Raw genomic sequence first — 144,179 nt, 5'->3', positions numbered from 1 at the left:
GTATCTCTTGGGATTTATTAAACACTGTACTGAAAATAAAAAGTAGAGTGCTTGTACTGTTACAAAATGGTTGTATATGTATCAGTTGTTCACCCTTGTGATCACGTGGCTGACTGGGAGCTGCAGCTCATTGCCACTGCCCAGCGTCACGAGAGAGGACTGTACTGCAGAAGATCAAAATTCAAAGTAGAGTTTCTACTGAATAGGTGTTGCTCTGACACTCTAGAAGTCAAAAAAATCTTAAGTTGAATCGTCCAAGTTAGGGACCATCTGTAAATTATGAAGGGCAAATCCAAGGCAGGATAGGAGTTGTGGGGAAAGGAAGAACAAAGCAGGTGGAGCAATAACTTCAACCACTTGAACAGAAAAATAAACCAAAGTGGGATTTGCCAACCACAAAGATTTACAAAGAACTGGAACTGTAGATGTAACAAAAACAGAGGACGAATCCTCTGAGAAGAGGCTCATTTTAGCACCCAAAGGACATGCTGGCAAAAACCAGCTCTGGTTGCTTATTCTCCAAGGTAACATTCTTAAAGAACACTGGAGGACTTTAGAAGTTCTAAGCCTAGGCCTTGACTGGGCTCAACTGTGGTGGATAGAAGGTGAGTAACCACCTTTATTTGGCAAGAAAAGTCAGCTCACAGTTAGGAAATGAAGAGCAGAAATAAATCATCCAACTCCTTAAAAAGTCCAAACTGAAATACAAGTTTAAAATGTGTTACTGAGGGGGGAAGATATAACTCAGCGGTAGAATACATGCTTAGCATGCACGAGGTCCTGGGTTCAATCCCCAGTACCTCCATTAAAAAAAATAATAATAAAATAAGTAGACCTAATGACCTCCCTCTCAAAAAAAAAAAAAAAAAAGAACAGAGAATATATTACTGTATAAAATTAAATGGCTTATTCTACCCATGACTCTGCTGATCCTTTGTCATATATTCCTTTAAATATATATTGGACTTATGCCCAATTCCATAAACATGAATAAACAACAAACAGCACATTATTTTCTGTAAATCATAATGACGTGCGTCTGCACCACCAGGAAAAATCAATCCTTATTATTGACCACCCTGTACGCAATAGCTTTGATTATGTATTTAAGTTACACTCATGCTTAATATTATGTATAGATTTGCCTATATACCATATGAACTTGAATATAAATGATATTTTCTCCAAAAATTATTCCACAGCAATAAAAGAAACTGCCTTATATTTGAGTCTTTACAAAGTCTCTCCTGTTATGGGAAACCTATTCAATTATCCTGATTAAGTCTCAATGGTGGAAGTTTAAAACATTTATTGAAGTTAGCTGCTGGAGTTGGTAACAAAAAAGGAGGCAAAAATATTTTACATAGATCTGAAATTATTCCTTGAGGTAGGAATTCTAAATTAGAATAGTTGGATGACATTGTAAATAATCATTTCAAAGATCAACTTTACAAGTAGTAAGGTCAGTGATTAGATTGTAAAAAGAATAAATATAAAACCGTGGTCTGAACTGAATGTTTGTTCCCCAAAATTCCTGTGTTGAAATCCTAACCCTAAGGTGATTGACAGTATGGGGGGAAGGCGGCTTTGAGAAGTGATTAAGTCATAAGGATGGAGCTTTTATGAATGGGATTAGTGTCCTCACCAAGCACCAAATTTTTCAGCACCTTGACCTTGGACTTCGCAGCGTCCAAAACTATTAGAAATAAATGTTGGTTGTTTAAGCCACTCAGTCTGTGGTATTTTTGTTATAGTAGCCCGAACAGACTAAGACAACCCATATATGAAATAAGCCAACTGTGGAGTGAAGATGACTGACTGAACATGATTTTTATACTTTTATGAAACCCCATTAAAACGTGGTAAAGAATTTTCTGTCAAGACATCAGATTGTAGGACAAAAAAATGGAGAAAAACATGACAGCATTAAAATTTGAAAATTGGGAAGATTAATGAAAGGTAACTAATGTACCAGATCCAAAAGTACTGGGCCCCAAGATGATGAGATAAAAGCCAAGAAGCATTGATTATACACAAGTCTTGGGAATTTGTGGTACTGGGCAGCTCTGGAAGTAGGACTCAAGATAGAACAAAAAAATCGAAAGCATTTAGAGCCTTAAATCCCCTATTTTCCCCCAACAAAAGCTTAGAAGTTTATTTTTTGGAAAAGCTAAAGCAGAGGGCTCTGGGAGAGTTGGGGGACTGCAATACTAAACAGAATTAAAACTATGTGGATGTTGGCATTTTGGAAAGAACTCACTCCTGCCCCTACTCCTTTTTCTTTATCTGGGTCTCAGAATGCAAACCATCAGGGGTAAGCCTTCCAGAAAGGAGTTCAAAATTCTTTCTCTAATGAATCCAACCCAACCCACTAAAGAAAAAATTCAAGCCAAGACCTGTGTTGTCCAACATAGTAGCCACTAGCCACTTGTAGTGATTTAAATTAAAACTTAGGTAACTTAAACTAAGTAAAATTAAAGCAGCATTTCCTCAGTTGCACAAGCCACATTTTCAAGTGATCAACAGACATGTGTGACTATGGTTGTGTTATGGTACAGTGTAGACATACAACACGTCCATCATCGCACAGAGTTCTATGTGATAGCACGGGTCCAGACAGACCTTCCTACAGCAAAGTCAACAGCCTCCACTCTCACAGTCTGTATGTCACACTCTCAAATATGTGCAAACATGAAGGATCACCAGATGTCTAAGACATCTTTTAACACACACACACACAGAAACAGAGACCTGAGTTACAATGTAAGCAAACAGGAAGAACCAGAGAAAATACACAGAGAAAAAAATATATATATATTACCGTTGATATTTTCATGGAGGTAAGAGAAAACAGTTTCTCTGAAACAAGTATAGCCTGTTGTAAAAAAAAAATCAATACATAAAAATACAAGATATTAGACATTTTAAGGAGATCATCATTCTAAGTAAGCCAGAAAGAGAAAGAAAAATACCATATACTATCACTTGTATGTAGAATCTTAAAAAAGAACACAAGTGAGCTTACTTACAAAACAGAACAGACTCACAGACATAGAAAACAAACTTATGGTTACCAGAGTGGGAAGGGAATGGGAAGGGATAAATTGAGAGTTTAAGATTTGGAGACACTAATTACTATATATAAAATAAATAACAAGTTTATACTGTATAGCACAGGGAACTATATTCAATATCTTGTAGTAACCTATAATAAAAAAGAATATGAAAACAAATATACGTATGTATATGTATGACTAAAACATGATGCTGCATGGCAGATATTGACACAATATTGTAAACTGACTATACTTCAATAAAAAAAGAACAAAAAAAAATTTTAAAAATACAATGACACAAATGAAAATCTCAATAGAAGCATTAGAAGATAAAATTAGAGAAAATTCTCAGAAAGCAAAATGAAAAAGAGAGAAAATAATCAGAAAACTACAGAACAAGTTCGTAAGTTCTAAATTCAGATAAAAGGAGTTCTCAAGAAGCAGAACAGAGAAAATGAGGGGAGAAAATTATTTAACACTTCAAGTGTATTTCCCAGAATGGAATGCCATAAGTTTCCGGAATGAAAGGGGATTCAGAGTACCTCAGCAATGGCTGAAAATAAACCACACCAGAGTCACCTCATCATGAAATCTTAAAACACAGCGACAGAGGCAAGCTTGGGGTGGAGACGGGGGATGGCCACCTAAAAATACTGAGAATCTGAATCGCTTTGTGTTTTTCAACAGTACACTGGAAGTAGAATATTGATGCCTTAAAAAATTCTGAAGGAAAATATTTCTCACAATGGTTGTCTATAGCCAGCCAAACTATTAATTAAGTATGAGGGAAGAATAAGGACATTTTCAGACATGCAGGGTATCAAAAATTTTACATCACCTGCATCCTCTCTCAGATAGCTGCTTAGAAGCTGTGCTTCATGAAAGTAAGTGGATAAGCCAAAAACAAACAAACAAACAAAAAAACAAAAAAGAAGCCATAAGACCCTGGAGACAAGAACCCTATTGGGGAGAAAGGTGGAGGGAATTTCAGAACCCTGGTCACAAGCAATTCCATGATCACAGCTGTGTGAAGGCTCTAAGAACAGCTTTTCCAGATTAGGGCAGGTTAGCGTGCTTCAGGAAGGAGTGCTTCAGGAATATGCAACATCAGAACACCCTATGTGTCCAAACACAACAAGAGATATTAGCAACTGGCAGAAAGTTTCAATTAAGAATACACAGAAAACTATTTTTTTAATTAAAGGATAATTTTTTTAATCCAGAGAAAACATTTAAGTCATTGTATTCTGTTAGGCATAGCTGTGAATTTATATCATGATAGTAATGTAATAATTTTGCTCTGATCCAAATTATGAAATAACTATACTAAAGAGATGAGAGCAAAAAAGAATGCATGTAGTGGGGTGGATTGAAGGCATTCAGACTAAAGAAAAATCATCATCTTCCAAAATGTGGGTTAATAGATAATGACCAAAACAAAAAATCAAAAATGGAAATATTAGCATATAATTTAGAAAACAGAAGATCATATACCAAGAGAAAAAAACAAAACAAATTAAAGAACTGAAAGTGGTTGCTTCTGCGTATTGGGGCTCAAGGAAGGCTGCTCAAAACTTGCAAAAGTGGCACATTATTTTGAATTAAAGTTACTGAAGAAACAGCTGGTGAAAAAAAAGTGACATAAAAAACACTCAGACTCCCCTCTTTCCCACAGAAAGTGAGAAACAAATTTTCCATATGAAGGTGTCCTCCCTATACTAGGAGGACAGAATGCATCCTTATCACTACAGTTAGGGAATTCAAGGCTAAGAAAGCTGCCTGAACAAACTTTGTTACTTTTCATTAGTTTGCTATCCCAAGTACAAGCCCTTTTTTTGTTAGATCTTCACAAATACTTGTTTCTTTGTCTAAAAATGATATATTAATGATGATATAAAATGATGTGACAGCCTGCTTTGGTCGCTTCAGGGGTCCTACTTCTATGAGACCTCTGTACAAATTTTTTTTCTCCTGTTAACCTATCTTGTGTCAATTTAATTATTAGACAAGCCAAAAGAACTCAAGAAGTCTGGAGGAAAATTTTCCCCCTCCCCAGCAGTTGGCCAAGATACTGGCTGAACCCTACTGCCTGCCACCTTTGAGGCTACTCCAGCTGAGAAACCCCTGAATCTCTGGCAAAGGCTGGCAGGAGGTAAGATTTCTTACCACATCAGCCTCCCAGATCTCTGCCTCCTGGACTAACAGGAGAAAATATTTACGGAACTGGTTTCTTGGACAAAGAAAATCTGGTAATGAGTATTGATCCTTATCTTCCCAAAGGCAGTTGCTGTTTTTCTTTGTGTCTGTCTTGCACGTCATTTGTCATAAAGTGAAAAACCCATAGCTCAGAATGTAGGAATAAGCCCTAGACTATAAGCCTGCTGTTTGAGCCAGCCTCACAGATCCAAGGTCATGGTTCTCACCAGACTGGCAACTGTTTAGCCAAACTTTCCTGTGGCTCCCCTATGTAAAAACCAGGTGATGTTTTCCCTTCCATCTTGTTCTACGCCCTGAGAGCTTGGCTTTATCACCAGTGAGGATGTTCTCTCTGGTGTCTGCCATCAAGAGGGTGCACTCACTGAGGTGCACTTTGGTGACTAGTTGCACAGACTAGGGTTCTGAGACACAGAATCACAGCAGCACTCTCTTTGTCCAGCCATGCAAGTTCTCTGGGAAATTTGTCTTAAGGGGTCCCAGTCCATAAGGGGCCTTTGATATCTCAACCTTCGTTACTTAGTTAGTGCTGGAAAAATCCCATTCCAGGAGTGCTTGCCAGTGTCACATATTAGCAAGTTTGTGACTGGAGTTGTTTCATATCCTCATGAGAAACCGAGACACAATATTCATCACACCATTCTTACCACATGTAGCAGTGAAGGGCTTTTACTTAGATTAACTCTGGGAGTAAACTTTCTGGATCTTGTGAGGGTTGCACAGTCTTTTGTGAGAGGCCTCTTGCATCTTTGGTTAAGTCAAAAAAGTCTTTGTATTGTACCTAATTCATGGCTCAAATTTTAAAATGAAAGCTAAGAGATCTCCATGTTTGTTTGTTTATCTATGTATGTACCTGACAGATATGGTATTTTTCTAGCTCTATATTGCCAAAATTAACTCATAAATGAGCTCTATTTACTTGACTTAAAGCAAACAACTACTTGTATGAATTAAATTATAATGGAAACTAACCCAAATGTTTCTCAAGTTTGCATGATCTAAGGTTAATCTTTAGCAAATTAAAGCTAGTTTAAGGATGTTGGTTTAATTAAAACAGGCATATTTTTAGAGCTATTAGCATTGAATGTAATGCGAACATACAACTTTTATGTTATCTGGGTTTATTAATCAAGTAAGCTCATGTTATAAAATTTATTAGCAAGAAAATTAACTTGGTATTATAACATTTTTACAATTTCAACTAATTGTTGAAAAAAATTCAATTGATTTAAGTGAGATAAATTTTAGGTGAATTTTTCAACAATGATTTTTAAATGGTATATCTAGTTAAAAATAGTTACTCAAATCTCTTCGGTGACTCCCACTGTTAAGAGTTTTTCTATGTTAAACCCCGAAAAACCAAAAAAAAACAAGGATTCTCTATATTATGCTTGATAATTTCCTGTGTTTGCTATCTTTATTAGGTCCCATTACTTAAGTAAACTGAGTCTTTTCAGTATCAAAAGAGCTAAAGCTTTTTACAAATATTTAACTTTCTGTATTAGCTTTCAAAGTCTTTGTCATTTTGGTTAAATGGGTAACTAAGTATTGTTTCACGGTGACCTATGATTCTATTTGACCAAGTGGTTTTAAACCTATTGATATTTTTGACAAACTTCCCCAAATCAAATTCTAAATAAAGTCTTAATTTCCTGGAAATAACGGGCTTTCTATAGGGCCCCAGGAACATGTGAAAAGAATTGTTTTCTTTCCTTATAAAAGAGATATTAAACTAATTAGGCTTATTTGGAATGTTAAATTACATGGGAAGCATTGTCAAATAAGTGATGATAAACCTTCTTAGGCTACAATGTATAATATACATAGTATGGGCTTACAATATATAATACAATATTTTATTGTATGGGTAAATGTTACTAGAGATTGTATGAAATTTCTAAAATTTGGATATGTCCTGATACAATGTTATCAGCCATAGTCTAGTTATTATCTTGAATGTTGTATGCCTCAGAAATAACCAAATTTCCTTGTTAATTCCATTGTAATGGATTCTCATCAAGATCTTTAGGCATGGAAATTTTTAACTCTTTTATCATTTAAACAGTTGTCATTTTACTCAGATACTTTTAGAAAAGCTTCCTGCAAGTGTGTTTTGTCTTCAGAGGAATTCATGGAAAGGAATCCAACAAGTATTCTAAAGTACAATTTCTGAGAGCTATCAAATCATACCACTGAACTGGGTAAAAATTTACAGAATTTTTATGAAAAAATCAAATGTCTTGACAAAACTTCAAACAAAATATCAAGATAAACAAGAGTTAATTACATGGGACTGAATGAACTGAGGAAGGTGACTATAATTTTTTGTGATTTTTTTTTTTTACTTGAAACATTACTGATTTTTTTTTAATGTTTTGTTTCTCCAGATTAAAAAAAAAAACTGTTTACCTCTTTTTTCTTAAGCCACCAATGACTTAGAGCAATCTGGTAAATTATAACCTTTGTAAGCAGAATTGCAACGTTTATCTTTTTCTCTCTCATTCCTCCAGAATTCAGACTCATATAAGTATTCCTATTTTCATGGCAATATAATTATTTAAATAATTTCTATAAGAATCTGTTCTCCTGATAACAGAATACAATTGGAAACACTGATTGTATTGCCAAGGCTTTACCTGGAATGTGATATCAGAGAACATGCGTAGACTCAGATATGACCACATAACTTTAAGGAACTAAGACTGACTTTATGGAGCCAATAAAGCCCATTGGGTAGTCGACTTGACACCTTACTTACAGGGTTCCCAGCAACCTTCCCAGGTGTGTAAGGAAGGTCACTTCTTGCAGGCCCAGGAAACTCAGGATGTTTTGGGAACCTCAGGAAGAGAGGAATTCATTCAAATCTATAGGTATTGCAGATGAAGTCTGAGGACAAATATTTGGCTTGGCTTTTTCGCCTTGAGAGACTATTAAAATTCAGTCTAAAGATTCCTTATGAAAAGTTTCAGTGAAGCAGATTTTTTAAAAGCCTACACAATCAATCACTATTTTTGCTGAACTTATATAATTAGGCCAAATTTATTTAATCTAGACTTATTTTGCAAACAAAGTGGTCTTAATTTGGCTACCTTTGGTAAAAATGGAAGTAATTTTAGAAAGAAAAAATACGTTTCAGTAGAAACTATAAAACACACTTGTGGATATCAGATTCTAGTTCTATTATCTTTGAGATTTTGTTTTCTATCTGTAAACTGGACTGAATTCTCAATTATTTTAGTATCCTGTAATATTTAGCTACAACTCTTGAAACTAAGTTTTCCAATTTTCTCCCATCCTTTTGACTTGGAGTCATTCAGAATTAAGACTACTCTTTTTCCTGAAGCCCTGAAAACTGAAGCTAGATGACTTCACATAAACTTTAGAGAAATAACCACAATAGCTCATCTTAAAGCAATCTTCATGCCTGTTGCTGTAAAGGCCACTCAAAGTTGGCCTGAACACCCGATAACATCATCAGAGACATGACAAACTGCAAGAGTTGTTTCAACCCTGACATGTAGAAATCTTGACTAGCTGCCCCTGGGCTCAGAAATTGCTTTACAGTTGACTCCAACCATTAACCTTTGTTTTTTTTTTTTGTTTCCATAGACACAACTCTTATTAAATACCTGATGGCTTGTGCAGTGTATTCCTGACTTTGGAAGCCCACCTGCATCACCACCTCCTGAAATGATTCTAACTGAACTGACTTATTCTCAGGACTAAGAAACTGACTCAATAAAATAATAGGGCAAAATCCATCAGCTCAGCTTTTAATATGTAAACCTTCCAAGGACATTTCAGAGGAGAGAACTGTTGGGGTTCAGGGCAAGCCACCTCCAAATATGCCAAAGTGACATATTAATTATTTTGTTTTGGCATTTTTTTTGGAGGGGAGGAGGTAGTTAGATTATTTTTTTTTTTAAATGGAGGTACTGGGGATTGAACCCAGGACCTCATCCATGCTAAGCATGTGCTCCATCACTTGAACTATACCCTCTCCTCTTAATTATTTTGAATTAAAGTTACTTGAGAAACAGTGGGAAAAAAAGAAGATATTAAAAAACACTCTGACCTCCCCTTTCCCCCTGAAAGTGGGAAATAAATCTCCCATGTAAAGATATTCTCCCTAAACCAGGAGAACAGAAAGTATCCTTGTCATCAAAATTAGGAAATTCAAGGCTAAGAAAGCTGTATAGACAAACTTTGTTACTTCCTCATTAGTTTGCTACCTCAAGTACAAGCCCCTTTGTATTATTAATTGTTTCCTCTGTGTAAAAATGATATATAAAAAGCCTGCTTTGGTCACTTTGGGGCTCCTACTTCTATGAGATTTCCATATGTATGAATTAATTTTTTCTCCAGTTAATCTGTCTCTTATCAATTTAATTATTAGACCATTCAAAAGAACTCAAGAAAGTTAGAAGGGAAACTTTCCCCCTCCTTGACATGAGTAATGAGGAAGACTAAGATTTTTTTGCACCTTCCTGTTATTTTTTTTCTTTAAATTTTGTGCAACTATAACTTTGTTTTTTTTTAAATGGAGGGAAAAAAGGTATAGGGAACAAAGTACAAACCTGCAGTCCAAGTGTATGAATGACTACTTGTGTCTCAGAGAAATTTTCAAACGATAGCATCATACACACATTTCTTTCACCCCTCCCCACCAGTGTTGCTATCTCTTCTAAGATTCCCATAGGTTTTCTGTTTTACGTAATGATTCCTGTCTCCAAATTCTTCTATTCAATTTCTCTTTGTTCCCCTCCCATGTTTCACCTGCCTGTATTTCTTCCTTAGAAACATGAACCTAGTGCTTCTAGATAGTTCTTTATACTTAATCTGCATCTCTAATTATAACAAAGTTTTTGAGAACTAGAAGTATGTCTTGTGATTCTTTGAAAACCTAGCACCTGATTCTATTCTTGCAATGGGATGAATATATATAAATATTGCCTAGTGAATACTTACTGAACATACACTATGCAATATAGTCACTTTATACATGTCCCCTAACTTAGTGCTAAAACAACTCTGCAAATGGAGTTTAATAATTGTCATTTTACAGATGAAATGGGGAAAAGAGAAAAGGCAGGAAAAATTTCATCATAACGCTGAGTATAAGAAATATCACATTTCTTTATTTTGTTTGAATGAAATTGAGCCTCAAAGCAGCAATCAACTGACAGGAAATTCCATTTCAGTCCTTTCTGGACGACCCTCCTCCACTCCCATTTCCAAGTGATACAGAGGTCGAGGGTGGGTCTGTCAAAGGAAGGCTTGTGGTCCCCACTGGTCCCCAGTGATAGGCTCATTGTCCAGACCACATGGATAAGCTTGAACAAGAGTTTCTACCATCTCCATTCCTGAGACCACGGCTCTCAGAGGCCTTCCTCCCTAACATCCTGTAGCACCCACCCACTGGGAGTTAACAAGCGGGACCTGGGTGGGCTACCTTCTTTAGAAACCACCCAAAACCCTTTCCTCCTGCTTGTCTCAAGGAAGTGCTGCCAGTAGCTCATTATATCTCCACCCCCAGCACCCAACAAAGCCGTTCTTTCTTCCACTCTGGGTGATAGGGTATAATCCCCTCAATGAGTCTAATCTTCCAAAACAACCCCCCACCACCAAAAAAAAAGAGAATGAAGCTAGCCTCTGGCAACATCTGCTTTCAGCAACCCAAGTTCCCTAGGGCAAAGAAACACAGTGGTTCGGCTACTTTCTTGGTCTGGGAAGGGGAGAAAAAAAGCCTCTAGCATGAAAACAAAAGTGCAATTTTTTTTTTAATTATACAGGAAAAAAGTATCCTGACTCCAATATAAATACATATATACATATATAATAGAAACATAGAGAAGTAAGCCTTTATATAATTATATTTATAACATACACAGTTGAATGAATGCCTGTGTGAAAAGATTTTCTCTGTAAAAGCAGTAACATTTATTACAGTGACCTGTCTCATCCTCAAGCCCTCTACTATTGCCTTTGAACCACATTCCAAACCCAGGGAAAAAACATGTTTATAAAACTGCAAAGGTCAAGACCAGTAATGGAAATTGATTTTACATGCTCAGTGGAGTGTTTTTAAAACCACGGAACAGTCTAAGGGAAAAGAAATCTATTTAATTACTCGACAGTCTTTTGTAGTCCATTAAAAAGGCTCCACAATTGTCTATCTCTCCTGAACCAACTTAACATAAATCCCGCCCATTGAAAAAGCACTTCTTAGAAACTGCACAGAATGTGCCCTTCTGAAGAGGTGAAAACTCCAGAGGATGAACTCAAACTGAGAATAATGATTCCTACATGAAGACAAGCTGCTTCCTTTAAATGTTTTTAATGAGGCAGAAATTTTACCTCGAAGCTCCTGCCCAATACCTGAGTAGCGGGTCTCTCTGAACTTGAAGTTTTCTCCCTTCACTTTTTGATGAGAGGATCGGGAAGAAATCAATAGCCTCTGCTTCAGAAGCAATTATGGTGTGATTTTTTGCCTTTATTCTTTTTGAATTTCAGTCTATCATGGTCCACACTAAAAATCTTTTTGCCATTTTTCAAAGCAAATTCATGATAATTTGAAGTATGATTTTACTGTTATTACAACTGACTGCTTTTTAAATTCTTACCATTTCAGGTAGGAAATAAAGAAGAATAAAATGCTATATAGATTAGATTTAAGAGGCTGTATATCTGAATAACTACTTGGTTATACAAGCAGGTGTGATTTTCTTGATAGGTCAGTGCTCAAATGAGTCTCCAGGCACAACCGTTTTCCAGCTGGGGAGGTCAGACTGCAAGTCCTTCTAAAGATCATTATGTTCATTAGATCATCAATTTAATTAATTCCATTTAATTGAAGTTCTTGTATAAGTGTATAGTCAAGCACTGTTGTCTGGAATTTTGGTAGTCTTTCTATAAAGCCATAATTAATTAATTATGCATTAACTATATATAGAATCTATTCAAGGACAGAAACTTAGAGATAATGATTAATGGCTTGTACTACTACTACAGGTTTGAAACAAATTATATTTCAGATTGATTTATAGCGCCCTCTTTCCATACTAACAAGTCTTCAGTATATCATAACTGTTATATGTCAAGGTAGATGCTCGTCTAAGGCTACTCGCACATTCTTGTCTTTCACCTGATTCCTTCCCTTGCAGCCAGGTTCAGTCACAGCTGCTTCCCTCAACTAGTCCTAAACATGCAAGAAATTTGCATTTTTTTTTCTTTGAGACTGTGGTTTCCAGCTTAAAAAAAAAAGACTTCAATAATGTCTATTGTTCTTTTGAAATTCGTGTTGTTTTTTGATATGAGACCCATCGCAGCCAATTGTCTATGACCTTCTGTAAGATTCTGAATTACTAGGTAAGTTCTCTTCTCCATCTGTGACAGACTAATACATGGAAACACAAAATATATCCATGCCCTAATCCCTGGAACCTGTAAATGCTACCTTATCTAGAAAAGAAGTTGATCTCATTAAATTAAGGAATTTGAGATAAGGAGATTGTCTTAAATCACCTATGTGAGTCCTAAGTGCTGTCACAGGTGTCCTTACAAGAGGGAGGCAGAGGGAGATTTGACACACACACAAAGGAGAAAATGATGTGAAGATAGAGAGATTTGAAGATGCTGGCTTTGAAAGATTGGGGTGCTACAGCCACAAGCCAAGGAATGCCAGTAGCACCAGAAGATGGAAGAGGAAAGGAATCGATTCTTCCTTAGAACCTCTGGAGTGAGTATAGCTCTGCTTACACCCTGATTTCAGCCTAGTAGTACTGGCCTCCAGAACTGACAGAGAATAAATTTCTGTTCTTTTAAGCCACCAAATGTGTGGCATAACAGAGCCACAGGAAACTAATACACTATCCAATTCTTGACTTTCATTCTCTAAGACTTGGTCATCTATATAATGCCAAGAAGTCACATAGAAAGCCAGTAGAGAAGGACTCATAAAAGCCCATGAATAGTCTCAAGAACAAGAGAGTAATCAGATATCTCTAAATATCACTAAAAAGGTTGAGATAGAGATTTTAAAGTGCCTATTGGACTAGACAAGTTACAAAGTCCTTAGTAACCACAATAGTTTCAATATGATGGTAGGGGTCCATATCCAGTAGATTGACCAGTGAATGGGAAGTCAGAAAGATGAAATCAGTCAGGATAGAAACAATTTTCAAAAATCATGTTTGTACACAACTGGTGCTTTAGATATACAGCCTAGGGCCCACAAAAATATTTTACTTTCTTTTGGAATCAGATGAAAAAATCAGCTTTTAGGCCAAAGAAAATGTTTTTGTATGTATTAACATATTTATCTTTATGTAAGTACAATTGTAAAATATAAATATAAAATCTTTTTTTTTTATGGAGGAGGGGGGCCCATGAAGGCAAAAATGCATTGGGCTTATGAAAGTAAGTCAGTATGTAGTCCTGCCTAGGAAGGGGCAGATAATATTACAAAAAAGAGAGATGTTAAAGGTGGCAACTAAAGAATGTCACTCGCTGTCTGGTTCTACAAGAATTAAGTCATTAGCCAGTGAAGTTGCTGACCTTCAACATACTCTGAAAGGAATTCAGGACAGAGATCAGGAATGAGGCACTCTGTGCTCTGGGAATATTGAGAGAACAGAACTTCATAGTTAGATATTTTCAGGAGAAAATTTTATGAACCCCAATTCTTGCATTTTCCCAGACTTTAGTGCTTTAAGCACTAAAGTCATTAACAGAGATAATCTGTTCCTTGTGAGTAACAGTAGCCTTCTACCAAGATGTGTATTTGATTGCATGTACCCCTTTTCCAAAATCACATATACACTGGCCTCCCCTCTTAACTGGAGAAGTTCCTTAGAGTTACCTGAGAGGTGATCTTCCAGGGTATAGTCTCAGTTAGTCCCCAAATAAAACTGAAACTCACAGCTCTCACATTGTGCATTTTTATTTCAGTCAACGAAGGTCAGAGTCTTGATGAAACTATTTTGAATTTATAGTCAAATTAAGACAGCAAAAGACTTAGAAGGATAAGAGATTGTGATGAAGGCATGTGATTTGAGAGTTTTAAGTTTTCAGAAATGGAGAAGGGTCTCACAGGTGATGAGAAGCCCTGGGATGTGGTGATGGAAGGTGGAAGGGAGGTGACTGTTTTAGCAAAGGAGATCAAGGACCATGGCAGGTAGGAAGCAGAGAAGATCATTAATGCTGAAGTGATCCATGATGGTACCAGAAGTTAGAAAGACTAGGATTTTAGATGGGCCAAAGATTTATGTATAAAAATAAACACATAAAAATTGAAGTACTATAGGAAACAAAGGAAAGTTTTTTTCTTAGTTGACATTTATTGACAAAATTCACAGTAAGTGGAATTTTAAGAAGCTCCTTAATAAAGTTTTATAATAATGAAATATATTTAAAGTATTTCTTCTGTGAGTTTATATCTATTTGTATTTAATTGATGTAACTGACATATAACATTATATATCATCTATAAAACATTACATTAGTTTCAAGTGTACATCATAATGATTCAGTGTTTATATATACTGCAAAATGGTCACCACAAGTCTAGTTAATGTCTGTCACTATATATAGTTATAAATGTTTTTTCTTCTTGTGATGAGGACTTTCAAGATCTACTTTCTTAACAACTTTCAAATATTCAATACAGTATTAACTATAAATCATCATGCTATACAGAAAGTTTTTCATAATCTCAAAATAGGAAATATATAGGTATGATATAAAATATGCAAATTAGAGATTAGTAAACTAAACATATGCAAATACAGTTATTTTGCATGACAAACACCAAAACAAAAAATGAATTTAATAAACTGGGAAGAAATATATTGCAACTTGTATTTCAGTAGAGGTCTATTTTCCTTATTATATAAAGACCTGCAACAAAACAAAAGGAAAATAGGCAGACGTTTGTACCCAATTTCACTGTGGTGGGGGATCCCCATACTACCAAGCAAATCTCTGACACCAAATGTGTGTTCTTTTATAACTGCAACTCAATTCTGACACTATCTACCTGGAGGTAGCATCAGATTCCACAGATTAAAGTTTCAGTCCCACAAGAATGCCCTCCACTTCAGATGCCAATCACAAGTTCAAGTTGTTGCCTGTGCTTCTGAGCTACTGACTATAAATCAGAGATTCCTACAACTCCATCCTTAAGTTTGATTAACTTGTTAGAGCAGCTCACAGAACTCAGAAGCCCCATTTACTCACTTGAATACCAGTTTATTACAAAGGATATTAAAGGATACAATCAACAGCCAGGTGAAGAGATACATAGGGCGAGGTCCTGAACAAAGGAACCCTGTCTTTATGGAGTTTAAGGCCCAGCATGGTAGCACATGGAAGAGTTCTGTTTAACCAACCTTGAAGTTCTAGAAACCCTCTCCTTTTGGATTTTGATGGACACTGCATTACATATGCATGATTAAATAATTGGTCATTGATGATTAATTCAACCTCTACATGGCTCTTCTCCCCTCCCTGGAGGTCAGGGAAAAGGATTGAAAGTACTAACCCTCTAATAACATAATTGATTCTCCTGGCAACCAACTCCCATTCTTAGGTGTGGACTAAAAGTCATCTCATTAATATAACAAAATATACTTTTTATCATTCTCATCACTTACGAAGTTCCAAGAGTTTTAGCAACATGCCAAAAAATAGGACCAATACTGAAATATATATTTCTTATTATAAATCACAATATCACAATGGACAAAAGAGATGGCCAACAATTCACAGAAAAGGAAATACAATGTTAAACATTTGAAAAAAATGCTCATTCTCACTCAAAGAAGGAGAAGCACAAATTAAAATTCCAATGAAATATTTTCAATTATCAAATTGGCAAAGGTGAAAAATGGATAAATTATGGTATTGGTAAGGATAATGGGAAACTGACTCTTTCCAACATCACTGATGGGTGTGTAAATCCGCACACAGCCTATGGAGAGCAATTTTGTCAATATCTACCACAACTTTTATAAAGCAGATAATTTTGACCCAGCAATCTCATTTCCAGGAACCAATGTCACAGATAACTTGCAAATATAAAAGGTGACACAGGTAAAGTGTTATTTATAACAGCTTCATTTGCAATAGTAGATTTTTTTAAAGGAAAATTTGTATGTGCTGATGATAAAAATTACTTAAAATACTTTATTAGTACTTATCAATAATTACTTTAAATGTCAATGGAATAAATACTCCAATCAAAAGACACAGGATGGCTAATTGGATTAAAAATCAGACCTACCTATATGATGCTTACAAGAGACTCACATCAGACCTAAAGACACACACTGACTGAAAGTGAGGGGATAGAAAAAGATATCTCATGCAAATGGAAACAGTAAAAAATCAGGGTTAACAATACTCATATCAGACAAAATACACTTTAAAACAAAAGTCTAGGGAGGGAGGTATAGCTCAAGTGGTAGACCTAGGTTCAATCCCCAGGGCCTCCCCTAAAAATAAAGAAACCTAATTACCCACCCTCCCAAAAAAAGTCTGTAACAAAAGACAAAGAAGGGCATTATACAATGACAAAGGGATCAATATGAGAAGAGGATACCACACTGGTTAACATATACACACCCAACACAGAAGCATCTTAGCATATAAAGCAAATGTTAACAGACATAAAGGGAGAAACTGACAAGAATACAATAATACTAGAGGATTTTAACACCCCACTTACATCAATGGACAGACCACCCAGACAGAAAATCAATGAGGCAAGAGTGGTCTTAAATGATGCAATATGCCAGTTAAAATTAATAGATATTTATAGGACCTTCCATTTCAAAGCAGTATAATAGGCATTCTTTTCAAGTGTACATGCAACATTCTCCAGGATAGATCACATGCTAGGCAACAAAACAAGTGTCAATAAATTTAAGAGGCTAGAAATTATATCAAGCATTTTTTCTGATCATAAGAGTATGAAACTAGAAATCAATTATAGCAAGAAAAATGGGAAAAGCATAAACAGTGGAGACTAAGCAATATGCTACTAAAAAATCAATGGATCAATGAAGAACTCAAATAGGAAATCAGAAAATATCTCAAGACAAATGAAAATGGAAACACAACTTTCCAAAATGTATGGGATACAGCAAAAATAATTCTAAGAGAAGAATTTACAGTGATACAGGCCTTTCTCAAGAAACATGAAAAATTTCAAATAAACCACCTAAACTTCCATCTAAAGGAATTAGAAAAAGAAGAACAAACAACCCAAAGTCAGCAGAAGGAAATGAATAATAAACATCAAAGAGGAAATAAATAAAATAGAGACCAAAAAAATAATAGAAAAGATCAAGAAAACCAAGAGCTGGTTCTTTGAAAAGATAAACAAAATTGATAAACAGTTAGCCAGGTTCATTAAGAAAAGAGAGAGAGATAAACAACAAGGTTCTACTGTATAGCACAAAGAATTATGTTCAATAGCTTGTAATAAGCTATAATTTACTATTATATATATATATATATATATATATATATATATATATATATAACTGAATCACTATGCTATACACCAGAAACTAACACAACACTGTAAATCAACTATACCTCAATTTAAAAAAAAGAAAAAAGAAAAGAGAGGACCAAAATAAACAAAATAAGAAATGAAAGAGAAGTAACAACTGATATCATGAACATACAAAAAAATCATAAGAGAATACTATGAATAGTTGCATGCCAAGAAATTGAACCACTTAGAAGAAATGGAGAAATTTCCAGAAATATACAACTTTCCAAGACTGAATTAGCATGAAATAGATAATCTAAGCAGATAATCAATAGTAGTAAAATTGAATTTGTAATTAAAAACCTCGCAGGAAACGCAAGTCCAGGACGGGGTGTCTTCACAGAGAAATTCTACCAAACATATTAAGAAGAGCTAATAGTATCCTTCTCAAACTATTTCAGAAAACTGAAGAGGCGGGAACACTCCCAAATTCATTGTACGAGACCATCATTACTATGATACCAAAACCAGACAAAACACTACTGAAAGAGTGTTTCAGGCCAATATCTCTCATGAATATAGATGCAAAAATTCTTAACAAAATATAAGCAAATTGAATTCAAGAATCTATTAAAAGGATCATACACCATGATCAAATGGGATTTATTCCAGGTATGCAAGGATGTCTCAAGATCTACAAATCAATCAATGTGATAAACCACATTAACAAAGGAAGAATAAAAATTACATGATCTAATTCTCATCAAAGCTAGTTTAGAGGGAATATGTCCCAACATAAGTAATGAGTACTATATATAAAATAAATAAGCAACAAGGATAATTGTAAAGTACAGGGAAGTGTAGCCATCATTTGTAATAACTTTAAATGGAGTATAATCTATAAAAATATTGAATCACTATGTTGTAAACCCGAAACTAACATAATATTGTAAATCAACTGTAGTTTAATTAAAAATAATAAAAATGAAATAAAATATTTTAAGCAAAAAAGGGAAAGATTTCAGAACAGTGCATGTAATATCCTACCATTGTTTATTTCTAAAAAGCCAATAATTTAAATACAATATGCATGTATTTGTGTATATGGATAAATATGCATATATTCGTGTCTGCATATGATTACATTTGCATAAAATATCTCTGGAAGGATGCACAAAAATTGGTGATAAACATTGCTTTCAGAGATGGGTTCTGGGGGACTGAAAGACAGAAGGAGAAGATAATTTTCATTTCACTTTTTTTTTCATGAGGAACCACTTTTCAGAGTCCTCAGTAATCATGGAAGTGACCTGATTAGTTAAGGCAGTGCAGCGGATGTTAGAATTGTGCAACACACAACTCAAAGAAAGAAGACTTTTTGGATATGATTGGAGAGTCAAGGTTTGGAAGTTACAGTGAAGGTCTAAGTGAATATCACCTTCTGGTCCAGAGATACAAAGAAAGAAAGAACGGCTAGCATCTTTAAAGAAAGCTGCCTGAACAGTGATGATGTCACGGAAAAGCCAAGTTTACATTAGGGCAAGAACACAGTGAGTTCCGAGAAGAGATTGAGGGTGTTGTGGAGAATAGAAAAAGATTTCCAGAGAGCAAGAGAGGGTTGTGAGAGAGGTCAGCAGTGGGAAGTCATGAGAAGATGATTCAGAGAAAAAAAAAGCACAGAGCATGAAGGAGAAGAAAATAAGAAAGAAATGCCTGAGGAGACTGCATTCTAGACCTCAGGGTAACTGGCATGAGAGGCATGAAAGGAATGTACAGCTAACAAGGTTCTATGGTTTCATCAGTGTCAGTCTGGGCTCAGGGCCTGAGTGAACCAGTGGTGTTAGCTGGTGGCCCAGTCTGTAAGTGCTGAGATTGGCACTGGCTAGAACCCATGTGTTCTCAACTATTTGGCTGTGGCACTTATTCAACAGACTCACAGTGTCCCTAATAGAAATTCAGTAAATTCAGTAAAAAATTCAGTAAAAAAAAATTCTGTGCAGCCACGAAATTCAACTCTAAGTAGTATTAGCCACCCCCAACAGACGACCTTTCCTCCCAACCTCGTCATCAACCTGAAATTTCACTTTCTGACCTATTTTTTCCAATATTCCCAATCACTCACTATAACTGAGTTTGCCTTTGCCTTTACTGAGACCTAGACTTTTACCATTACCTCTCTTTGAGGATCTTAAGCGAGTAGAACAGAAATTAGAGATCATCTATCCTAGTGGTGCTCAACTTTGGTTGCTCAGTAGAAATCATCAAGTTGTGCAACAGCATAGATGGAGACTGAGCGAACTATACTAAGTGAAATAAGCCAGAGAGAGACAGATACTTACACATGGAATGTGAAAACAAAACAAAACTCTTAGAAACAGAATAGACTGGTGGTTGCCAGGGGTGGGAGTTTGTGGGTAGCTGGGTAAAGCTGGTCAGAAGATGCAAACTTCCAGTTATAAGATGAATAAGTTCTGGGAATCTAATGTACAGCATGGTGACTATAGGTAACAATACTGTACTGTATACAAGAAAGTTATTAAGAGAACTTAAAAGTTCTCACCACATTAAAAAAAAAGTAGCTATATGAGATGACAGATGTATTAAGTAACCTTATTAATAAATGTGGTAATCATTTCACTATATATATATATCAAATCATGGCTTTGTATGAACACCTTAAACTTACAGAATGTTACATGTCCCTTCTATCTCAATAAAGCTGGAAAAAAATCACCTAACATGCTTTAAAACAACAACAGCCAGGTATCTAAATCACACCTCCCAATCTGATTTAATTGTTCTAAGATAGGAACCAAGAATAATATTTTTTTTAAACTTCCCCAGGCACGTTTATATATAGCCAAGGTCGAGAGCTGATTTACTTCAACACTTTTGTTATAAAGATGAAGGAGCTAAGGGAAACGGTCTAAGGTCTACCACCTTAGAAACTGAAGGTAGGGTAGGAACCCAAGCCTCCAGATCTAGTTCTCATTACCCTGCATCATGTTGCTTTGACCCACGATTCTGTCCTGTCCCTCAGCCTCAGTTGGATCTTTACCCAACTTTAAGGCACCAATTAAAAATACCAAAATGTGACCAGCATGACTCCACATATATCCAGCTCCCAACTCCTACGGAGGCCCAAAGCTCTACTTCTGTTCCACTGTGCACTGTTGCTCTGCATTGCTTGAGGAAGTTGCTGACTGGTGCCAGTTGGCTCCTTAACATATTCATGCTATCTAACCTCAGCATGTCCTCATCCTGCTTGGCCATCCTTATTTCACTTTTTTTGTTCCTTGTCATGTCACCCAGAGAGGCTGTGCCAATTCATTCCTGTGCTCCTTGAATCACTTGCCTTAGCTCACCTCAGCAGATTAAACCATCTGAAATCAATGTTTCTTCCCTAGCCTCCCCTCTGCCTGAAATCACCTCTGTATTTTCATTCATTCTTTTTACAAATCTAACCTTTGCCTGTGATTAGATTAAGCCACCCCCTCCCGAACTTTTTTTCTGTAGTACAGGTTCTGTTTCCTCTTTCTCCAGTCAAGCATGTCTTCTCTACTGTCTCTTCCCTCTCAGAGACGGAACTTACGAGTTTTTCCCAATCCTTCCCTTACAATTACAGCCCTATTAAGCTACTAATTACCACCCATTTTTCTTTCTCCGCTTAATTTTTCTAATGGATGGTTTACAATCACTCCCTCAGTGTTTCTACCTCTTGTCAGTAATGTGACTTCCATCATCCACCTGCTGAAACCATTCTCTTATTTATACAGCTGGATTACTTGCCAAAATTAAGCCTTATTCATTGTTCTTGCATTGAGGAGCACTCTCTTTTTTTGAAACTTTCTTCCCCTTTTTTTCATTATATTGGATCACTGCATTCTCAATTTTGTTTCCTCTCTCTCTCACTCTCTCTTCCTCTCTGTCTCTTTCTCTTTCTGCCTCTGTCTCTTCTGGCTCTGAATTTTCTGACCATACCTCAGTATGTCAAGCTGTGGCCGTGGACTAGCAATACTGCTGTGACCCAGGAGCTTGTCAGACATACAGCATCTCAGGCCCCACCTCAGACTTACTGAGTCAGACTCCATAGTTCAGTAACATGTCCAGGTGATTCATATACATGGTAAAGCACCAGAAGCATTGCTTTAAGGCTCTGCCCTTGGCCGTTTTCTCTAACCTTTGCTCACTCTATTCTTGATCTGATCCTAAACTCCAAGTAGCCATTCTAAACAAAAATCCCACATCTATTCCTCTGACCATGAGTTCCTTCCATCCTTTTCACCATGCCTGCATTTTCAACAAGCTTTTGAACATCTGCTATGGGTATTTAATGGACAGAATTTCATGTTCAAAGGAAGCCTTAACAACTTCTCTCAAAATTATTCTTTCTTCCCTATATGAATAGATGAACTCGCCCAGGCACCTGGGGTTATCATTTTCTTTTGTTAACTTTGATTCCTTTTCTCTGTGACTGACCTTCAGACTATAAAGCATATAATCTTAATTGGTTCCATTCCTTAAGTGTCTTTTGCATTCCTATTACTTAACAAAACATAGGAGGATAGGCAATGATAGGTAGATAGATACATAGATAGACAATTGCTTATTATGAGTTATGAGCCAAGTATTCTTCTAAGAGCTTTGCAAATATAAACTCATTTAAACCTGCCTTTGTTGGACAATAGTATCTAATTGTCTTGCCCTCTTTTAAACTCTGCTCATTTTTTAGCTAGATCTCTGCTGTTGCCCAGTTGCTCTGGTCACCTGCTTACTTCTACACTCTCCTCAATCAGGGACCATATGATGAAAATTCTAATTAACCTGTGTGTAGTGCTTTATAGTTCACAAAGGAATTTCAAAAGGATCATCTTATTTAACTCACACAAGAAAAAAAACTAGGAGCATGGTGTTATATCTCCATTTTATAAATAAGTAAAATAAGATTCTAAGTATTTATATGATTTGTTCAAAACCAACTACTTACACTTGAAATAGGCTGAGGTAAGAAGTCGACTTCTTACACTTATTTGGTGCAGCTGTCTCTTCCTAAAGTACAGAGAGCGCCTCCTCTTAACAAAACAAAGTGAAACAATGTTGATGTCTTCTGATCACCTACAGAATGATGCAAACCACCTTTCCCCTTTAACTCCCCTACACCCTGTTCTACAATTACTCACTGTTCCCAAAATGTTCCAGTGCTTTCCAGATTCAGCTTCTGTTCACACTGTTCCCACCACCTGCAGTGCCCTTCCCATCACCATCCAACAAAGCTGACCCCAGCACTCAAGGCCCCGCTCAAATGGCCTCACCTTCATGAAACCCCTTCCCTATGACCTATGACAGGCTGAATTAATGTATGCTTTCTCTCTTTTACCGAATCATTTAGAGCATGTGAATCAGAGCATTGCTTCTGGAGTCCAAGAGCCTGGGTTCTAGGCCTGACTATGCCATTTACTTGGGCTTCTGTTCCTCCTGAAGTGAGAATGACAGTAGTATTCAGCTCATCCGCTTTGATGAAATACTGGGCACAGTACTGGACACAGATATACAGCAGTGACCAAACCGATGAGGTTTCTGCAGCTGTGAAGCTTCATTTAGCGGAGGAAATAAATAACAAATGAGTAAAAATAAATGTTTTACATAATTGTCACCAGCAATGGCCATTAACAATTCCCAGGAACTAAAATTAGAATCTGGGTAATAAAAAAGTCTAACCTTTTTTTTCTTTTCTTTACCCTTGTGCCTAGTCTAGTTTCACTTGCTCATAGGGGGCTGTGTGCAGAGGCCTCACACCCAGCTCTTCAGACCAGAGTCCCTAGTGCAGGACGGCAGCCAGAGACCTTTGAGGACGGCGTGCAGAAGCCGCCGTGAACGACGTCACAGCGCAAAATGGCGGCGGCGGGGCAGAAACACGGCGCCGCACTGCAGTCTGGAGCATGCGCAGTGCAGCTGCGCCCGCCCCGCGAGAACTCCACTCCCCCCTCCCTGCTGAGGAGGCCCCAGTGAAGCAGCCCCGCCCACCGTCCCTCAGGAGAGTTCCCACCCCTCCATTCTCTGATCAGAGAATAATGTTTTCCTTTGCTTCTGACCCCAACTCGATATTGTTCTATTGGCTTCAACAACACTGGGCAGAAGGACCGTTGCTAGGAATCCACTCAGAAGGGTCAGTAACATAGTGTCTTAGCTGATCACCTATTTAAAGGCCCTGTAAGAGGATGGGGAAATGAGCAGGGCTGATCCATTCAAAGTGCTGGAGGAAGTGTCCCAGGTGTAGCAAATAGCAAGTGCAAAGGACTAGAAGAATAAAGGAAACTGAAATGTTTGCAGAACTGACAGGTCCTGTAGCAGAAGCGCAGTGAGTGAAGGAAAGAGGAAAATGAGATAAAACTGGAGAGAGAAACCAGGTGCATAAGCTATGGCAAAAAATTTTATTGCATTTTAGTTACAATGGGAAGAATTGAGACACTTTAAGTGGACAGAAAAATTTTTTGTCTAGTTTTTGTTTTTAAAAGAATGGGGGGGTATAGCTCAGTGGCAGGGAGCATGCTTATCATGCACGAGGTCCTTGGTTCAATCCCCAGTACCTCCATTAAAAAAAAAAGAAAAAAAAAGGAATGCTCTGGGAAAGGAAGAAAAGAAGGGTGGAAGGGAGGGAGCTGGGGAGAGAGAGAGAAAGGGAAAGAAAAGAAGGAAGGAAGGAAGGAAGGAAGGAAGGAAGGAAGGAAGGAAGGAAGGAAGGAAAAGAAAGAAAGAGAGAGAGAAAGATGGATGCTTCAGCTGATGTTTGTAGAAATAAAACAACCATGTTTATATATTAGCACAAGGGCAGGTAAGCACTTACTGGTGAATTGTATCTTCCCAAAGTGCCAGCATCAATATATCCCATCCCACACGCTCCTCTTACAATATGGTGTTGTCATTCTGATGTCAAGAGGTGAGGTCTAGGTTCCCTTCCCCTGAATCCAGGTGGGCCTATGACTAGAGTGATAATGATACCATGTGACTGCCCAGGTTAAGTCGTAAAAGGCAACAGAGCTTTGACATTGAAACCCATCCACCATGCTGTGAGGAGGCCAAACAGCTACAGGGAAAAGCCACATGAAGGGGTTCCAGCCACTGCCCAGTAGGGATGCTGGGTAACAGCCAGAACCAACTTCTAGACACCTGAGTGCGCCTTCAGATGATTCTAGCCTTCAACTTTGAGCCACTCCAAGTGATGCAGAGAGACCCTGTCCCTGCCAAACCTTGCCATAATGCAGACTTGGGAACAGCTTAAATGTTTTAAATCACTAGATTTTGGGGTGGTTGGTTGCATAGCATTAGAAAGATGAAACAGTGTTAGTATTAATATCATATCTGTTAATTGCCTATCCAATAGCATCTCTTCCCTTCCTTTTTAGAAGCAGAACCCCAATTTTCTCTGGAAGAGCAAAATAGCCCATTAACAAAAACTCATTCCCCAAAATACCTCACAGCTAAGGGTTGACATATGATTCAATTCTAGTTAATGAAACGTAAGTGGGCATTTACTGGTTAGGGCTTCCAGGAAAGCTATTGTATTCTCAACAAAAAGGGACAGACTCAGTTAATAGGTATCTTTTGCCTCCACATTTCCCACCTTTTTTGCCCAGAACTTGGATACAAAACGTGGAACAAACTTGCAACAATAAAGATAAAGGTCCAGCTTTATGGATGTGCAACCCCATAAAGTTGCACAGGATCCTGAGTTGTAGTTTAATGTTCTGCTGTGGTCAACTTGAACTGCTTAATATTTGAACAAGATTCCACCTCCCCCCACCCCAACACACACACACACTTTTCATTTTGCACAAATTACATAGCCAGTCCTGGTCTGTCACTAAGAAGAGCTGGAAGTTAAAAGGAGTCTTGCTAGAAGAGGAGGCCAGAATTTGCCCTTGGTGCTTCTTGCTAACATGAAGAAAATAACTCAGTTTCTTGCTTAAGTCACTGTAGCAGAACTCAAGGTTAATGATACCCTCTTTAGCACTCTCCCCTGCTTTCTTAGATTAGATACAATAGCTATCCATGTTTCCCTTGTTAGACTGCTGTAATCTACACAAGAGACAAGGCATTTCTCACTGACCTGTGTGTCCTCTCTGAATCTTTTCTTTTCTTTTTTTTCTGGTGAGTGGGGGTAATTAGATTTATTTAATTTTAAATGGAGGTATTGGGGATTGAACCCAGGACCTCCTGCATGCTCAGCATGCACTCTGCCACTGAGCTCTACCCTCCCTACCCTCAAACTTTAGAACAGAGCTTTCATTCATGGGCGTCTCCTAAGACTAAGCGCTATGTTAAAGACAAGACTCTCCCTCAGACACATAAAGAGGTTGTTCCATATAAGGCATTAATTAGAATGATAGCACTGACACAGCCTTAAGGGAGAGTAGGCGAAGGAAGTCAGTCAACAAATGTCTGATAAATGTAACTGTGAACGATTACTGTCTCCTCAGGTTTGCCATCAGTCCAAGAATGGCAACTTGGTATGTGGTTGTGTTATACCTCTCTACAGCTTGTTTAGGAAGCCAAACCTATACATGCTTATCTTTTTTCCAGGTTTGGGGATGGTACAACTAGCCCCCCATAGCTGCAGGTTCCACATCCACAGTTTCAATGAACTATGGATCAAAAATATTCAAAATAAATTCCAGAAAGTTCCAAAAGGCAAAATTTGAATTTGCTGTGAGACAGTAACTATTTACATAGCATTTGCATTGTATTATGTATTATAAGTAATCTAGAGATGATTTCAAGTATAGGGATAAAAAAAGTACTATATACAAATATTACACCATATTCTATAAGGGACTTGAGGATTTGCTGATTTTGGTATTGGTGTGTGGAAACTCTGTACCTTCCACTCAATTTTGCTGCAAACTTAAAACTGCTCTAAAAAAACTGTTTTTAAAAATTAAAAAAAATTAAAGTTTATTAAGAAAAAAACTATTTAAAGATATTTTCTATAGTCATAATGTATCACCTTTAAGTATATTTTACAAAAATACTTCTTTCCTTTAGGGGATTATCTTGCTAGATTTGACTTGTGTTCTTTTATTTCTTAACCATGGAAGATTACATATTATCTTGGCAGTGAATCAACTGAGAGGCAGTCAGGAAAGGGTTTAACTGCTTGGCCTCTGAAGTCAGACAATTCGGCCATATGAGTTTGGGTTTGAACCTCAGTTTCCTCACTTGGAAAAGTGGAATAATAATAGTCACTGTGTTATAGGGTTGTTTTGAGGAGGAATCAGTGAGGAGATTTAAGGTACCCTGTACATATTGTGTGCTGAATAAATATTGGTGCAGTGGACTGTTATTGATTCTGGCAATTCATAATCCATTCCTTCTACGTGTGGTAACCACATCCCTATTTCCCTTCAGAGCAGTACCTCTGCCAATCTCAGATCACGTTGTTTGTTTGCTCTGTACCCCACTGAACTCCAAGTGGTACACTGGACACACACCAGAGCCAATCAACTCATCACATTTCCCAGGCCAGGCCAATTTGTTTAGGAATGGGCAAGCAACCCAACTCAGGCCAAGGATACAGGAAGACTTTTGCTGAAACTTCAGGACAGAGCAGCCACTCTTTTCTGGTGGCCTTAAGGCTGAGAAAATGTAAGATCTGGGGCTGCTGTAGCCCTTTTTAACATCACAAGAAGAGAGGATGTCTGGGAATGGTGCCAGAGAGAAGAGCAGAGAGCCTGGGAGAGAGAAAGTGGGCCCCAAAGGCATCACAAGTCCTTGCACCTTTCAGTTACATGATCATACAACCTCCCTTTTTACTTCAGCCAATGTCGGTTGAATTTTCTGTCCAAGGCAAGAAAAGAGTTCTGACTCAGCTATTATCACTGCGATGTCATGCGAGCTATGATGAAATTGTTATTGAAAAGATGATGTACATCAAGGTTGAAGAGCATAACTGAGATATAGTATTTTAATTACTCAAAATTATGCCAACTTGATAATTACTTTTGCAAGATGCAGATTACTTCAGAAAAATAGAAGGGAATTTCCTCAACCTGATAAGAGGTAATATGACAATCCTATAGCTAGTGTCATATAAATGGAGAAAGACTGAACACATCCCTCCTAAGATGGGGACCAGGGCAAAGATGTCCACTCCCATCATTTCTATTCAACATTGTACTGGAGGTTCTAACACTATAATAAGATAAGAGAAAGACATAAAAATAAGCAGATTGGAAAGAAAGACACAAATCCCTATTTATTCACAAATGACATGATCATCTATGTAAAAAATCCTAAGGAACCTACAAATAAGCTACTAGAACTAAAACTGAGTTTAGTAAGATGGCAAGATTTAAAGTCAATATAAAAAAAAAGTTGTATTTCTGTATATTAGCAATGCAAAATCAGACACTGAAGTTAAAATTTACCATTTACAATGGCATCAAAAATATGGAATACTTAAGGATAAAGTTGAAAAAAATGTTTATGACTCATACAGTAAAAATTACAAACATTGCTGAGAAAAATTAAAGAACAATTAAGTGAATGGAGAGATAAACCATATTCATAGATTAGAAGACAATATTGTTAAGATGTCAGTTCTCTCCAAAATGATCTATAGATTCAAGGCATCCTAGTCAAAATCCCAGTGGGCTACTTTGTAGAAGCTGATTTTAAAATTTATATAAAACTTCCCAAGATTCAGAGGAGCCAAAACAACTTGGGGAAAAAAGAACAAAGTTAGAGGATATTTGGAGTTTATTAAAAGTATTTTTCTAGGAAGTCATGTCTAGGAGTATAATTATTAGATAAAAGGCTAGAAACATCTTTAAGAAAAACCAATCTTATTAAAGTAAATTTTGCAGCTCAAAACCCTTTTACACTGGCAATATTTTAAAAGTAAATTAATAGTTGTCAAAATTTGAGAAATGCTATGAGTCCATCATTCATACCAGGTGAGAATGAAATGGGACAGGGTGAGGGTGTGGCAAGTGAAGTATATGGTGGACAGGAAGAAAAAATCTAATTTACCAAGTAAATTAATATAGTGGTAAATTTACTAATACATGAAAAGAAAAACATCCCATTATACAGAAGATATTTTATAATTATAACTCAAATATAAATATTTGATGCTTATTAATTATGCTTTCATATAGCAATGAGTAATAATATCAGCTTTTAGAAGCTCCAGAAAATGCACTGAACTGGGAATCTGCTGACCCGAAACTTTAGCACTGGGTCTATCATTTATCAGCCCTTGGGCGGGTCACTTAGCTTAGATATTTTCAAAAGGAGGTTGTTGAAGGAAGTAAGTTCTAAGGGCCCCTTCCAGATTTATGCTAAAAATTCTATTCAGGCCTTTCTGTGGTTTTTTTCTTTCAGTGTTATTTTGAGATAACTTCTATTTATTTCTTCTCTGTAGATGCCAACTCCTCATAATTTGCATATTTTTATTAAAGAACATTACTATAGAATTGTTGTGGCTGTGTTCAAGGAATGAGAGGCTTCAAGAAATGGTTTTCCCTTCCACCATCCAGGACCAGTAAAGAAGGTATTTAGTGTGTCTCCATCTTTGATTATGGGTACTTCTATTTTTGATTCTTTCTGCCATCCTCCAATATGTGGTCTCTGACACATTACATGCCGGAAATACCCCTACAGATTTCTAGAGAAAGCTAGAGTATTGGAGGATATATAAGTAAACTAAAATAGGTGCAAGATTCTAAATAAAAATAACTAGTCCAACTGACCTTTCGCTAGCTACATCTGAAACGCTCCCTAGATATTTTTGTAAGTCTGACTTACTGGAAGAGATATTGTGCTTATAAGACTCTTAGTCCAAAAAGAGCCTCATTTAGGCCATCTCCTTTTAGTGTATAATGCCAGAATTCAAAAAGATTTGGAACATGAATGAAATTTTACAAAGTCTTAAAAAGTGCTTTGTCTTTTAGCTGTGATAGAATGAGGTTCTCCTACCTTATTCTGCCCCAGGCAGGTCCCAGACAGCAGATCCTCCCTTAAAGGACTCCACTATCATGTAGAGTTTAAGAGAAGGGAAGTCTCTCCTCTGACGTTCATAATCCTGGGTTCATGACCTTTTGAAATTTTCCTTCGTATTCTGTTCACTTTAGTCCAGAACATACATACCATCAGACCAAGAGACCTGCTAATCTTTACTAGTGTGTGTGAGGTCACTCTGAGATACAACCTTCATATAGTTAAAGAAAGTTCCAGGTATGGTCTCATGGTCTACAATTACCTTAGCACAGGTTTAAAGAATTTGATCTAAACCTCAGGACCATCTTAACCATTATTAGCCAGAATTTAAGCTCCCTCCTTCAACACCTTCATACCTACAGACACAGGTTTTGACCCAAGTGCATTCCTCTTTATTTATTATTTTTTTATTTTTGGTGGGAGGAGGTAATTAGGTTTATTTACTTATTTATTTTTTGATGAAGGTACTGGGGATTGAACCTAGGACCTCGTTCATGCTAGACATGTGCTCTACCACTGAGCTATACCTGCCTCCTTCTTTTAGTTTTAAGTAGAAGTTATATCACTAATGGCCAACTGAATTGCCAGCTTGGCTTGGGTCTCTTAAGTATCACTCTTTAGAAACCTTGACCAGTTTGTCCTAATCTCCTTTTAGCTGAGCCTCTGTATCAATATGCAACTCTGTTATCCTGCTTGCTTTCCTTATCTGTTTTTTTTTTATATAATTCTTTCCATCCTCGATGTTTCCCAAGGCTGTTAACTCACATTGTATTCTCTTAGGGTTCCCTCTGAACCCTTAAACTTTGTATTTCACAGACTTTTAAACTCAGGCCCCAATTTTAACCTACAGACTGTAAAACTCTTCACTCTTGAAGAGATGTGTGGATTTTTTCAGTTTCAAATGGTCCATTCTGAATCTTTTTACTATGTGGTATTGAAACTGTAAATAAATAAGTTATTTATACTGAGATTCTCAAACATAGTTGCTGCTTCCTGTTGAAATTTTCCAAATTCAGACATTTTTGAAATCCTGTGAAATAAATCTCATCTTCCCTTTATTGTCACCTTAATCAAGTGCTGACTAGTCTATCACACTTGGAAGTGGTTAAGCAGCACAAACAAATGTCTTTAGCTTCACTCTGTCTTAGATGGCAGCAATGTAGAGAAATGTACAAAATGAAAACAATATCGAGTCAATTTTTTAAAAAACTAGAATTATTAATACTGTCATGTTGCTCTCACCAGGTCTCTATGAGAATGGATATTTAATATATTTGAGGTGTTGCTGGAGTCTGCATTGATTATGGTACATTAAACTTCCAAAGTAATTCTGGCAGTGTTCTAGTGTATTTGGAATTCATAAACATTATTTCATTAAAAAAGAATACAAGTTGACATCTGTGAGTGCTATGTCACACTTGAGTAAAAATAAAGTCAGCTGCTGCCTGGCTGCAGCAGAACTTTTATTTGACACTTTCAAATACTTGGCTTAAAATGAAGTAGTGTGCTGGCCAACAAAAAGCAAAAGAGTGTGGAAAGCAGTGGGGTGATGAAATTGGTTAGAGCAAGACATTTTCAGTCCAACTGTTTTACTTTATAGTCTAAGACTATAAAAGCAACAAACTGTAAAACTATAATAAACCATTTACCATTGAATTCTACACGATTCTACAATGTGTCATGATCTATCCTTTCCTCAAGAAAAAATTTTCGGTTCCATATTTCAGCCAAAGAACCACAATGCCAATGTAACAATCATCTATTTAGTGGACTTAATACATTCTACTATTCAGATTTCCATCATCTTCTTAGTATAACACCGATCTTTCTACAATTATCGTAACATCTACACTTGATACACTTTATGTCTCCATTTTTCTCAAATGGTGTATGGGAGCTGGGGCAAGGTCTTATGTTTCTCTGCATCATCTCTCTCTCTCTTTCTCTTTTCATTTCTGCTTCCTTTGTCTTCCTGATCTATGCCATTCATGTCACTTTCTGCACATGCATTCCCTTTTCCATATCCTTGACAGATCAAGTTCTCAAACTTTAAAGAGTATAAACTGAGAAGCTTTTTCAAAATGCTGATTCCCAAGCCTCCCAACCACCTCTTTCCAATTCTGATTCAGTAACTGGTCATCTACACTGTCATGAGCACCTCCCTCCCTGTCCCGTGATTCTGACACAGGTGGTCCAGGGAGCACACATTGAGAAAATACTGCTCCGTTATATATAGTACATGTCTTCTTGCTTGCCCCTGGGCTCAAAATATTTTTCGAAAATCTGTTTTAATTCAGAAGGATAAGTATCCTTGCATTGACACAGATCTAAACTAGAAAATGGCTCTGAAGGAATGGGAAACTCTAAAATATTCTGCCCATGCCATCAAAAATAGGGGAAAATGGGGGGAGGGGGAAATGCACAGGAAATCAAAGAGCCTGCACTAGGTGCTGCCTGATGGATCAGCTGCAAATAAAAAAGACATTGGCTGAAACCCTTAACAATGGTGAAGGAAGTCTAACTGTCAGGATAAGCTGATAGTTCTCAAGCAGCTGTTTACCTAAGTTCAGAGAAAGTGTTCAGATCCCTGCTCAGCACAGCTGGAGACAGACAGCAAAACCTTCAAAGTTTCATTTCGTACATTCTTTGCTCCAAGGAAAGCAACCTTAAACAAGAAAGAGCAAAGCAACACCATGGAGGGGGTGGGTGGCAGGGGTTAAAGAAAAAGAAAGAATGGTAACTTTGAGGGGATTCGTATCTCTGATAGGAGAGTCATTTATAGATTGAGAGTACACCATCGATCATCTGTGAGGAAATATTTAAAATAAGAGAAGTACCAAGAATTTGCAAATGAAATATATATCCTGATTTTGAAAGAAGGAAAAAAGTGGATTCTGAAGACTACAGACCTGAGCTCTTTCAAGATTTTAGAACAGAGTTTTTAACAGCTCATCAGCTCTAAGAGATGGAAAAGATGAAAACTTTGAGCTAGGTTAGGTACACCAAGGACATGAATGCTAAGCTCCTTGTTTTCTTTTATGATAGATGGGAAGACACTATAGAAGTTGCAACTAATGATTTCAGCAAGGTGACAAACTAAAGATATTCTTATGAATAACATTTTTTTAAAGTTGTTCTATTAGGTAATTCAGAGTTAGTTGACTAATTTCTCTTACGCATGATTAACGGAGTGAGGTCTCCTGGGTTTTTCGGTGATTTTCATTAATTCAACAAATATTTATTGAACATTTTACCGTGTGCCAGGAACTGCTGTAGGTAGTGGGAAGCCAGTGGTGAATAAATCAAAGTCCCTGATCTCAAGAGACTTGGTAAAAGGAGACAGATAGTAGACAAGTAAACACATATATTCTATATCAGGTAGTGGTGAGAGGAAGAAAAAGAAAAAGCAGGTTAAAAGGGGGAAAAAGTAGGGAGGGATTTCTTTTAAAGGCTGGTCAGAGAGGCTAGTAGGATCTAGTGATAACAAATTTTTAGAGACCTGAAGGAAGGGATGAAATGAGCTGTATAAACATCCAGGGGAAGAAAATTCCAGGTAGCAGGACAGCAAGCATATGAGCCCTGAGATGGAAGCATGCTTGGCCAAGAGGCCCCATGATAGGCAGAATATCAGTCCCCCAGAGATGTCCATGTCTTAACTCCCAGAACCTGTGAATTTGCTATATTATATTCCATGGCAAAGGAACTTTGCAGATGGAATTAAAGTTCCAGAACTTAAAACAGATTATCCTGGATTATCCAGGTAGGTCCCACCTAATAACATGAGCCATTAAAGGCAGAGAACTTTCTCAGGCTGCAGCAAGAGAGATTTGGCCGAGAAAGAAATTAGAGAGATTCCAAATGTGAGAATAATACCACACATTGTTGCTGGCTCTAAGATGTAGGGTCCCCTCAACAAGGACCAGGGAGAGGCCTTAGGGAGCTAAAAGCAGCCCTAGCAGACAGCCAGCAAGGAAACAGGGACCTCAACCCTATAAACATAAAGCATGAGATTCTGCCAACAACCAGAAAAACCAGCTGAACCAACCCAACTTCTGACCTACAGAACTATGAAATACTGAATTTGTATTGCTTTCAGCTGCTAAATTTATGGGAATTTGTGGTCTTTTGTTATGGCAGCAATAGAAAACTAACAGACCATGACAATGGATTGAAATGAGAGGAAAGTGTAATAAGAGATGAAACAACAGAGGTAGGAAGGGTGGATGAGAAGAAGGTAAATGAGGGGGCAGCTCGTGTGGGACCTTGTAGAACAGTGTAAGGTGTTTATCTTTCACTATGGATGAAATGGGAAGTCAGTGAGGATTTGAGGCAGGCATAACATAATCAAACTTATGTTATAAAAGGATCACTTTGAGTGACCCTGTATAAGAATCCAGTTAGATGGATGTTGCAATAGGTCACACAACAGTAAAAATTTAGGAAAACTGTAAGAGAGAGAAGATGATCAGATTCTGGGTCCATTAGGCTGGACTATAAAAAAAATTGCCATTTGAGTGGGTCAAAAAAGTAGAAAATCAAAGGATAAGTCAAGAGGATTTACTCATAAATGGTATGCTTGGGAGAGGGGAGTCTTTGTTGATTCCAAAACTGTTGACCTGAGCCAAGGGTAGAAGAGTGATACTGAGATAACAAACAATGGAGCAACTCTAGAGGGTGGTTTGAGAACAGGGGCAGAGAAGGGTTCAGCTTGGGACATACTATGTATTAAATGCCTATCAGACTCCAAGTGGAGATGTTTATTAAGCTGTTAGCTACACAAGTCTAGAGTTCAGAGGCTTGTCTGAAGCTGGAACTATTAGTTAGGGAGCCCTCTCACAGCAACGGTGTTCAAAGCCATGAGATGATGAGTTCAAACACCACAGAAAAGAGTGTAAAGAGAGAAGAATGGTGCCTCTTGGCTTAGCTCTTTTTGAAAATCTCTCTTAGATTATATTTTTTTAACCTGATTTGTAAATACAAATATATGAGTAATCCTACAAACCAACATTTTAAAAAATATTTAGTTATGTATTTAATCAATTATCTGTCATAAAAATAATGAAATTGAATAAAATCTGTATCATCACAGAAAATCCAAAATAGTCATCACTTAATTTGCACTCAGTTTTCCAAATTAAACACAGATCACAGAGCTGAAAAAGCCCAATGAAATCAGCATAAGCTACACACCCATATCAAAAGACTAGTAAATAATATAACCCTAAGACATTTTAACATCCTACAATTATGTACATTTTTCCATAACATTTATGCTAAACATCTGGTGAGGAGTATTATTTTTCAATTCATTTTTGTACCTCAACACCATGAGAACTTAGTATTTACATGTCTGCAGTTGAAAACAAAAGCAACACCTGCACCCCAATGTCCACAGCAGCACTATTTACAATAGCCAAGACATGGAAGCAACCTAAATGTCCACCAACAGATGACTGGATAAAGAAGTTGTGGTATATTTATACAATGGAATACTACTCAGCCACAAAAAAGTAATAAAATAATACCATTTGCAGCAACATGGATGGCCCTGGAGAATGTCATTCTAGATGAAGCAAGCCAGAAAGAGAAAGAAAAATACCATATGATATCATTTGTATGTAGAATCTTGAAAAAAAAAAGACAAATGAGCATATTTATAAAACAGACTCACAGACATAGAAAACAAACTTACAGTTACCAGTTGAGGAGAAGGTGGGAAGGGATAAATTGGGAGTTCGAGATTTGCAAATACTGTATAGCACAGGGAACTATATTTGATATCTTGTAGTAGTTTACAGTGAAAAAGAACATAAAAATGAATATACGTATATTCATATACGACTGAAGCACTGTGCTGTACACCAGAAATTGATACAACATTGTAAAATGACTATACTTCACTTAAAGGTAAAAAATAAAAATATAATAAAATAACAGAAGCAAAACAAAACAAAAAATTACCAACCCAGCAACTTTATTCTACTCTCAGTTTCCTTCCATACATACTGCCTCCATCGCGTGTCAGTTTGTTGCTCATGATATAGGTCATTGCTAGCTTATTACTCTCACTAACTTTCCTTCTGAAAAAAAATGTATTGTGAGTACTTTAAGCTAGTATGAAAACACTAAAAAAAAAAAGAGCTTTCTCTGTCATAAATCTTTCTCTCTGTATCATGACTATCTCATTCTTTGTCTTATTCCCTCTCTGAGAGATAAAGCTCATATTTATACACCTATATGCTATATAAATATCTATATGTATTACAAACATACATCTATATATATACTTCATATATATAAAACTTTCTGTATCAAGAAGAGTTGTTGAAACCTTCCTATAAGATTAGAAAAAAAACCTGACCTGGGCAATTACCTAAAGCGCTAAAGCACGAAAGCACCTAAAGCACTCCTGTAAGCACAATTACAAAATATTTTTGCCAATCACATCACAAACAATTATTAATGTACTAACTTTAGTTCCATGTTTTGAGCTTCTCCTAGGCTGGGTGTGGGATGAGAACATGCTCTGTATGGTAACATCTCATTGGATCATCTGCTGACAAAGCAGATTTTTAAAGCTTACCCATAATCACCCTAATTAAGCCATCAAGTGTCAGGACTTGCTGTGTGAATTTGATTAGTTCTAGCCATCTCTGTGGTGCAACTGATGTTGCTGCATCAAAGGAGTGACTCTGCCTTGGAAGCAATTGCTTTATGCTTATGGCCTCTCCCCCTCCACCTGCCTGGACTGAAAAAGTAGTAAAGAAGGTTTTGGATGCTGCCCTCAAAGTCCACGAAACTCCCTTTCAGCTGGGAGCCCAATCACATCCAAACCCTTTTACATACCTACATCACATGCTATTGCCTTTACACCTTTTTGTGGCACTTCATTTATAATACGACTTGTAATACGTAAGGTAGATTGCTCACGTTTCTATCTTCCACTAGATAGTGAGCAACTTATTTGTTCATCTTTTGATCCTCCTCTCTAATGGATACACTGTCCCAGATACTCGAGAACAAATATTTGACGTGGTTAAGCAGAAGAGGGCAACTGAAAACCAACATCCAATCTTCCCTTCCCCATCCCCACCCATTCCTACCAGCACACAACTGACTGAAAAGAGCAAAGAAAAACAAAAACAAGAGTATTTGTTTTCTTATCAAAAGCATGTTTTATGATGTTCACTAAGGGATTTAAATTTTTAAACCTATGTATCATAATGCATTAGAGGAAATACTACTGAATGAAGGTCATTGGGATGGTTAATCTTATATGTCAACTTGGCTAGACGATGGTGCCCAATTGTTTGGTCAAACACTAGTCTAGATGTTGCTGTGATTGGTATTTTGTAGATGTGATTAACATTAACAATCACCGGAGTTTAAAGGAAATTACCCTCAATAATGTGGGTGGGCCTCAATCAGTTGAAGGTCTTAAGAGTAAAAAATGGTATTTCCCAGAGTAAAAGGAATGCTACTCCTCAAGATCGTAACATAAAAATCCTCCCTCTGGATTTTGGACTCAAGACTGCAACTTCAACTCTTGCGCAAGTTTCCAGCTTGCCGGACTGCCCTACAGATTTCAGACTTGCCAGCTCCCACAATCGTATGAGCCAATTCCTTAATATAAATCTCTTTCTCCATATATATATATATCCTCTTGGTTCTGTTTCTCTAGAGAACCCTGACTAACACAGTAGTGTTTCTAAGCAGTCATTTCTTTTACAATATTTCTGAATGTTTAGGTAAATGAATATATCTATATTCTTACTTCTGTTAACACTGAATAAGGGTAGGAGTTAATATAATACTTACTAATAGACATCTGTTTCCCTGCTGGTATGAAGAACAAGAGAGTATTGTCAAAGGAACCCGACAACAATGGCACCTCTCCTGGCAAGCAGAGGAATCATATACCAGAGGATTACAGTATGAAGCTCTATTTGAGTCCAGAGAGTACAGCCTAAGTAATATAGTGCATACATTTTCCTAAGCTAGTTCATACAAATTAACAAATCCTAACCAATTGCCAACAAAGAATCTGAGAAGTCTGATCAAACATTTTCTTCCAAAAAAGATTGGACATAGCTGGGGCAGGGAGGAGGATTTAAGAGTTAATGCAACTCAAAATAAGAGGTTGGTGTGCCTATTTTCCATTGCCTCATTCATCAAGAGAGTTTGTGTTGTGACTCCTGGAAGTCAGTTTAATTTCATGATGTAATGGAGAAAATAACGAAGATTACAAATTTTCTTTATGCTTATTTTTCTTAAACCATTGCCAGTTTATGGATATTTAAGAAACTGAAGCAAAGAAAGTAAATTTAGTTTCTTTTAATTTAGCCAAATAGTCAGGTCCTGGAAATTTCTGAAGAAATATACTGAAGTGTTTTTAGATTTTAAAAGTCTTAAATCTCACTTGGTAGACCTCCAATAGCCCCCAAAGGCTGCATTCTTTCAACTGATATTACATAACAGAACACTCTATCCTCTACAAAAGTGATGGTTTTGTATTCAGATTCAAACTTGACATGTGGATTGAGAAGATGGAACCTGTGACTTCTGTTTTCAATGCTGAACTTCTCTAAGCTCAAAGGAATAACAGATTTGAAAGAGTTACACAGTTATATAGTGGAAAATAAGTCCTAATTTTGGAACCCATTGACAGATTTTGGTGACTGTGGAGTTGAAGTCTCTGTGACTTTTGGATACAACCATATGATGTGTGTATAAACCCCTGCCCTATTCAGGTGGCTCATTTTCAAAACAGCTTGTGTTAAAAGCAAACTATACCTATTAATACAACCTTAGTGAACATTTAGTGAACTTAACTGTGAAAAGAAATCAACTGTGAAAAGAAAAACACGTATTAATGCACAACTGTTTGTATCAGCTCTACGTCCCTCTTCCTCCTCTTCTAAAGAGGAGGGTCCTGCATTGCTAGACCAATTCTTTTGAACTTTTGTGATTTTGAATCAGGAGGAAAGAGAGCTGATGGGAAAAATCTAAAAGCACAAAGCCAGGACTGGAGAAGAGTAAGGAGTTTTGAAAGACAGAGGTACACAAGCAGCTTCCTTGTGTGAGAACACTAGACGAGAGAGAAAAGTGTTTAAGATATGTTGTTACTTATTGTAAGATAATGCTGTTTGTTATTTATCAGCTTCACAGTGTTCAGGCTATGAGAATTTTTTTAAAAGCTATTTTGAAATTAGGTTTCAGCTACTTGCTTGTGCGTTTTGAATATGGTACTGCTCTTAAGACTGGACCATGTGGGTCACAGATTCATAAACATCACATAAAATACTTATGTTGAGCTATAGACATCTTTGGACAAATTTTGAGTAATGTTTGTCACTACCTAGTTATTTATGAAATCAGAGAGAGAAAAGCCTTCATCAGTAAAATAACGTCAGATTATGAGATTAGAATGAAAACAATTTCAATTATCTCTTAGAACAGACTAAGGTGTAAATATCAGTAGCCTCTTTAAATTGACCAGTAAGTAGCTCCCGGTAAACAGTATACTTTTTTATTTACTTATTTTCTAACAAAGTTTATCGCACTGGTTTAGGAACTGTTTTCTACTGCTAAAAATATTAGTGTTTTAAACTGCGAACATGATATACTCACCATCCGTAATATAAATTTAGAATATTCATACAACCAGGCTGAAAACATGCTCCCAGGCCTAGTGGGCAGTGAAATTTCTGGTCAATGTATAACTTGAATAATCAGTTCTTGAGTAATTTCCAATGTCTTAGTTGGAACCAGTGAAAACCAGCTCTCTTTTAAAAAATAAAAAAAAAAAAGTAGAAATATCTTGTATTTTTCTGGCCTGTCTGATGTGTTAAAGTGCTTTCAGAAAACTAACATCATGATGCCAATTCAATATAAAAGGTTGGAAAGATGTTCCTCCTTTTCTTCAGAAAGTTAGTGTACCTTTTCCATATTTGCATTTGCTCAAAGATTAAGCTTTGAATCTGGAAGTGCTTGAGTAGAAGTGTCTGGGAAATAGAAAGCTTGGCCTCGCGAGGAGTCATTCAGTCGGCATCCCTGGAGCCCCTCCTTTGTGCAAGACACTGTACTCAGTGCCAGGCTGGGACACAGCAGTCACCAGGAGGGAATCCTTGCTCTGAGGGGAGCCACTGGCCAGGCCAGGAAGGGCCCAACTAGGATTTTTGAACAAACTGAAGTACCACAGGGTGGCTGCACAGTAAACGTGCCCCTACTTCTTACAGCAAGAAGATCAGTCCACAAAAGCCAAGTGTCCCTTCCGTCTTACCCGTGTAGCCCCTCACACCCCCGCCCCCGAATCCCCGGGTCTAGACAAGCTGAAGCTGGAGCTGGAGCTGGAGAACTCGCCCTCCCTGCCGGCCGCAGGTAGGCAAGGAGGCAGGAGAGGGGGAAGCAGAGGCCCAGGCAGCAGAGGGGAAGTGTTCCACACGACCCCCAAGGCGCTGCAGCAGGTAGGGCGGGCCGGCGAGGGTTCGCTCGGCCCTCAGTGCCAACATCTCGAGAGGAGGGAAGCCCGCGCCCTGTGGGCCTCGCCGTCTGAGTGGAGAGTCTGCGCGGCGCATGGCAGGGCTGAGGGTGCGTCGCGGCCCGTGCGGCGAGGCCAGCGCCTCGGGGGCGGGCCCTCGGCGAAGCCCCGCCCCCGGCTCCTCCCACCAGGAGAGCGAGCCGGTCCCGCGCGGCGCCAACCCTTTCCCAGGTCATAGTCCCTCCCCTCTTCCGGGCCGCGAGCCCCCCGCGCTCAGCTCCTGGGCCGCGCTCGCTCGCTCGCGCGCGTCCGCTTGCCCGCCCGCCCTCAGCGCGCGCTCGGTCGCCCGACGACGCGGGAGCAGCACGCGCCGGAGGAGGCTTGGAGCTCTTTGCTACCGAGCGTGACCCACTGAGGCGGCACCCTCGGTTCCCGGCCCGGAGACGGTCGGGGCCGCCGATTTTGTGGCCTCAGAGCGGCGGCGGCGCCGGCGGTGAGAAGACTGGGCCGGGAGGAGGAGGCTATGGCGGGGCTGAGGGCATCGGGAGGAGGGTGGTCCGAGCGCCCTGGCGGCCACGTCGAAGACTCGCGGGCGGGTGGCGAGCGGGGGAAGAGGGAGGAGTGCGGGATCCAACCGGCTGGCATCGGCTCCGGCTGGGCGTGAGGGAAGGGCCGGGGACTGAGGGGGGCGGCCCCGAGGCTTTCCGCGGGACCCTCAGCGGCATCGTGACTGAGGAGACGCCGCCTCGAGGCTCCTGCCACGTTTCCACCGCGAGTTACCTTCCGCTGGTGGTGGGCGACGGCTCTGCGCCTCCCCACCCCCCTTCCGCGCCCGGAGGGTTTCAGGAGCCGGGGATCCGGCCGGGTGTCTCGGGGGCTCGCGCCTGAGGGGAGCCCAGTCCTCGAGCCCAGGACTACCCGGAGGCCGGAACCTGCCCGGGGGCGGCGGACCGGGGGGCGGACCCTGCGAGGCTGAGGGGAGGAAGGGGATGGGGTTGCTGGGCCCGGCCCCCTTAACTCGGGAAAAAACCGCGATTTCAGAAGTTGGACGCGCATGCAGGCGGTTCTTCCAAGAGTGGGTGGAGATGTTTGATGCCTATTCACCTAGCACTTCAACCCAAGCGCGGGCTGTGAGCCGCGGGCTTGGATTGTTTTAAAAAACGTTCCCATTCCCGGCCCTGTGGGAATCCTATCTCTCGGGGTCCTGAGCCCGCCTGGCATCGCCGCCGAGGCTGGTCAAGGGCTCGTCACCCCTTCCGTCCCCCGCCCGCTGTCGGAATCCCCTCTTCCTCAACCTTAGGAAGGTCTGTCAGGAGAACTACTTGTTTCTAGAAACGGTCGCGATTAGCTTTTCGTTACAAGGAAGGGAAAAGTACAAAGTTACGAACTTCTGGAAAGCAGGGCTTGGTTCCCCTTGGCGTCTGTGCACGCCGCCCTGAGCGGCGGAGCCAGTGAAACAAAGTAGAACTTGAGCAGCCGCCGCGGTGACTACGTCCCAGGATGACGTCACCGTGCGATATTTAAAATGGGAGCTTTTCGCTCGGAGTGTGGGTGGAGGAATTGTGGCGACTTACTCAAGACGCCTAAGGTCTACTTCGCCCTGCCTGCTTCTGGTTTCTTCCTAACTTTGTAACTCCCCCCTCCAGGGGTACTCTTTTGGTACTCCTAGAATACTGACTGGTGGGGGTGGGTTAAATTGTCAGCTGTTCCAGGCATCATTTCTTCAAACTGGAAAAAAAAAAACTAATTCCATATGACTCATCTTGTGTTACAACCAAAAGCAACCACTAAGTGGTTCTTTCCTTCCTTTCTTCCTATTGTTTTTTGATATGAAACAGAAGGGAAGAAAAAGGAAGAAGGAAAACAAAACCCCAAACTTAGGTATAAAAACATAGTTGGCGAGTTTAATGAATGAAGAGAATGAGCTAGTTAAGTATTGAGTACATTTCTTTAGTGTGGTTCCTTGTTTTCTTTGGTTGGGTGGAGGCTAATGTAGTTCCATCAGCAACTTTCATCCCAAACCATATATTAAGCTGCAGTGGGGTTTTTTTCCCCCCGTCATAACGTGGTGGAGTATAAATATAGCTTTTATAAGTGAAAATGGCTGACAGTTTTTCAGGTGAAGGCTGCACAGCAGTTGTGGATGGCTGGGGTTGTATGCAGCTCGGTACCTGCTGCCGGGTAGCTGGCCGTAGAAGGTGGATTTGGCATTCTAGGGTTCCAGGAGGAAGGCTTGGGTGTCTTCCCATCTAGGATCAGAGTGACTAGGGCTGCTAGCACACCTCTCAAATAACTGTATAGAATTTATTTCACACTGAGATTCCTTGTTTGAATTTGCACAAGGAGTAAAGGAATCATTATGAAGACAGACTTTTTTTTAACATTTTTTATTGATTTATAATCATTTTACAATGTTGTGGAAGATAGACTTTTAAGAGCAGGTTTGAGAAACGAAAAAGGAAGCTAACAGAATCAGCTTTATTATTATTTTTTTTAATGTGGAAGAACACAAACTATAGGCTAAATTAGGCAATTTTTACACTAAACATGGCAGGGGCTGTATGCCTTTAATAATTGGGTCTAAAAAAGGTGATGTTGCTTAGTAAATGCAGCATCTGAATAACTCCAAGTTACTTACAGCAGCCAAATGAATGAGCTCATTGTGTAAAAACAGAATATACATCGAAACAATCCCAGTACAAGGTTTTTGCTTTTATGGATTAATCAGTGATAAATCAGATCTGACATTTAAAAAGAGTCCTTGAGGCAATTCCAAAATGCAGCTGAATCTCTGCTTATTTCTTTTAGTTTGGTTTTCTGTGGATGACCCTCAATTTCCACTCTCTTAAATATGTTTTGATAGAGCTTTTTTTTTTTTGGTCCTTTTTTTTTTTTAAGGTAAATATATCTCTGTTCCTGAAAGGCGGATTGCAGAAAGTCAATACTGGATTTTTTTTTCTTTGTGTATAACAGCTTTATTGAAATATAATTCACATACTGTATAATTCGCACATTTAAAATGCACAGTTCATAGGTTTTAGTATAGTTACAGAGTTGTACAACCATCACCACAATTTTAGGATATTTTCATCACCTCAAAAGAAAATCTTATACTCACTAACATCACTCCTCCTTCGCCTCCATCCTCCTACCCCCTAAGCCACTAATCTGCTTTCTGTATACATAGATATGCATATTCGGAACATTTCATATAATTGGAATCATAGAATATTTGGTCTTTTGGCTTCTTTCCCTTAGCATAACGTATTGAAGTTTCATCTATGTTGTAGCACCTGTCAGATCATTTCTTCTTGTTGCTGAATAATGTATCACACTTTATTTGTCCATACATAAGCTGGTCAACTTTTAGTTTGTTTCTCCTTTTTGGTTATTATAAATAATGCTGCTATGGATATTTGTGTACAAGTTTTTGTGTGAACTTACAGGTTCATTTCTCTTGGGTATAGTGCTAGGAATAGAATTGCTGGGTCATATGGTGGCTTTTTAAGAACTGCCAAACTATTTTCTATAATGGCTCTACAATACTGGATTTTAAAGTGGACTTTTTTATGTTTTAAAGTACAATTTATTTTCATAGAATTTTAAACTTGAATTATTGTAGCTAAATATTGACACACTTAATAAAAACTAGATAGTGGTGTCATTGTTGTGCTTCTCTTTGAATGATATGTCTGATTTTATTTTAGCTAACAGGAGCAATTTGGTGTGCTCTCTTTATTGAACTTCTTTACAAAATTAAGTGATAAGATTCTTAAACAGTATTTTATAATAAGGTCTTTATGGCATAAATTAGTGACTGTTCCCTACTCCAGATATGAGCCAATGAAACACAAGATAAAATTGGAAGGAGGGAGGGAGGCTATAAAGGAGAGATATTTGGGAGAGCTTTATCTTCCAGTTTTGATATTTTGGTTTTTTGAGAAAAACTATTCTTTCTTTGCAGGGAAAGATGAAGAACGAAATTGCTGCCGTAGTCTTCTTTTTCACAAGGCTAGTTCGAAAACATGATAAGTTGAAAAAAGAAGCAGTCGAGAGGTTTGCTGAGAAATTGACTCTAATACTTCAAGAAAAATATAAAAATCACTGGTATCCAGAAAAACCATCAAAAGGACAAGCCTACAGGTAAAGGATTAGCTTGGACAGTTGTATTGGACTAAGTGAAGAGGTTAATCGGCTTCTGAAATGAGTGCCAGACCAGAGGACTAAGGGTATTCAGTCCATGCCTTTCAGTTTAACTGCAAAATACCGATCTCTAGGGTGTCTCTATTTTTTCCCCTATTCACTTTATAATACAAATATTTGTTGTTGGAGTCCCACTGCCTGGACTTGGGAGGCCAGTAATGTAGGCTTATGGGAATTAGTCTTGTGGTCATAGTGTGGCTTCTAAGTATGTTTCTTTATGTATCACGGGTATGTATTCACAATTCTAGAGGACTAATTACATGTTACATGTTTTTGGAAAAAGAAGTTTTTTGGTAAATTAGAACTAAGATTATTAGACACCTAATATATTCTTGACACAGGAATAACTTGATTTGTACTATACATACTATTTTATAGGTGAAGGTAACCTACCTATGTTTCACAATTGATAAATATTAGCTTTGAGATTTGAACTCAGGTCTAACTGACCCTAAATTCTCACAAGCTTTCTGTATTCCACAGTCCAAACACTGCCTTGTCTATGAGAATGAAAGCAGTTCTCACTCTCAGCTATCTTTTGTACTCTGGTTTATAAGTTACATTTACAGCTTTAAGAAGAGCGGGCTCCTGCAAAACATGTCCTGGCATGCTCACTGCTTAGTATTTATGTGACAACTTGGGAACCCGAGTTGAGGATGTTCTGTTAAACTCAGATGTCAAACCATGCCCCATTTGTGGATGTGACCAAAAAAATAAGTAGAACAGTTATCATTATTATGAATACAGAAATTCTTGTATTTACGCATATTGTTGCCTCCAGAGATTCCACAAATTAGCACTTCACAGTAAAAAGAACTTCCTTTCAGTCACTGAGCTCTTGCAAGTGTGAGACTATTCAAGAAGTGTATAAGGGAGGTAAAATATGACTTGTTTAGTTCTCATTTGCTAAAAGCCAGGTGAGCATATGATCTGTTGAAAAGAAAAGAATCAAAGTAATTGATGTATTTTCCTCTTCATTTTTACCCAAAGCAGCTTCCTAGTATATATATATTGGAAAATGTGATGAGCGAAAGTACAATGTGGATGTTTTATATAAAACAGACTCGAGTTAATTACTTTTTATCCTCTTAGTTTATTCTCTTAATTTTTATCTGCTCATCTTCATTTCTGATAGAGTGAACGGCTTTTGTGAATTAGAGCTGTTGAGGCTTTGTACACTGATGTAATTGACATTGGACAAAGGCTTTTGGAAGTGCCAAGCCACTGTACTATTACTGAAAAAGGAGACACTGTCAAGTAAACGCTTAAAGGTCAGACAGTGTACAGTTTCATTTCCATTAATTGTAAAAACTTGAGGAAAAAAAGTTACCCAAACAGGATTAAATCGGCATGTGATCAGAAGTATCATCAGAGTCATTTTGAAGCCATCTTTGAAGTAGAAAACTATTAGAGGTAGGGTGGGTTGTTTCTTTTATAATAATGAATGAACTGTAGGATCAACCAGAGTTAGGAGACTCTTCAATCCATAGAGAGTAGGTTGAAAGTTTTCTTTTTCTTCTAAGTGTTTGTAAATTTGTATGTTTCTCTGCAATATATACAAATAAGGGGAATTTGGCATTATTATCAAGATCTGTAAAAATATTCATAGTCTTCGAAAAGTAAGTCTCCTAAAATCTATTCTAGAAGCATAATCAAAAAAATGCAGATAAGTATGTATGAATATGGATGTGTCTTAACACTTTATAATTGCAAAAAATTGGAAAGAACTACACTGTCAACATTAAGTAAATGACAGACTATTTTTATGCAACTTTCAAAATCTTTTTTTGAAGAGTGGTTAATGGGTAAGTAGTCACAGTATCTAGAGTGAAAAAACAGCATAAAAATATGTAAGGTATGTAAATTTTGTTGAAGTAGAGTTTCTATTTAAGCATCTGTATTTACATATATTTTTTTAAGCTTAGAGCCTACATCTCCTTCATTGTAGATAACAAAAACACATATATCTAGGATCTATCTCCTTACTTTCAACTGCTTTTGATCCTGGGACACATAAGACTTTTGAATCAACCTATACAGCATTAGAATGTATTAACATAGGACCATCTTACAGAGAGGAACAAAGAGTATCTTACATGATTTTAAATAATTTTTTTACTCTGAATTTGCTAAATTGTTAATGGTGACACTAAGATAAACAGGTATAAAAGGATGTTGTTTAATAAGATGAGCTTTGGAGTCTGGTGGTCTGGTTCTGAAACCTGGATTCATTACTTTCAAGCTGTGTAATGTTGGGCAAGTTACTCAGACTCTCCCTGCCTCCTTTTTTTCTTACAATAGGGAAAACAGTACCTAACACAGATGATTGTGAAAATTTAAAAAGTTAAAAAGCTCATCGCAGACAGTGCATTTTTTACAATTGAAAGTTTGTACAACCAATATTTCAAACTTTTTCATCATTACATTTGTTACAGGGATCTGTGATCAGTGATCTTTGATGTTATTATCACAAAGACTCACTGAAGGCTCAGATGAAGGTTAGCGTTTTGTAGCAATAAAGTATTTTTTATGGGGGGAAGGTATAGCTCTAGTGGTAGAGTGCATGCTTAGCGTGCATGAGGTCCTGGTTCGATCCCCAGTGTATCCTCTAAGAATAAATAAATAAGTAAACCTAATTACTTCCCCCAACTAAAAAAGTAAATAAAAAATAAAGTAGTTTTAATTAAGGTGTGTACTTTGGGTTTTAGACATAATGCTATTGCACACTTAATAGACTACAGTGTAGTGTAAACATAATGTTTATATACACTGAGAAACCAAAAAATTTGTGACTAGCTTTATTGTGATACTTGCTTTATTGCTATAGTTTGGAACCAAACCTGCAATATCTGGTATGCCTGTACATGCAGACCATGTAGGAAACTCTCCATTGCATACTAACCTCAAAAAGAGTTGTTGTTGTTGTTGTTATTATTATTTAGAAATATGTATTAGCTGTTACCTAAGGAGACCTTTTTCACTATTTTAAATGAAAATTGAAACCAACCAGTAAAATAATTAAACTTGAAAAATTTAAATAATAACATTGATCTGTTGATGTTATTATATTTAGTAGTATAATTGATATTTAGTAATTAACTTACATTTTCCTTATTTTAGAGCTTTGAGTCTAAAGAAGTAAAATGACTTAATCTAAATGCACCTAATAGTACTAGTACTCAGGACTAGTACTAAAACCTGGCTTCTCTTGATTAATTTCTTAGGTGTAAAGCAGTAAGTACATTCATTGTAGCTAACATTTCTCTATGTAAGCAGAATGCTTATTTTAACAGGTATTTTTGCATTCATATGGAGAGCCATCTCTGAGTATTCCATTAGGTAACCTGTTTCTTAGATTAAAAAAATGGAGCAGTCTATTGGTTTAGAAATTTTTTTCAAATATTTTGACAACTTAAATAAAAAAGGAAAACTCTTGTGTAGCAAGTTAAATGAAATAAGCCAGTAAGACTTTTGGATTATATTTTAATCTTAAGTATGTGGTAAGAATGGCTTTGTGTCCTTGACTAATTCTATACTTAGAGAACAATCATAGTTAAGGCAAAGGATACACTTAATGCTTATTTTATTATTTTGGATATGTAAGCAAGGTAATGACAGGTCAAAACTTGTCACAAGAATTTCCAAATATAATTTGAAATATTGGTTGAAGTCTTTGGTTAGTTGGAGATTTTGTTATATAGTAATTTAGCCTATTAAAACTTTTACCTTTAAAGCTCTAAGTAATTTCCTGCAACTTTCATACTCCTTGCTCATTTAATATACATGTGAAGTTGAGTAGTTTTTATGTGAAATGAGGTAGAGCCAGTTCTAGTGATTTCCCTGTGCTCACACAGATGCCCTCTTCCCACCAGGTTAGGTAGTCTTGATGTTGCTGCTCCCTCTTTGCCTTTAGTTCACATTTATTGATACTCCTGGGTTCTTTGCCAGGGTTTATTTCATTTTATTTTTTAATTAATGCTGGCAGATGCTAATAAATACAACATATTTTCTGATTAAAATTTATTTAAAGCTGTTAACATTACTCCACTTTGTTGCAGATGCATTCGTGTCAATAAGTTTCAGAGAGTTGATCCCGATGTCCTGAAAGCCTGTGAGAACAGCTGCATCTTGTACAGCGATCTGGGCTTGCCAAAGGAACTCACTCTGTGGGTGGACCCATGTGAGGTGTGCTGTCGGTGAGTTCTTGGCATTTGGCAGCTGAACAGATAACCTTATTGGAACTGATCTTATAAAATTCTCTCAGGTGCTACCTGTATGTGTATCTTTATGGCCAGGAGCTTGTTGTTTGGCTTTCTCAGATGTGAATTTCGTAAAGTATTCTGATAGTGAATAACTGGTTGCATTCCTGTTTTACAGCTACAGAAGCTCAAAAACTGATAGAGCAGGGTTTTTTAAGAGCTTTACCAAGAAGTTTATTGTAGGATTTAGACACCTGTAGTCCCTGTAGGTCAATTGTCTTCTTTCATTGGTGGTGCCTTTCTCTTTGCCCTCTTCAAATTAGGAAAGAAGCTAATCCCAAGTAATACTGGATAACTTTTGGATGATCTCTGTTTCTGTTTGCTTCTCTTGCTTCCTTCTCCCTTTTTGGTTTTTAAGTGACTGAGTGATATTTTCATGGTGTTATTTTCATAATGGAAGTTACTTCTCATGAGCAGAATTGTAAAAGTGAGTGTTAGGAATGAAATCTGACTGAACTTTGTTCATTCTAAAAACACTTATTGTGGACCAGGCTTTCTTAGTTGTGGGGTTTTTTAAAAATGAAAATGACACTTCTACTTTCAGGTAGCTCGAAGTGTAATAAGGGAGAAGAAAAAATAAGCAGATTACAACAGAGTGTGATTTGTGCTATAATAGAAATATGTACAAAATGCAGTTGTTGGTGGTGGAAAAGAGAGTTACTCCCTCTACTGGAAGTCAGAAAAGACTACAGTCAGCCCTTGGTATCAGTGACTGACTGGTTCCAGGACAACCCTCTGCCCCCGCGCCACCGCGCCCCCACATACCCAGAACCAAAATCCTTCGATGCTCAAGTCCCTTACAAAATGGTGTAGTACTTGCATATAACCTACGCATGTACTCTCATGTACTTTAAACCATCTTTAGACTACTTATAGTACCTAATGTAATGTAATGATATGTAAATAGTTGTAAAACCAGTGTAAATGCTACATAAATAGTTGCCTTGAATTGAGAAAATTCAAATTTTGCCTTTAGGAACTTTCTGGATTTTTTCCCCAAATATTTTTGATCTGTGGTTAGTTGACTGCACAGATGTAGAACCCATATATGGAAGGCTGACTGAATTGAGTAGGTGGTAACTTGAACTGATAGGGAAAGGGTGAATTGTAGTAGACTAGATGATAAGTTAGGAAGGACATTTCCAGTCAGGAGGAACAGCATGAGGAGATACATGAAACTCCTCTGTGAGTGATTTTTATAGCTGTTCCTTTAGGATCTTTCTCTTTGGTTAGAGGCACAATTTACCCATTAACTGTAGGAACCCTAATATGTTCCAAAGGTTATCATAGCCTTTGACCTAATCTCACACAATGAAATTGGAGGCGAAGACATGTTGCAAAAATACATGGTTATGCTGCAGCAATTTTCTGGACCACCCTGGAGCTGCTTGATATAAGCTGGTGGCTTATATAAGCTTATTGCTTTGGGAAAATGGTTATAGGTAGTAGATTCTCCAGCATTTCTTTCTCAGGAAAAGGAAGAGTGAGTTATTTCAAGTTTGGTCTAAGGAGGGCAAACATTTTTAGATCCTGGAACTAATTAAAGATTTACCTTACGCCAGGGTCAGATTTTGTAGACTTCGTCCACTGAACCCCAGCAGAAGACCGCAGTATACAAGAAGTAGCTGTAACAAAATTACTGTATTGAATTGCTTACTTTTTTATGAGGCTTACGCTATGATCCTGATTGAGTCTTTTTTTTAACTTTTTTTTATTGACGTATAGTCAGTTTACAATGTTGTGTCAATTTCTGGTATACAGCACAATGCTTCAGTCATACATGAATATACGTATATTTGTTTTCATATTCTTTTTCACCTAAGCTACTATAAGATATCGAATATATTTCCCTGTGCTATACAGGATAAACTTGTTTATCTATTTTATATATACCAGTTAGTATCTGCTAAACTTGAACTCCCAATTTATCCCTTCCCTTCCTCTTCCCCCCTGATAACCATAAGTTTGGGTTCTGTGTCTGTTGAGTCTGTTTCCGTTTTATAAGTAAGTTCATTTGTCTTCTGACTGAGTCTTATTTAACTCACAGTTCTTTAAGTTAGTTGTGTAGTATTTCAGGCCAGAAAAATTAAGCAATGTCTGAAAGGGGATAGTACAGTTGGCCTTCCATATCCAAGGGTTCAACATCCACGCATTCAGCCAACTTTAGTTCAGAAGTACTTGGGGGAAAATTCAAGAAAATTCCAAAAAGCAAAACTTAAGTTTGCCTTGTTTTGCAACTGTTTACATGTAATTTACATTATATTTACAAGAATTTACATAAGTACTTACATTGTATTAGATGTTATAAGTAATCTAGGGGTGATTTAAAATGTATGGTGCTTAGGGTGTATGCAAATACCATGCCATTTTATTTAAGGTACTTAAACATGCACAGATTTTGGTATGGGGATGCTGGTCCTGGAACCAGTTCCCCCAGGTTACTGTAGTGATAAAGCTACAAAAAAAAAAATGACATAGTCCGACATTGAGGCAGGAACAAAGAAGCTAGAGTTGACTGGTGTGTATTATCACACCATCAAATAATGAATATTTAATACAACGATCTTAAATCATTAGGGAAAAGTTTCTGTATCCAAGGATGTTTAAGAAGTCAGGTAATTATATAAACATTTGGACATATTTATTTGAAATGGTTAAACTAAGTCTTGGTACCTGAAGATAAGAACTTTAGTTAGGTGGACATTTTACTGAAGTGAATACTTTATTACTTGATGATGCCAAGTAATGAAAAACTACTGTTTCATCTTGTTAATGTAAGAAAATGTTTGCACTAAGAACTTTAGTTAGGTGGACATTTTACTGAAGTGAATACTTTATTACTTGATGATGCCAAGTAATGAAAAACTACTGTTTCATCTTGTTAATGTAAGAAAATGTTTGCACTCAATAGCCTTCTAGTAATTTTATATATGATCCAAATTTTGTCAAAAATTGGCTATGGTGTGATTTTTTTCCACAGCTAGTAGAAATTACCTTCAGAATATGGGTGCTCATCCAATGATGATAGAAACCCGAAAAGAAAGATGTGTTAGTGACTGGGTAGAGATCTAAGTCATTAAAAATAATAACCTTGCTTTAATAAACATTTTTTAAGTACAAAAAAAAATAATAACCTCATTGGTATACTAGAGACTAACTGAAGTTATGAAAAAAACTTGAAATGCCCTCAGAACATTGTTCATAGTCACAGTCAGGATAAAATATTGATTGGAAGGGTGCAAAGAGTTTTATATAATTGGAGAGATTATCACTTAGTGAAATATTTGAGAAGGTACTGAATAGGTAACAGATCTTTCCTGTAAGGAAAAGGCCTTTGAATAGCTGGCAACTTTATTGTCTACTCACTATTTTACACTCTTTTTGTTTGTTTGTTTTTTGTAATTTCTATAATCTTTTCTTTTCCTGACAAAGAACATTAGATACTATTGATTTGCTTCAAATTAACTCAGTTGGCCATAATGTTTTAGTAGTGTGTCACTGAAAAGTGGGAAGTTTAAAAATTGTCCATTACTAATTCTGAGGAATTAACTACAATTCTGATGTTATGGTTATATAGTAAGAAGCTTCACTTACCCTGAAGAGAAACCTTATACCAAAATACACCAAAATATTACCAGAGAAAAATGCAGAACTTAACTGAACTTGCATGTCGAAGAAATCTGAGTTAATAAAACTGATGCTTTGATCATTGGATGTCTGCCCTTGGTTAGGTTTCTGTTGCTAAAGAGGCAGGGATTTTTCTCAAATTTCCTGCCTTTCTGTTTTTCTTAAATTTTGACTCCATTAATGGGCAAGGCCTAAAAGGTCTTGAAGGTAGGCCTAAAATATTGCTGGCATTAACATGTGAATTAACTTTTGATTGTATCAAAGTTTGTTGAGTCTTTAAACCTGGAGAGGACTGAGAGGTAAATTTCCATTGCCTAAAGCTCAATGCTAAGTAATCTTGAAATTATAGTACATGAATTCTGTGTTGTGAAGAACTCTCCCACTTGTTCAGGCATCTTCTAAGAAGAATCACCAGCTCAAGACCAGCCACTATCCAGCTAGGAAACTAAGGCCTGGCGACATTAAATAACTTGCATCTGGTAACAGAGCTAGTTAATGGGGGAACCAGAACCAGAAACATGTCCAGTGCTCTTTCTACCATCCTGTAACAATTCCTTTTGTGAGATAAACTGAAAGAGAATACAAAAGGGAATTATGCACCATATTTAGATTAGATTGCATTTATGGCTCCGTCCAACCCATGAGAATGGAAGACAGCACAGCTATATAAAGAAATAGAACTCACCTGTGAGACTACTTGATTTCCATTTAAACTTCCAAAGGCTTTTACTTTATTGTAGATATTCTGATTCAGAAATAATTTGAGACAAGAGTTATCTTGAAATGAAATTGACAGCATAGTCCAATTAACCCTGTTTTTCTACTGAAGTTGTTTCCGTGTTTTTTTAAACTTAGAATCACTTTGTTAACTTTACATGTTGTGTAAGCACTGCTTAACAATTCATTTCCTTTGTCCTAACAGTTACTAGAAATTGTTTCATAGTGTTTGTTGTGCAATCTATTTGAGTGGGTTTGTATGTTTCTCCTTTGTTCTGTCAGTGAAAACGCCTAGTTTATTTTTCTCTCATTACAGAATTTGTTTTCCTTTTTTTTTTTTAGTAACCAACAGCCAAAGTTACATATTCTACTAATTATTTTTCTTAGATCAAGGCTTTAAAAATGTATTGGAAGGGTAAAAAGACTCACTTATTTTTACTTTTTAAAAATTAAGATGAGAGGGGAGCATTATCACCAGAAGCTCTATGAAATGAGTAGTATAATTCAAGCAAAATCTCTGTTTTCCTCAACAGTAATTTTGTTTTGTTTTGTTTGGTTTGGTTTTTTCCCTTTCTTTACCCTTAGCAGTTGCCTCAGTTCTCATTTTTGTCAATGTGGATGCAGGAAACATAGGCCCCTTTTTTATTTAATTGTGGTAAAAATAAATCCCATAGGAAATGTCTAGTTATATTTGTAACTTGAATTACTAGCATCTACATTACAAGGGTCAGTTAAAAATATATTAGAAATTTTTACTGTACAGCCAGTTTCAATGCTACATACAAAATGTAATCAAAACAATCCATTTTTCTTTCGTATCTTAAACTATTATTGTTAGAAGGAATAGAAGAGAAAATTGAAGAAGAGGATGAGGCCACTTTAATAGACCAGTAGAAAATTGTGGCCTGGCTGTTCATGGAGCTGGGTTAGGATAGTCTATATGTAGAATCAAGTTCTGGGAGGGTTCCTTCTTTGCCTAGGACTGATGACATGTCCAGACCTGTTTAATTGTTTTTATGGACATTTCTTGCTTTGTTGATGTGACTTCAAGGTTTGTCAGTTTTGTTTTTGTTTTTTATTCTTAGATATGGAGAGAAAAACAATGCATTCATTGTTGCCAGCTTTGAAAATGAGGATGAGAACAAGGATGAGATCTCCAAGAAAGTTACCAGGGCCCTTGATAAGGTTACCTCTGATTACCATTCAGGATCCTCTTCTTCAGATGAAGAAACAAGTAAGGAAGCAGAAGTGAAACCCAGTTCGGTGACTGCGACCCCCAGCCCCGTGTACCAGGTAACCATGAAGTGGCTCCATAGTGAAGGTTGTGAGCAGGGCTTACCAGGTCTTTCCAGGTAGTCCTGCTCATGTTGCCCAGGTTTCTGATAGGAGATTCTAGATTACAGTTCTAGCCTTTCTGCCCCAAAGGGAAGTTCCTCTAAGATGGAAATAGGCATCCTGAGTCATTTTATCAAAGATCTGCTTTACTACTCAATAAACAGGATAAATATATTTCAAAAAGAATAGAAAAAGGTCATGACGATAAAACATTCTTGATGTTTTAAAAATCCTTATCGCATTCAACAATAGCCATTCATTTTATTTGTAGTCTTTAACACTTCCAGTTTGTACGTTTGAACTTTGTTCTTTTCTCCCTTTCTATGATTAAAGAGAAACCTCACTAAATTATACTCCAGTTAACTTTTCACTCAAACCAAAATATCTCTCTTTGCTTTAACATTTGAAGTGATATAGTTACCATGCATGCACTTAAAGATTCATTCAGTTATTTGTTATTTATACCCCACATACCAAAGAACATTTTAATATACTTTAAAAAATTCTTAACACAAGAGTACTCTTCAACAGGAAATACATTTTAAAGTCAAAAAATGAAATCTTTTGAGTTGAGCATTATTCTGTACGTGTACTTTTTTTTTGATTTTGAGTCTTTGTAAATATACCTATTTGTATTGGTTTGGCTTTAATTAGACATAATGAAACATAGCAGATTTATGGTAGGGTTTGATTTGGGCTAAAATGAGAATTTAGACCTTAATGAGTAGGAAATTGGGATCAAGAGTGAGGAACCAAAACTTTGAATTCAGCAAACATTTATAAAATGAACATCCTTTCAGTATAACTTAATTTTTGAGTTCTTAAAATGTTTTTCAGTTATGAATTATCCTTCCTAGGCTTACAAGGAAGATTAGTTCTGAAGATAACTATATTCTTAGGAATATATATATGTGTATTATAAGATAGCATATGTACCTACTTACAAAAAACAACTTGGAACAGTATAAAAGAGTATAATAGTGGCAAGTCCCCTTCTTCTCCCAACCACAGTCCTGTGCCCTTGCTTGGAGGTTTTCATTACCAGTTATTTTTGTGTTTCCTATATATATAAGTAAACATAATATTCGTATTCAGGGATCATTTATAAGACCATTCCTATAAATATTTTGGGCATTTTTTTCCTCTGTGTGATATGTTGTATATTGCAAATTACCATTGTTATATTGCCTGGAATTCATTCAGATGTGGCAGTTTTATCTCAGAATTTTATTTGTTACTTAGCAAAGCAAGAATGTAAATCCCAATTGAGCTGATTACTGCTAATTTTTTACAAGTAAATTGACCTCTAAATTTTAGATTTTCTTTTAAAATTAAATTGTATTTGTTTCCACCATATTGAAAGACTGTTAGGATGAAATTATAATAGAAGAACATGAAAACTGAAGTGTCTTTTATGTACTTTTAAAATAAAACATTTCTCCTTGACATATTTACTAACAAATATTTCATGACAGAGAAGCATAGCTCTTACAGTCATTGTGTAAAAGCTGATGCAAATGGTCCACTTTAGTCTTTTTTTTTACATATTCATTTTTTTCTTCTTGAACCTGGCATTACCAAGAGCTTTTAAAATGAGGTTATCAAAGTAAGGACAAAAAAATTCCTAGCTTCTTGGGGTCTTTGTTCTCTGAGGAGTCTTTGTGTTTTCTGAAAGGAACCCCTAGAGATAGTTCTCCACTAATTAATAAGTAAAGTTTATGTCATTTCTCCCCAAATTAATCTATAGATTCAACTCAGTATCAATCAAAATCCCCAAAGGCTTTTTTCTAGAAGGTGACAAATTGATTCTGAATTTTAAAGAGAGGAGAATCACATTGGAGGCCTCACACTAATATCAAGTCATTATGTTTATCGAGTACTGTGGTAATGGTTTAAAGATAAACAAATAGTGGAACAGAATAGAGTCCAGAAATAGACCCAAGTGTGTACAATTTTTTTTTCAATAAAAGTGCCAAAGTAATTCAGTAGGGGAAGTCTTTAAGAACTGGTGCTGAAACAATTGGATAATCTATGTAGAAGAAAAAAAAGTGAGCCTGGGTACTACCTGACACGTGCACAGAAAAATTAATCTCAAATGGATCATAGACCTAAACATAAAAGCTAAATCTCTGACACTTAGAAGAAAACATTGGGAGATCCCTTCATTATTTAGGATAGGCAAAGGCTTCTTCCAAGGGATACAAGAGGGTGGAGTTGATTGTATCAAAGTTAAAAATCTTTGCTCATCAAAAGAAACCATTAAGAAAATGAATGAGCAAAAGCATAGGCTGGGACAGAATATTCTCAATACATATATCTGTCAAAGGACTTGTTTCCAGAATATACTTTAAACATCACTACTATAAATCAGTAATAAAAGACAAATGATTCAGTTTTAAATAGTGGGCAGAAGATGTGAATAAACACTGTACAGAAAAAAAGTCATGTAAATGGCCAGTAAGCAAATGTAAAAGATGTTCAACCTCATTTGTCATCAGGGAAATGCAAATTTAAACTACAGTGAACACTACTTCTTCCGGAATAGCTAAAATTAAAATGTTTGACAACACCAAATGTTGACAAGGAGGTAAACAGCGGGGTTCATAAACTTGGTAGGAATGTAAAATGGCACAGTCACTTTGGAGAACTGTTTGGCACTTAGAAAGTTAAATATGGACCTGCCCTATAACCGAGCACCTCCACTCCCAAGTATTTAACAAGAGAAATGAAAACTAGTATCTACAAAGCCTTATATTAGAATGTTTATAACAACTTCTTTTCCATAATAGTTTAAAAAGGGTGTGGGGGGACAACCCAAATATCCATTAACAAGTGAATGGGGGGAATTGTCATATATTCATTCTTACAATAGAATAATAGCAATAAAAAAGAAAGAATAATAGACACAGTAAGTAGACCTCAAAAATATTGGATTGAGGAAAAAATTTGCTAGACACAGAAGAATATGTGCAGGATGATTCCATTTATATGAAGTTCACAAACAAGGAAAACTCAAGTCTGGTGATAGAAGTCAGAAAAGTAGTTGCCTATGGAATACAGGCTTAACTGGAAAAGGATAATGTAAGCTCCAGAATTGTGTCTATTTTCTGACAGTTTTTAAAGCTTATCAGCAACCTAATATGGAAAGAGATGAAAAAATTCCACTTCGCTACTGGTTTGTAGTATTAAGTCAATTATTAGTTTGAACTCTGAGTTCTTCCTTATTTCCCCATTATTGTAGATAATCAAGAATTAACTATACTATTCACTGTAGCATTGTTTCGTTTGTTGTATATTTTTTGGTAGTAAAAAGACTGAAAGCAGCTTAATTATCCCAGCAGCAGAACCCCAGTTAATTTAGTTATGACATAATCATTGCATTACTGTCTAGCTGTAAAATAACAAAAATGGTCATTATGTATTGACATGAATGTCTTTGAGATGTATTTATCAAGTGCAAGAAGCAGTATACAGAATTGGGTGGGTTTCACAATATGTGTATGTAAATGTACATGCAACTATATTCATAGAATATCTCTACAGGTAATCAAAAAATTGATTAGTGACAGTTGCTGCTGAGAAGGAAATTGGGTAGCTGGTAATCAGAAAAAGAGAGACCGCACTGTATACAGTTTTGTACCTTTTGAATTTTCTGTCATATGAATGCAGTGCTGTTATACAGAATATAAATTTTAAAATACCTATGCTACGAACAGATCAGAAATCAGAGAACTCTGAAGCTCTTAGTCACGCAGCACAGCATTTTGAGCAAAGGTCCAAAACTACTGATAACATTTTGAATAATACGAACTTGATGTCCCACTTGATTTATGGGATAATCTAAGACTGATGTTCCAAAATGCTGAACTAGCTACATTACGGTCACCTGTAAAGTGTCATCAAAATACCTGGCCTCTATTCCTAAGATTTTGTTAATATTGTTCAACAGACCAGGCCTGGAGCATGAATGTTTTGTGTTTAAAAGCTTCTTAGGTGACTCTAAGCCGGCCGTGAAAACCACTGGTCTAAAATATGAGCTATCTTTACAAGCTTCCATTCATTCTGTGTTTTAATCTTTTCTGATTGAAATAACTAGGCTTGTGCTTGTTTTAGTGTGCTGTTTTGAGTTCATTCAGTTTCATTCATTTAGAAAACATTGATTGATGGATCACCTATTATATTTGAGGTTTTTAACATATATAGACTTGACTGTAGGAATGTCCCTTAGGCCTACTCTTAGGGTTGTGGGTGAGTGATTTTGTTTCTCTTTAATGAGTAATATGGAAGGTTACCTAGTTTTTACATAACACGTGACTAATTTTTCCTTTAAATTAACTTGTTTTCTCTTCCCTACAGATTTCAGAACTGATATTCCCACCTCTTCCAGTGTGGCACCCTTTGCCCAGAAAAAAGCCAGGAATGTACCGAGGGAATAGCCATCAGAGTCACTACCCTCCTCCTGTTCCATTTGGTTATCCAAATCAGGGAAGGAAAAATAAACCATATCGCCCAATTCCAGTAACATGGGTACCTCCTCCTGGAATGCATTGTGACCGGAATCACTGGATTAATCCTCACATGTTAGCACCTCACTAGCTGCTTTTGATTTTGTTGGTGTCATGTTGAGAGAAGGTAGAATAAGCCTGACTACATATTAAAAGTTCATACTCAAAGTAGTAAAGTTAGAGGGGCCAAACTGTCAAACTTATTTTTATAGAGAAGTTATTGAGAATAATCTTTTAAAAAATACATATATGCACTTTAGATATATTGATATAGTTTGAGAAACTTTATTAAAGTTAGTCAAGTGCCTGAGTTTTTAATATTGGACTTGAGTATTTATATATTGTGCATCAACTCTGTTGGATACGAGAACACTGTAGGACTGGACGGTCTGTTGTAGCACCTTTAAGCATTTACTTTATGGAGAGTATGTAAGTTATTTATACACAAGGAGAAATCTGTTTTATGTCATTGTTTAGAATGCGTGAAATCATGTAGTTGCAAATAAAAAGTAGTTTGAGGCATGACAATGTGTGTTTCTGTTCTGTGCATACAAAAGAAGAGGAAAAGCAAAGGGGATATTTCACTTCAATGTGTTTAATTGAATATTTAGCAATGAACAATGTAACAGTTTAAATTTTTCTTTAAAAACATTAACTTTTTATTAACCGTACCTTTCTCAAAGGCTACAGGATCAAAATACTCATGTAAATAAAAAGCCTAAAATTTGATAGTAGTAGCTTATTGAAAATATAATCAAATATCTTTCATCCATCAAAGTCACAGTGTGTAGGATTTTCCTAATCAAGAATTTGGCCCGTACAAATTTTGATACCTCTGACTGACGTGCCTAGTGCCATTGCATAAAGCAGAAAGGTTCTTACAGCTGCTATCATCTCTGTGCCTTGGGCTTTCTTTCAACATGGTACAGTCTATTAGGTCTAAAAGCCAAATAGTATAATACTTCAGATTCTTCAGTAGTCCTTCATATTTATACCACTGTAATGCCATCAGTCTCGTAAGCGTACTTGAACTACAAAAAGAGAAAAAGACATAAGAATTTAGATATTTTTCTAAATTAAATTTTTTAAAACTAAGATCAATATGTTTTTGCATTACTCACGTCTTTAAATTTTTAGCCTTAAATTATGACTTAAATCAGAAAAAAATCACAACTTGCTAGTAAATCATTGAGTGGCCTTGGCTGTTAGATATTCCTCTTGTTTTCTGTTAAATTCTGTTGGAAGTATAGACTACCAGAAAAGTGCACAAATCATAAGGATACGTAGTAGCTCTCAAAGGTTTGAAAGGAAGTGGAATTTAAAGTGTTTACAACCTCAACGGAAAATTTATTTTTAAACCTTAGAGACTTAAAAATTTTAATGTTAAACTGTACTCATAAGCCATATGCACCTTTAAACCTATTTATTAACTATAATGTCTGCTTTTCCTGAAATACATTGTGGATGCCTATTTAAACTAGAGCATATTTCCATAGGGGTAACTGGCATCACAAGGGAGATAAGTTTTATTTAAGCTTGAAAAAAATTTTTAATTGTTACTGTTCCCTTATAGGTCCTAGAGAGTTTTGTGTGATAATGGCAGGCTTGTGGGCAGTCGTAAAGGTGGCAAGTTTCAAGTATTTTTGTCATGGAGTTAGCAGGTAGCATTTGTTCTGTTAGTTAGCTCATGTCAGTTACAAGCTCGTTGGGGAGAATCAGAAGCATAACAGCCATACTGTTGAGGAGGGAAATATTTTTGGCACAGACCTAGTAACGTAACTAGGCCTTTCCACGTTGGACCACTGTAAGATCTAAATCTTACTCATTAGTGCTGACAACTAAATAGCAGAGTGCCTTGGAGAAAATGCTAATTTTCAATTTTACTGCATGTTAGACTTGGTACCTGTGTTAACTATCCACTTCACATCTTGTTCCAAAATTTATTTAAAACAAAAGAAAGCTCTCATCAATACAGCTTTTTCAATCCATTCCTAATGAAATAAAACCATTTTTCTTTCAGCAGCTGGCTCTTAAAGTCAGTCTAATAAGTATGCAGTTCAAACGTTTGTTTAACTTTTTAAATAGCAATTAGGACTCCAGGAGCTGTAACATCTCTGTCTGTCTCCTTCAGGCTCTAGGACTTCTCTAATGAAGACAAAACGTCGCTGCATAATTTCAGCTTGAGAGCCTTATCAGGCTGGTTCAAGCAGGAGTGACATGTGACTGAATGGTGATAATTAGTTTTAACTTTTCATTTTATATTTGTAGTTACAGCTGCAAAGCTTCTCTAGAGGTTAAATTTGGACATGGGACTATTTAAAAGAAAAAATATAAATTCGTAAATTCTATTACATTCAAATCAAATATTTTGTTTTTTTAGTATAATATTTATCTCAAAGTACTTAACTTTTTAGCAAGTTTCTATGATTTCAAACAAGGATAAAGCATTTAGGTTGACTTCTACTCAGCTATTACTGTTAAATGATTTCTTGCTTGATGACTGAGGGAAAAAAACTTAAAAACACATGTATTTATTATTAACCTTATCAGAGAGACCATTCTATCCCTTTTACAGATGATAGTAAACAATAGTTTTTAAAATTTTATTGCTATGTGCCAACAACTTTTAATTCTCATAATAACCCCCTGGGGAAGTTACCATTATTATCCCAGGTAAGATAAGAACTCCCAGAGAAGCTAAAAATTGGAACATCTGTTCAAGAAAATACTATGGAAAATACCATGTAGCCACACACACAAAAGTAGATCATTTTGTAATGACATGGAATAAAATGTTGCACGTTGGGAAAATATTACAAGTGGAGAAAGAAAAATGTTACATCTAGAATGGTGCTAATGTTGTCTGAAAAAATGAACACCAAATTGTTAACAGTAGGTAGTGTTCTCAGAGGCAGGTGATGAAGTCCGGGTTGGGGAAGCAGATACAGAGAACTTTAATGTTTCTACATTGTACATTTCAGTCTAGATATTTATACTGACCATTATTACTTGGTAATTGGAGAAGTAAAAGGACTTTTTTTTTTAAAGCACTCAATTTAAGACAAGGTCAATGGATTTATTTTTAGCAAATACAAATACTATACATTACTGATAACCAAATTGCATATGTTTCATGGGCAATCTGGTACGTTTCTGAATTAAACCATTGCAATGTGGTCACAAAGTTTTGCTTGCTGATCATACTGTATCTGGAAGAAAATATTCCAAAATAATAAATGCTTGTAATAGAGTGGTATAGACATAATTCTCCAGTGTTCCCAATGATATATATTAATTTCATGACAAAACTTTAAAATAGCACTTTGTGGGAGAAAAGTTCCTATTAGGAGTATTAAATACCTGGAAATTAACAATAACAGAAAGCAGTGAGTCCCACAGAGGAGAAAAATGTTTTAAGAATTTACCTAAAGTAAAAACTGACTGGAAGAATACTGCACATTTCTAAATTGACTCAATACTATTAAAAAAGATTTTACCTTTCAAATTAATATGTAAAGCCAATATAAATCATAATTAAAACCTTAGTGAAATTTGAGTGGAACTAGAAAACCTAATTTTAAGTTTACATAGAAGAATTTTCAATAACCAAGAATTTTTTTTTAAAAGAACAATGGACAGAGTGTTCTTTCGTAAATTATCAATATATACTCTAAGGTATAACAGGAGTGCATTAATACACCAATGAAATAATACAAGTGCAGAACCAGAAACATTTAGATACAGAAGTTTAATGAGTGGTGAATGTGGCTTTTCAAATTGAAAATAATGCACCAATAACAAATTAATAGTGAACTATTTGTCTATGCATATTGTACATGTATATATTTTATTGAAATATAGTCAGTTTACAATGTTGTGTCAATTTCTGGTGTACAGCACAATACTTCAGTCATATAGGAACATACATATATTTGTTTTCATATTCTTTTTCACCATAAGTTACTTCAAGATACTGAATATAGTTCCCTGTGCTACATAGTATGAACTTGTTTTTATCTATTTTATATATAGTAGTATATGCAAATGATATGCATTTTTAAATTCTTACTTCAAACCTTCAAATTCTTACTTAAAAATAAATTCCAGGTAGATTAAAGATAAAATGTAAAATATGAAACTATAAAAATACTGAGAGGAAATATGGAAGGAGATATTTCCAAACTTTAAGCTTAGGAAAATTTTCCCCACAAAGATTGATGTTTTGGAATTGAAGAAAAAAAAAATTTAAACTGTGTATCAAAAGACATAAATACAATTAAAAGATAAACTGCAAAGAGGGAGACATTTTCCACAAAATGTTTAAAAGAAAATAAATTAATATTCTTAATATACAAAAATATTCTACATACAATTAAATTATTTAGCAGAGTCAAATAAATACAAAGAAATACAAATGGCTAAGAAATTAAAAGATGTGCTAATAGCACCCTAATGACAAGTGAAATAAAAGTTGAAACCACAAAATACTATTTTCACCTAGTAAACTAACAAGCATTGAAAGATTATGGTTTGCAGTCTTTGTGGAAAGCAATTTAACAATGTCAAAAATGTTTTTAATGTGTATATTCTCTTACCCAGTAATTCAAATTCTGTACATATAGAAAGTAACCTAACAAAGTAACAACGTAAAAAAACTAATGTACAATTGATGCAGCCTTATTTGCCATCATAAAAGATCATAATTCATTCACACTATGTAAGACTTGATTGAGGCCAATAAAAGAATGATCTGTATCTTCTGATGTGGAAAGATGTCCACTAAATTGCATGAGGGTAAATATGGTACAAAAAGTGAGGATAGTAATAGAACTTAATAGGTTTATCATGGATGAAATGAGATGATTAATATAAAACACTCCAATATGCAAAATATCAAATGCTTAATAAATTGTATTATGTTTACATAAGGTGTATGAAGGGTGGAAACGGGTACAAAAATTGAGGACAGTAGAACCTCTGGATTTATCACAGGATAATGTTAACCACTGTAGTTTACATGGATGCATAGATATATAAAGTATTGTATCTAGCAAAATGGAATTCCATTTGGCAGGTCCTGTAACTTCTTTTCATTCTATGATAAACCCGTGTGTGTTCTAGCAGTATCCTCACCTACACAAGGAAACTGAGTCTCGGAGTATTCAAGTTAAGTTGTCCCTGATGACCTAAGCCAGCAGGGCTTCAAACCAGGCAGTGTGACTCCAGGACACATGCTTTTAAGAACAGGACTGAGGGTTGGAAAGATAGGCTAAACTGTTTACAATGGCTACCCTTAAGCGGTTAGTAACAGTGTGTAAGCACTGGCTTTTGTTTTGTGGGGTTTTTTGTTTTGTGGGGTTTTTTGTTTTTTTAGTTTTTTTTTTTTTTGTCATTTAGAAAGCAATAGAATAGATATTTTGGTATTATTCTCTCAGACTGGATTTCAATGAAAAAGAATCAATCACATTATAAGAATTATTGACCACAAGAGGGCATCACATTTTCTTTTTCCAATTTACAAGCTAAAGCTTGTAACTGTAAATAATCTCCCTTCTCCATGAAAAGTATTAGTGGTTAGTTTAAATCATTGTTTTCCCTATGCATCTACATATACAAGTGCCATTTGTAATGGAGAATAATAAACGTGTGCCATAGTTATTATATACAACACTTTTTCGATAAATTTTTGTTAATAAAAAATATGTAATATCTAATGAAAAATATACTTACTTAGAAAAAATAAAAGTACCTAAAAGCATAGAGAATAAGACCATTAAAATTACCTGTAATCCTTGTAGCAGAGATAACCACCGTTAATATTTTAATGGATGGGGGATGTTTAGAGAGACTTTAACTTTGTATATTCCTATACTGTTGTTTTATGAAATATATTCATTTTACGGTCTCATAATTTGAAAACATGGGATATTTTCTTATGTCATTGATTTTCTCCTAAAACATGCTTTTTAACAGTTTCATGGTATTCATATGCATGTGCCTTAATTGACTTAAACAATCCTTATCATTAGATATGAAGTTACATACCTCTTTTGGAAATTTTTTCTATCATGTAACTAAATATACACCTCTTTTTTGGGGGGTGGTAGCAGGGAGAGGAGTATTCCTTTCAAGTCCAGAAATAAATGGGGGCAAATTGATATTAAAACTGCTAACTTTTTTGAATTTACATATAGAAAATCTATAGACGATAAATATTTTAGAGTCAAGTTAATAAGTAAAGCTGTAAGATTTCAACAGAAAAATATTGTTTCAGTCACCAGATGGACATTCACGTGCAAGTAACCCCTGTTTTACTTAATAATGGCCCTGAAGTGCACGGGTAGTGATGCTGGCAATTCAAATATGCCCAAGAAAAGTCATAAAGTGCTTCAAGTGAAAAGGTGGAAGTTCTCGACTTGAAAGAAAAAAATGCCAAGCTTGCTAAGATCTATGGTAAGAATGAATCTTCTATCTGTGAAACTGTGAAGGAAAAAAATCTGTGCTGGCGTTGCCGTCACAATTCAGACTGCAAAAGACAGCCACGGTGTGTGGTAAGTGCTTAGTTAAGATGGAAAAGGCATTAAGTTTGTACACTAAGCTACTTTGAGAGAGACTGCATTCATATAACTTTTATTATAGTATATTGTTATAACTGTTCTATTTTATTATTAGTTACTGTTATTAATCTCTTACTGTGCCTAATTTATAAACGAAAATTTATCATCGGTATGTTTGTATAGGAAAAACAGTACATGTATTACCTGCAGTTTCAGGCATCCACTTGGAATGTATCCTTGGAATGTATCCCCCACAGGTAATGGGGCACTGCTCCATCTTCTCTACCACACTCTCTTCTCTCAGAATGGCAAGGCCATTCTACCGTTCTCTAGAAATGTTCTCCCTGTTGACAGTTCCAGGACTCCACGAGGGAAAATGTCCTACTTAGCAACATGAAAAGAGCACAGTGCCAGGAGCCAACGTCCAACTTGGAATAGCGAGTGACAACTAACCTAACACGTGACCAACACGTCTTCTTTTTCAAGTGCAAGATAACTCATTTTCCCCATGATAGTTTGCACTGAATCCATAAAACTGCTCTGGGAAAAAACTGCAGAAACTTGAAGAAACCAAAGATATATTATGAAGAAACACACTGTGATGGGGATACTTGTGGCAACAGCTTGATGTGAACACAGCCAGAACTGCTGCAGTTATCACCATCAACAAAGATTACTGAGAATCTATTACGTGTTGGACATTTAGACGTAAACATGCTCAACCTTGGAGAAGTCCGACACCTGCTTAGGGAGAGGAGACAGACAACATGGAGACAGGTGCCCCTCAGCTTCCTCAGAGAAAGCAATTGCAAGGAGGGATGGTTTAGGAACGGTCAGGAGTACATGGTGAGAAAAAGGTAGGACCATAAGCAGTCAAAGAAAAAGGATACCTTGGCCAAGAAAAGAAGTATATTTCATATCATTGAGGATCCCTTTTCTGTGTGCTTATTAGATCCTCTCCCCTGTTCTTCACCCCAAATTTCCTAACTTTCTCCTCTTTCCTCAGTCCTCTTACTCCTAGCTACACCCACCCTTCCCAGGGTATGACCTCACCTCTACGGAGCAAAGTGAGATCATCTAATTCTATCCTGTCCCCGCAGCCACAAACCTATCAGATCTGCCCCAGTCTCCCTCACTCTCCTCCCTCAGTCTCTGGAGATGCTCTCCTTGCCCTCTCCAAGTTAATCCCACCAACGTTCCGTTTTGGCTCCTTCTTGCTTCCGGAACCCTCCTCTACAGCCTCCACGCTCCAGCCTCTCCCGTCCTCACAAACAAGCCAACCTTTGCCCTTCCCTAGTTAGTTTCCTCTCACTTCCTCCTTCTCTTCATGGCCAAGAGTCTTGAGAGATTAATCTACATAGCTTTCAAACTGGGTCTGATGAATCAGGCGTCTCAGGTGCTGGGGGGAATCTGACGACGAGACGAGCAAAACCATGTCTTTCATATAACTTGGACACTGTAGGATTTTGCCTGCATGAGGCATGGTTTTACATGCTAACTGTATTTCTAGGTTTTCCTTCGATCTCATTCATGCTTCAATCCACTGCACTAAGGGTTGGCCCAACCATTCTACCAGAACTGGTCTGTCATCATGCATGACTTCATTCCCAGAATTGTTGCTTTTTCAGTCTTTTGTGCCCCAGGGGGCTGCCTGCAGTTCTCTTCTCATTCTCTGTACTCTTTCCTGAGTGATCTCACCCTCTTCTGTAGATTTTACATATGCCTTTGGCTTAAAAAGGCCAGAACTTCTCTTTTTCCCCTTACCAGTTTCCTCAGATTGCGGTCTGGAGATCATCGCATTCATAAAACGTAGCTTGTGAAATGCTCTGTGTGTAAGAAACAACGAACTAAACAGTGCTTTCACTTACATCCCAGAATTAAATTTGCCCTAACATCCATTGGTTTATTACTTACGCTTTTAAATACCTGTGCTCTTAAAGAAAGGGGAAAACCTGTAGGAATGCAGTGTTACATATAACAGAATTGGAAACAACCTCTAGGTCCAAAAATAAGAAAAAAATGAATTATGGAACATCAACTTAATGAAACATCATAAAGCTATTAAAATGGAGATATATGTTATATATATATACTTCTAACAACAGGTAAGACATGTACAAGTATGATACAACATCAAGTAGGAAAAAAAAGGACTAGAGGACCTTCACTTTAGAAATACATATATACTTAAATATACCAGAAGAGACAGAACAGAAAGGTTTTAGGTAGCAGTATCATTTGAATGAAATATTTTAAAATTTACTATTGTTACAATGCTGTCTTAACAAGGAAACAGGTTCCCCCCCCCCCAAATATTGCACCATCAAGTCAGATGAAATCAAATTTAGAAGATGCAATGAGTTAAATGCATTTTGGCTTATAGAGATGGTCACTACTTTCATTACTGGTAAGTATTTCTGCATGACACATAGAACAATCCCACACATCATCGTGTACTGGTGCCTGTTCTAAACTTTCAGGGATAATCTAAACATGAAGGAAATTTAATTATACATACATATATTGGTGCTGCTTTTGATTGAACAGTGACAGAGAAAGTGGGTACCGCTATTTCCTTTCTTCACGCTGAGTACCACCTCACTGAGACCACTGCCAAACTACTCTATAAACCCCAAAGGCAGGGTAACCACAGATCTTACTGCCAATGTGAGACACTTCCTAGAGCAAAAGATTAACTGCCATTTGTAATTACCGTGAAATAACAGCCATAAGGCAGAACTGTCTTGAGAAAACCAGGATACATTCACCCAATCCTGTAAGATACGAGGTAAATATTACTATTACAACACAACAGCAGCGACGCTGATGACAGCAGCCAGTGCTTACAGAGCACGGGCACGGGCCAGCCTGTGTGCTGCACATGTACCGACTTATCAGTCCCAGAACAATGCCACGAAGTAGGTTCCATTACCCTCATTTTACTGTTAAGAAAAAGGAGGAGAGGTTAAATGGTTCGTCTAAGGTCATCCAGCTAGAACCAGACAAACCGTCTCCCAAACTCATGTTAGAGTATCATCCTGTCTGAAGTACTGATGAAGGGCACCCCACCACACCACACCACACACACTTTTACACTGATTGCATTTAATACCAAAATAAAATATGTTCAAGCAATGGATTCTTGACGGGTGTTTTTCCCTCCTCCCAAAGCAGCAATCCCCTAAAAAATAAAAATCCAAATTTGAGGAACAGAAACTCTTCAAAATACCAGAAAAGACTTCTCAACAGGAATAGCAACAGAAGGGGGTCAAACAGTTTTGCCAAAGTTTCCAAGAATATGCTCTCTCTACTGGCTGGCAGCATCGGACTTCCACAGGGTCAACCCTTTTACACACACACACACACACACACACACACACACACTTTCCCCTCTTTCATTTTCTTCCTATTTAAGTGAAGTGTCTGATTCGGTTGGCCACTCATCTTTATCAACATCACTTACTTCATAGACTCCAGTGTTTCCATGCTCAGCCCTCACACTGTACATGCATATATCCATGTATCTACTCAACATCTCCATTTATGTATACAATAAACTTAACAAACTCAACATGTTCAAAACTGAACTCCTTAGCTTAACTTTCAAACATGCAAGGAAACAGGGCTTCAATCTCCACCTTTACTTCTCTCTGTCATGGTCTATTCTTTTGTCTTTAAAATCTATCCTCATGCTTCTGATGGTCAAATTTTTATCTCCAGCCTTGAGTTTACTGTTTAGGTCTGGGTTCATGATTCACCTACCTACTAACATCCTCCACAGATTCTAATAGAAACAAAACTCAATGTCTGAGGGTTCCACTCAGTTGCTCTAGTCAGAAACCTAACATCCATACATAACTGAATCACTTTGCTGTACACCTGAAAGTTACACAACATTGTAAACCAACTATACTTCAATTTAAAAAAAAAAACCAAAAACCTAACATCCCTTCACACCCCATGGCCAAATTATTAACTTTTGAAAATAAGTATTCAGGATAAACTGAAAAAATACACACATACAATTGCCTGTATATGTGTAGAGCATTTCTAGAAGGATAAATAAGAAATTGATCATACTTCTCACTATATATTTGTATCTTACGAATTTTGTGCCCAATGAATAGATGACCTATTCAAAAAAATTTTAAGTTATGTCTCTTGAAGGGAATTCGGGACAGAAACTGAGAAACATGAGTGAAAGGGTGATTTACATTTCACTTTCTATCATGTGCATTATCTACTTAAAATATTTAAAAAACACTATTTCACAAAAATTATCTTATAAAAATGTGGAATACAGAACTTGAAAAACTGTTTCCCTGGAAAAATAGTTTCATCTTGCCAGCAAGATTCCTAAGAAAAGACAATTCGTAGCATTTCCTCAACTACTTTTTCACTTGACGAGCAGATGTGAAGTTAATAGTGTATTATGGGGGGAGGGTACAGCTCAAGTGGTAGAGCGCATACTTAGCATACACAAGGTCCTGGGTTCAATCCCCAGTACATCCTCCAAAATTAAATAAATAAACCTAATTACCCCCCACCAAAAAAATAGTGTTTTATGGTCACTCCATATTTGAAATAAATATTCTTCTGGGGCTGAGGATTGCAGAGACTGAGACCTATGAAATAACTATGTTGGCATAGTTACTTAGGTGCTGACATTTTTATTATACCACTAACAATTAAGGAAACTCTCTGGGCATGTATTTCACACCAACATTCACTATTTTATTAGGCCTTTGTCATAATTCCCAATCATTGTCACTGTTAATAGATTGAATTGTGTGCCCCAAAATTCCTATGTTGTAATTCTAATCCCCAGGACCTGAGAATGCAACCTTATTTCAAAACAAGGTTGTTGAAGATACAATTAGGTAAAATGAGATGATCAGGGTGGGCCCTAATCCAACAGGACTGGTGTCCTTATAAAAAGGGAAAAGTAGGACACAGAGCCAGACAACAGAGAAGGATGGTGACGTGAAGTGACACAGAGAAAAGTCAGTCATCAACAAGCCAAGCAGAGAGGACTTCCCTCACAACTCTAAGAAACCAACCCCCTCCAAACAGAACTAAAAAACGAATTCAGTAAAGGTGCAGGATACAAGATTAATGTACAGAAATCTGTTGCTTTTCTATACACTAACAATAAACTATCACAAAGAGAATTCACACAAAAAATTTCCATTTACAACTGAATCAAAAAGAATAAAATACCTAGGAATAAATCTGAGGAATGAAAGACCTGTACTCTGAAATACTGTAAGACACTGATGAAGGAAACTGAAAACAATACAAATAGAAGTATATCCTATGTTCATGGATTAGAAGAATATTTTTTAAAATGTCCATACTAACCATAGCAATCTGCTGACTCAATGCAATCCCTATCAAAATACCAGAACATTTTTCATAGAACTAGAAAAATAATCCTAAAATTTACATAGAACCACAAAAGATCCCAATAACCAAAGCAATCTTGAAAAAAAAAAAAAAAGAACAAAGCTGAAGGTATCATACTCCCTGGCTTCAGACTATACCACAAAGCTACAGTAATCAGCATGGTACTGGCACAAAAAGAGACATATTGACCAATGGAGCAGGATAGAGAGCCCAGAAATAAGCCCACACACTTATGGTCAATCTACAACAAAGGAGAAAAGACAGTTTCTTCAGTAAGTGGTGCTGGGAAAACTGGACAGCTACAGGTAAAAGACTAAAATTAGAACATTTTTTCACACCATATACAAAAACAAACTCATAATGGATTAAAAACTTACATACAAGACCAGAAACAACAAAACTCCTAGAAGAAAACATAGAACACTCTTGACATAAATTGTAGTAATATTTTCTTGGATCTATTTCTTAAGGCAAAGGAAACAAATGCAAAAGTAAACAAATGGGACCAAATTAAACTTAAAAGCTTTTGCATAGCAAAGGAAACCACCAACAGAACAAAAAGACATCCTACTGAATGGGAGAAAAAATTTATAAATGATAAGATGGATAAGGGGTTAATATCCAAATATATAAATAAGAGAGCTCTTACAACTCAGTAGCAAAAAGACAAACAACCTGGTTAAAAAATGGGCAGAAGACCTGAATAGACTTTTTTCAAAGGGGACATACAGATAGCTAATAGGCACATGAAAAGATGCTCATAATTAATCATCAGTAATGCAAATCAAAAACTACAATATCATCTCACACCAGTCAGAATGGCTATCATCTAAAAGTCTACAAGTAACAATGTTGGTGAGGATGTAGAGAAAAGGGAACCCTAATGCAAAGCTGATGGGAATGTAAACTGGTGCAGCCACTATGGAAAATGGTAAGGAGTTTCCTCAAAAAACTAAAAACAGAATTACTATATAAGCCAGCAATTCTACTCCTGGGTATACATCCAGAGAAAATAAAAACACTAATTTGAAAAGATACAGGTGCCCCAATGTTCATAGCAGCACTATTTTGAATAGCCAAGATATGGAAGCAACCCAAGTGCCCATCAACAGATGATTGGATTAAGATGTGGGGTGTGTATGTGTATAAATACGAAATATTACTCATCCATTGAAAGAGTGAAATTCTGTCATTGTAGCAATGCGGATGGACCTAAAGAGTATTATGCTTAGTGAAATATGTCAGAAAAAGACAAATACTGTATGATATCACTTATATGTGGAATCAAAAAATAATACAAATGAATATATATGCAAAACAGAAAGAGACTCACAGATAAAGAAAAAAACCCCAAAAACTTGTGGTTACCAGTGGGGAGAGGGAAGAAGTGGCAGGGGAGATAGGAGTAGGGGATTAAGAGGTACAAACTACTATGTATGAAATAAATAAGCTACAAGAATATGTTGTAGAGCACAGGAAATAGAGCTGATACTTTGCAATAACTTCAAATGAGATATAATCTATAAAAAATATTGAATCACTATGTTGTACACTTGAAATATTTAATACTGTAAATCAGCTACCTATACTTCAATTTAAAACAAACAAAAAAATGCAACCAACCCTGCTAACACCTTGATCTCAGGCCTTCAGCCTCCAGAACCGTGCGACAGCAAATTTCTGTTGTTTAAGCCACCCCATTTGTGGTGCTTTCTTATGGCAATCCTAGCAAACTAACACAATGACACACAGAAATTAATTGTAAATGACTACTCTTTTCAGGAGACTAAGCATTTTGAAAGGCTTGGAAACAACTGACAAAATCCCATTTTTTAAATTAAAATCTTCTAAGAAACGGTGTGTTGGTTATCTCGGTAGATCTCTCTAAATTCTGGTATCAAGAAATATTAGTATATTCAAATTACGCAATGATACCTGAGCATGTAAGTTTTTGGGCCTCATGAAAGGTGTATTCAAATATTTATGGAAGTTTGTGAGGCCCAAGAAAATATACTCTACCACTAATGACTTAGCATGGAAACCAGTCATCTGAGCAGGATTTCCTGAACAATTGTTTCCCAAATTTGAACTATCAAAAAACCACCTGAAAGAGAAACAGAGCCACTGACCTCACCCCAAACCTACTCAGTCAGAATCTCTGAGGAGGGTCTTAGACACTTATTTCTCAATGTTTCCTCCCCTCTCCATGTTTGCATGACAACGAGGTTGGTGTTTGTGTTGGCTCCTATTGAGTCCGGTCAGTCTTCATTTGTGCTAGTTAACTTTTTAAGCCATGTGCAGAATTTTCCCTCACCACAGTCACTCACCCTTTCCCTCGTGGTAACTGCCTTTTTGGAAGAAACCAGACCAGCCGTCTCACAGAACACACGACGCAGGCTTGATAAATGCATACGTGCTCCTAGGGCCCGCAGTTTCTTTCCTAAAAATTCATTTGGCATTTAGTGAATAATACACAAGTGAGAGTTAGGAACTGGGGATAAAGGTGAATAAACCAGCTTCAAACTCATCAATGAGGTATATTAAGCATGTTAAACAACTAGAATGAGAAAGGTTTTGTGTCGTGAGACCTGTATGGGCAACGTCGAGGGCCCAGACACACCTCTAATTTAGCTTGAGTGTGGGGCAGCGGTGTGAACAGGAAAAATGCTTTCAAGGAGAGTGTTTGGACTGACACCTGCAGGGCAAATAGGCACTGGGCAGGTCAACAGGAGAGGCTGCTCTCTGGCTGAGGAAAGTGCATGTTCACAAAGCTGTGAAACCACGGCCACTTGACTTTCGAGTACAGCTCTCACAAAGGTACACCTAGAGGTGTGGGGAAAATAAACCACTGGGAGATGTGATGGTCCTGAGAGACCTCTTCCATCAAGTCAAGATGATCTGGTTTTTAGTATGATCATATTTACACTTTAAAGCAAGCAATCCGCTAGGACTGTGGACAGAGAGTGACTCAGGGAAAGACAAGTCAAGGTCACGATGGCTTCTAGCACTTGGTTGGGATGGACGTCAGGTGTTAGGTCGGATCTTCTCCCACCTCTCACTCTCCACAGCTCAGCAGTGAAGCGGGCAGCATACTAAAATTAACAAGTTTATACAACAAACAACAAGCACAGCACAGGGAACTATATCCAATATCCTGTAGTAACTTACGGTGAAAAAAGCATATGAAAACAAACATATGTATGTTCCTATATGACCGAAGTATTGTGCTGTACACCAGAAACTGACACAACATTGTAAATGGACTATACATCAATTAAAAAGAATACTAAAAAAAAAAAGCATACCGATCAACGCCCTGATCTGTGGTTAACTAGACTGCAATTTATTGGTTCTTCATTAACTTGGGAAATTATTTTCTTCCTGTGGTTACCTTAGTATGACTTTTTTTCTATGAACAGTTATCAAATTTAGAAATATCACTTAAGTGACAGAAGTGTTCTAACAAACCTCATTTGATTTATACTTCAGAAATACCAGCAAGAAAAATTAAGCTGAGTTCCTAAAATTGGCTTCCTGCTCTCACTGTTGTCATTATTGCATTTAGAAATTACATTTGTTTGTGCCTTAGACTTAAAGCTCAACCATTTTTATTTAACAACAAATGACTTTATACTCAATTTTGTCTCAGTTTCATCAGTTTTGCCATTTGGTATTTATAATTAACCAGAAATATGATCTGGCCTTTAGAGCTATAAGGTTAAAATAAAATATGATGTAAATTAAAGGCATTAGATTGTACTTAGTGGTGTCACTGAGCATATTTTACTGTAATCATGAATCTTTGAAAATCCCTGTATCACTATCAGCATCCCAGGTACCAGGTAGAAATGCAAAAATTTTCACCATGATATCAATTGTCTCTCTTTAAAACCTTTCCAACATTCCCTGTAATGTGGGTATTTTCATCCCCATTTTGAGCACTGGGAAACTGAAGCTAAGTAAAGCATCTAGTTACAAGTGGTATTCAGATACGTCTTGACTCCAAAGCCTACAAAAGCATTTCTCCTTTTAATCTCTGAACAGAAAACTCTGCATTAGTATAAACCAGTGGTTCTCAACTGGGGGGCGATTTTGGGCCCCACCCCAGTGGCTACTTGGCAGTGCTGGAGATATTTTTGGTTGTCACATCTGGGGATCTGGGGGGGGGGGGGGCGGGGGGACCGCCAATGGCACACGGTAGGTAAAGGCCAGGGATGCCACTAAACATTCTGCGATGCACAGGATGGTCCCCCACAACCAAGAATAACCCACCCCAAAATGTAAAAAAGTGCCAAGCTTGAGAAATTATAGGATAAACAAAATACTTCTCAAAATATCTTGTTACAAAAGCATTACTACCCCATCCTGTTTTTTTTCTGAAATCAATGTTTAGAGTCGAAAATAGCTTTAAACATACGTAGATGTATGTGTATTTAATATGTATATATATGCATGCATAGTTTTTAATGCATCTGAAAAACTCCTGGAGTTTATACTGTAAATTGTAAAATCACAGAACTTTGGAGGTTTCAACCCCAAATATATTATGTTACATACTGACAATAGAGGCACAGGACTGGGGAAATTTACCTATGTGTGTTTGACAGGTTTTCGTTGGTGTGTGATTGTTTTGTTTACTCTGTTTAGTAAAAGATGCAAAGGGGGTGGGGGGCGGAAGGAAACTCAAGACCAGGAAAGCAGGGAGGAACAGCATATTGAAGTTTTATGAAGTAGACTTTTTTTAAAGGCACAATGAAGCCACACCGCCAGGCAGAAAACTGCTTTCTTGATTTTATTTTAAAAGTACACAAGCTCACAAAACTAGAGCAAGTTTTTTTTTTTTTTAACCAAAATTTGTTCTTAACAAATTTCAAACTCCGCACCATTGGATATTTAAGCCAGAAACCTGAAATACAAAAAATCATTTTTTTTTCTGAAACTGACACTATCAATTCTCTACTTGCATATGTGAAGTGTCAAAATACTTCTCAGTAGTGCAAATCCATCACAAAAATTCACAGGAATGAGAATAAGTGAATCAGTGAATTACGGTTCTCTTAACAATTGTGTTGTTAAATAAGCTAGTAGAAAACACAGAGTTCTTCCTTGGAACTCTTGGTGTTCAGGACCAAAATCAAACCCAATAGATGTTCACCACACTTTGAAATTACAAAACAGTGTAATTTGTAAAGCTGAATTTTAACTACTACTAAGAAGTCAAATGCAGCAAATATTTGATACTGCTACCATCCATAAGATACACAGAACCACAATTCACCAATTTATTTATTATTCTTCCCTGCTTCTGTAACATTTATAAGTAGAATTTGTGCTCAGTTATGGACCATTTTAGTGTCAAACAAGTAAAAAAAAAAATCCAGCTGCTGAACATGTTGACTTTATTGCAAGAATATCCAAAGGCATTTGAAATATTAAAACTTGCCCAGAACATTCATACTACTAAACACAGAAATATTATAAAGATATATGTACATATATATATAATATAATGTCACAAGCCACTAAAAAGTTAGAACTGTGCCAACATTTTCTACAAACTACTCCTTACATGACACATCAAAGCATTAACCACAAAAAATATGGACTTTTTCTGTTCACACTGGAATAAGGCATCTGAAAGCCCTAAACACTGTGAAGATGAAGAGATTAAGAAAAAAAACTTTAAATATTCACATAACTTCAATTTACATGCTGCACACACACAAAAAGACAGAGAATAGTTATTTTAAGAAGCCATACATTATAGAATTTGACATCCAACTTCATGCAATGAGTTCTTTATATTTAATCAAAATGTTTCCTTGCCCCTTCACTTGCTCCAAATTTCCAGAACTCAATCTTAAAAATTACCTTTTTGATAAAAATCAGGTATTTATTCATACCAGTAATCTAATTGTGTTTCTTGAATTAATCTTCCCACTAAGACACGCTCAGGTTGTGTTTCCATTATAACAACTCCATGGCAGATAGGCCAAATGCAAAGGAAGTTATCTGCCTGGATTAACTGGTCAACATGATCAATAAGATTTTCTTTTGTTTTAGCCTTCTAACGGGGAAATATTGGTAAGACTGCCAATAAGAAAAAGAATACTGGTAATCTACATTCTCAAAGTACAGAATTACATTCTCTACAGCATCATTTCTTTTCAAGTTATCCTGCATAACTAAGAAAAGATGGGTGTCAAGTCTCCTAGGTATAAAATGGAACGGAACCACTTTGCGTGCCATCCGTGACTCATGTTTGGCTCTAATGGCAATGCTTGAATAATAATTTTTTGTTGAATTGCTTGATGACTGCCAATAATAATTCTAGAACAAATATTTGATCTCTAGTTCAACGGAAACCATCAGCGAGAATTATTTGGGAACTTATCAGTACTATCTGACTTTTGGATTAACTGAAATTTACATTCCAAGTAGCTGGAGGTGTACACCTAAACTGAATTCTGTCCTCTACACCCAACCACACCCAACAGTTCTCTTCAGGTCAGAGTCACTTTTTATGAACCTGTTTCTCAGACTGTAGGTGGCTTGGACCTGAACCAGCAGGAAGCGTTTCTGGAAGAGATTCTAGTTTACTTACAGCCAAATGCTAGACTATGAACTACGAAGTCTAAAGGAAGGAAAAGCCTTACATATGTCTACTTTTTATAGTAACTTCTACTTAGATTGATCATCTTCATTATATGAAAACTGGGAATAAAGAGGACCAAAAACTTATCATTAGTGTTCGTGCTCGGTTATTTATCCTTATAATATCTTATAAATATTGTATTCATATAAAACAGACCAGATATCTGATATTCAAAAATAGTTATTGCTATAAAATCAGAAACACAGTCAAAGAGTGTTGGGATGTTGAAATTTTAAAAACTTTGAGGAACACAATCAGTTAACTTGCAGCCAAAAAGAACAGAAAAGAGGAGGCAAGACTGAGAGGAGGACAGACGGTATCACAGTGATGTGTTGTTAGGAACAGTACCTTCACCTCTAAGCACCTTTCAGGTGATAGCCAGCTCATAGGCACCAGAAATTCATAATAAAAATTAAATTACCCAAAAGGCACAGATGAAAATGAAAACACATGTATAAAAGCAATAGTATGTAATGTTAAAAATCTATTTAAAAAACCCTTCCAAATATGTAAAACTATACACTAATCCATGACACATTCAGCTTAATTTTACCATTAAAAAGTGTACACAATACTCTGCCTAATCATAAATTCATGCCAACATTAATTTATAATGTAGCATTTACCACCACAGCACCCAAAGAGATGAACAGAAACCAGCTCCCTACTAAAATCTAGGGAAAAGGTTTTAGAGCTAGTGAAGTAATTTATTGCCGACCTTATGTACTATAAAGAAACTGTTGGCTCATTCTACTCTATCCACGCTCCCTCAGTCTTAAGGGAAATACAATTAATTCACTTTCATCTACTAAAACAGTATTTAACGTATTTGGCGGTTAGGAGTATTCCTGTTACTCCTTTTCCTTTCATTTCTTCCTTTTTTTTTTAAGTCACTTCCACAAAACTAAGACAAACTTTTCAAAGCTCAACTTGATTTTCTGCAACTACACAAGACATGTTGGCCATACAATAGCAACGGTACATCCTCCCAAGTCTGAAATATGGAATTGACGGAGGACACTTACTAGTTTAAAAGTATATTTCATCATTCTAAGTCTAGGAAGAAAAATATCCTCCAGGAATTGCATTCAAGAGGGTAAATTTAAGATTACATTTCTAGAGCATATAATATACTACACCATCATGAAAACAAAACAAAAAACCACACTGAACAAGGCAGGGGCACTAAAATTTAGAACCAATAATTAGGAAATTAAAGATAATCTATAAATGTCAAATAATAAATGAGTTATACTTTTTTTCTTATTACAAAAATATCACCTACAGTAGAGGGCCAGTGTTTAGCTGGGAACCGCAAAACACGACACATCTTTGACATAGCAGGTCACCATTCTGAAGGCTACCACGGGCTTCAAGGCATTGGAACCCTCATCGACAAAACCTATCCTCACCACTGCACTGCTAGTGTTGCTGCCGTGTGCAGCTGACAGCAAGTTTTCTGAATGAATCTGCCATATGCTCCTTTACTGTGGCATATAAAAGAGCTACTACATTCCTGGTGCCCACAACAATCTATCAACCAAATACTTAAGAAGTCATTTCATACACAAGGTCTATGAATGACTTGGAACTAGTGATTTCTAGAAGTCTGTAGTGTTTTCTATTTATTAGACATACTTCAAACATGTTTAGAGTTTTCAAAGGAAAAACAAGGACAAACATAAATGTCTCAGTATTTCTGCTATGAATCTTTCTTTACCGATTTGGGGAGGGGGGAGCCCACTACTGGGTCATAAATTAATTGAAAAAGGCAACCTAAAAATAACAGTAGAAATTATAAAGTACCACTTTCAGATGATTCAAGTATCAACTTAGTGTGCATGTAAGTTCACCATTTATTTCTTCACCTATGATTTCATATTCAAAGTGCTACATCTGACTTAAGCATTGATATCCAGAAACCTAAAAAATCAAGCTCTTACTTAGTGAACTTGTCCTTAGAACTTTAATGCCTTTACTATTTCAGTATAACCAAACAAAACTTTTTGTAGTGTAGTTCTTACAGTTTCTGTTTGACTTCTTTTTGATATATTTTGAGGCTGGTAGCAAAATTTAAAACAGAACAGGTGTTCACACTTGGAGAAGGAGACACGCGGGGAGCACAGGCGGACATGGAGGCTCTACACTATGGACCCGTCCTTGCTCTGTGCCGGGATCATCACGGGCACCGCCCCCATCCTGCTGAGATTAGGGGCAGCTACCTTAGCGGGCGCGAGAGTCGGACTCTGAGGAGCGCGTTCAAAGTCTTCGCTCGGTACTTGGTTATACTGAGTCTTGGAGTACCCCTCCATGTTGGAAGGAGACATGGATCCCAGGGATGAGTGGTTGCTGCCCATGTAGCTTCTGGCCGTGGATGTGCGGCTCTTTGGAGGCGGCACATCTTCCCTGGAGAGCAGAGATCCCAGGACACGTTCAAAGAACAAGTTTCTAAAAACCTACAATTACGTAAGCTAGGAGTCGTGGGGAGGGCTGAGGGAAGATCCTCTATTTAAGCATTAAGTATATAAAGTGTGTCTGACACACAAAAAGCAAGCACAAGAGAGTGCAATGCAGCGAGCAGTGTACACGTCCAGAATTTATCATGTACAGTGTGTATCTTCACACATCACGAGATGTGGTTTGTACAAAAAGTGCAAGATTCCATAATGTTGTCTTACAAAGAACAAGCCTCAAATATTTCCATATTCTAGTATCACTGATCAAGATAATCTGGTTACAGTCATGTAACACTTTATAGTCGATAAAGCACTAACATCTACAGATATTTTTACCAAAGAAGAGAACAAGATAAAATATCCTTTTTATTTTGAAAGTTACTCATCTAAGACTTGAGCTAAAAACTTAGTAGATTTAAGTTTGCAAAAACTGGGAATTAGGTCTAAGAATTTTCACATCAAGCACTGACAAAGGATATGTATCTGAGTTACCTCTGATGCCCAGACCCACCAAATGTCAATTTCCAGTATTATTTTGGTCATATATTATGTTTACAAGTTCTATAATCCAATGTGTACTTCCAGTTAAGATCTACTGGTTTGGGATGTTTGAAAAATAAAATCATATTACCAACAGTTTTTATTAACTACCTACTTCACTTGATACCATCAGGTCTTTTTTTTAAAAAAAAAACAAAATCTTCATTTTTTTTGAACACTACATGCCTGTACTTTATTGGAAGAAGGCAGACAGTCTTGAGATAAGCATTCTGCAGTGGATCTTAAAGTAGGGCCCAAAATTGGTGGTGGAGGGAAAGGGCGCGCACACACACAAGGGAGGTGGGCTGGATCTGCACACTTCAAAATGAAAGTAAAAGCTTTCAAATGTGTTTCATTTAATTCTCAGAGGCAAATGTTTCAGATGGTTAGGGGAACTAAGGCTTCAGAGACAATAAACTCAGTACGTATCAGTCAACTCCTGTGTCACTTAATTACCTGATATCATGATGAACTTCCTTTTCATATTTTTTTTCTCTGCGCTTTTTATGACAGCAAAAGACGATAAGACCAATGAGCACGAGGGCAAGCAAAATTCCTATAACAGCTCCCGCAATTGTCCCAGCTCTGTTTGAAGCTAGAAGAAGATGTTAGTAAGAAAGTAATTAACAGTAAAAACAAAAAACAAAACAAACCCTTCCATCTAGTCATACTGAAGGTAATGACACACAGTGACAGACTGATTTCATTGTATATACTAACTTTAATAGACACATTAATTAGCTTTTTCTGGTGGGGGGAAAATCCAGTAAAAACTTTCTTCTAAACTATGCAATCTACTTCAAGGATAAGAACAGCAGGACCACTCCACACGACTTTAAGCTGGCATACAAGAATGTTCCACACAGTCTGTTCTTCGGTCGGCTGATACGGCACAAGAGCTGATCTGGAAACTCTTACCTTCTTAATGTCATTACAATAATAAAGAAGGTTTCATTAACAAAATGTAGTACCTTTTTCCTTTCCATGACTTAGGAAAGCTAACCAAGCCACAGAGGGCTTTGCTCAGTCAGCATTCCCTGGCCCTTAATGCGTACTTGCCGACTGAACCACAGGAGGCTGCATAAAGGTAATGGGACCACCATCACAGCAACAGAAGAAGACACTTACGAGGAACAACGTCCAGGCGTAGCAGACACTGGTCAGAGCCCACTCTGTTTTTGACTGTACAGCTGTATGTCCCAGAGTACTCGGTAGTGGCGTTTTTTACAGATATAGCAGGAGAATTCATTTCTGTAGGAAGAGGCGGGGAGGAACCAAAATCCATTTTTATACTATCACATTGCTGAGTTTTCAGTAAAGGCAAACCCGCCTCGGTTTGACAACACAGGTGAAAAAGCAAGGAAGGCAGAGTGAAGCTAGATGCAGAACAAACTATCAGTGAGATACATGCATGTCTCTGGAATGCAGACAATTGTGCCTCCAGTTCATTCACAGCAAAGCAAAAAAGTAATCACGGTCCCCTCAGTCAGGTGCACTGAGTCTCTGCTGAAGCAGAGTCACACTGATTATAAAAAATATTCCACGCCACCAAGGCTCTTAGGCACAGCAGCAAGATATGCAAACCTGTTTCATCCCTCCAGATGGAGGAAACATAGAAAGTTAGAAGGGGTCATATAGTTTGGCCTCTCAGTTTGAAAAAAAGAACGAGATGCAGAGAGAAATCCTGGTTAAGACCATGGCGGGGAGGGTGGAGTATGGTATCAGTTTGAATAACAGGTCAATTATAACAAACAGAAGAATGATCAGATTTAGCCAATTTGAATCTTTCTGGTTAACGTCACATAGGATTTTTTTGTTTGGTTTTACAGACACACCGTGGATAAATAACCGTATCTTCAACATGAATCCAGACAAAACACTTAAGATCCAACTCTTGTCATAACGTAGCCACTAATTCATGATAATGAATAGTTTCCATCTATACTACCATCAATTAAATATACATATACCAAAGAAACCAATTATAAATCCTAAACAGTGATCATTATACAAATACCTCTTCATTTATACTACATGACATTAAGCTGTCATTACAAAATGCTGAATAAGTCCCATGGAATCCTGATTGTTCATATTACACGAAAAAGGGGAAGGTATCTGGAAATTTAAAAAATATACACATGCACAAACCCTACTAGATATAAGTCCAAATCAATGGCAAACAGTTCAAATTGTACAATCAGCAGTACCTGCTAACCAGGAGGTGGGCAGTTTCTGTGAGTTGGACAACTTTTGCCATTCGTATCGTAATGGAAGTGAACCTTCTTTTGGTTCACATTTTAGTTTAAAGTCATTTCCAATTTCTTCTGATCCGTCAACGTAACATCTTGTACCTGAAGGCTTAACTGAGAAAAAAGAAGTAAGTTATAACTTCATATAAGAGGATGGAATGTATGTTTATAACGATAAACACGCAGCATGCCGCACAGCCACGGACTCGACATCAGGTGGTCCTGGGTTCAGAGCGGACAAGACTGAGAGACTACGTACAACAGGATGTCAACACCTGGTGGCTCAGCTTTACCCAGCACACAACAGGCAAGAAAGAGCTCAGGCAAGCAGCCACTGCAGGAGGCCAGGCAGCATCTCGGGCGCAGCTCCGTGCCCCTCCATTCCATGGGGCACTTCTGAAAAAGCAAGGGTGACGTAGGCTGGGCTGCTTTAGGCTCAAGGAAGCGGCCCCTCCGTTCCTAACCTATTCTTCTACTCCGAGCTTGTCACGCAGCGCGGCCCTCAGGGAGTACGTGCGGTCACATCTCTCTGCGCGCTGTTAACCAATCAGGGGGGTTATAATAAATAATGCTGGTAAGAGGTACAATTTCCTAGTGCAGGACCAATTAACATTCTATGTTTACACCATCAATCCAAAACCATCGAGAGCAGTGTTACAGAAAGGAAGGTTTGAGGTCATATTCCAGGTCTCTGCGCAGCTGTTTAGAGCAGCTGCTAACCTAGTGTTGGTGTGGGGAGCAGGTTAACACCCTGGTGCTTCATACTCTTCGGCTGAACTGTGTCAAGGCATGCTATACCTACGATAAAACGAACACATTTTAATCACGTGGGCTGATCACTTTCAACATACGCCCGTTAAGCACCACTCCAATCCTCTCCCAAGCAAGTTCCCTCATGCTGGTTGCAGTTGGTCTCACTCCACAGTCCTGGCCCCAGGCAGCCACTGATCAGAATTCTCTTGCTATAGATTAGTTCTGCTTCTTCGTGAGTCATACAAGTGGAATAACACAGTATGCACTTTCGTCTTGTTCATTTATTCATTGTAAGGCTTCTGAGATTGATCCAACTGATCTATGTTGTTCTAGATGTTAACAGTTCATTCTTTTTTATTGCTGAGTTGCGTCCCACTGACTGACTGTAGTATAAATTTGTTTGCTCATTAATATACCGGTAAATGCTATTTCCGTCTGGGGGGCTAGACTGATGAAGAGCAGGTGTGTAGTCTGGCACTGTGAGGAGCTGGGGAGTGTCACTGGATAAGGGCGAGCGGGATGCTGAAGGATTCTGAGAGTCTTCAAGAAGCGGAGATCAGTTCTGAATCTGATACCTTTTCTGAGGCAGGATTAGAAGAAGCAGGGATTAAACTGGAAATGAAAGCCATCTAGAAACTGAGGCTCTAGTAAAGGATGAGTGGTGCAAAGTGGGTCTGGGGGCCACAGAGGGGAGACAGCAGTAGCCGACCCCTCACTAACGCTCCATGACCTTGGGGGAGACACGTTCCCTACACGCCCTGCAACTGGCGCTACCTGCATCGCTCCCCCCGGCCTGGTAAACGGCAGGGCTTTTGCTTTTTCAGTCTGACGTGACTTTCATTCTTTCAAGTCCTGGATGAGCTTATATTCTTTCACTACTATGAAGAAACGTGAATGAGTTTTACAGTTTTGCACTATTACAAACATCACTGCTTGAACACTCATGTAAATACTGGTGCATGTTTTCCTTTCTTGGTAACTGTGGGGTCATATAAGGTAAGTGGATGATTAGCTCTGTAAGAAAGTGTCAAAGTGGCCAAGTGTTGGCCACACCCAGTGGGGCACCTTTAACTGAGGCTGTTGAGGCTGTCAGTCATGACCTCACATCACACATTTCTTGATAATTCTTAAATGTGATCGGATGTTTCTGTTACTACTTGTATTATTCAATGAGGATCAACACATGCATTTAACTGCGTTGTTGACTTTCCTAAGCAAATCTGTTTCTTTTTCAGATTGATCAGTTGCCCTGCAGACTACGCCTACTGGATTTTTAAATCAGTTTGGCAAATTATTTCACCCTCTGAGTCTTCAACAAAATGAGCCTCGTTCTCCATTTCTTCAAATTACCAATAAGTCCTTCAGTACATAAACTAGCAGTACATGAGACACTGAAGCAATGCTCTGTACATCAAACAACTACCGGTAATACAGCATTCTAACCCTAACCTTCCACTTTTCTATTCTAAGTGTGTCCCTTTCCCATATACCAAACATACCCAACAATGCACAGTTACTTAAAGTGGCTGCTCAAGAAATTCAGGGCCCCAGTGAATCTGAGATCTCAGCATACTCCATCCTCAACAGAACAAGATCTTCCTGACACCGGTTTCTGAATGTTGCTTTTAGAATGGCCCACTTGCTTCCCAGTGGGAGGAGAGTGTGCAAATTTTTTACATACCAACCCCAAAAATTATCACAAGGGGAAGATTAACTCAATGCATGGAACTTTGCTGGATTAATAGAAAGAGTAAAACCACAAAGAGAACACAGATAAAATTGTATCCTCTTTGGTCTGGGGTTCCAGGATACCTGGCCATTGTCCTCAGAACATTTGCCACCACGATCATTAGCAAAGCCAGCAGTCCTTCTCAGGTAAGGGTACATGACTGTCAACTTCTACTTGGTCAATGTCCCACCAGTCAGCAATGCTGTGCTCCATGCATGTATTGCACATAATCATCCTTGCATGCTAGTGGCCTACCTCAGTCTACAGGAAACACACTCTAAATCCCTACATGGGACAGATCATTCTTTTATCATCATGTCATCCACCCAGGAATGCTATTTTTCCTTGGTTCAAAACATGCTGACTCCTGGTGAAATCCATGCATAGATGCTAAAGAAATCAATGGGCAAAAGTCTGATATTTGTATACTCTCAAAGTGGCTCCCCCAAGGCATTTTTTAATTCCAGAAGGAAAAGTAGTAATTTTTAAAGTGGAGAAACCCATCAGATAAAACTTAAACCAAGTGATCATGATTAATGACACAGGACATCATGTGTCCCTTGACACAACTGGAGGAGACTAAGGAGACGTAAATGCAGTGTGGATCTTAGACTTGATCCCAACACAAAAGGACATGAACAGAAAGCTATGAAATTCAAATAAGGTCTGTAGTTTAGTTAATAGTACTGTCCTAACATTAATTTCTTGGTTTTGGTAATTGTAATAAAAATTTCCAAGACGTTAACATTAGGAGAAATCAGATGATGGATATAATATCATGAACTCTCTAGTATTTTTGAAACTTTTCTATAAAACTATTAAAAAGTTGGGGGGAAGTCCTCCTCTGCGCCAATGGCTTGCAAGTCCTACTGTTGACTGAGTCACCACACATGCTGTTGCCACTGTGTTCTGGCAGTGTGGGTGTAGTCTGAGGGCACCATACACATCTGGGAAACTTAAATGCACGAGCTCTCCTCTTCAAAACAACCCTGTCTATGTAGATCAAAAGGTCTCAATAATAGGCCTTTTTGGAGTAATGAGGGAAGGTGCTAGTTATGCCGCCATCACATTAACCCTTCATCAACTCCTTTCGTCATCTTCACCCCCTTTCAGCTTCTTATTGACCAGCACCCATGTGCTCGTCCGGTGTATCTTTAAGAGCACAACGGGCCAAGCAACGGAGCACGTTACAGCAACCTGCCACCCCTCACACCCAGGCAGCGACACAGTCATCCTGGTTCATGCCTGCATAGCGCCCATGGCTCAGTGAACCCCATGGTGGCATCTTCGGGTTTCCCACAAATGAATCAAAGTAGGACGCAGAGCGTCTAGCTGCGCAGCGAGCAGGCGCTCCACCGGACCACCACTCAGCCTGGCCCCTAGAAGGCACTGTACTTAATCTTTCCTCCAGATTGTCTAAGGATTCTCAGAAAAATCAGATGAAGCTTCTGTCCAGCTCTCACTGCCAACTGAAAATTCTGGTGTTTTCTCCCGCAGCAATGGTCATGACGCAGCTAAAAACATGGGAGAGAGAACTACAAGAAACTCTCCTCTGGCTCTGAGACAGCCTTGCCAGGTCAGAGGATTAGTCATCCCCACTTCCCCTTTTCTCCCCTTTACCCCTCATTTAATCCCTCTTCCTCCCTGGTCTGAACTCGGGGCTTGCTTGGACATGGTGATACCCTAGAGAGCTAACAAAACAAGTTGCTGGGTCAAGGCTTCCCACTGATCCAGGCTGGCGGATGAGATGTTGGGGGCGTGAGGTTTCATATAAAGGGCCCTGACTCCTGGCCGACAGTCACGGCTGCTGCCTCCAGTGTGCCTGGCCACAGGACATGCCCCACTACAGTCCACCTCCATTCCCTTCTTTCTGGGATATGTGCTGCCTTGTGCTGTAATCACCCCTTCAGTTGTCACCTGCAAATTCAATGCAGAACCTGGTCTTCCGGGATCACACTCAATCACACACACACACACACACACTGAGTGCCCGTCCACACCTCTTCTGGGAACACATGCCAACCGCATTCCTCCCAGTGTACCTGTCCCCATCAAAGAGGGATTTCACGATAAATAATTCCGACAAACATGTATAATCTGCTTAGTACGGCATGAACCAGTTAAAGTCCCATGTGTATCCTGACTCAGTGCTTCCTGGAGAGCCGTGTTTAAACATACAGTCAGGGTTATAATCCCAGGTCTGCCTGAGCCTTGGGTAAAAGTCCGGACAAGTTATTAAATTTTATGTGCTTTCACATTTATAAAAAAGGAGGTGACCTGATGTTTACTGACCGTACACACGAAAGGCTAGAATTTCCAATGCTACCATGTTTCTCTTCCTGGCTCCTTGTTCAGGTTCGCTTGCTTTCAAACCACAGGAAATGTTCTGAATGAGTTCCATTTAACACAGAGTGCCTTTTCCCAGGAACCTCTTGTGTGTCCACTCAATGGCATTGCCAGGACACTGCCTTACCCACCAAGACACCCTGAAGTTGACACTGGGGTGCACAACAAAACTGCATTCCTGTTCCTAGTCTCTACCTGCTCTGATACTCATTCTTCAGAAGAGAATGATACTCATAATGGGCCTGGAACCCAACACACCTGACTCTCATCAGTTCTCTGAAACAAATGCAACGAGGTAGACGTTAATGCAGGGGAGATTCCACCAGATGAGTGTGGCAGGCAACTCCAGCAAGCAGCATTTCCCACATAAAGTGGGTCCCTAAAGGTCCCCCCAAACATGACACCTTAGGTGACAGGGGAAATTGACTGTCACAGAACAGAGCTAGACAGTTGTGATTTTCTACATGGCAGCCATTGTACTTTTGTGTAAAGCCCACCACAAAAGATTTTAAAAGTATATTTATGAACAACACACCTTTCAGAGTTTTTCAGTTTGCAGGCATTAGAGTGCTTGTGCATGACCACATCTAGAAAAGGATGATCCACTTTGCAATCTTGGACTGTTTACAGAGCAGCTGATATTTACCACCTTAACATCCTGGAGAGCTACATCCTACTGACCATCTGTCTCATCTCCTCACTTTAAGGATGAAAAACAGTGATGCTCAGGGAGGTTAAATGACCATCTGAGGTTTAATGGCCTCATCCCAACTCAATATTCATTCTACCACATTCCATTTCCTTTGTTCTGAATTCTCCAATTATTCATCATAAAAAAAATCACATTTATTCTTTGGGAAATGCAGTTTGAAAAACTTTAAAGCTCACAGAACAAACAATTTTGAACTGAATGAGACTACATAAAGATTTAAAGATAATTAACTCTTTTTATGTTTCAAAAACGTAGGCTGAGGCCCAGGAAATGAAGAGGTTCTATTTACTTCTCAGGGCAAATCGGAGGATGACACACAAAAAAACCTGGATCTTCTAACTCCTGGCTTAGGGTTCTTATCCTGAATCACAGAATTTCTTCGTTTTCTTTCAAATTCTTCCATGAATTTCACAAAGAAGTTGGTCACATTTTTTTCTATCCAAAAAAAGCAAGTTTTATGCTACTTGAGGACTTCAGAATTACTTCAGATATTTAAAATTATTACTCTGAAAAACTAAGCTTTGTCTCACATAAATGATGCTGTGACCACTCGCTCTGTTAATAAGTAACATTAACATAAATAACTTACCAAGAACTGTAAGCTGAATCTTCTTATTTCCAACACCAGGAGCTTTTTTCACTTTGCACTGATATGTGCCAATATCTGACAACTGTAAGTTTGTTACGTTTATTGATGCATCACCAGATTTGAGATCACTACTTGTAAAATGCACTCGTCCCTTCAGATCTTGATAGTAGTCATCATAAATTTTGTCTCCAGAATATAAAATAATCTAAAAGAAAATCAAAATAAGACAGGGAGGAAAACACACAAGCAAGCAAGCAAACCTTGTCTCATTAGGAGCTCTGGGTACACCATGGTACTGTGGGATCAGAAAAAAGAATAAGGACACACTGACACGAGGAAATCTATAGTTATGCACATCACAGATCAAGAAAACAGGAAGAGACCAATATGATACTTAAGTATGGTCGCACACTGTCATTTTAAATGGGGAAACCAAGCCCCACAATGATTTAGCAATACAGCCCTACATCAGAGTGCTTGGGTGAAACTGGACAAGAACACAGATTTGTGATAACACTATTTTTCAGCTGCCCCAAGAGGATGCAGTTAGCCAATCAAGTGTATAAAATCAAGTACATACCAACACTACTACTCCCCAAAAAGGGCTCATGATAATTTACCTGTGGAATTTAACAACAAAACATTCTTTGGTCTTCATATACTAAGTTGGGGGCACCTGAAGGTTCTACACTCTAATAGATAAGATCATAAAATAAACCTCTTAAGATGTGTGTGTCCAGCCAGGTTAACAGGACCTTTCAATTAACCTTCTGTGACTAACAGCAAAGGCCCTGCCTAATTCCACTGAATTTTCTGAACCACTGTTACAGGATTTGATGGAAATAACTAAAGGTTAGATTTAGAGGGAAAATAAATTCTGTTAAACTAGACCTGGAAAAGAACTATAATTGTTACCTCTGACTACCACTAAAACTAATTTAACAAACTTTATAATCTTTAATTCGCTAATGAAATCTTTCATTGTGGCCATGCGAGACCAAAAGGCCAAAGAGCAGTGGTGTGGCCAAACTCAAATAATAATCAGAAAACAAGACTGCCAATAATTTTTTATCTGAGATGTTTACTATCAACAGTGAAGCCGGAACTGGTGCCATCTACAGAAATTTCTCCAGGGCATGGACCTGGGTTCTTCTATTACCACCTCCCCTACCAGCTGACCCCACTCCTAATTCACTAGAGTCTTTATTTATATATTAAGTGTCTGCATCGAGGAAGACACAATACCAGTTTGCTAAGTAAAAAAAGCAGCAGCTGAAGGGGCCACAGAGAACTTCCTCTGTAAACACAAGCCATCACCGCCTTTGCTCCACCTTCCCCCACACTCGCCAGTCAACAGCAACACGGGGAACTCCTCCAATGAGACTGTCTCTTCCTCTGTATTAAGTACCGGCTCTCTTGTTGTGAAAAGCCACAAAGTTCAATCCATTGTACTTTCAGTCCCTCATTTTGCTATACACACACTTTTACTAGTCTTTCAAGGAGGGCCTGACAAATAAACTGTCCCCACTGTTAGTCATTTTTGTAAACTATCTTAGTATTTTCCCATGAAAACAATCTTATAAACGGTAGTTAAGAAATGGGGAAGTAACATTTACCAGGGAATTTTGATTTCTCTTCAAAACCCTGCCAGGATGGTGGCATTATCCACGTTGAACCTTTAACTTGATCACAACAGGGAATAAGAATGGAAAATTTCTCCAGCCCAGTCCCCTACCACACTGCCCACCAGCTTGAAAACACTAAAATAAGGGTTTAGCTGGCATTATAATTGCAGTCAGAATTCTATGTAAGCATCCTCTACTGCATCAATCTCTCCCCCAGCCTTTCTGTCTTTTATTTTGGTCTCATTTTTGCTGTGTTTTAGGTTAGAGGCTAGGTTTCCCACTCAGCACAGAAGTCCCACGGGCAGCGAGGCTGGGCCTCCCACTCAGCACGGAAGTCCTTGGGTTCTCCTTCCATGAAGAACACACAAGGCTACAGGACACACTGCACCTTTTGGTCTCTAGACACCCCTTGTCACAGGGCTTCACCCATAAGTCTTAAGCCAGAAGAATTTAAGACCCATGCTCTCGGAGAGTGGCCAAGATGGTGAAGCAGAAGGATGCTCTTAGCTCACCCTCTCCCATGAATACACCGAGACAGACATCCACCCACCCATTCACTCAGAACACCTCCTGAACTTTGACAGAACACTGCCTTCTTCAAAAGACAAAATTCGTCACAAGCCTGATGTTCCTCAGTTTACAATGGGGGTACATCCAGATAAACCCATAGTATCAGTGATGACAAAGCAAGAGCCCAGTAGTGATTCAGTTCTTACTATGGTCCACGAAGTGCTCTAAAATTCTATCATCAATGGAAACTTCCCCCCCCAAAAAAAAAAAAAATCAACAAAAAAAAATTGGAAACTTCCCAAGTTATCATATGGAACTACCCATCCAGTCATGGATTAATCCCCACAATCAATGACCCATTAGTGCCAATTTCATTCAACAGACATCCCGAGTGCCTGTTATATAAAAAGGTTCTCTGTTACATGCTGTTATGAAAGCTGAAAGAAAAAATGAGTAAGACCCATGCTCTCCATTCATACACCTTAATCAAGGACCCAGTCCTGGACTCTGAAGAGGGATGGGCACTGCACCAGCACGGGAGTCGGGGGTGCGCAGGACCTCAGGTAGAAGCCTGTGTTCAGGGTGCTGGCACTGCCATGGAGGGGGGCGGGGGAAGCAGACAGTGAAGAGCAAGACAGGAGAGACAAGGGTATCAGGCTGAGTATGAGTTAGGCTGGCACCAGAATTAGAGCAATTATCCTTGAAGGAGGTGACCCTAATCATTTACAACTTGGGAGAGCTCCTTCATTTTTCTGTCACAAATATATCATGGACAGATTGCCTGTATTTTCCAAAAATAGTTAATTACATAACTGCACTGATTCAGCCATTAAATGGCTGGATAACCACTTCTTTAATATAGATCGTAAGTAAAAAAAAAAAAAAATATATATATATATATATATATATATATAAAACAATATTCTTCTAAATATTTGAACTTGTTTTTTCTCCCTGGTCTAATTTATTAACATTGATTTTTTGTTTTTAAATTCAATGTCAGATGAAGCTACTACAAAGCATTCTCAATTAAGTGAAATATTCTGGCACCATTAAAAGGCGAAGTGTGATATATGTATTTGCAGATGAGGTTGAAACCAAGTCCCATAGAATTAACAGAAACTGGTGACTAACAGAAATTCTTGTGCTAGTCCTACAAAACAGCATGTAAGAGAACAGCTAGTTAAAAACCCCTCCACTTGTCCCCTGCCTTAATTTTTGACCCCTTAACCACCTTTATAGATAATGCCTCTGACATTCTGGTCACTATAGCAATGGGAGAGCTAAGTTGTTTCCAGGAACTTGGAGTTGGCTCCTGTGGGACCAACGACCCTAAAACTGGGCATGGGCGGGTGTCCAGTGAACAGTCTGACGTCAGAGGGGTGAAAACCCCAGCCTCAGATCACGTGCCTCATGAAAAAAACACATAACTCAGATTCACCTGTACAAAACATAGATTACCTCACCTTTTCCCTAACTCCAATCACCTTTCCCCATGCCTACGAGCACTCTGCTGCTTTGTCTCACAAACATCTCAAACCTCTTGCCTTTAGGAAGGCAAGGCTGAGATTTGTTCTTCAGTCTCCTCATTTGGCCAATTTCTGAGTAACTCTTTCTCTGTTGCAAATCTCACCATCTCAGTGTTTGTCTTGCTGCACGTTGGCCAAACGAGCCTGGATCAGTAGCAAGGTTGCTGGGCAACTTTTCTCCCTGGTGCTCCTTTTGGCTTTTCAAGTTTTCTACATTAGACTCTTATTATTTTGTAATTAGAAAAATTCTACAGCAATATCGTTATCTGTTGGTATCCATGGGGCATCAGTTCTGGACCTCCCCCCTTTCTCCTTCCCCTCCTCAGATGCCAGGAGTGGCAGCTGCACGTGTTCACGTCCCTCATATAAGATGACATACATGCATATAACTTACATGCACCCTCCCATATACTTTAAATCATCTCTAGGTTACTTATAATGTGTAACACAAAGCAAATGCTATGTAAATCACTGATGGCACATGGGAAATTCACTTTGCTTTCTGAAATTTCCTAGAATTTTTTTCCCCATTTTCAATCCACAGTTGGCTGAATCCATGGATGCGAAACCCAGATACAGAAGGCCATCTGCTGTTTCACTTAAGAAATTCAATGTATAGGATATTTAACTTGAAAAACTACAGAAGACTCTAATAACATGTACCTGTGTTATTCTTAGACGTGTCCCTTGTGCTAATAATGGAATCCTTGTGCGAAATTTAAATACTCAGTTCTACCTAACTTTTCACGAAGTCTGGTTTACTCGCTGTCCCCAGCACATTCTGCACTTTCCGGCCAGGCTCTCAGGCCTGCTCCACGTGCCCCTCCCCTGCTCCCTGACTCACACACACTTCCGGATCCAGAATTTCAGAACGTTCACATCCACAAGTTCCTCTTCTTCCACACAGCCTTCTCTAAGACGTGTGGTGACCTTCTCTTCCTCTGAAACTGTGGATCACTTATCCAGTTTGCTCCATTACATATGTGCCCTTGCTTTCGACCAGAGCAACTGCATTCCTTACCCAGACGATAAACCAAAGAAGTCTAGGGCTTTCTTCACGGCTCCCATGTCCCCCAACCTATGTGACCAACACAGTGACGGACACCTAAGACAAGTTTCCCTGCCATCTGCCAAGTGAGCAGCACACTTACCACCTGATCCACCTTCTGATTATCAGCTGGAGATAGCAGCCACTCAATATCCAGCGGACCCTGGTCTTCTGCACCAAGGGTAAATTTGCATGGCAAATAGGCAGTTTCCCCTTTGGCCTTTTCAATCATCTGTTCGGGAGTAGTGATGCTCAAACTTCTGGTGAAATCTAGAAAATGAAACACGGCCTCAGCACCTGTGTCAAGCTGGCAGGACACTCAGCACACCTCAGCTGTTCAGAGGGAGTATGGGATGCGGTGGAAACAAGATTCTATTGGGGACCAGAGTAATGAAATTCTAATTCAGCAGTTCCCAGTCCTTTAAGTTTGTGCTTCTGTAGAAATAGAATGACAATATTAATACCTATCTTATTCAAAACAATTTCCTTTCAAAGCACTGGGAACTTCCCAACATTGTATGGAATATAAGCTTTCCTATGTGAAATATAAGAATATCCAAGCAGATGTTTAAAACTGAATCTGCTAGAGGCTCTGAAAGGTCAGTTGTGTCACACTGATTCAAGGCTACATTAATTCACGCTTGCCATGGTGCCAGGAACACACTGGGAAGGCTTGTCACTGGGACACATGCTCATGAATTCTGACACATTTTCTGCCAAGGCATCGTTAATTCCAAATTTTTATTAAACTTCGTTCTGTAACTTTCATTGAATGATTAAAAATATTCCTAAACAATAAATTTTGATGACAATTCAAAAAGAGAGGAAACTGTCACAGTTTATATATTTTTAAATGTACCAAGTAGTTGACCTCAATATTATCTTTAAGACATGTCTGTTTAGCCCTATTTCCTTTCTGAAAGTCATTATTTTTAAAAGATGATCTTAAAATTTCACAACTTATTATCAAAATAGTACTCTATGAAACTTCCATTTAGATCACAATTAAACAGAGAATTAATGCCAAATGGCAGTATTTGAAAAATCTGTAAAAGCAAAAGCAGATGTCCCGAGCCCCAAACAAAAATTCCAGCATAGATTCTTCCAACTGAGTTTATGAAAGAGATGGCTTAAACCCACTGCGACTCTGAAAGTCTCCTCAGGGCTAATGCTTTTCTGTAACAAAACTAGTATCTTTAACGTGCATAAAAGAAAGAAATAAGCTATGAACAAAATATCAAGTTTAGTCAATTCATTCATAAAATTAGGTCTATTTGCTACATCTAATAAGACTGCAATCTGAACAGCCAACAACTTAATATAAAATGCAAATTTAGTTTGTAAATGAACTATCAGGCAAAACTTATTTTTATTTTCACTATTTACACTATAAAAGTTTGCACAGCATTAGTCTGTCAATGTTTTCCTTGTGATAACCCAACAGTTTCTTTTGTGTAATGTATGCAGATCTGAAGTTTCAGAAACACAGTTTTCGTTCAGCAGCTCTACTATTTAGACCTCTACATCACCCAACCCTGACATTCAGGGCTGGATGATGACCTGGAAGAGGCTTTAAGCACTAAGGTTATGATAAGCAGAGCCTGTCTCTCTGCAACCACACCCCCCCACCCCTCTGCCTTCCCACCCCACAGCTCAAACCATAAAAATAAACACAGAGCAAAATTAAAAGAAAATCCAAGTCTTAATTCTCCATAATGACGGTTTTAATGCTGGTTTTCAAATGATAAACTCCAACAAGAACAAACCAAAATGAAGAATTAAATTACTGGTCATCACATGATCCTTTCCATTAGTCCTTAGAAGAGGCTTAATATAACGGACCATCAGTTGTAATAAAATGTTAATAAGGGTGAAGCCAATAGATTGAGAATGAAAAGAAAGTTAGGTTACACACAAGACCATTTACATTTAAGCACTGTCCTAAGAGTTTACCACATTTAAGTGCACTCATTAAATAGCAAATTAAAACTGGACATGGACTCTCTGCAGGCCCTCCCCTAAATCAAAGGCTGGCCTTGTCTGGCCAACAGAATGTAGCCTGAGTACGGCTGCACCAGTTCCAAGGCTGGGCTTCAAGAAGCCTTGCTGACGCCACTGTGGTCCACTGGGACACGGGCCACCACATGCACACACCACAGGAGACAGAAGTGAGGTGTCGGACCAGCAGCTCCAAGTGCGCGGCATGCAGCCCCCCGGGAACACCAGCCTGGACTCCAGCCCCAGAAGCCCGGGCAGGATGGTGAACTCATATGTGAGTTGAAGCCACTAAAGTTTGTGTTGTTTTGTTACACAGCAAAGATAGATGATGTGCCATCTAAAGCCACTGATTCAGCCCAAACGGACTACTTACCATCTCCACAAAAATCCACACTATGCCAATCTTCATTTCACGTCCACATTTCTGTTTTAAATGATATGATTTGATATTCATGTGTATAATCTCAACTATCTCTCCTGATTAACATTCAAGTCTCTGAATAAATACATTCTATCATTTCTAATAATCTCAGTTCCATTCCTACGTCACTCACTCTGGCATCCCTCTACGTCTCTAGCCTACAAGGGTTATTCTTTCCGTCTTCCTAGGAATGCTCACAGTGCCTTCCTTTCTGCGGTCTCTCTCACCCATTTGGCACTCAGCGTATACTGTCTTTATTTTTTCCCTTTCATAAACTTGAATTGTGAAGTTGACTCAGGTAGGCTCCATGGTTTTTGTCATATATTCTACACATCAATGCGCTTGTCTCCTTCCCATATTACCTTGTATTTTTAAGTGAATTTTTAAAATGAATGCCCTGATTCACCATTGAATCATTAGCTCCGTTAGGGTCAGGAGAAACCGTGGGTATCTTTATCTCCTGTTTGTGGTTCCTTGCACATTAGTAGAAAGGAACTGGTGACTGAATTATAAGTTTGATCAATTTAAGAAATGTTGAAAATGAGCATTCATCTGCCAGAAGAGGTCCTGCTCCTTGAAGATTTCCTGTCTACAGCAACTACAAATGTTGTCTGCACTTAACTTGTCTGAGTATGAACACCTTACATATGAAGTAAGGTAAGAACAATCTAAGTACAGTCCAGAATGAGAATTCCATTTCAAAATGAATCCAGAAACATCTCAGAAACATGAAGGCAAGAACGTATGTGAGAACGAAAATTTGCTATAAAAGCAATTAAAGTTTCCTGGTTTCTCTGTGCTTCTAGAGTTTTTATTTTATAAAAATCAAATCAAATTTAAAAGGCCATCAGTTAGACATCGAGATGACTAAAAGTTCAAATCCTCTTAACCCATGCTCTCAGTACTTACAGCACAGTCATTAGAATAAAATGTAAGTTTGTTTTCATGATAGTATCATTCTTTCTTGTTTGATACATTAAAATTACTTTTCTCTTAAAAGTATCTTACGAAACATTTATTTACATGTGTATGAAAATGACCTGGATAGATAAACTGCTGGCAGTTATTTTTTTAAAACTGAGATTTAAAGGTGAGCTTTATAATGAGATTTTCTTAATATGAATACTGCTAAAGACATTTTAAACAGATTTCTAAATGGCTTTCAGTATTTCTTTTTCCAAAAATGTTTAAAACATTCAGCTGCTCTTCATTGCGCTGCACTAGAAATGAATTAAAATCTCAAGATGGTACAAAACAGTTATTGGGTCTCCTAGCAACGCTGAAAAGGCCTCTCTGCACAGAGGCATAGTTTCTCAAGTGTTGATGCATGCAACAGTCACAAATTGCAGAAGACAAAAGGCAGACATTTGGTCTCACGCAGTGTTTCGGGATAGTCTTTCTTAATGCTGCCCAATTCCATTTATGCAGCAAACTGAGTGATAATTTAACATGCAGGTTCAAACATGGTCTCAAAACTAAATCAAATAACAAATCTTGTAATTCTACTCAAACTTCTATTCAGAGTGTGGTGAAATACAGAGCATGTGATCAACCACGAGGATCTGCAGAGTCCTGTTGGTAAGTGCCCAGCACTGGATTATGTAAATAAACAAGCTGAATCACGTCCCATTTTGTCCGTGACTGAAATAACATCTCCCAGTTTTCTCCTTGTTTCTCTAATCTCTGAATTCCAAATCTCTTGAGTCTGCAGAGCCTCTCTTCTGCCCAGTCTGACCTTTATCTGAGCAGCAAAATGACATGAGCTCCTTGGAGTATCTTTTGGCTACGAGGCTGTCACCTTCTGTTAAGGCCTTGGACCTGCTTCTCCCCTCAATGGAGCAGCACTGGAGATAAGGCAGGGCACATCTCCTCCAGAAGGCAGGCAGTGTTTGGAACTGATAAACTGCCTTATATTTCTTTAATCTCAAGTTTAAGTCACATGTTAACCTAAATGACCAGAATGGTCCTCAGCTATCTTTCCCTTCTGGCAACCTTAAAATCATAGGAAGCTGGACTGTGCTCATGAATCTTTCTGGTTGATTAAAAAAAAAATAAGTAAATGTGTGAGAACTTTCAATGAGGTTTTGACTGAGGAAAGCCATAAAGAAAAATAGAGAACACAAAAGCGATGAAGAAAAACACACTTAACTATATTAAAAAAATTCAGGTTAGAAAAAAAAATCACCATTTAGCTTTCAATAAAACTTGCTGTATGAAGGTTTTCTGCTGTTCTGTCACTGAGGAAATGAAACAAAAAGAATGGTGTGAAGCACATTTTCCATGTATTTACCCATATGTGGAGCCTGCCAGTGATGGGATAGGCAGCTTTTGCACAAGAGTCCTGAATTCCAGCAGTGCTGGGTAAGGTGCTTCCCCCTGGGCAGAGAGAGGGGCTCCTACAGCTCTCATCTAGAGACCTAGGCAATCAATGAAGCACTTCACTACAGCGGAATCAAAGGGCATTCAAGCAATTCTGGACCCAGGTAAGCAGGTCACAATTCTGGGTCACGCTGAGGAAAGCAGAGGCAAGCAAAGTTCACAGGCCCAAGTACTTCTGCATAGGAGAACGGAAACAGAAAAGGCCACAGAAGGCCCAAGTGTTGGAAACTGACTGCAGCACACACGGAGCCCAACTTACTGTCAACACAATCAGAGGCCTGTGAAACGTCAATGTGCAAACCCACAGGACCTACTATGTGCAAGTACTCTGTAGTAGGATGACATCTGAAAACCACCCCAAAGTCCAACAGGCAGCATCTGAAAACAACCTAAACACCCAGTAACAGGCAGGAAATTAGGCTAAGAAATCCAAGCTCCTCTACCTAGGACAAAGAACTAGCGAAATACACTAGACCAGAACTAGTCCCCTCCAGCAAAAAGACCTTAATAAAATATGGCTCTGGCATAGTAAAATCAATTCCTACTCACAGTAACGGAAGCTGGACTGATATCTACCTGATGGCAGAGATAGTCACCTAAGCCAGCAAGATCTTTCAGAAAGAACATGAGCTTTAACACATGCACATGTAATAATAAATATACAAATATAGTAATACGGTGGTGGGGGAGCTGTGCAAGGAACTGAATAGTGTCCCATCAAAATTCCTGGTGAAGCCCTAACCACCTCCATGTGACTGTGCTGGAGATAGGACCTTTAAGGAGGTGATTATGTTAAATGAGGTCATGAAGGTGGAGCCCTAATCCAATAATTGGCACCTCCTTAACATAACTTTAACGTTATGATTTATAATAAAAAATACATTATTTAGTCTGTGTCCCAGTTCCTTGCACAGGGCTCCTAAGTGATAAAGGTGTCTTTTGTTATGATAATGAAGTGACTTAAGAAAATCCCTAAGCAACCAGGGGAACCAATCACTCAATTAGAGGATTGGAACTTCCGGTACCCCCCCCCGCCCCGCCCCATCCCCGGGGAAGGAGATGGGTGTGGGGCTGGAGATTGAGATCATTCACCAGCAGCCAATGATTTCATCAACCATGCCCTGTAATGAAACCTCTACAAAAACCCAAATGGACAGTGTTAGGGTAAGAGAGCTTCTGGGCTGGCGGGGAGAGCAGCGTGCTCAGAGAGCATGAAAGTGCCATGCCCTGTGCCCATCCCGTGCCCTGTGCCCATCCCGTGCCCTCTGCATCTCGTCCACTTGGCTGTGTATCCTTTTAAATAAGCTGTGATTAAGCTCTGTGAGCCGCCCTAGTAAAGTAATCAAACCTGAGGAGAGAGGATTGTGGGAACCTCAGACAGACAGCAGGCTGGTCAGAAGCACAGGCAACCACCTGAATCAGCATCTGATTCGGGGCGGGGTGGACAGACAGGTGGCAGTGTTGTGGGACTGACCCTCATTAACCTGTGGGAGCTGACCCTATCTCCAGGCAGACAGTGTCTGAGCTGAGATGAACTGCAGGACACCTAGTTGTTGTCAAAGAATTACTCGGTGATACGGGAAAAACAACAACAAAACCACACACATCAGAATTGGTGTCAGAATCAAAAAGCCTCAAATCCAACCATTTTTACCTTCATCCAGGCCACAACTATCTCTCAGGAGGACTAAGCCCACGCCCTTCCCCGCATCCACCCCCTCATTCTAACCATCTCCATACTTCACCCTGAGTGTTCTCTGATCGTTTTCTGAAACACATCCCTGTCACTTCTGAGAACCTCTGTCCCACACTGATTCCCGCTGTGTGCCCCAGGCAGTTCTCCATCCTCTCTCCCCACTGAGCACATACACTTTACAACACTGCCTTCCCTGCTCCAGCCCACCTTTTAACCTCACTCTTCTTACTTTGGTCTCAGTTCAGGCATTTCCCCAGAAAACGTTCTTTGTGTCCAGACATGGACTGAATCCGATATTGCTCCTCAGGCAATTGACGAGGCCTCCATCCTATGCACTTTTCCTGCTTTCCTGAAGCTGCTTCTTCACCGTGTGTCCTTCTGCCCTGTACCTTCAGTAAATAGTTCACATTTGACTTAGAAGCTGAAGCTGCTTGATTATCATTGATATTCTTCAGCATAGCAAATTTTCTAGTACTCAGCTTTAAAAAAAAAAAATGAAAGGAAAAACTCACAGGCACAAGTAGCACCTTCGCATAAGAGAAGGGAAACAGGATCCACCAGAAATCAAAGCTGTTCCATTTCAAAATAGTGGAGAAAGGTTAACAAGATGCATTATTGCCAAAAATAGGTGAAAATGAGTTAAGACCTTTCTCTTTCAAAGATGGAACCACAACAGTGAAAGCATCCTTCTACACTGGAATTTGACACAACATTGTAAAAAATGTTAACAAACAAAAAACCAAAAAAACAGTGAAAGTATCCTGGCCTGGGACCAATCACTGAAGAAAACCAAAGAAATCAGAGGAAGGGAAGAGACAATTAAGTGCACACTTGTGGAGCACCTAGTTTGCGCATGTTTCCCTTACCTAAATGGCCCACTTTCTCCCTTGCTCAACTTCCTCCCACTGAAAGTACCTGTAGCCATTCATCAAAGTACCTCTTACCTGTGGCCTCCTCCCAGATTGCCCACAGGCAATGTTAACTGCTTCCTCCTCTCTGTTACACAAACCATTTCTCTACTAAAGGTAGTTGTTTACGTGCCCCTACCCTTAAGCACAAACTTTCACTTGCTTAACAGGGTCCCAGGGTCTCATCTCTGGAGGGCAAAGTTCCAAGCCAACAAGCCCCTAGACCTGCCTAGGACAAAATTGCTCAGTTCAAGTGGAGGCAGGAGCTGGGAGCAGAGGGGAGGTGAAGGAGCTATTTGAAAGGGAAATGAGGAGAGGACCATGAAACCGTGCAGGGAAAGTAGGGAAAGAGGGTCATAGGAAGACTGCATCCACGGAAGAAAAGGAAAGGAACAATGAAACCCAGACAGGAGACACAGCTCAGAGGGAGCTGAGCAAGCTCCGTCCTGCGCTGACAGGAGCAAAGACTGATGCTTATTACTTTATTACCCACACCACAAGAAATGTTAGCAAATCTGGTAAGAAATTAACATGTGGGCAACTTTACATGTAATTATGTTAACATGAGTGAAAGAGGACATGAAAAACTTTTGTGAATATCCTAAAATCACAACTAAAGATGGAGAAGTTGCTTACCTAGCTCTTAACTATCTCTAGAATAATAACACGAAGCAAAAGGAAAAAAATGTTACACGCTGATGTGTGGTTTCTCAAAATATCTGGAGTTTTTCCAAAGATATTAACAAAAAAAGAAAATCTAGAAATAAAAATAAGAATAATCTAACTTTACATTCCAACAGTAACACTGAGTATTTCTTTGGTTTCTTCAAAATGGGTATGTTATAATGACCTTAATGTCAACTGTTTTAAGAGTTTATGTGATACTGACTTTAGTGAGAAATGTCAAAGAATATCATAGAGATGACTGTTTTAAATGAAGGAGACATTCAATCGTATTGCTGAGTTTAGATCATAAAATTCAGGAACCTTCCATAAAAACACAGTAATATGCAAAAATGATTTATTAGAATAATGTTGAAAAATAAACTGGGCAAATCAGGAACTGATATGTTTAAGGGATTGAGTAATTTTGTTGTGTGTGTTTGACAACAAAAACTACAGATCGGATGTCTGGGTTAGCAAGCAAGTCACTGGGATGCTCTAAACCCTGTGCAAAAAACGCATGCCTAGCTGTTAAGATCTATTTAGATCCCTTCCTTGACCGCAATTCCAAGCTGCCGATTTCCTTCCATCAGGGAGCTGTTTTGGAATTACTTGTTTGAGATGTTTAAAAGTCACCTAAATAGTAAGTGTTTCTTTCTAGAAAGGAAAAGAAAAATATTTTAAATATGTTAATACTCATTAACTCCTCCAACTAGGCCTTTAAATACTGCTGGGGAAGAGAAGAAAACATTTACAGGAAGGGAGAAATCATGCTCTTTGCTGTCTAGGAGTTTTAGTTGTTTAATTCCCACGTGTGCTACTCTGTACAGTATGTTAATACGTACTGAGAGCTAAGAGCTACAGTCAGGTAAGTTAATAACAATGAGAAATGACATTAAGTATATACTTACTTCCTTTTCTATGCTGTTTTTCATATCAATTCCCAGCTCCCCAAGGACAATGAGAAATCAGAAAGCAGGTGCCCAGGAAATAAACTGAGCTGGAAATGGGGAAACCATCATCCTAACAATAAACAGTAACTAAGAGCGACTGAGTACCTAGAATGTGCCGGGCACTTTTCAAAACATTTTATACATATTAACTCTTTCAATTCTCATAACGACTTTGAGGGAAGTACTATTATTAGCCCCATTTTACAATGAAGACACAAAGACACCGAGAGGCATCTAAGATACTAAGTAAGCTTCAAAGCTAGGCCAACTAGCTCCAAGTCACACTCATTCTGCAAGTAGAAGTTCATCAGCAAAAACCCTCAGACAGAGATTTCATTTTAAAAATCACTATAAAATAACAGAGTGAGTACGTAATTAGACCCCATTCCAACCACTGTGGTGCAGGAGGGTTTGGAATTTATATGCTATTCCTCTCCTATACTAAATTTCTAAGGAGACAACATTTTAGGCAGCACATGGTTCAGGAGTTTGGGTGGACCTTCTTTTAAACAGAAAAATCATACCAGTCTAGGATCTGTTGTCAAGTTTGTCACAAAAAAAAAGCTCTTTCATTTTGGACATGTTGCTTCTCTAGGGCTCAAACATAAATTAAGAGTGTTGAACTAAATTATCTATTTCAGATCTAAATACATGCTAAATTTAGACCACCAATCAAGAAACCAAAGAGAAGCCTTCCCCTGACATCCATGCTCAAAGGCAGCAGCAACAGCTCTGGGTTCACCTCACAAGTGCAGACATCTCTGAAACACTAGTGGCCTGCGTTATGGAAGCAGTTCTGCCCATGAACAGTGAGGGCTCTAAAGGCAGATCTAGGTTCGAGTTCATAGTGAGCTCACCAAATGCTGGGCCCTGTGAGTATTAATGTTTTCTTCTTTAAAATGGGAATTAATAGTAAATAGCAATGCTTATTAATTTGCAGGCATTAAATAAAATAATGCATGTAATGCTTAGACCAATTTCAGCACAACCTGGTATTATCCTTCCAATAAACAGTATCCAGTATGACAATTCACTGTCATCTTGTAAGCCCGTCATTCCTACTAGGATACAAACCTGTGTAGTGCTGTTTTAATATTTTATCCCTCCCATCTAGCAGTGCCTTCCATATAGGGAGAACTCAAAATCTGCTATATAAATAAATGACACAGACATGTATCTACCAGGTCTGGCAATCAGAACCTCATTAGTCCAGCTTAACATCAAAAACCAGCAACCCAATCAAAAAATGAACAGAAAACTTAAATAGACATTTATCCAAAAACACCCAGATGGCCAACAGGCACATGAAAAGATGCTCAATATTGCTGATTGTTAGAGAGATGCAAATTAAAACTACAATGAGGTATCACCTCACAGTCAGAATGGCCATCATTACAAAGTCTACAAATGCACAGGAGAGTATAGCTCAGTGGTAGAGTGCATGCTTAGCATACACGAGGTCCTGGGTTCAATCCTCAGTACCTCCATTAAAAAATAAATAAAGGAATCTAATTACCTGCCCTCCCCTTGGAAAAAAAGTCTACAAATAAATGCTAGAGAGGGTGCAGAGAAAGAGGAACCCTCCTACACTGTTGGTGGGAATAAAATTGGTGCAGCCACTATGGAGGACAGTATGGAGGGCCCTTAAAAACCTAAAAATAGACTTACCATATGATCTAGCAATCCCATTCTTGGGCATATATCCAGAGAAAACTATAATTCTAAAAGACACATACACTCCAATGTTCACAGCAGCATTATTTACAACAGCCAAGACATGGAAGCAACCTAAATGTTCATCGACAGATGAATGGATAAAGATGTGATATATATATATGTATGTACACACACACACACACACACACACACACACACACACAATGGAATATTACTCAGCCATTGGCAGCAACATGGATGGACCTAGAGATTATCACATTAAGTAAGTCAGACAAGAGAAAGACAAATATCATATGATATTACTTATATGTGGAATGAAAAAAAAAGATACAAATTTTAGTTGCAAGCCAAAAATACTCACAAACATAGAAAACAAACTGTGGTTATGGTGGCGGAGGGGAAGGGGAACAGATTAGGCATTTGGAATTAACAGATACACATTACTGTATATAAAATAGATAAATAACAGATCTATGCTATATAGCACAAGGAACTATATTCAATTTCTTGTGATAAGCCATAATGGAAAAGAAACTGGAAAATACATATATGTGGGTGTATATATGGATAATTGAACTGCTTTGCTGTACACCTGAAACTAACACTATAAACTGACTACACTTCAATAAAAGATAAGAATTTAAAAAAAAAAGAATCCAATTGCTGACATAGACCAAATCTGATTTAGTGAAGGCTTGGGGGGTGGGGGGTGGGCAGAGAAGGTTGCAACAGGATTTTTTTTTAATTGAAGTATCGTTGATTTACAATGATGTGTTAGTTTCCAGTGTACAGCAGAGATTCAGGTATACATGTATGTATCTATTCTTTTCCATTATAAGTTATTACAAGATACTGAGTATAGTTCCCTGTGCTAGACAGTAGGACCTTGTTGTTGCAATAGGATTATTTGACTACAGAGAGGTTGAGGTGTACGTGAGTAGAGACAGAAGTGACTGCTGTTCTGAGGAACACGCCTCTTAAGAGCAGGAGAAAAATAGCAGAGTGTGATGTGTGGTCAAGGAAAGGCTGTTTTGAATGAGAACTGCAGAGCATGTTTATAACTCAAAAGGAAAGAGCAAGTTAAAAATACATATAATTCTCAAAGACCTAAGGACCAAAACCCCAGAAAAGAATGAGACCTAGAAAACAGGGGATAAGGCAGCTGTAAGTAAGACTCAAGGGAAGGACTAAGAGGACCGGTACAATTATGGACAAATCTATCCACTGAAGCACAAGAAATTAAGGGAGTTTGTACCTGATCGCCTCCATCTCCTCCACGACAAAGGAGGCAGACGGCATTTACTTAGAATAAAACAGGCAGAACAGATGTGGGTAGAGGGGTTTTGGAGACAGTTTCACGTCTGAAACAGGTGAGGAGGAATGGGAGAAGTGAAGGACTGCAAAACGGTGTTACAGGTCCAACGGGGATGTGACAGCTGAGGAAGCTGAGCAAAGACACATTGGGGTTTATCATACCCTTCTTTCTAGCTTTATATTTATTTAAAATTTTCCATAAAAGAAATGTTAAAAAAAAAAATGATGTGGCACTACACACCCACCAGAACAGCCAAAATGAAAAAAGGCTATGCTATGATGAGGATGTGGAGCAACTCTCATGCTCTAATGATGGGGATGCCAACTGGTACAATTAACTTCGGAAAACATCTGGCAGTTACCTCCTACAGCCAAACAGACGGATAATCTCTGGGACCCCAGAAACTCCAATGGTAGTTAGAGAAGTGTATGCACACATGCACTAAAACACAAGCCTGAGGACATCACAGCAGCGTTTTTCACAACAGCAAAAACTGGAGGGAAAAAAGCGTCTGTCAACAGTAGAATGGGTAAATCAATGGTGGGAGAGTCACACAATATAACAGCATACAGCAATGCAAATGAATAAACTAGAGCTACACAGCATGAATAATCTCACAAACATGACAGTTTAAGTGAAGGTTACACAAAAAACATATACTGTATAATTTCATTTATATAAAATGTTAACGTGACCTACACTATTAGAAACCAGAAGACAGTAAAGGAAGTGACTGCAGGGGCATGAGGAGACTTCTGAGTTGTGGGTTATGTGTTATTTCTTGGTCTGGGTGACAACTGCAAAGATGTGTCTGCTTCTGATAATGCTCTCACCTGCACACTGGTGAATAATGCTCTAAACTGCATGCTTTTCGTGTATGAACATCATGCTTCAAATAAAAGGTTTACTTAAAAATGAAAATTAAAAGAGCTGAAGGAGTTAGAAAAGTTTTTTTATTTTTGTCTTTGTTAAAAATATAATGTCCTTAAACAACAAGGAACGACTGTAGAGCACAGGAACTATATTCAATTCCTTAGAATAACATAATAGGAAAGGATCTGAAAGGAAAAAAAAGTGTGTATGTATACGTATAACTGAATCACTGCGCTGTACATCTGAAACTAACATTGTAAATCAACTGCACTTCAATAAAAAATTTTAAATACATACATACTATATATAAAAAATGTTCTTAAACAACAAAGACCTACTGTATAGCACAGGGAACTATATTCAGTATCTTGTAATAAGCTATAATGGTAAAGAATCTGAAAAAAAAATATATATATATATATACACAACTGAACCCACTTTGCTTTACACCTGAAATTAAGACAACATTGTAAATCAACTATACTTCAATTAAAAAAAATATATGTTTTTATGCTTTACAAAGTACTTAAAAAAAAAAAAAAAGTCTAGCCAAATCAGACAGCAAGAACTATCTCCCCAATGTACACCAGCCCAATGCATCAGCCCATGAGCAGAGGCAAAGAAAATGGCTGTAGGACTGATCTACATCAGAGATGGGAGCTGACATCTGACCATGGGACCTGGGATTAGTGAAGAAAATCTTGTTTAAAGTAATCGGAAGGCCAGAAAGGGGGTGGAAGAGTAAGAGCCCGGAGATCTCACTGACAGAAAGACAGTGTGACGGAAGTTTGAGAAAGCTGGGAGGCAGTGACAGTAGAGTTCAAGATTTCAGAGGAAAAACTAAGTATAAAGAGAGGGTTGCCTAAATGAAATGGGTAGAAAATCACTGTATCTGAGGTCAAGGGACTGTGGTGTAAAGATGTTAGAAAAGTGAGCTGTAGCAGGAAAATCCTAAAATGCCAAGATGCTATGATATGGGGGTGGGGAGGGCTGTAGCACGAGGCAAGGCATTTCTTGGTCAATGTGGAGAAGCAACCAGAAGTCTGATATAAGCAGTGGGCAGGAGTCTCAAGGGCTGAAGGGTTGGCACACAGGGTGAAGGGGAAACACAGTCTGGAGAGCCAGTGGGCCCCCAAGAGAATAAGCAGAAAATCACATGGTTTTTACATCACATGGCACATCTACTTGGATCCATCCCCTGCTCCGCTGAGTACTCTGCACTGAAGCTCGCCCACAGTACTGGAGTGGTGTCCTCCTCCTGTCCCCTGAAGCACCCACTACAGGGCCTCACCCACACGTACTTACTATTTATCTACCCCCAAACTTCTTCCACAGGAATTGAGGTTCTGTATAAGAAATTTAGTGTATAATTTATAAACCAGGACCAGGGAAAGTGTAAATTATAATGTAAAGCCATTACACATTCAGTTAAGAATGTGAACATGCAGATAGGCTTTCTGTATTTGTTGAACTGGATTGTGACCCATCTCTTCCTCCCTCCTCTCACACACACACACAGACACACTCGTCTCAGGAAAGCATTCAATTTCATTTCTGATTAAAAATTAAGTCTCAACCTTTCCTCAATCTATGTAGTATATTGCCTTCCCCACATTCTCTAATACAAAGATGCTAATTTCAGAATTCTCTGGCAAAACAAATGCAAATAGAGTATTTTGCATTATGGGTAAAGCAGATTCGTTGCCATGGTGAATATTTTCATCACCTTCATAGAATGGTATGTATCGCTCCATTTAAAGAAATCTGCCTTTGCCTCCTTGCTCTAAAAACCTCAGGCTCTGTTCTATTCCTTTAATTAACGTGAACAGGAAAAGTGACTACTTGGCAAAAACAAACTCAGGTGAAGTTTCTTATAAAGGTGGTATTACAAAAAATAAGAAAGCAAAGAGACATAATAGTAAGGCAAAAAATGTTATCTACATACGGAAAATCCTGAAGTTAATAAAGAAAAGGTTAGTTACAATAAAAAAAAATCATATCCCTGTTGTATGTCTACCTTGATTGCCTCAATCTTGGCAGTATTTCTGTTCAAATATCCCAAAATGAATTCACATTTCCCTAGTAATCATCACTGGGGACCACTCTATCCTTACTTTCCATCTCTCCATAAATGCATTTACTTTCCTTAAAGGCAAGTTAAAAGTATTATTTTTGTCCATATACTTGTTTGGTCTGCCTTATACCTAAAATGCAAATGCATATAACTATCTTTATTCGATAGTTACATTTTTTGTGTGTAGCAAATCCTCTGATGATTACAAGAAACTAATAAGAAACAAGAGACTAACTTGTTACCAACAAGAATACAATGTGACACAAATAATTATTTTCGATAAAACCTCAAGGGAGCAATTCCAAAGGCACATCCCATTTGACAAAGCTGTTTTGGTGGCAAATCACACTCATGCTATTTTAGTTAGTATGTTCTGAAACTAGATATAAAGGAAAGTGACTGGAACAAAAAGCTCCAAGGCGTAGACCTGTGCTGACCAACAGGATATCTGCTAGCCACACATGGCTACTGAGCAGGTGAAATGTGGCTAGAGCAAACTGAGATGTGCTATAATTTAATTCTTATTAATGTTCAATTTGATAGCATATGGAAATAATATTTTGTGCATACATTGGGTTACATAAACTATATCTAGATTAATTTCACCTTTTCTCATTTTAAATGTGACTACCAGAAAAATTTAAATGATATATGTGGCTTGCATTGTATTTCTACTAGGACAGCACTGTCTGGATCAATGCCACAATTTACTGGACTTAGGCCTTGGCTTTACGACTTGATTCCTATAAAAAAAAAAAAAAAACACAATGTATCCTTCCTACTCATAGTGTCAGGAGAGTGGATTCAAATGAGATGTGTCTGAAATTGTCTTAGAAAACACACTAAGATCACATTTCTCGTCCAGAGTTACCAGTTCATTCTAAAAGTATCAGATTTCACATTGTACAACCAAGTAGGTTAAAGAGCCTTCTCAATTCTTACTGTAGAATTATTCAGGGCACAAGACACTTGAAAGTTTTTGTCTGGTCCATTAAAGAAAAAGCCCATGGGAATTGCCCTGTATTCAAGAGTTCAAAGCACTCCTCACTGGGGAATCAGAGTCACTCCAACAATTCAACAAAGACGTGGCTCAACACATTTGATTCCACTGTAACCGCGTATTCCTTGAGAGCATTTTATTTTTATCCATACAGCCAAATCATCCTTCCTTTGGAGAAATCTATAAAACTCTCATAGCACATCCAGCTATACCATGGGAAAGTGAAAAAGTAACCATGATTAGTTATGTTGCTGCTTCTTGAAATCTAAACAGTTTTATTTCTTAGAAGTAAATGAAATTAGTCATTCCCATTTCAACTTGTGAAATGTTTTGAAAGGGCAAAAGTGATTTAACAGTCTCTAAAGACATATGCATTGTATCAATAGGCATAAACATTGGTTAATTTGACTATTAAACCATTTTCTCACCAACTATGAAAGACAAACTGAACCATGTCACTGATCCCACACCTACCCTAAAAATAGACTGTTATTATCTCACTCGCTTACCCTACCTTTCCTTATCAACAGAGCAGGCAATAGTATTTTACCAGAACGTTGCCGATTAAAATAAACTGTAAATACTGCTGTGTCAAGCTCAGGCCTTTAAGGCTTAAACTTTAATTGGCTAACTCATTATTAGAAGCAAGAAAGGGTGAGTCAATGAGGGGAGGGAAAACCCACAGAAGTAATTTGTCCCTCTAAGCCACCATTTTGCCACTGAATGCAGAAACATTTTCAACTTCCTACACATTTTTCTTTACATAGAGACAGTAATGGATTCAACAGAGTGAACAAATTACAAAGAAATACCAATAATAGTGCCCCAAGAGATCACCAAGCCACGAACCACCAGCTTCCAGGACAGATCACTTCACTGTGCCAGGGTGACGTTCTCCTGCCCACCTCACTCCTCCATCTCAGCCCCACCGAAGAAATTAAACAGAAAATAAAGCAGGGAGCCAGAAGTTACTGCTCTTTTCTTCTCCTTAGCATCACACTCTTAATAGAAACCAATTCAATTCCAAAGCCAGTCTAACAATTATTCTGTATCATTAGATTTGTTTTCTTTAAAAATGCAAGGTAGATGAAAGACAGTGAGATAAAGGCATAACCTCATTTTAGTTAGATAATTTCAAATTATTTCCCGGGTTACTTTAATAATTAATTACTTTAATAATCATTAAAGTTCACATTCACTACTTGCTGACCACCAAATGGAGCAAATCAAAAGCTCCCAGTCTCCATTCTTCCTGTTATTTAATTACACCTGAAAATGATTTGCGTAGGACAGCGGAAAGGCAGAAATGGAGGGAAGGGGAGAAGAGGCTGCAAAAAGGAGATTAAAATTCCTGCCTAGTACACCTTTCCCCATTTATTCACTCACTTAATCAGAGGCCAATTAGGAAGCCATTTCAACCATCTTAACAGATGACGGTATAAGGCGAACTGTGAGTAGAGGGTTACAGTGACTTAAAAGCTGTATGTAAGCTGGTGAGAGAACAGGAAAAACAGAGTAAGGTACCCAGATTCCTTCCTGGGCATTTTGGTGCCTCAAAATGCCATTTAATGTGAGACGAGACAGTGGTGTATGGACAGGTTCAACAAGTCTAAGCAAAGCTGTCACGTGGGTGGTTTGACATTATGGGCAAAGCTTTGAGAGAGTGGGACTAGAAACAGACTGGAAGCTGTAAGGACATAAATGGTAACTGAATCCAGAAAGTGACATTTACAGCACACAGAGGACGTGGGCCCACAAAGGAAAATGAGGAACAGCTCAAGGGGAAAAGAGGCTAATCAACAGAGCCATTCTCGCCAAAAGGGCTGGGCTAAGAGGCTGAAGGTGCAACGTGTCCACTGGATGCAGCCACAGTGGCCACTGCAGTTTCACAGGAGTAGAGGAGGGAGGGTCTCAGACTGTAAAGGAAGAAAAATTCCTGGAAATGAAGGAAAATAATGGAGTCAGCAAACGCCGGTAACTCCTTCAAGAAATCCAGTGGAGAAAAGGAGAGGCCAGGCCGCACTGAAGGAGGGGCAGAAGGGCCGGAGGCACACGAGAAGGGATACTTCAGCTTTGTTACAGTTGATGGGATCCTAAGGTGGGGACAGGATAGGAGAGTGATATCCTTGAGAAGCTTTCTTTGAAGGTTAGAGTCCAGGAATGAGTGTAAAGAGGAACACACTGTTTTATGAAAGAACCATGTGAACATGGTTCTAAGTCTGGGTAGCTGGAAGTTACTTATCTGCGGGCTTCTCCCATGGACTCTGCCCCCTTGGAATTGAGGCCATATGTGCAACATGCACTATTAAACCAACTGCAAGTGCAAAGTCATATCTTATTCTCTACTTACCTGACGCCCACTCAGTCTATTAAAATCTAGCTTTATTCCCAGTACAGAAACTGTCCTCCCTCTAGAATCGATAACTACTTGAATGATCTCAATAATCTCCTAATGTAACATCCATTGGCCTCATTTCATCATCAGTTTCTGGGACACCTTCATCTTCTGGTTCTCCTGCATTCCTTATCACTCTTTAGTTCCCAGGTTCCTCACCTCCTGCCTCCTTGTTAGAGGGTGAAGTTCCCCAGCATCACATTTCACCTTCTCTTCTAGTCCTGCCTGCTTTTCCTGGTAACCTTACACAGCTGACACCTATCAGCAGTCATTCGCAATTCTGCATCACCCATCTCTCCCTCTCTCCTGCGATCCAGTCCTTCACTTACCAACTTCCTACTGGATATCTATCTTTTACTTCCGTTCCTCTCAGGCACCACAAATACAACCTGGCCAAACTGAAGCCCACTGTCATCTCCCTAAAACTTGCTTCTCTTTTATTTCCTGTAGATTCCTGATGTCACCCACCATCCAAGCAAGCCAGAAATCATATCACTTCCCTCCAACTTCTTGCCTCTCATTCAGTCAACCAGATACCAGATTCCACTGCATTTCCCTCAAAACAACCTTCCAGATGAAAGGGGGAGCCCAGTGCCATTTGGCTGTGTTTCAACAGGGACTGCTTATGCCCAGGTCATCCCAGCTGGCTTCCTGCGTTAGATCTGTTGGTTCCAGAACTGCTGCTGAGAGCTGCCCCATTCGAGAGAACAAATGTCAATGTACAACCTCACTCCTGTAACCACCTCTGCAAGCTTCTTAGTGCCACTGCTGGGGTGGGGGCCTCGACAACACATAACCTGACAGCGATCGTCTCCTAAGCTCCTGGCACAATCTTTACGTATAGTGTAGACAGTAGTGACATCATGTGGAACCTGTTAAAATGCAAAACCTCAAGCTCCATCTCATACTTTCTTGTAACAACACAAGAGCACATCAAAAGTTTGAGAAGCACTCGTTAGATGATTCATATGTGCTGAACTTCTCAACTCCCAAGATGCACCATACCCCTTCAGATCTCCATCTACTGGGAATATTCTATCAAGTCTTTTGCATCTTTCAAAAATCCTGTACTACTGTAGGAACATCTAGCACAGCCATCAATATTTGAAAGACCAGATCATTTAATCAGTTAATTAATGGTAAGTTCCGCTGAGGACCTCCAGGGCCGGAGGTACTCAAGTGCATTCAGGTGGAAGTGGAATGTTGGCGGCTGGAAATCGTGGCCCAGAATCCAAAGGAGAGGTGAGCTGGCAACATTTTTAAGTATTAGCAACTACTTGGAGGATACAGTGATGGATAGATGAAGTCGCCCAGGTTTAAGACAGATTGAGAAGAGAGGTACGGGCCAAATCCTGGGGTAGGCCAACATTTAAGGAAACTACTGTAGAAGGTAGTGGAGAGTAGGTTAACAGAGCAGGAAAGAACCAAAAAAGGTATCAAGGAGCTCCGAAAAAATACATGGATTTGGCATGTGGTTACTGATACCTTTGACAACTGAAGCAGGGAGGTAGGACAGAATCATGTGGTCACAGACAAAGCAGAAGCTTAACTTCTTTAGCCCAACATTAATGGAATGAATAATCACTAGTGGATAACCTTCTTTTTTGGATGAGGAGGGAGAGAGAGATGGAACTGACAGCCTTAACACACACATAGTCCTAGTGGCAAAGAGGCTGAAAACGTTCAGTGACACATTTGCTGAATGCTTGCTATCTGCCAGGTGCTATAAGCTAACACTGGGACTGACTGTAACAATGAACACAGGTGATGCCCCTGCCCTCTGACCTAGTGCAATGAGATGTATTGGGTAATTTTATGGAAATGGCAAAACAGATAAGATATGGAGCCAATGTAGGGTGGTTTGTCTTGAAGAAGCAACTTTTGCTCTGATGGTAGTATAGTGACAGGAATGTAAGAGAGGCGTATGGAGGGGATAAAGTTCACATCTAATAGCCTGCATTTTTTTTAATATAAAGAATACTCCAGGTAAAGCAAAACAATAAACATTTCCCATTATGTCTACTGATATAGTGGGATCCCCATTCTTGACACATAAAGCAACTGAGGAACACAGAGAGGATAGGAATCTGCCTCCATTAAATGGATAACAAATGGTTGGAAGAGCAGGATCACTGGCCAGTACTTTTTAAGTTTCACTCATGTTGGCAGTGTGAAAAGGAGCAGCACCCTAAACTTTAACAAGACCCCCAGGTGGATGCTGCTGGGTCATGGACCACTTTAGCTTACAACTCCAGTGTTGCCCTGAATCCTGGTGTTCTCAGAGCGCCTGAAAACATTCAACTAAGATCAAGATATTAAAGGGCTAATATTAAAAGCCTTCAGCATTTGGCACACAGTTAAAACAATAAAAGATTCTCAATAAATGACAGATAACCAGTGATACAAATTAAGGATGTCAATTAGAGGTAATCAAAGGGGAAAGTGGCTGTTCCAGGGGCAGAACAGCATAGCAATAAGTGCAAAGATTCTGGAAGAAATTTGTGGCCTTGGCAATTAAGTACACAACCACTCTGTGCCTTAATTTCCCCACTTGTACAGCAGAGACGATACCTAGGGATGCTAGGTAACATTAAATGAGCAAAGCCCTTAGAACAGTGCCTGGCATTTAATAACTGCTTAGCCAAGGCTTTACTTTTTTTTTTTTTACTACTGTTGCTACTGCTCTACCACTGCTGCCACTACTACTAGTGACTTGCTACTAGGTAGACAATAAAAATGCATTAAAGAGCTCCATCAGCAACCATAGTACACCACAAAACTCTACAACCCACATAGAGAAAGATCTACCATTGACAGCACTGCATTTTTTAAATACGTAAGCCTCCATTTTGTTTTGCCAATCATAGAATCCAATCATGTTACTACTCGAATTGAGTTCATGGTAATGAATTTCTAAAGTGTCAAGAAGCCTCTGAAGAAATACTCAAAGCTGTATCAACTAGTTTCTCAGTTGTTTCCTGTGCTGGAAAATTAAACATAGTTGCCTTCTTTAGTTGAAGAGAACAGTCCTTTAAAAAGATGTTCACTGTACCCTAGTGTACAGTTTATGAGAATGACTCTGTATGTATCAAAATATCTTAGGTTGAGATTGTGCCTATCAAAGTGAGGTATCCAGAAAAAAATGAAATCCAGACAATTATCCTGATATAACTGAAAAAAAAAATCCTCAACATGGTTTATGTTTTTCCACTTCTCTGCTTTAGATGTAGCCTAAAACTTTTTTTCATAGCAATGACAATGTTCTCAATTTCTACTTCATTTCAGCCCTTGATCAAAAAAACGTGGGAACGTATCATGTAAAATGGTTATTAACCCTTCATCTTTTCTGGAAGCTTTACTTTGGGAATTTCAGCCAAATCTAAATGACACGTATTAAAAAGGTGGAGGTAATGCAATAGACTCAGATCAAAGATTAGACTTGTTAATAGAATGTTGATCCCATGAGTAATGCTCACGCTGTGGAATCCAACAATAGAATTAACATTTCAACCGGAAGCAAAGAGCCATCCCAATAGAAAGGGCCACTCGATCTCGCTTTACAGCGCTTAAAAAAATCATCCTTCCGGAGGCTACACGAAGTGTGCCTCTTAGAGTCCCACTTATGGATTTTGTGTGTGTATGGGAGGGGGGTGCGGGGGTGTGGTTAATGAATCTTTTGGTTCCCAAATGAGACAAGTGCTTACTTCGACAAAACAAAGATCAGCTGGTTAAAACACTGACACGGAAACAGATCAGTTTTTTTAAGTGTCAAATGAGTATGCCTTCTAAAGGTCCATGCATTTTTTAAATGCCTTTTTTTCCCTCCCGAGAAAGGAGCAGTAGAACATATACTTGGCGAATCCTTTCAGAATTACCCTGTACAAGTCATCCTATCTTATCACCAAAATGAATCAAATCATTATAAACTCAAAACTGAGGTTACTAATTTATCCTCTGCACTTTCCCCAGGGACTGCAGAAATCAATACTGCATTTTTGCAGGAACCTACTTTTTGATTTTCCACGGTCTACTTCGTCGAGTTACCGTCTAGTTAACAGCTCGTGCCTGGGCTCGCCTCTTCTGTGACCAAGAAGGCTACAGTTCGTTCAGTGCCTCTTTCCTAGAGGTAGCCTGGACGATTTGAGGCGCTGAAAGGCTCAGTGTCCATTTAATCATGGCGTTTTGTAATTCAGCCTCCCCGCCTGGACTGCTCGACAGCTGAAAACTGGCCGCCCAAGGCTCTGAAATCGGGTAACCCTGGACGGAGACGACACCGCGGCTAACAACGAAGAGGGCAAGAGCAAATAAAGCAAAGCCTGCATCCGCGGCAAAGAACAGTCTGGGAGAGACGCCAGGCGCACCCGGCACGCCGCGCCCACCCACTCGCGCCCGAGGAGCCCCTGCACCGCTGCCCCTTATCCTGAGGCTCCGTCCCCCGCTCCCGTGCCCGCTGGGCACCCTGCGGGACTCCCTTCCCAGCGGCTCCACACCCCGGCCGCGCAAAATCACCCAAGCCCAATTCCGCGCGCACCGCCGCCACTGCCGCAGCGCCCCCCAAAAGCGCCCGCCCCCTCCCCCACGCTTCATTGTTCCCGGGTGGCCGCAGGCAGCGAGCGCCCCCGGGCTGACCCGAGGGATCGAATTGTCCCCCACTCACCAGCGACTCCGCACAGGAGCACGACGCTCAGCAGAAGCGCCATGCTGGCGGCCCGGCCGTGGGCGACGACTGCAGGTAGGCGGCTCTCACCGGGGTCTCAGTCACCCGGCGCCTCGCGCGCTCCGGACTGGTTGCTGGCGGCGGCGGCACCTCGCAGCCCGGGCGCACCCCGCCCTCGCTCGGCAGGTGAAACACGTCACTTCCGGGAGCGGTGGAGCCCCGCGGCGCGCGCCGTCTCCGCCGGGCGCGTGGGGTTACCATGGCAACCGGGAGCCCCGCGCCAGCTGCCCCGGGGACCCTCCCGAGTGAGGGACTCCCTGCCCGGGGCGCTCCGGCGTTGGGGTGCGCCAGGAAGCCACTCGTCTCAACCCTGAGCCGGGATCCTCACCGGCTCAAAGCTTTCAGTTAAATCGGGGTTTGTGCACGTGGGGCGGGCCACCCCTCTCCCAGACTACTGGATCTGCCGCCGCGCCCTTGCTGAAAGTCACGGCACTGCACAGAATTCGTCCGCCAGACTCCGGACCCCGAAGGGCTGCTGAAGCAATCGGCCACGCGTGCACTGACCCCACCCTCCCCTCGGGAGAGTACGGGTGGGGCCTCCAGCCACGCCTCCTACCTCTAGAGGTTTGCTGTTGGGGCGGGCTCCCCCACCTAAGGCTCCAGGGGAATTGACCTTGGCAGCGTCCAGCATTTGGCCCATCTCTTTGAGTCGATTAGTTTGATGGCGAAGAGGGTTAGAGAAGCTTTTCCCCATCTCCAGTAATGACTAACCCCCTAAACTGCAGCTATTGATTTGGGAAATACCCGGATTGGGTTTTCCCTGTTTATATTTAAAGGTTATTCTAGCCCTGAATTGGCCAACAAGGACCAAAGGTTGAAAAGTGGGACCAAGTAGTGACGGTTAAAGGCTTGTTGGCGGAGGAGGGGTGGCGGTAGTTGGGGAGCTGGGGAGAGATGTTAACTCTCCCAGAATTTCCCCGTCAGACGGGCCATGCCGCTTCCGCCTCCTGGTTTCCTCCATACTTGTTCTTGTGGCATTTTGCTGCTTGTTCTCGTCTCCTCTTTCCTGATAACGTTTATTTATAACTCCTGGAAGACTTCGGTGTTCCCGACAGTTCCTTATCAGGAGTAAACTAGAGAAGAGAAGCAGTGTAGTGCAGTGGTAAATTCTTGAGCTCCAGAATGGGGCGATAACTGGGCAAGTGACTTAGAAGCACCTACCTTAGCGGTAGCTGTGAAAATTAGATGAGATAATGCACTAAAGAATGCTTGGCACCGTACCTGTCACATAGTAAGTACTCAGGGAAGAAGAAGCTAATAAAAAGTAACACTGGAAAATTCTTGTCATTTATTGAAGCAGCAAAGGAAGCAAACCGGTCATCAGTAAGACCAAAATTGCCCAACTGCAATTTAGCCTGGTGGTTTGCAACCGTGGCTGCACCTTGAAATTATCTGAAGAACTTTTAAATTAAAAAGAAAAATCTGGGAAACTTTCGTAAAATATCAAGACTTGAATCCCCACTCCAGTGATTTAACTTGTTTCTAAGTGGAATCCTTCCTAATCTAAGGAGAGTCCAGAGTAGGGACTTCCTACTAGTTTAGGAAACAGGAATTCTATTGGATATAATTGAAGGTATAAAATATTTGGAACTTAAATTTTTCTATACCACATTAAGCTTTATGAAATTAGAAAAGATTAGGTATTAAAGTTCACATCTATTTGAGACATTTATGAGAACTTTTCTAGTATTAATCACTTTGAAGCAGCACACATTTGTTATAAAGTTGTTACTGTTACCGGGAAAAGGGAAGTAAGAATAACCTCGGTTCTTAATCACCCGAAAAAAAAGAATTTTTGATGAGAGACAGAAAACGTGATATAAGCAAGATTTTTATTAGTGAAGTAAAAAAAAAAAGTGAAAGATAGTACACTTCTGAGAATTGAGAGCAGGCCAATCCAAGAGAGGAAAAAATGGTGCTGTTGCCTCGCTTTCCCTGTTTTTATATCCTGGTTTCCTGATTGATTGATTGATTGATTAACAGCTCAGGTTTCCTGCTCTCTGGTTGATTGACAGCTCAGGTTCCTTGTGTTCTGGTTAATTGACAGCTCAGGTTCCTTGTGTTCTGGATTGTTCCTTCCCCCATCCTCTCCCCCTGCCCACTGCTCATTATCTAAACTACCTAACATTCTCCCCTCTAGTCATAGGACCCCAAATCTTTGGGACATAGAGGGCGTTGACTGCTCTAGCTACTTCCTGCTGATCTGGGACAATGATGAAACTCACTGGGGTCCCAGACTAGCTGGCTGTCACTGGGCAGGTGGTGAGCGAAGGGTCGGTGTCCATCAAGGGGCTTGTGTAAAAGCTGTCTTGGCTGATTGGTTGATTACCTCGTTGTATAGCCATTTAAAGTTTGACTCTAGACAAGAAGAAACACATTTTATAAGAAGGCTGAAAAGTTAGAGGTCAAATATGTATTGCTAATCCTAGCCAAGAGGTGAAGAGGATAAACAAGGGTCTTAGAATAACTGATAACCTTCTGTTGAGCTACCCAGAGTCCTGCCTTCACACAGATTAAAAAATGATCTCTTTCTCACTTTTGGTTAAGGTCATTATAGTCCCATCCAGGGTCCATTGGGGAACAGCTTTTTCCCCTATGGGATACCTGTCATTAGATAGATGTAGACTGTCTGCATATATTCTGGCTTCTCTGAGAACCCTTTCCTTTTCTGTGTCAGATAGTGTTTGGCCAAGGAAAATATTAACATCTTCCCAGGTGAGACCATTAGCTTGCCAAATTAGTCTTAATTTGTCTCAGCTCTACCAGAGAAAACGGCTTATATATAAACTGTGGACCAAATTTTCCACGTGTTTCTACCAGGGGGCAGGTCTTAGCCATCAGCGGTAATGGAGGACCTGAAGGCAATGTCTTTCCTGGGTATTAGGGAAACACAGGGTATATGGTAGGGAGAGCAGAGGAGGACGGACGTTTAAGGGAGTCCTCCTCTCAAGGAGGTGTTAGGGACAGCAGGTTGCTGATAGTAACCATGGCCAAGGTGGTTATTTTGCATTTCCTTAGGAGACCATTGCTGTCCCTTAGCAAATAAAATATCTGGATATATGACATTTTAGACCATTTGCCTGTGTATTGTAGAAGAGATCAAGCTGGAGCACGGTGGTTGAATTTATGCTCCTATTTATGGGCCATGCTTTTGGCTAAGATATAGCCCAGGGGAGTCCCAGCAGGGATCAACTATTGGTTTTTCATCTGAAGGGCAGGATACCAGGGGGAAGAGGGGGTGGTCTTCAGAGCTCAGCGTCCTGAGGTGAAGCCCACAGGATATAGTCTGACATCTCAGTCTTCTGCCTGTAGCCAAGAGTACCCTGAAGCAATGGACCAAGGAGAGCCTGGCATCTCAGTGTCATTGGTCTGCAGGAGGAGGACTTGGCATCCCGGCCTCCTCTCTGGATGGGGAGGGTGGCCACAGTCTTACCATGAGCTGGGAGTCTCCACAGTCCAAGGAACTAGTGAGTTTTAACCCCGTGGGTGGTTGGTGAGCTGGGAGCTAGAGAGCTACTCAACTGGGATAGCTGGAGAAAGGGGGAGCAAAAATGAGTGAGTTCAGGTTAGAGGGTCCATATGGAAGCTCCTGAATGGGGAATGCAGCAGGAGAGGAGAACTTGAGCTAGAACTCCAGCAGCTCAGTTTTCTAAAGCAGAGATGTTTTCTTGCCTGAGCAAGTGTCCCCAGAGGGACATGAAGCCAGAAAGGAGTCAGAGACATTGCAGCCCATGATTACTGTCCATGGTGGTGTTTTCTAGAAAAGGCCACCAGGGACAATGTTACTCAAGCCATGTACGAAAGAGGTGGCCAAATACTTGCTAGCCGGTGAATTAGGCAAACAGGATATGATTATAAGTTCCCAGGGCACCACAGGTTGAAATAGTGGCAACAAGGGCGTGGCCCCAGCCGCATTAGGAAACTGAGAGTTTTTTTTTAGGTCAGAGAGTAAGTTAATAATAGCCCAGGAGGGAGGCACCCCTGTCGGGGCCATAGGACCTTGCGGTGATGAGTGGGAAAGAGAGACTGAAGGAAGCTGGTTTTTTTTTTTTTTTTTTTTGAGAAAACTCGATAGCAGAGGTCAGAAAGCAGAAGCAAGGAACCCCAGCAAAGGCTACAGACCAGTATATAAAGATGTTGAGACAGGATGGAAGGGGGCAGGGCACAACCACTCAAGGAATGACAGCAAATTTAACACCAAAATGGTGTAAGATTCAACTCCTAGTTAGCCTTGAGGATTAAGAAGTTTGACTTCTAGTAGACCTTGAGCTTCATTATATGCTCATTGTAACAGGGTGATAAATAACATGCCCGCAGGCGCCATGACAGCCCGAAGGCTAACTGCAAAAGGCCAAAGAATGGGCAGTGGCCCAATCCCTGGGAATCCCAGCCCCTTTCCCAGGGCAGTTGGAATGGTCCCACCTGTAGGCGTGTGAAGCTACTGAGCCCATATAAAAACTGGCAACACCTCGCCTAGTGGCCTTTTTCACTCCCTCCTCTTTGGAGATGGCCCGCGCTCTGTCTATGGAGTGTGTACCTACTTTTACTTTAACCTGAGCGCCCAATTCCCTCACTTTCCTTACCTTTCTCTTGCCTTACACTCTATGTAGTATTTCTCTAAATAAATCTACTTTTACTGAACTGTGGCTCGCACTCGAATTCTTTCCTGACTTAAGCCAAAGAACCACACTTGGCGGGTCACGTCCCAGGGGCTCAACCAAGACCTGGGACATGGCCTTCCTCACACCCCACATCCGTTTTCCTGCATCAGTCTGAGTGATAAAGTAATTGATATACAGGCCTGGTCCAGTATCTTGGGTCAGTTGTCTACCTCAGATGTTGTCTTATTCTCTTCCTGGTTTGGTACTTTCTCCCTTGTTTGAACATTGTTTTAAGGTGGTCAGTAGTCCTCTCTGTAGGCCAATCCAGTGTAAAGGCCAGAAGTTATTAGTTTACTGTGGTTCTGGAGTAAGCCTGGTTATCTCCAGTTGGAGCTCCATGGCAGGTGGGGCTGGCAGGGGGCAGAGCGCGCTGGGGCAGGCGTGCATGTGGCTGGGCATGGGGGAGGAGGCACATGGCCGCAGTGACCGGCCGGGCACGGGATCCCAGATGGGCCACTCACTGCTTGACTGGTCCAGCATTGCTTGGAGCTCCACGCCCTGTATCCTCGCTCCAGCCTCCACAGCCATCCCTAGGGGAGGGAGAGGGAAATGAAGGAGGAAAGATTACGTTTAAGCATGTGATCCAAGTCATGGCACCAAAATTAATGTTACTGAGAAAAGGGAAATAAGAATTACCTCAGTTCTTAGTCACCTGAAAAAAAAAAAGAATTTTTGAAAGACAAAAAGCGTAATATAAGCAAGATTTTTATTAGTGAAGTTAAAAAAAAAAAAAGAAAGATAGTACACTCCCGAGAATTGGGAGCAGGCCAATCCTAGAGAGGAAAAATGGTGCTGTTCCCTTGGTTTTCCATCCTGGTTTTCTGATTGATTGATTGATTGATTGATTGATTGACAGCTCAAGTTCCATGCGCTCTGGTTGACTGACAGCTCAGGTTCCTTGTGCTCTGGTTAATTGACAGCTCAGGTTCCTTGTGTTCTGGATTGTTCCTCTCCCCTTCCTCTCCCCCTGCCCAGTGCTCATTTCTGTCTAAACTACCTAACACTACCTTGAGTGTCTCCTCCAGTAGAAATCGAACCCACCCATCAGGGTCATCCCAACTGCTTACTACAGGAAATTGTTAGCAATTATCCCAAAATATTTCCCTCCTAATCCCTTTCCTTCTGGTAGTTTGATTTACAATCCTTACCTTTTGCCTCCTTCTATGGTTAGGCATCTTTATACCAATCAATCCCTTCTCTTACTCTGAATACTTCTAGAAGGCCAAAGGCACATTATTCATCTTTGTTACTCTTGAAAGCATAGCCTGGGATAGGTTCTCTAGGATCTGTTGAGCTCAATATATGTAATTTATGTATCAGTATCTTCACATATATTGTTGCATGTCGATATACATGCAGTAACTCACAAATTATATCTTAATATATTAGCTTTTTAGAAGGAACTTCTATAATGTCAATTTTGTTACCCCAAAACTGGACTCACTTCTTGGCAGCTGTCGAGCCAAAAGATACAACCAAGCCAAAGATCTGGAGAAGGAAGGCTTTATTACTTGCAGCCCAGGAGAACACTGGGAATCTTTCTCAAAGCAGGGTCTCCCCAACAGCAACACTGGGGAAGTTTTAAGATAAGGATATGTGCACATTCATGAAGGGACTTGAGCAGAGGCGAGTTCAGCATAGAATTGGGGCAAAGACTGACTGAAGTCATAAGGGTCATCATCATCATCTTTCCTTCTTCCACCTGGATAACTGGTCTTAGTTCCTGTAAAACTCAGATATGTATCAGATTGCCTTGCATATCCCTTGAGGACAAACTAGGATTCTGCTTTATCGCTGAACTACTGTTAATTGACTGCTTTTCCTTTGTTTCTGCATTCCCTCACCTCCCTTAAGATCATTAATTTCTGAGACCTGTTCAAGGGCAAAGGCATCGTGGCCAGTAGACCACAAAATGGCTTAGGCCAAAAGTGGCTTCTCTTGTGTCAAGAAAGCCATGCCTCGTTCTCTTTCCCTGAGAACCTCCTACCCTGTCGGCTTACAATTTTACAGAATTAATGTTTTCTATTTTTTTAGATTCCTGAGCACAGATTTTGCCAAATGTATCATCTCTAAGATTTAAGTAAATTTCAAAGAAGCATTTTGTCTTATGTAGTAAACTCTTTAAAAAAATTACATTAAAACTGGGGGGAAAAGTTATATGAAGTCATCTTTAGACTTAGGTTTATGAGTACATTAATTCAGATAAACAGTAGCTGAAATTATGCAGTAATCTGAAACTTCTTAATGACACCTGAAACAGCTTTTGTGGTTGTTGTCAGCTTGGAAATTATGTCTCATGGAAGCTACAATGAGATAATCTCTTTAATTCTGGAACATTCAAATACTGATTGCTTGGTATCCTCAAGACAAGCTAACAAACATTGCACAAACATTACATGAATCGCCTTTTCTTAGTAAGGTCTTGTTACTGAAGAAAAAATCTTGTACTCAATGTACAGTGAGGCCAAATAAACCAAAACTCTGGCATTTGGAGCAGAGAAAGATTTATTGCAAGGCCAAGCAAGGACGGGTGGCTCACACTCAAAAAACCCGAAGTCTCCAATAGTTTCTGGGGAAAAGGATTTTATACATGAAATTTGGGATGAGGGCTGCAGGGTGTGTGGCTCTCTTCTGATGAGCTGGTGGTGAGGTAACAGAGTAGTGCTCCAGGAATCTTGTGCTCAGTTTGAAGTTGGCATCCTCCACCTGGGTGGGGACCTTAGTTCCCACAAGAACTCAAAGATATTGTTATGCATATTCCATGAGGAGGAACCGGGACCCTGCCCCAAGCCTGCACTATTGTTTGCTCCCTCCCTTCCCTGATTAGCAATTGTTTGGATCAGCCCTCTGGAGCTCAGGGAAGGTCAAGGTGTTTGAATGAAGCCTATTTCTTACAAACAAGAAACACGGAAAGGATTTGTACCAGGGAGGACCCCACAGGATCAGACTCTGTTTCAGGACCAGCATTCCACATTGTATAGCATCTAAACCAGCAGAGAAGTGATTCCTGATCCATCAAGAAGGTGCTAATTATAGAGACATAAATAACCATGGTTAATATAGGGTCTGTCCTTACAAAGATTTCCCAAATTAATGGATTTGTCAACATACCCACAGATGATTAAAACCCTGTGATCACATGCAGAGACTGATTTATGCCTCAGAATTAAAGGATTTTCACCTCTTCCAAGCCTGGAATATAAAGGCTTGTGAAGCAAGACATCTTCTTTCGCAAGAATGATAATGCTGTTCTTAATAAGAAGTGAAGGTTTCTCACTGTTCTGCTTCCCTTACCAATGTTGGGGAGGGGAAATTTCCCTTCTTTCCCTTCTTAGTTCTTTTGTCTGGCAATTAAAGTGATGTAAGGCAGATTAACAGGAGAAAATCAAAAGTATTATGGGCACACAGGGAAGTCTCATGGGAATGAAGAATCCCAAAGACAGCAAGGCAAGGTGAGGTGTATGTATATATACTGGAGGTGGGGATCTGAGGCTTCAAGGGAAGTAAGGTAATTTGCAGGAAGATAAAAAGAGTTAATGTTTGGTAAACAAATGTTTGCTGCTGGGCCATCCAAAGACAATGGGACACTGAGAGGACTTTGATTAAATGGGCTTTGCTAAGTTCTTCCCTGTCCACCACACCTAATACTTTACACACCCCGCAAGTGATAGCTTCTTCCTAGGACAAGCCTATCTTAAATTCTGTTAGGCAGTAAGAGGAAGTTCAAAGGTTTTTTTCTGAGTCTTTTGGGTCTTGATTGTCTTCAGCTCAAAATTACCCTAATGCCAGAAGAGGCACATCCTGGGGCAGCCTCCCCTTAGCACCATCACTAAGAACATCGGTTTTATGAATTAATACCATCCAAGTCATCTGTTTACCCCTAAGCAAATGGACTTATAAACATATATATTTTTAGTTTTATATCATGTGTGTAATATTTATAAATCAACCCTTAGCCAGAGACCCAGAATTTTTTTCAAATTCCTAATAATGCAGATTCCAAAATGAACACATAAGTGATACATTTATACAGAGTGAAATTCAGAATTTTATTGATGGCCTTTTTTTAATGTTTAAGAGTAATACCTATTTCTTCCAGTTGCTTTCCTCTTGCCCTGTCCAAAGAATCTCTTTTTATTCACTCAGTCTTATGCCAACTTACAGAAGGGCAAAAGTGGGATCTTGGTGTTTAATTTTTGTTTTATTTTTTCAGTAACTCTGAAACAATCACCCTGTTTTTGGCGTCACCTTTATCCCACTCTCAAATGTGCCTTAGGTGACCAAATCCTGAAACTCTGTGAAGCTTCCTTTGAACCACTGCTGGCTTAGAATTCAACTTTCTTGAGTTCTTTCAGTCATTAAGCTTTTATACATCTGCTTTTCAGTTTCCAAAAATTTGTGTTTTTCTTTTTTTTAACATCTTTATTGTGGTATGCTTGATATACAGCAAACTACACATATTTCAGATGTACAATTTGATGAATTTTGATAGATTTGTACACCAATGAAACCACCATCACAATCAAGATAGCTAACATTTCCATCACTCTCCAAGGGGTACAAATTTCGGATTCCCAATTTATCCCTTCCCACCCTCTTTACCCCTATTAACCATAAGTTTGTTCTCTATGTCTGCAAGTCTGTTTCTGTTTTGTAGATAAGTTCATCTGTGTCCTTTTTTTTATATTCCACATATAAGTAATATGTGGAGTATTTTTCTTTCTGGCTTACTTCACTTAGAATGACAATCTTCAGGTCCATCCATTTTGCTGCAAATGGCATTATTTTATTTTTAACAGCCGAGTAGTATTCCATTTGCATGTGTGTGTGTGTGTGTGTGTGTGTGTGTGTGTGTGTGTACATATGTATGTGTGTGTATATATATATGTATGCCACATCTTCTTTATCCAGTCATCTATCAATGGACATTTAGGTTGTTTCCATGTCTTGGCTATTGTAAATAATGCTGCTGTGAACATTGAGGTGTATGTATATTTTAGAATTAAAGTTTCCTCTGGATATATGCCCGGGAGTGGGATTGCTGGATCATATGGTAAGTCTGTTTTTAGTCTTTTAAGGACCCTCCATATTGTCCTTCATAGTGTCTATACCAATTTACATTCCCACCAACAGTGTAGGAGGGTTCCTTTTTCTCCACATGCTCTCCAATATTTGTCCTTTGTCGACTTTTTAATGATGGCCATTCTGACTGGTATGAGGTGATATCTCATTGTAGTTTCGATTTGCATTTCTTTGATAATCATCAGTGTTGAGCATCTTTTCATGTGCCTATTGGCCATCTGGATGTCTTCTTTGGAGAGATATCTATTTAGGTCTTCTGCCCATTTTTTGATTGGGTTGTTTGTTTTTTGATATTAAGCCAAATGAACTATTTGTATATTTTGGAAATTAGTCCCTTGTTGGTTGCATCGTTTGCAAATATCTTCTCCCATTCTGTAGGTTGTCTTTTCGTTTTGTTGATGGTATCCTTAGCTGTGCAAAAGCTTTTAAGTTTAATTAGATCCCATTTGTTTATTTTTGCTTTTATTTCCATTACTCTAGGAGCTAATTTGAAAAAAATATTGCTGTGATTTAAAAAATTTGGTATTGTTATCTTCTGTCCTGTTATCTTTGTCCTTGTACCTGGATGGAGGCCCTTTGAAAAAATCCATTTACAGTAATTTTTTTTCTCACAAGCAAGTTGTTGATATGAATACAGTTTGTTTTGTTTTGTTTTTTTAATGGAGGTATTGGGCATTGAACCTCACTAAGCATGTGCTTTACCACTGACCTATACCCTCCACTCGCCCACCTCCCCTACCCCCGTTTACTGTAATTTTAATTAGATTTTTCTTTGAGAGGAATAGAGGCAAATGCACGTGTATAGTTCTCCATCTTTATTCAAAAATCTTCCCTCGATTCGGGTGAAATGTCCCCACGCATAGTGAAATTTTTAAAGTCTAAAGAGAATTAATATCTTTACCTTTCTCTAAATAATACAAAAATCTTAGACTGGTTTAACACCGATCAAATCCCTCTCCTAATTTATTATAATCCATTGTTTTTACTCTATCCACTTTATGATTATACATTGTCTTTTTTTTTTTTTCTGTATAGCCGAGGTTTAATTAGACTTGTCCTGTGGAAAGGCAATGCTGCCTGTCATTCCAGTTCTACAAGAACCGAGCCACCAGCCACAGCAAGTGCCCCTCCCCCTAAGGTGCGCCCTTAGGGGAATTCAGGATGGAGAAAAACAGAAAGCACTCTGCCCTTCGGATACTAGCCCTATCTGGTTAAGATAGGTCTCTAAGGAATAATTTCAGTGAGCCCAGACTCTTGCATCTTCCCATATACAGAAAAGCTCTAAAATCATTAACTTGAGACATCAGTTTTTTATGACTGGCAGTAATCTTTTGATGTTTGACTGCGTGGCTTTTTTTTTTTTTTTTAAGCTTTTGCTTAAAAACATCTATATATCCTGGCTCCTCCCTTACTGCTTTGGAGCTGTTCCTCAGAGCTACCTGGGCTATAGGTCTCAGTAAGGTCCACAGACTCTAAGGTTGTACGTTCTTCTTTAGTCACTAGTCTACACATTCTTCACCATTTCTTCTTGCATCTCAAACCACCTCTGGAATAATTTTCCTTCTTCTGGAAGTATATCCTTTAGTGAGGATCTCTTTAAGGTAAACTTTGTTTCTGTTTGTCCAAAAGTATCTATTTCGCCCTCATTCTTAAAAGAGTTCTTGGTATAGAATTTGGGACTTATTGGTGCATTCTGTCAATGCTTTCAAAATACTATTTCCTACTCATACTTCCAAATGTCTCATATCTCTCTAAGCATATTAGACACACAATATACATTAGGTGTGCAATAATGACATTCTTTGAAATCTCTGTCTCATTTTATTTTTTGTTCATACAGATTCTTGCTTATGTTAGGCTTCTTTTTTCATGTTTTATGATTTTTTTTTTTTTACTGTAGGCTCATGTTTGTGGAATGTATCTGTGTGAATTGTTTGAGAGTTTTAAGTGCTTTCCTTGAGACAGAATTTGTGTTAGCTTCTGCCAGGATATGAGGGGCACCACCAATCCAGGAAAAATTAAAAACAGATTTTGGCAGTAAGTTTATCAGATGACACAGTTGATGCAAATTTGGCTCAGAAACTGGCATAAGGAAGGGCTTGTAGTTACAAATTTTCAGTGAGGTTCATGCCTCTCATCTCAATAGTCCTTTTTTTTTTTTTTTTTTTTGAGTAAAGGTAGATTTAGTCAGGGAGATACGTACTCCATAGACAAAGTGCAGCCTGTGTCAGAAGGCAAGAGAAAGGCAGTGAGGTGTGGGGACTCAGTAGATTCACACTCCAAAGACAGAGTGCAGGCTGTCTTACTCAGAAGGGAGAGTGGCCTCAATAGGCCTTTTAAATAAAATAACAACCCGGTGCTCTGTAGGTTAGGTATATGGAGAAATCACACGACGTCTTCCTTTGCTGATAGCCGTCCAGATTTGTTCACTTAGCTGGCTCCATTTAGTTTGTTGAATCACCTGAAAAACATGATATTTAGTTGCTTTTGTGAGATTCTCTATTGTCTGAGTAGAATAAGTAAATCTTTGTCGAGGATTTCCTCAGTCATTTTTTTCAAAATTCCTGTTAGGGCATTTCTAAAGCCACATTTTAACTTTCACAGGCCCTGGGTATTTTTGCCTTGGTGAACCCCTTCCATCATTAAAAAACATTTTTTTAAATTGTCTTGTATGGCTGTGTTGATATAAAGACAAATTTAATCCAAACTAGATCATATTATTTCTTCTGATTTTAAAGGAACTGGAAACATTTTCACAGGCCCTGAGCAAGCTGCCTCCGGGCTTTGCGTGTGTCTCCCTCCCTCTCTCCACCACAGTGTCAGCTGTTCTGATGATTCCAATAATATTAAAGGTTTTCTTTGAAAGGAAAAGAGAGGAATCAGTTTACAAATTTCTCTCTCATCTCTGTCTCTATTTCACTTCTTTTGCCAAAAGTCTAGCCTATCCTTAAGGTTCCTTCATCTGCCATCCCTTTTCTCCACTTTTCCTCTTGGGCCAGAACAATGCATAAAGTACTAAATTGTCCTGCACTAAAGAAAGAGAGAAGATATTTATCTAGGGAAGAAAGTTTATTGCTTATTTTATTTTAGCTCTTCCTTCGTCTCCAATTCTATATTTAATATTTCAGCTTTAAGGTGTTTTTTGTTTGCTTGTTTGAATGAGAAAAAAAAAAAAAAAAGGACAGGCGTTGTAAACCAGGAGCTTATGTCCTTTTTTCAGAGATTTTACCCCAACTTTGGTGGTGACTTTTAAAAAGAAAGTTAAACTTTGTGAGAACTATCATAGTTCTCAGGAAGAAAGTTCTGTAGTGGCTTTCAAGAATGGATGACTTCAGGTTTGCAGAGTGCTCTGGGCACTTTAGATCAAAGATGCTGCGCTTCCCCAGCGTTAAACCCATTTAATTTATACCCAGATTATACATTTAAATATCACAGAGGTGGGTGAAGCCTCATACACTTTGTATTTTGCTGATTTCCTTTTTGGCTAGAGGCATCTGTCTGTCTGACAGGTAATAACAATGCTTTACATTTATAGGCTGTATAACATCTTTCATCCAAGGAGTTTAAAGATCTCAGCAGCTGGCTCATTGTTCCCTACAATATCTCCCAACACTTCAGATGACACGCATGGAGGCCAACTGGTTATAGGTAGAGAACCTATAAAACCTATGGGTTTTGGAGGCATGAAAGTGTTAACAAAGCATCCCAGGGGTCGGAGATGGAATTCAGAATAAATCTTTCTTTCTTTGATTAAACCATAATCAGTAGCACCCATTCCCTCTCCATAGTGTTAGCTCTTTATGGGCTTCCATTACGTTTATGGTAAAGATAATACTCCTTAACTATGACGGGATTAGCTCTTACCTGCCTCTCCCAGCCCATCTCATACTCCTTACTCCCCTCCTTGGCTACAGCCACTTTGCCTGTGCTGTTCCCTTTGCCCGGAATGCTTGACTGTCTCAAGTGGGTATCTCCTAGTCATCCTTCCTGTTCCCCATCATGTTCCTCCCTAGGGGACCCCTGGACTAAATCGAAATCCAGCCTTACTGTTTCTCCAAGTATGAAGCATCGCCCCGTCAGAGCACTTGCCACACGTGCAGTTTTATACTTGACTGTCTCAGGGGATTGTTCAGTTGATGCCTGTCCCACTCCCCTAGTTTTCCTTAGTGCTTGGTGCTAAATATGGCCTCAAAATATATTTGTGGTCTGAATTAATTTAGATTTTAGGAAGAATGTTCTTTCAGAATTTGACCCCAAATTCTGAGCTTCAATTTGGAATTATAATCCGGAAGAAAATGGTTGGTGTTCTAAGTCATTATTCTAACATACCTGAATAGGAAAATTTGTATACTGTTTTAACAAGTTAATTCAAGCTAAAACCATTAAAACTCTAGTAAGCTGACAAGAGACAAATCAGGGAAATGGTGAAAGGGGGAGAACTCATAAAAACTGTGATTAAGAGGGGCTTCCACAATTTAATACAACGTTTTGTCTCTGGTCTTTGGAAATCTGAGATTAGACAAGAAAGCCAGTGGATTATTTCCAGAGCAGGAGTCCCCACTCGAACCCCAGGAGTGGACTTCTCTCTGTATTTCCCTGTAGTTTTCTCACTGTGGTTCTCTTTTCTGGACATCTGAGCAAGACTGCGAGAAGACTAGACACATTCATTCAAGCTGTTTCCTGGCCTTATTGGAGGGCTCATGTCTGAGACGCATGGAGAGCTGCTGCCAGCAAAAGCCACAGATGTACTGACCAGTTGCTCTGGTGAAACACAGAGTGGGCAAGACTCTGTCTTCGTGGTGACCACTTTGTAATGTATGGAATCATCAAATCACTGTGCTGTGTGCCTCAAACTAACGTAGTGTCGTGGGTCAATCATACTTCAATTAAAAAATATTTTTAAAAGTATATACCTAAAGTTGAGAATCTTCAGAAGTCAGGTGTGTGTGTGTGTGTGTGGTTGTTGCTTTTTGTTTTAAACAGGGCCTGTCATAATCCTTTCAGTGTTTTGGGAAGAAAACTCCAGAGGCAGAACCAAGGATGGATCTGCAAAGAGAGTAGGAAGGAACAAAGGAAGGAGATGACTGAGGAAATTATTGTCAATAGTTACAGTAAAAGCTGGTGGGGTCCCAACTCCAGCTGTGGCAGGAGGGAGACTAGGGAGACATTGCGGAGAAAGGAGGGGCAGGATTTGAGCCCAGCTGGGTGTGGGCTGTGGGGAACAGGAAACAATCGCAGCCGTCTCAGGTTTCCAGGCTGAGGATTCGGTGGATAAGGTGCTATTAACTAAACAGGGACTGGAGGACAAGCAGGTTCGGTGAAATGTAAATGTTAGGTTTTTGGCGCCTGGGGGACATCCAAGTGGAGAAGCCAGAAAGAGAGACAACCTGGCTGGAGAGCCAGATTTTGGAACCTAGATTACACTCCTTTGAGGAATTAGTGGGGTTTTTTTTTTGTATTGGTGTAAATCTCATACTAGCCACGCTAATTTCCTTAATTTACCTAGAAAACACACAAATACCCAGTTAGACTGTGGTGTTCCTGATAGAGCAGATGAAACGTCATTTGTAAGAATGGTTCTATGAGAACCTGCATTCACAAAGCCAACTCAGCACCCAGGGAAGCAACTTCTCTCCCTCAGGCATAGACTTGGGAGTGAGGCTTCTTGGCCAAACCTTATTCTCTTCCCAGGAACAATGGAGCATGGAATGTTTAAGGGCAAGTTGCATGTATTACCATGTGGAACTAGTATAGTTTTCGGGATCAGGGACTACATTTGCATTTAAAGAAATGAGATGGAGATCTTTCAGGTAGGGATGAGTGAGCTAGCATGGAGAGATGCTGGGGGATGGAGTGGAAAGTGGGAGTGAAGGACCCTGGTTAGAGTTGAAATACCTGTGGCCCCAGGCAACTTTGGCGACCTTGTTAACAGGTTTGGGAAGGTAACAGCTGCGATATCCAAATATATGTATTTGGTCATTCAGATGACCAAAATGTATTTCTCATATGTATTTGGTCTTTGTCCACAGTACCTGGCTCACAGCTCCCAGAACACTTGGGATCTTCCTAAGCAGTTAAAGCAATGGGAGCATCTTTTGTTACAATATTTGGTCTTGTGTTCAGAGGAATAGGGTGTCTTGATTTTCATTACAGGCTCCTTTCCACCATCCCTGGGTTTATGATAATGAGGTGACTTACGGAAATCCCCTGAAGATGGCGGGGGTGGGGTGGCTGGTTGCCAGTGAAACTATCTGTGAACAGAGAATTGGGAATTTCAGTCCCACCCCCTGATTTCTGGGGAGGGGAAGGGAGTTGGAGGTTAACTCAGTCACCAACAGCCAGTGATTTCATGACTCATGCCTGTGTGATAAAGCCTCCATAAAAATTCAAAAGGAAGGGGTTTGAAGAACTTCCTGGTCGGTATGCCAGGCCCCAAACTCCATGACCGACAGAAGCACCTTTGTTCAGGACCCCGCCCTGTGTATATCTTCATCTGACTGTTGATTCCTACCTAGCCTTTGTAATAAACCAGTTTTGCTGAGTTCTGTGAGCCACTGTAGCAAATTAACCATACCCAAGGAGGGGGTTCTGGGAAACTGAATTATAGCCAGTTGGTCAGAAGTACAGGTAACAGTCTGGATTTGTGACTGGTATCTGAAGTCAGCTCTAGTAAATTAATTGAACCCATGGAGGGAGCCTTTGGAACCTGCAATCAATAGCCAGTCGGTCAGAAGCACAGGTGATAATAAGAGCTTGAAACTGGCCTTTGAATGTGTGTTTGTTTGTTGGGGGAAGGGGGTGGTTCTTGTAGGACTGAGCCCTCAACCTGTGGAATTGGATGCGCTATCTGGGTAGATAGTGTAGAGCTGAGTTGAGCTGTAGGACACCCAGCTGGTGTCACAGAATTGCTTGGTAGCATACACACACATCGGAATTGGGAATAGAACAAAGGTGTTCTGCTAATCGGTAATGAAGAAGAGAAGAAAGGTGAAGTGATGGGGGTGCCCAGGGGCAGTGGGGGTGGGGAGAGAAAGGCTGATCTTTGGACAGCCAGGTAACTCCCTATCTGGGACAGCCATTCATAGGTATAAAGGATATTTCTAATTTCAGATTGCTAGTAGTGAAAACAAATTATCCCAACTTACAGCTTGAGCTCTAAAGGACTAAGAAACTTGTAATGTTTTTTAAATTGAAGTATAGTTGACTTACAATGTTTGTTAGTTTCAGATGTACAGCAAAGTGATTCAGTTATACATATATATATCTATTCTTTTTCAGATTCTTTTCCATTATAGGTTATTACAAAATATTGAATATTGTTCCCTGTGCTATCCAGTAGGCCCTTATAGGTAAAATTTTTGATAAAGGAGGAGTTTTACCATTGTGCAGATGGGCAAGCTGTCAAGGTGATCTCACTTGTCTCACTTTTGTAAATTTAAAAGTCAGTTAAACATTCTTTATTCAAAATCCCTTGAAAGATTTAAGATTTAAAAATTTTTTGTCATTTAAAAAAGCATTCTTGGGAGGAGGGTATAGCTCAATGGTAGAGTGTGTGCTTAGCATGCACAAGGTCCTGGGTTCAATCCCTGATACCTCCACTAAAAACAATAAATAAACCTAATTACCTCCTCCCCACAAAAAAATTTTTAAAAAAAGCTTTCATGTCACTGCTGAGCCTTGTGGTTTCACTTTTATGTAAACTTTACTGCATGTAAAAGTAAACTGTGTTTAAGTTTGGTTTTGTTTGTTTGTTTTCTATTTCCCTGGTGCTGCTATTGCTAAGCAAGGAAGGACCATTGGGAGAATCACTGAAAGGAGATTAATTTCTGTGTCAGTAAGTCAAACAAACTTCTGATTTTGCAGGAGATGCTGGGAAGGGTTGGGCATGGCAGTCAACCCTTTGGAGAAACTTAACAAAAGTAAGGAAAGAACACTGAGATATATTTAATATGTGTTTATTTTAAAAGTATTTAGGTAGCTCCAGTTTATAGCATTTTAGTATTTGTGCCATTGTGATAAAGATTTAGTACACTCTGGCTTGACCACGTAGAAATGCATTTTGTGCAAAGATTCAACTCTGTTAACATGATGGGAATTTTCCAGACTGTCCTGTAGATGTGCTAGGTCCTATTTTTTTTTTTTTGAGCTCTTTATTTCAATATTATATGTTTCCTACTTTCTTGATTAAGAAAAGAAATGGATTTCTGGTGAAGAGTCCCGACATATCCCATATGGCTCTCAACAAATGGCTGTCGGCTTCCTGACATTCTCTTTGTGTAGATGCTCTTTCATGCACTAAAATTGCTTAATGGACAGGAGAAGAATCAAATGGACAAACATTGGCAACTCAGATAGAAACTCAGATGACAGCTCAAAATGGATAATTAGGTTTGGTCTGCAGAACCGCAAAAAGCCATCTGCCAAAAGACATGCCTTTAGATTCCAGGGACTGACTTCTTAGAATGCTACTAAGATTCTGATTAATTTCTTAAGAAGCATGAAAGCCAAGTAATCATAGCAAGAAGGAAGAGTCTTGATTCAAGTTAAAAAAACAAATAAACCCAGGGGGAGCGTATAGCTCAGTGGTAGAGTGCATGCTTAGCAGGCATGAGGTCATGGGTTCAATCTGGTACCTCCATTAAAAATAAATAAATAAATAAACCTGATCAGCTTCCCCCCAAACAAACAAACAGCCTCCCCCTCCCAAAAAAAAACCCCACAAAAAACAAATAAACCCAAATAGGGTGTAATCTTCAATAGAATGAGGAAATGAACACTTAACCTCCTGTTTTCTAGGTCAGCTCCCCTTCCACTGGTTTTATTTTTTTCCCTCAAGCCACAAAGGGCTACTGAGAATTTTTAAGAAGCCCAGAAACCTAAAATATTAGGAAGAGTAATTCATTTTCCCCAAAAATTACCTCCAGGGCAGTATGGAGTGTGGTGAGTTTGGATACAAAGTAGGGTCTAATGTAAGCACTACAGAAGTGATTAGCAAATCACAGGCAGGTTTCCAATGATGGATGTAGGTCTAGGCCCATTGAGCAGACACTCTGATTTTAGTGTTGGTTGGTTAGTGTATAGATGACCCAAATGATAGCTAGAATGGGTTATCTACCTGGGAACCAACAGGGCAGTGGTTTGACTTGGGCTGACCCTGAGGTACAGATCTCAGTGTAGGCTTTTATTTAGAAGGTGATCCCAGGAATCACGAACAGGGAAGTGGGGAAGTGGGGTACCATGGAAGACAGCCAGTAGAAGGCATGTTGATGAGCAGGTTGACTCTGTGAACAATGGTTTAATCCTAAGGGGAGATCCTGGAAGATTATGTAGAATAAATCTGAGAGTTGTCCCATTTGATGGGTGAGGAGCTGGGGTGGTTTACTTACCAGCTCTCATCCATCAATGGCTAAAGGCTCTTCCTGGGGATATTAACTCTCCAGCATTCCCCATCGGTCCTCTAAGGGTCTAGCACATTCCTAGACCTGGAGAAAGCCTTTAGGCAGACAGTCAGTCATTGGCTTTTACCCACAGGAAATGTGTGAACAGTAAATGCTGGATGGATATAGGCTAGGCACCTATAGCATCTGTTACATGGTTCTTAAGTTTTTTGGGCAGTTATCAGTCACTTGGAGAATTTGACTAAAGTTGTAGATCCTTTCACTAGAAAAAATAAGAAGTTCATATATATACATGAATTTTGCATTCAATTTATTGGGAATTTGAAGTTCCACTTGAAGTGCCAAAGAGTCTCTGTCTTGTAGAAAAATTCTGCCTTGTCTTAGCACTGAAAGGTAAATACAGAGTGATTGGGGCCAGCAAGGGAATCATCTATCATGGAAAGCCTTGTGGAAGAAAGCATTTTGACGTAGGAGTAACAAACTCCAGACTTATATTAAAATACCATACTCTAGATGGAGGTATGGATTTCATTATTAGCAGGACTCAGATGTATGAAAGAGGGAGACCCAGCAGGTGGGTCCTTGTAGCAGATGGCATAACTAAGATATTGTAAAAATGTTGTAACAGAGAGATTCCTAGTGACTGAAGAATAGTATTGCTGTAGACTAATAGTTTGTGTTATCCCAAAATTCGTATGTTGAACATTAGAGAATCCCCAATGTGATGGTATCTGAGGATGGGGCCTTTGGGAGATGATTAGGTCATGAAGGTTAAGCCCTCATGAATGGAATTGTGTCCTCATACAAGACACCTCAGAGACCCACTTCACCCTTTCCACTATGTGAGGGCACAGTGAGAAGGTCATCTTTGAACTAGGAAAGAGGTCCTTGCCACACACTGAATGTGCTTGCACCTTGATCTTGGACCTCCCAGTCTCCAAAGCTGTGAGAAATAACTATTTGTTGTTTAAGCCACTCAGTCCATGGTATTTTGTTAGAGCAGACCAAACAGACTAAGACATGTATCTTCCCGAGTGGGTGAATTGTGAGCCTCAGTCTGCTTCTAAAATTTCTATAGGAATAGCACAGTAATCTATTTCACTGTACATTTTGTTTGCAGAGTAGATAATACAATTATATGGCCCCACCTTCAATAACTGTAAAAAGATATAAAAATAAGAAATTTCCTCTAGGTCCTGAATGCCAGTCATTTATACTTTCTCCAGAAATAGTAACTGTTATCAGTTTCAAGGACAGTAGTATCAGTGGCAATACCAGTTTCAAGCACCACAGTACTGAGGGTTGTGGGAGGGAGATTACTAGTATTTAGGAAAATGAATCATTGTTGAAACAGTACCCACAATTGTCATGATGTCATTATGACTTGGGAACAAAGGCCAACATCATGAAACCAGTAAATATAGCTCTCCCTGCCTGCTCCAGGTTGAGCAGAAGGCTTTTGGGTTTACTGATGAGACTTCAGGCACAGACCTGGCACATTGGGATACAAGGGACATGAGTACTTTCTCTCACTGCAGTGGACCTGGGGTCACTGGATCTCTCTTGTGGCTGGGTTATGCCTTCAGGAATTCCTGGTGACCAGGTGTTGGGGATGGTAGCATGCATTTCCTAGGGTCTGGTATACCATGGGGGCCTAGGCAGGCAGCCGTCTGATTCACTGCTGAGACAGAGGCTTTCTCTTACACAGAAGCTGGTCAGTGTAGACACTGTAAAACAGCTCTTGGAGGCATAAGAATTCTGTGTTTTTGTTTTCCAAGAGGACCTGCTGATCGACAGGAGAGTAAATGGTGGCACCATGTTTGACCTACATGGTTTCCATGTGGTTCCTGAGTAACTAGGGATGAGTGGAGGGGAAGGGGCCATGAACTATAGGTTATGGGCAGAAGCTCCAATTTTGGGGTGCCAGGGATATAGGTGTTTCAGAAAGTTAAGCTAGAATATACTGGGATTATTCCTATTTCTTAACTAATTTAAAGAAATGAATTATGGCCACCCCACCCCCACCCCAAAAAAAAGAAGGAGGAGGAGGAAGTGGAGGTAGAGGAATAACTGTTTGTAATTTCAGCTTCTTGATCATCTGCCGGTGCTCATGGTCCCTGAGAATCTATTTCAACCAGAGCCCGACTTCCGTTAAGTAACACAGCAAAGTCTCTAAGGCTGACCTGATGGCCAAGGAGTTTTGACCTTTGATTCCAAGAGTGTGTGTGTGTGTGTCTGTGTGTGTGTCTGTGTGTGTGTGTTTGTGTTCAACAAGTCTGATAGTTCTGTTAGGCCTGAGTCATTTAAGGAGAAATGTGCACTCTAGAATGAAAAGACAGCCTGCGTTAGTTCAGGTCCTTCGAGAAGCAAATGGCAAGACAGGGTTGGAAGTGCGTGATGTTTCTGGGGGAAAATACCTGTGAGGGAAATGGAGAGAGAGGGAGCATGGGAGGCTGAGAGATCCTCAGACCACAACACTGATCTGACTCCCCTGAAGGAGAGAGGGAAGGAAGGAAGGGTGGGTGGGAAGAGTCTCAGACTGCAGTGCAGTTCAAAAGTTGGGGCAAAGCCAGTGGGGAGCCCTCAAGCCAAAGTCACCAGGTGAGGAACGAGCCTCCCTTTATTTCCCTACAACACGGGGCCATTGGCTGGAAGCAGCCTGTGGGCAGCTTGACCTGGGAACTGGTGGATTCAGAGCACAGCACCTGGGAGTGTCCCTGGGACTCCGGGACTGATTTCACAAATAGATAGGGCTGATTTCACAAATTTGAAAATATCTGTAATGAATTTGGATCAGAGTTTGGAGTATTTCAGGATGATAAGAGAGGAGAGGGGGTGCTTTAGGGAATAACAACAGCCCAAACAACTGACATTTATGTATTATGTGCACCATGTTAGTTGCTAAGCTCCAGATGATCAAATCATGTGATGCCTGCAATGACACTGTGAAGTTCTGTATTATTTCAGTTTGAAGTGGTAGAACTAAAATTAATTTGGGTGAAAAAAAAAAAAGAATTTCTAGAATTTACCTGCTCACATAACCAGGCTGTTTCAGAGCTGGGATTAGAGGGAGGCAAGTGAGGCAGGTAATGCAAGTGCAGAGTAGGATTCTGTTTTTATTTAATAAGTTAATTTTTTTCCATCATGGATTTTTTTATATTAATTTTGATTTTTAAAAATATCATTTAAAATACTGGGTTTTTTGATTACTGAGTTTTGTTTGCATCCCTTTAAATTTCGCTCCTAAGATGAGTGCCTCACTTGCCTCACCCTAGTCCCAACCTGCTTCAGGCTTGGCTGAATCCACAGGTTCAAATGAACACATCATGACTCAGCTAGTTCCTTTGACCCTGCTTTTTCTTAGTTCGATTTTATTTTAGCTAGGCGCCTTCTATATGTGGCTTTTAGCATTCGTAAGTCAGAGGGAAAGAGACACATTCTTGGATTTTTGCAAGGACCCTGCTTGAGTCCATCTGAAACCTAGGAATCCTGGAAGAATTTTAAATTATAAGGTATACTCCAATCCAGGAAGACATTTAATTTCTGGATTCTTATTGCTTTCTTTTTGGAAATTCAATCTTTTTTAAAAATCATATTTATAGTTTACAAAATTCTCACTGGAAAGCAAAACCAGTTTTAACTAACTTCACATATTGACTAGGTGAGAAAACCAAAGTATCTTTCATTGAGGCAGCATTTTTATGAGATAATAAATTTCTATTTGTGCAATAATAACATATCAAGGATATCTTGTTAATAGAAGAAAGCAAGATGCAAAACCATGTCTGTCATAAACCACCGTTTTTGTGAAATACAGTATATGTATGTGTGTATGCATATGATTATTATTTCTGGAAAGATATAGAAAAACACTGATCATACTTATTGCTTCTGAGGATGGTAGATGGGTGGCTGGGAGACCATGGGAGAAAAACTAAGTTTTTACTATATAGAGGGGAGGGTATAGCTCAAGTGGTAGAGCGCATCCTTAGCATGCGAGAGGTCCCGGGTTCAATCCCTGGTAACTCCTCCAAGTGGAAATCAATGAAGAAACCTAATTACCTCCCCCTCAGAAAACAAACAATACAAATTTTCATTGCATAAAACTAAGTGTTCACTGTATAATATCTTTTGAATTTTGTACTGTGTGCATACATTATCCATTCAAAAATTTTAAAATACTTACTTTTTTCTTAACAAATATGTGATGGATACTGTTATAGACATTAGGTATAAATTAGGGAACCAGACAGACAAATTTTCTGTGGTTCTGGAGTACATTACCAAGCCCTGATTTGGTAGAAAATGCAATTCATTATAAGATCCCCGGAGTGTAATATGGGATGTCAAAATGGCATGATTTTGTCTAATGTTCATTGTTGATGTGGAAGGCAGTTTTCACTTTTTTACTCCTGAATTCTTTTACTCAAAATGAAATCCCTGCTGCGGTATAGACCCAGGGATGCTAGAGTTTTTACAAGGGATGTCTGAGATTAAAGAGACAGAAAACTAATGTTAGTTGACAGTGGCAGTCTGTCCCCAGTAGTAAATGCAAAGTGGAATTCATTACTGACCCCTACCCCTGGTAATAAATATGGTGGTTGTGTCAATAATATTAAGAGCTACACGAATGTTTAATAAACATTGGTATCCAGAATTCCTGGAATGCCTGGGTGTTGAGTCAAAGAAGAAGTATGCTAATTTCATGAAGTCTCATGTTCTAGGGACCAAAGAGTTAAGATTACCTTAGGTTACCATGGCAGGAGATTTCTGTAGTTATATGGGAGCACAGGTTCCTCCAGGAGTTTTCAGGATCTCTCCTTGCTACTCTAGAAGGCCAGAGGTGGTCATGAGTGACAGCAGGAGCGAAGGTCTCAGAATGCTTGCGCTAGGCTAGGTGATGGCGATGGGTGCTCCTCCAACTAGGAGACCTTGAGAAGCATTGGGAAAACTAGTGATTCAGTGAGGATGAGTAGAATTACCTCCTGTTTACTTCTCTGCTAAATCTCATTCAGTCCAGTTCCTGGGATTTAAAACTTTAACTCCAAAATTTACTCATTGAATGTGTCAATTCTTGAAGGAGCTCAAGGGCAAGTGATCATTACCTTCTATGAACATGGTAACGGTGGTACAGTTTCCAGAGTCCATACCTAACTTGGTCAAAATCTGCAGTGCTTCCAAGATAAACATCAGGATCAGATGGAGAGATGTATGAATATGCAGGAACATAGGTTATATGAAAATCCTGTCACCGAGGCAGGAGGAGGTGCCATCACCCTGCCAATTCATCCCCTAGTACAGAACTGCTCAGCTGCCGGTGCGGCTAGATTTGCTTCTTCTGATAAACTCTCCCTGGACCACTTGCCTTGCAAGTCTGGAAGAAACAGCTTTTCTACCTTCATCTTTTTTTTTTTTTTTTAATATCATGGACTTTACTAACATGAACACAATTGCTGTTAATACGTTGGCTATTCAAGTCTGCCTGGACTTGTTAGAGGAAGTGTATTTAGTTTCAGTGTTTCCTCCACTTACCGTTTTAAATCACCATAGGTTATTCTCTAACATCTATGTTACTACATCAGAGAACTTTAGACACAGAGAAAAGCCAAGAGACCAGTCTGTCTTATTCATTTCTCACACATGGATGCTGAGGTTCAGAGGGGAGAAAAGGTATTAATTTATCTCTATTCAAAGAAAAATGATTTTACTAAAATTACTTGACAATTTGGAAAAGTACATGTAGTTAGTTCACTTTACAAAAACATACCCAAATGGATTAAATAATTAAAAAAATAAAGTAATAACCAGAAGAATATATACATGTGTATGTATGTGTGTATGTGTATACATACATACATAAGCTAAAAAGATCTGTCCAATTTTTGGTAAACTTTTTGAAATATAACATACAGAAAAGAATACAAATCATAAGTGTACTGGATAAATTTTCACTGAGTGAACACTTCTTTGTAACTACATAAAACCAAAGGAAGAAAACATAAGGAAAATGATTGATAAGGTTGACAACACAAATATTTTAAAACATCTGTATGTCAAAAAAAAATGTCAAACAAAATTACAAGCAAAAATGACAAACTGGGAAAATGTTTGGCAAATATATGACATGGATAATTACGTTAATATTTATTTTTTCAAAGTAAAAAAAATTAAGAAATTTGAGTACTCCAGACAAAAACATCAGTAAAGTATACATAACAAGGAATTAAATATGTGGGACAAAAAGAATCCTTCCCTAGTAGCTAAAGAAATTGGCAATACTGGAAAACATAACACTCCATTATGGAAGGTGCTGGAAACAGGCTTTTTGTATGCATTTCTTGCAAGAGTACAAGTGGAGTGTAAATGTAGGGTGGAAGGTGGGGGATGCGGCTGTTTGCAATTTGAAGTGCTTATCATGAAGCTGAATGTCTATAAATACTTCTACTCAAAAAGTCTACTTCTAGAAATTTACTTGGAGTTAATAATAGTAAAACAAATGAAATAGCTTAAAGTGTCCAAAAATAGGAGTTTGGTTAAACAGTAGAGCTTTATGATATGATCTTCAGCCATTAAAAAAATCACAGAATATTGAATAACATGAAAAAAATTTGCAATATGTTAAATGAAGACAAATTGGAAAACCAAATGTATGCTCAGAACCCAGTTTTTAAAATAAATGAGGTACATGTATATGTGCTGAAAAAACACTGGTAGATCTTGCATCAAAATATGAAGAAGTTTAAATATGAATGAAGAAATATAGATGATTTTAATTTTTCTCTTTGTGCTTTTCTATATCTTCCAGGTTTTCAGTAGAGAGAATTAATTTTGTAATAAGAAAAAAAAATAGGCAATAAAAATAATTTTTAGATGTTCTATAGCGTGATTGCATAAAGTCCATAACCTAGGCAGTAAAAATTTCCTTTTATGTGCTAAATGCACACAAAAGAAATAAAAATACTGATTCATTTCATCTTTGTCTAAAAGTGTTAAGAAATTTTATACTCATCTTTAAAGACATACATAATATGGCTGCCTCTCTGTGGTAAAATCCAGAATCTTGACAAACATTCAACATACAACATTAGAATAAATTAAAAATAACCACTAATGAACAACCAAGGTATTAGTCTTGACAAACAGCAGAGAGAATACATTCGCTTAGAACACTGACTAGATAAAATATATTGAATTATCAAATGTATCAAATTACTGTGATATCTCAGCATTGTTTGAAGGTTTTCACAGAATTATAAGCATGTAAATATTAAGCATTTACTGACTTGCCAAATGGGATTATCTAACAAATTTATGCCCTAAAAAGGCATAAATACGTAAGTATTTTCTTTCTTTTCTTACGTGAAAATGTTGCCACTCCCATCCTTGTACTGGTAGAGATGGAAAAAATCACCTCTGAGTAGATCATTAGGTCTTTTGCATTCTAGGAGGGTGTGGGCAATGTCCCAGAGAAAGGTAAAAAGAAGCATTTAGTTTAAAGCCAGCTTCTGAGCTAAGCTGTGGGACACCATTTACATCAGGACCCCAGGGGTCTTCTGGGAGGGGAGGGATAAATACTCCAATCCTCGCCCCCCAAGTTTTCTACCTGAGGTTTGATTTCGGGTAGATTTATAGGTTTGGACTAGGGTGGCCCAACCAAGGCCCAGGTGCAAGTGATGCAGCAGGGCCTCTGAAATAAGATGTGGGGCAAGGAGCTGGCTCTGACCCTAAACTGAAAGGAGAAGCAAGGCCTTGGAGGAGCTACCCTAAGGTCTGTCCTGAACCAGGTCTCCTGGGGCCTTCTACTCCTTGAGTTGCTATTACTATGAACAGAAGAGACAACCTCTTCAAACTCTTACTTGGGATTCTGGACTCTGAAGGAATGCCTGTTCTTGGGGATCGTCTGTGAATTTTAAAGGGCTCTGTGTCAGCAGTTCTAACCGTAGAAACCTTGACTTGGGTGTTCTGGACAGAGACTCTGAAGATGGGGGAGAAACTCACTCCTTTGCAGTGGTCAGGCTCTTAGAACTGGGTGAGAGAGACTGCTGCCCGGGGTCCCACACTGTAGAGGGCCACATATGTCGCAAAAACAGCCACAAATAAATATTTAAGGAACACATAGGTATCTGCTACGGACTGTACATTTGTGTCCCTCCCAAATTCATATATTGAAACCCTAACCCCCGACGTGATGGTTTTTTGGCATCATCACATTGGTCTTCGGGAGGTAAGTAGGGTTAGATTAGGTCCTGAGGGTGCTGCCCTCAGGATGGTGTTACTGAACCAGGTTACTTTTTGACCTGAAACAATCCAAAACACGGAGACCCCGAGGTTTGCGCCAAGAGAAGCTTTATTCTCCAGGCAGCCAAAAGA

General features: G+C 38.8%; 2 protein-coding genes and 1 long non-coding RNA gene across 4 annotated transcripts; 2 read left to right on the top strand and 1 right to left on the bottom strand.

The window, feature by feature from the left end:
- The first annotated feature begins 40,476 nt into the window (after window positions 1-40,476).
- BTG3 (BTG anti-proliferation factor 3) lies at window positions 40,477-59,414 on the top strand. The gene is made up of 5 exons (XM_006216754.3): window positions 40,477-40,739; window positions 44,211-44,389; window positions 48,508-48,645; window positions 54,138-54,345; window positions 58,744-59,414. Exons 2-5 carry the CDS (start codon window positions 44,217-44,219, stop codon window positions 58,981-58,983), a joined length of 759 nt encoding a protein of 252 aa, XP_006216816.1. The 5' UTR covers window positions 40,477-40,739; window positions 44,211-44,216; the 3' UTR covers window positions 58,984-59,414.
- An 82-nt stretch (window positions 59,415-59,496) lies between these two features.
- On the bottom strand, window positions 59,497-116,787 carry CXADR (CXADR Ig-like cell adhesion molecule). Of its 2 annotated transcripts, XM_072967874.1 has the most exons (8): window positions 116,609-116,787; window positions 93,703-93,869; window positions 88,888-89,092; window positions 82,717-82,872; window positions 81,635-81,757; window positions 80,963-81,101; window positions 79,733-79,916; window positions 59,497-59,923 (listed from the first exon to the last, which is right to left on the bottom strand). In XM_072967874.1, the coding sequence occupies exons 1-8, from the start codon at window positions 116,649-116,651 to the stop codon at window positions 59,882-59,884; spliced, it is 1,059 nt and encodes a 352-aa protein (XP_072823975.1). In that variant the 5' UTR covers window positions 116,652-116,787; the 3' UTR covers window positions 59,497-59,881. The 2 variants fall into 2 exon arrangements, with proteins under 2 accessions (XP_072823975.1, XP_006216811.2); XM_006216749.4 differs by lacking the exon at window positions 59,497-59,923 and having other exon boundaries at window positions 75,632-79,916.
- A 165-nt stretch (window positions 116,788-116,952) lies between these two features.
- Window positions 116,953-131,270, top strand: LOC140698233 (uncharacterized). Its single transcript, XR_012075862.1, has 3 exons — window positions 116,953-117,232; window positions 129,947-130,059; window positions 131,054-131,270. It is a non-coding gene; the product is annotated as an uncharacterized lncRNA (long non-coding RNA).
- Window positions 131,271-144,179: the final 12,909 nt, after the last annotated feature.

The sequence above is a fragment of the Vicugna pacos genome, chromosome 1, assembly GCF_048564905.1.
Source record: "Vicugna pacos chromosome 1, VicPac4, whole genome shotgun sequence".
In the NCBI taxonomy this organism is placed as follows: domain Eukaryota; kingdom Metazoa; phylum Chordata; class Mammalia; order Artiodactyla; family Camelidae; genus Vicugna; species Vicugna pacos.
Note: the sequence above shows the minus strand (reverse complement) of the source record. Positions and strands in the feature narration are given on the sequence as shown.

Coding starts and splice junctions, on each gene's coding strand:
- BTG3 (XM_006216754.3), top strand. CDS start 44,217: ATGAAGAACGAAATTGCTGCCGTAGTCTTCTTTTTCACAAGGCTAGTT. Junction 44,390..48,507: donor TCAAAAGGACAAGCCTACAG/GTAAAGGATTAG, acceptor ACTTTGTTGCAG/ATGCATTCGTGTCAATAAGT. Junction 54,346..58,743: donor CCCCCAGCCCCGTGTACCAG/GTAACCATGAAG, acceptor TCTTCCCTACAG/ATTTCAGAACTGATATTCCC.
- CXADR (XM_006216749.4), bottom strand. CDS start 116,651: ATGGCGCTTCTGCTGAGCGTCGTGCTCCTGTGCGGAGTCGCTG. Junction 93,870..116,608: donor GCTCCTGTGCGGAGTCGCTG/GTGAGTGGGGGA, acceptor TTCATTTTCTAG/ATTTCACCAGAAGTTTGAGC. Junction 82,873..88,887: donor GATTCAGCTTACAGTTCTTG/GTAAGTTATTTA, acceptor CTTTTTTCTCAG/TTAAGCCTTCAGGTACAAGA.